A 144,179-nucleotide genomic window follows, 5' to 3' on the forward strand; every position below is an offset into this window, starting at 1 on the left:
CAGGAAATACACACAAGTGGAGTCTCCATGGAGGGAGGGAGAGCATGAGAGAGTCTGTACACCAGGGAGCTCAAGAGGGGGTGACTTGGGATATAACATTGACGCCTAAAGGCAGGGATTTTAAATGCCTTCCTTCGGGGAGACAAATTTCAATGTCTAAATCTGAGCTCGTTCCCATCAGCTCCCGGTATAGGAAATGGAAAGAAACAGGCAGCTCCAGAGAGTGATTCATCACATCCCAAGACAGGTGTCAAAAATGAGGTAGACGAATCGTGCTCTCGCAATGCTTTTTTCTTGCTTACTGACAAGACTACAAGGGGAGCCATGTAAGAGGCTCACATTAGGGTGGATGAATCCTTCTCATAGCAAAGAAAGGTTTTCAGTGCAGGTAAAGCAGCCACCCGGCACGTCTGGAGATGCAGGACACAGAAATGAGGGTGGCAACCGCACTTTTCCATTCAGGGCCTTCAATGCTCTTCTGTTTACTGAATATTAAGCGGCCATATCTTTCTTTAAGCTCTTTCCAACGTTTGCAGACCCCAGCACTTTGTCCAAGAGAGTAGGGGTCTGTTGAAATGAACCTCAGCCTTCTGTTAATAAACTTTTTACATCCTCATTGCAGAGTACTCTGTCGTTCATGGCAGAGCTAAATGCCAACCCCACAACCACCCGTAAGCAAATATACAGACTCTTGTGCAATTCTTTTCTCATATAGTAACAGTTATGCTTTTCTATGAAACAAAACGATTGCAAATAGCACTAGCCCTAACAAATGAGAAGTTTCCACCCCCCATGTTATTTGGATCCTCATGACTACTGAGAAACCATGGCTTACAGCGCAGAAGGGTTTGTTGCAGCTATGTGCATGGCCATATAAGAGCTGGTTTCTCTTTTAGCTGCAAATGTACCTCACCAGCTCAGCCACAGATTGCTCCTGTCTCAAGTAGGGGATGGAGACTGTGTTCTGCTAGGCCTTCTGCAAGCACTCAGGAAGAGCCAGCTTCTATCCCAAAACACTTATATCTAATGTGAAAACTAGGTGAGAAAATATTTTGCCTGAGCTCATACCACAGGCTTGTAACAGGGTGGGCAGTAGCCCCCAGTTAATGTTGCTTGGAGGGCAGCAGTATGGGATCACCCCACATTTCTGTCTTTCCAGCTGCATCAGTCTGGGAATGGGAACCAACCACTCCCATCAGTCACCGACGGCATATGTCCCCACAAAGCCTGCTGCATCCTTGAGAGGCTTCTGGTCCTTTTTCCTGCAGGGCAGGGAGATCATTTGGCTTCCTTGATCCCCCCACACTCATGGCTACTGTCCCTCTGCAGGGATCTGGGGCATGGGTATCCTGTGCATTGATTGCTACAGCCCTTGATTTCTTCTGGGCATGTCCTGAGAAGCTGAAACTGCCCTGTAGCTAATCAATACTCTGCCCATTACACTGAAGTTGCCCTCTTCCAATAATGGGCAACTGCTGCTCCGCTGGTCAGCAAATGCCTTGCTGACCGAAGAGGTATTCAAAGCATTAGCAGTAACGTAATGCCCTTAATCTGGGCTCTTGAAGTTCTCTCCAAGCACAGAGTAAACTTCACAACTCCCAGGAGGGTGTAAATAAGTCCTAGACTACAAAAGTAAGTGCTAGGTATCTAAAATATGGATAAGCTGAGGCTTACTGAGGTCAAATGAGGCTTGCTTGGGAGCATATAAAAAGTTCAGAAAGAAGCCAGGAGTCCTGCCCTAACACCTTCTGCCAGGGACAAACTCCCTGGCTTACTTGAGACAGGAGCAGATTCAGTAGTGGAGTAAAGGACTTTCTGATGCAGCTCGGGGAGCTTTGCCTGCTAACGCGAGAGCTGAACTTGTCCCATGGGCAGCAATTTCCTGTAACGAGCAAGTCACTCAGTGTTTTCATTTCCTCGGTGCCCCTGCTGACCTCTCAGGATTTCATTGTGCAGAGACACAGGTATAATCATAATTCTGTCATCTCTCTCAATAATAGCCTTGAACAGATCTAACGCTGGTTCCTCTCTGGCTGGCTGGTGACATTTCGGTGAGTCTTGAGCCTATCTAAGCTGTAAATATGACCTCCCTCGCACACATTCACAAGCTCTTGCTGAGCTTTGCCAGCTAGTGATGTTGCACGTACCTGAAATGATCCAATCCATTATAAAACCTTTAAAAAGTTATAATGGAGATAAAGCAGTCAAAAAATTTCACCATGCATCTGGAGTGCATACACAGGCTTGCTATGAATCATTCCTCACTCCGGATCATCAGGCTAAGCAAGAAAGGCAGAGATTAGGAGGGTAAACAAAAAACCAGGAAGATGAATTGCCTCATGAGGACAGCACAGCGTGGAACTGGCCTACCCATCGCTAACCTTCCTTCAGAGTCAAACGTGAAAAATTTGCACTTCCAGAGGACAATTCCTCTCATCTAAGAGGGATTTGAAGTTTGGTCATAGGAATCCTAACACCAGCGGATTGGATGGGGGCTAGGAAGCGATCTGTCCTTGGAGATGACATTTCTGAGGAAAGGTGGGAGAAGATCCCGCACAGCCAGATGGGGCAACTGTGCCCTGGCACAAACGGCTTCTTTTGAGCCACCTTGATCTCAGAGCGATCAGTGAGCACTGCACCACCTCTGAGGGCTATACCTTGCTCACTAGGCCGTGCTGCTGTGCACGTGAGCCTTGTGTAATGTGATAGAATTAAAAAGAAAGATATTTCTCGTTCTCCTTTTCCAGAATTTCTTTGAGTCTCTTGAAGGAAGGAGGGAGGACGGAAGAGACAGGTCAGAAAAAGATGAATTTAAACAACAAATTCTTCAGGGTGACTTCTCATGAGTAAACTTCAACAGATGAAATGGGATGAAATTAATTGAGAGGCTGTTTCAGAAGCTTCTGTTGCCCCTCATGCTTGCAAAGAAATTGCATTACGTTGTTAAAGCATCCTTGCCACACAAGATGCTATTAAGATGCATTTTGCTCTGCCACCTAATCTGCTGCAGAGACACAGGAATGACAATGGTATCTGCACCTGCAGTCTAGGGGATACAAAGGTGCTGGTGTCAAAGTCCTGCAAGGGGTTAGTGGGGAGGGCTCCAAAATGAATCTCACTTGGCATACAAATGCTCTGCACACTTTTGACGCTGCCAGGATTTGCACTTGCTCCCTTGCTAAGCTGCGCTTTTGGGATCAAGGAGATTTTCAGCCCTCTGAGTCTTGTGCCACAGTGACCCTGGGTCCTTCTTTTTAAATTATGATTTTTAACAGCACGATCCTATTGGCTTAAGGCTACACTGAGTATTCGTGAGAGCTGCATCGTGCTAATGGATATACGGTATCCAGTAGGTCCAGAATCAAATTAATGGTCTGTTTGGATGGACCCAAATAGAAATGCTGCATCTTGTTTAATGATGGAAATCTCAAGGTTTTGCACAACACTTCTTTAAAGGAAGAGAAACCCAAGACTGACTTCACTGTATTTTAGGAATGCGTAATTGTCCAGGCTGCCTACATCTGCCAGAACATCTGTGGCCCCATGTGTTTGTACATAGATAAATCTCTGATCCAGTGCTCCATAACCAGATAATGATACTTGCTTCCCAGTGAGCAGTTGGCTCTTTTCCCCTCCTAACGTGGACTCTGGTAGCAGGGCTAAAGGAAGAGAATGAGCTCTAGTGATGCTTACCGTGGCCTTGCCTCCCAGGAGAGTCATCAGGTAAATACGGTGTTTCTGAAAATGCAGAGAAAGTGAGATTGTATGCCAGCATCATGGGACAGCTTCCCCTGAAGGTGATGCAGGACAAGTAAGTTCCCCTCAGCAGAAAACTCAGTTTTAAGCTTGATAGAAGACAATAGGACTTGCTGAAGCAGTTTGTCTGTCCCACATGGCTGCCCCAAGATGTCAGGAATCATGCTAGACTTTAGAGAGAGCTTGGCCGACTAGATTAGATGAAAGTACTCATGTTGCAGACCACCACGACCGGCAAGATGAATGCTCAGCTTGCTATCTCTTAGCGCAGGCTCAGTATTTACATTCTGACAATAGCAAGTCTTTGCTGTGTCCCAGCTACAAGGAATATCTCCGGATTTCTCCCTCTCCGATTTCCAGGAGGGGGCCTATGCAAGTCCGTTTTAATTTCATTTAATTTGCGCCTCGAGGGTTTCCATCACAGTTGTTTTCAGTCGATGCTTTTATTATTTCAGTCACGTGCAAGGTATTAGTTTTGAACAGGTCAGAAATCTGACAGAAATGAAAATGCCTTTATCTGTGAGTGTGGTACACACTAGACGACACAAACTCTTCCTTTGATTACTTTTCCATAGCTGTCGTGGGGCTGCTCGGAAGCTCAGAGGATTAGAAGATGGCATCAGAACTCATTCAGATATAAATGACTTTAATATGCTTTGACACGCACCTCGGTAAATAAGCCTGGTGTGTTGCCAAGGTGATGCTCCTTTGTTGCTATGACTATATCAAATAGCCATGGTTACTTCTTAGTGGTTCCACTTGGAGAGGCCTATTTTTGAAATGTCCTTTTAATAAGTTGTGACACTAATAGAGTGATAGGAATTCTGGACATGAATAGGATTTGTGTGATACACACTACGAGCTGCCGCCATTAACATATGCTGTAGGCTTCTCTGTAGGAGAAACTACTCTGGACCCAGCACTGTGCTGCTTATTACCTCTACTGACTGCCTTTGAGTTACGTGAGTGATGGATTTGGCCCTTATGATCCGGTGTTTCCTTTCAACCATATCTAGTCTAGATACATCTTCACTACGCTATAATCTATGCAACATAGTTTGAAATCAGGTTCTACAGTGAGAGATTTCTTCCCCAGAGTTATAGGCATTCAGAGAAATTAAACAGAGCAATTATTCTGCATTTAGAAACACCCCTTTTCTCACGTTAGCAGACGAAGGTAGTAATTGGTATAAGATTCCCCCAGAGCTGGAAACTGGTGTAGCCCTGTTGACTTCAAAATGCAGTTTTATCTCAGGCTGTTCCACAGGAACATTCAGATTCCGGTGAACTGCGTGGTGGAGAAGCAGTTGACACGATTTGTTTCTTTTCGGTTATGCCTGACACATCATTGCAACTTAATCATCTCATTCAATTTAATCCTGACTTTTATATTCTAATAGTGACGGCATATTTATATGGTATGCCAAAATACATAGCTTGGACATCGCGTGAGAAGCTGTTCAATTACTACATGACTGCAACAGGCTGACAGTTCTGAGTTGAAATGCTTGGGAACAGCAATTTCCTGGGAAAATCTGATGTTGTGGCTCTTGATTGCACTCAGAGCAAGCTTTGAAATAGAGAAATTCTACATTTTATTCCGAGTGGCCTTTCTGATCACTGAACAGATCAGGGACGGGGACTTCTGTTCCCAACTCTGCTGCTGATTTGCTGTGTGACAAGCAATTCATCATCTAGGCACCTTAATTTCCACATCCATGAAACAAGTAACAAGTTTATGCCACTCAGTAATGTCCTGAGACATAATTAATTAACAATCATAAAGCTGTTTGTGACTGTGGACGCAAAGTGCTAAAGAAAAGGCAGTTGTTTTCCCCAAGTGGGTCAGGCCATGAAAGCAGTTTCCTCCTCAGTATAAGCTCTTGCCAGGCCGTTAGTGGGGTGATATTGTCTAACTGTTTTTAATGGAAAATGTTTCCCTTTCCTTTCTCCTTAATAAAGACATTTGTAAGAGCTCAGAGCTAATTTTTGGCAATGAGATGCATGCATTTCTTCTGCAGAAATGAGTGTCTTTCACGCTTAGTTAAAATGGTTTGAAGAGGCATGCATGAGCATGGATATGTGTACAAGCTCCTTAGAAGATATGCTCTTCTGGTCAGTTTCGTAGTCCTATGCATTCATCTAGCTGTGTTAACCTGGGGCAACCCAAAAAGTGCATCATTCACCTGATGAGGTCTGGTCAGAGTCTTGCACCTATAATTTTCTGGCTCTAATCCAGTATATTCCCTAATCCACCCTAGGATCACACAAGCATTTCTCATAGTCATGTCCAAAAAAAGGATCTCAGGGCCATCTTCTAATTGCTGAATTAACTCTAGGATTTTCCTCCTTACCCAGTTCCAGCTTAGAGGAGAAATTCCAGTTTCCCTTCTCGCAAATGCTTGGACTTTGTGCTATTAAATTGCATCCCATTTCTATTATTGCAATTTTCAGCATCATCCAATGTACTTCTGATTCCAATGAGTGGCAGCAGGACTTGGCCTCTTGCTGTCCGTGTGTGTGAATTAGACCCAGTGAGGGAAGGAGGTCTGGACGAGATGGCTCGTGTTTGGTAATGTCGCTGTGATCAGCATAAATGATGACATAGACATCTTGAAGACAGTAAAGAATTAGTGCATGTGAATTTGTCTGTGCTCCACAAAGTTATGGCATGAGGCTATACTGAATTAAGTCAGTTTACGTCTATAAAAGATCAGTTTAAAATTGATCTTTTTCTATCGCAATACGGTTTTCTTTTTTTTTAATGTAGACGAGCCTTTGTGCATCTAATTGTCCCTGAATTCAAATGGCTAGAGGGATTGTGTTCAATTTTTCCATTAACAACAACCTCCTGGCAGAAACGAAGCATGAAAAATTCAGTCCAAAAGATGAAAGGTTCAGAAAATGTTAGGAGTTCATGGAACGAGGGGGTTTATAAGGGTTTGCAACCTATACTAGAGTTGCCGTGAGCAATATGCAGCCTAATGCATATAGGGCCAAAGCTCCCATCAGCCTTAAAGAAAACTGGATTAAAGCTCTAGGCCTAAATCCTCATGACTAATCATCCATGCGAGTAACCCAAACTGTCACAAGCTCCTTCAGATGTCTGTTTAACTTCAGAGATAACTGCTGCTGGAAACGCACAGGGTTAGTTCATTAGCTCAGGTGGCAAAAATTTGGGGGTTGAACAGGAAAGATCTGATATTCAACCCTTGCTGGAAGTTCAGATGGAGGAGTAATGCATTTCCCTGGTCATGGGAGTGAGCAGCATCATGGACGCCTCTGGGTTGGAAGATGCTGTACGTGGCATTAAGTTGTATCCGTACCGGGGCTCCTTCTGGACAGCATGAAGAGGGGTGGAGGGCTGCTTTCAAAAAGTCCTATCATCGTGAGAGAAAAAGAGGTTACAACAATTAATAAGTGTTATTTATAAAGCACTTCCCACATCAAGATCCTTTTGGGAGCAGCATGAACCATTAAAATAAAATCCAATTATAAAAACCAATCACAATTAAATTGTTCATATCGCTCCACGGGAGCCCTGCCTCAATCAGTCACTCCGTCTCTCTCCTATGGCCATGCTGCAGAGGAGGTTCAACTCATTTGTTTGTGGCATCAACAAGAGAACCCTCATTATCTGCTGTTATAAAGCTGTATGGGCTTAAGTATTGAGATTAATATGAAATAATTAGCTCTGATGAAAGTTATACCTCACTCAGAACAGCTGGGACTTGAATAGGATGCAACTGAGACTTGATTACTATGTCATTACAGTATTAGTGTTGTGTACAGTCATTGTCATACAACTCCAGAATGCCGTTGATATGATTACATTTTAATTGAATACTAGCCATGCTAGGGTTTGATGGCACTGCAGCACTGAGGGTGGTAACTATGTTGTGTAATAACGCTTTTGTTTCGTTTTTATGAGTAGACCAAACTTCTTAGCATTTATAAAACAATCTTAAAGGGGGCATTTTCCTCCAGAGACAGCTTTAATATGCATAACGGTGTTGACTCTGCTAGAGTTCACATCAGGAAATGGCAAAATCAGGATTGTGATAAATTAATGCCCTGTGAGGACGTCATGCCTGTAACTAGGCTGTATGCTCTAGGCACATGGAAAGTCACAAGGACAGCTAGGACAGAGAGAAGATCGTGCTGTGGCCGTTGCAGAATCTCTAAGGCTTGTCCCAAAGGAGAATCTCCACCAGATCTGGCTGTGAAACGTGCGACAAGCGGTGTTCTCCTGTCCCATGGGCTGCAGAGGTGTACACGCCCCAACCACTTCTGTGCAACGGAGAAGAAGAGCTTTGGCACTCCACCCACAGAATGAAATGGTATCTTCAAAGTCACAAGTTTCAGGAAGAGACCTTAAAGTTTTAAAAACCAGTTTTGCATTTTATAACAATTAATGTCAGATGGTTAAAAAATATCCTAATTAGGAATTACCCTCCTTCACGTCTGACTGACCGAGACCTGAAGGTGTAAGGTTAACTCTCGTGTACCATATATTTTATCTCCTGGTGCTATTTAGAGGACAATGGTTAAGGTTATGTTCTCACTGATGTATGCAACTGTGCTGTGATTTGCATATAGAAGTCAAGTTTAATATTGCATATTTTAGCATTAGATATCAGATATTTTAGCATTAGATATTGTAACATCTTTCTAGCAGATTGGAGTTATATATGCAGCATTTAAGGACTTAGGGTGAAAAAAAAGGCTATAGCTAATTGAAAAGAAAATGGGAATAGCTAGGGAGATGGACATATTTCAGCACATCCTGGCATCGCAACATTAACCCTCCAACACACATATATCCACAGTTAGGGTGTATGTGGTTTACAGTGTCAAGAAATAATGAGATACCTTAGGAAAATAAGTGCGAATTTGCAGTACTTGCTCTGTTGTTGGACTAAAGCAGGACTGTGCCCACAGCTCCGGAGCCAAATCTCCTGGAGCTTGGTGGCTCTTGATTCTAGGCCTGAATTTGAATTTTGGAGCTCATCCTGTGTAATGACTCAGTCTGAACTCCTGGGTCAGACTATCTACAGAAGAGGAGGGTGTTCTGGATGCATACAGTGCTCCAAAGAGTTTTATCCCAAGTTGCTCTCTCAACATGAGTTGTCCGAAAGCATAACTGCCATTTGCAGCTACGTTGTTTTGTTGTTGGTGGAGCCAAGAACGGAGAGCTATTCCTAAAAGACTGGCTATGCTCCTCCACAGAGGGAACAAAATATGACATAATCAGCCCCATTTTATAGATTAAATAATTTGGTATGTGTTCAGATTAATGTTAAGTAGGCATAGCTGCTTCCTCCACTGAGCTGAACTATATAGTCCAGCAACAACACTGTCTCTAGCCTCCTGCTGACCCAGCACATGAGTCCCATTTGACAGGGCCTGTGCCAGGACCCATGAGAAAGATGCCTACGTGCATGTCTGCCACATGACAAGCATATGGTGGAGAGACTCGCAACACAAGGCTACGCTATTAAATTGGCTCATCCCCCCATCTACAGGAAAACTGCTCCTAAATTTCACTGCTTTGATGGCTAGAAACCATTTTTTTACTATCTAGCCTGAATTTCTTCATGGCTGCTTCATCCCCGTTCGTTCTAGTGCCAGTGCTGTCCTTTCATTTGAGTAGCTCTTCTTCTACCTGGAGTTTAGCCTCCATCAGCCTTCATTTCAGCAAGCCAAACAAACCCAAGTGCCTCCACCGGGACAAGCTCTCTGTCCCCTTCACTACTTTTTTCTCTCCCCTCTTGAGGCCACCCCTGGGTGAGCGGTACTGTACACTGTGCCTGGAGGTTTAGGGTTTTCAGAGTTTCCTTCTTTTGCCAGGTAGTCACACAAGTGGGGTAATAACTTTACAGCCAGAGCAGAATGAGTTTTAAACAAGGCTGCTTGAATACTTCTTTTATTGCCCATGGAAACAAGCCCCCTCCTGCTCTCTTGCAGTTCATCAATAGGTGGGGGCAGGCATCACTTTTCTCCTTAAAGTTTGGGTGATGGAGAAATAAATGTTGCAAATCTTACTAGTAACCATAACAAAAAACAAAAGAAACCCCCCCACCCTGCAATGCACCCTTTTCAAAACCCAAAGCAATTTGCAGAAGGTCCCTTATGCCAGGAGCTACTTGATTTGTAACATCCCATTACTATTTTTGAAATTTGGTCAAAATAAATATAGGACAATAATGACTTGGGAACAAACAATTGGGACTTCTACAAGTAAACACGAGTTATGAGTAAAATTTACTGCTTAGCACTTCTGTATGTTAACAGTGCTACAAAGGCAGAGAAGGCAGACCACGTGTGCCCATTTATTAGGTTAAAAATGAATATCTAGGCTTTCTGCACTCAACAAACATAGCCCAGAGGAAGATCAAATTCTCAAGCTTTGCAAACATAACTCGATTGACAGTAGGGTGCAAACCCACAGGACCTTTCAGTGCAGAAAATTAGCCCAAAACTTTATTTAGCTCATTCATCCCTAGATATATTGGCTATGGCGATTTTACTGCAGACTTAGCAAATGATTCTTTATTGCACCAAAAAAAGAAAAAAGCCCTTATTCTCTGGTGCACCAATAAAGAGTTACTTGATACAGTCAGCAGAGGGAATACTTTACTCAGCAGTAATAAAGCAGAGATGCCAACAGGAGAGGGGGATGATAGCTCACGAAGGGGAGGGGGAGAGCGGCGGCAGCAGGCCTGAGTTATGATCTCGGCGCTCACAGCTCTCCGAGCATTTCTCTTCATCGCCTTGTGCAACATGTGGCCAGGTGCACGGGAGACCACGGGGCCTGAAGGAGGCTATTACAGGGCTGTGCACAATGATGGCATGACATTTAGTAGGTTTCCAGCTCACAAAAGGGTTTTAAAAATCACCCATGGAGCTCCCTGAATACACAAACCGAAGGATGTTCCCCCCTCTTCCCTCTACAGTGGCCAGCCTGTACAGTCTGGTTGCGCTGGGCTGCGATCCTATTTGAAACAGAATCAAAGATTTGGGGGATCTTGTTTGATTTTTGTCTATTTCTTTGGCTTTTGCAAAGTCAGTCCCATTTAATGACCACAAGTTTTGCAAAATTCAGCTTCAAATTTGGACCACTGGCAAGGGAAAGGGAAATGAACTGATTAAACTTAAATATTGCAAACCCTGGGGTTTCTGCATTGACCGAAATGTGGTAATCCATTGTCTGGCCAATAGCAGTGCATGGAGGGAGGCAAAGCAGCCTGGAACAACAGGGCAAGAGTTAGATGTGTCAAAACTATTTTTCTGCAGAAAATTGGGATTTTGAAACTTTTGTTTCCTAGATGCTTTTTACCGAGTGTTTCCATTTTTGTGAAAGAAAGTAAACATAAAAACAGGAAAACATTTTTAATTTTTCAGCTTCATGTTGAAAGTTGGTGAACAAAATTAGAAACCTGAAGCTCAGCCCAGGAAGTTTCTTTTTCTTAAGACTTTGGGTAGTTTTTTTGGAGAGTCTGAAATAGGTTCTTCAACAGAAATCAGCATTTCCCCCTCACGTAGAAAAGACACTCATTCTCTGCCCATATAACACAATTATTCACTATTCGTTTTGCCATAGCATTTTATGGAAACACGCAATATTTCTCTTAGGAGACACATGCAGCCGTAAGCTGTTTAGCCTTGATCTAACTCCACAGATGCAGCTGCGTGCTCTCCATGCAAGTTACACCTCCAGAAACATTTTCAAGGTTTCTGTATCATTAACTCTGAAATTTCAGAGTGATGCTTATGGAGATGATTCTCAAGAGAACAAATGCTGCAAAATTTTTAATTGGGAATGCACAGAGCTGTCACTGCCCCCCTCTTGCAGGGGAGGGAGATAAGCCCGCCACGAAGGCAGTGGCTGGCGACAAGCTCTCTGTGTGCTTCTGGGCCTCAGCAGCGCAGAGGAGGGTTGTACAGGGTTAATGGGATTAATGGGACAGCAAAGGAGCTGGACTGCTCCAGCTCTGAAGCCAGGGTTAGGGAAGAAACCCAGGGGGTCCCTAAGCATTTGCTTTTCTCTGTACGTGGTGTTCAGAGCCAGCCCACAGAGCTCGTTTGCTACTGAGGATGGTGCTGGGGTCCTGGACCACAGGTTGCAGAAGGAGGTGCCTGTTCCTGCTAAAGCTGCAAGCCTGTAGCAGTGATGCCTGGAGGCTCACCTCCTTCCCAAAGGCTTTAGGAAGGAGGAGGCTGGAAATCAGCTCCTTGGATAGAAAGCTGTCACCACAGGGTCAGAGATTTGGAGGGGACAAGAAAAATGTTCATCTATGCAGAGAGGAAGAGAGCCAGTTTAAGCACACTGGACTTACATGCTTGGATAGGATTCGTCTCCAGATTAAGATGCTTTAACGTACATGCCTCAATATGTGCTGAGCACCTATCCTCCCGTCAGAGTCAATATAGATCTTGCGTGTAATTCAATTACTTAATCATAAGCATTTGTTTCTTTTGGAATGCCCTGGGGGCACCCAAGACACGTACAGTGGCCTGGCAGATGTGACACAGGACCTCAGGGGACCAGTACTCTTCTGGGAGACCAGGTGAAACACGCTAGGGCAATTAAATGGCATTAGGTGTCTATACACAGGCAACCGATTTGAGCTTATCAGTAGCTAGTGGAGATCTGGAAACCTTTCCGCTCGTCAAAGTAGACCCTGAGACTTGGTGACCTTTACTTTGCCTGTGTCTTGGACATGTCCTTGTGAGCAGGGTGGATGGGGGATAAGCCTGGGGCTGAGAGCGGAGATGAACTTGGAGATTTCTTTCCCCGCTCTTATATTTCCTACAAAATGCGACCGTGATCACAGCGTAGCTCCTCAGTGCACAGCACTGGAGGGTATTTAACGCTATCTTTTCTTATCTACCACTAGACATGTTGCTCCTTAGGAGAATCTCTCCTTTTCCTGGACTTTCTCACGCTGCTGTCTGCCTTCTGGCTCTCACCATACAGAACTAAACATTCCTAACTCAAAGTCACACAAATCACTGGCTTGCTAGCCCACCTCCAGAGTTACAGCCACAGGGTTGAGCCATTTCAAATGATGGAAATACCATGAGCAGCAACATGATCTGTAGCAACACAGAGCGATGCTGTCGTCGCAGCATCGCTTGCGGCATGCTATTCTGCCTGTAGATGTTGCTGTGAGCTGCAGCTTGCTTCAGCCCATGACCGGGTCCTGGTTGATAAGGCATACGAACCTGGAACTTGAACTCTGTGGAAATGAAACTGTGTCTTTGCAGAGGAAGCAGATGGTTTGTTGTTGTTGTTGTTATTGTTGTTGTTTTTAATCAGTGCTTGCTGTTTAAGGTTGCTTGTGCTCTGGTTTTAAGCAGCATAGAATCAATCTTTCTAGTATTTCTGGAAAGTTTTAGACCATCTGTGGTTACTGGTTGCAACAGGCAGGGTTTTTTTACCATTTTAATCTTCATAATCTGAGGCTCTCTGTGTAAGTTCCTATAGATTCTTCATAGGAAAAACAAACCTATATCAGACTAGATGTCAGGATACTGGGTTTTATAAAGGTTATGAACACTTCTCAGGGCAAAAACACAGAAGCAGGATGAACATAATGTATCTAGTGTTAGATAAGGAGCCTTTCTGCAGAAAAATTCGAATTCAGATATGATTCTCTTTGAAGTGAAAAACCCAAAGACCATTCCTCCCACGTCTTCTCAGACCATTGCTCTCAGAGCTGCTGCCCCAGCCACCAGACCTGAGGGGAGTTTGGCTGGGAGTTTGGCTCTTCAGTGATGCAGTCCAGGTGCAGCTGGCACCAAGGTTCTCCACTTCGGGTGAAACACGCATTGAACAAGAGATGCTTTCTTCCAAACTAAACAGCTGGATGATCTGTGCATTCGTCACCTCAGAGGGAAGGTTCATTTAGGATTTTTTTCCTATGATGGAAAGACAAGGCCCGTCCTATATCTGTCATACAGCTTCATATTCTTCTCCAGTGTTTAATGAAGCGACATTATGAAAGCACACGACTGGGGAAGGAGATGGGTCCCTGCCAGTACTCTTCCTCCTGAAGATTTTGCTTCAGTCATGAAAAAAAAATCCCAGAGACAGTTTGTTCTCCTGATCAGAATCCAGGTGCCATATTTACATTTTGTCTGAAATTAATTCAGTCAGATCTTTCAAATGCAAATAGCTGCAAAAGAAATAGCCCTGTATTAGTGGGGAAAGTATATATTTTTTTCCTTAATGAAATAATGCAGGCAATTGCTTGTGTTAGGAAGCAGCTGTTTGTAAACAATTGAAAGCATTAAATTCACAGGGTAGTGAGAGGTAAAAATGTTATTTCTTTCCATTTTAATAAAGATTGAAAGCTGACATCGACCAAAGTTGCTAATGCTGCTATTAAGTGCAGGTGCTTACTCTCATTTCTGTTTTTCCTGGTTAGCTGCTCAGAAAACATGCCTAGGACAGAATTAATCAAGTATCAGCAGTATGTTTGCAAGGCATTCCAAAAATAGGTCAGAAACTGCTTATTATTGCTTTATATGAAGCCCTGTAATAGAGAGTCATCAATTGTGTGCACTTGGCTCACGCTTCCCACCTAGCTCACCTGGGATACTTGGAAGCACAGCAGAGTGAGTTTTTTCACTTCGATGTGGTGTTTCATTATATTCATATACATATATATGTTCAGCAGCAGCTCTGATTGCTTTGGAAAGGAAATCAATAGCCATTTTCCCATTTTGTGTCTGTGGAAACTGAGGCATAAGAAAGGGAAATAACTTTCTCCCAGCCGTTAACTCAGGAACTGTCACTCCCAGTAGCCCTCTGCCTGGTACCTCATGCTGTCTCTTTAAGGAAGGATCATTTGCACCTTCAGTCACCTGAAACCTCTAGAAGCACAGCAGGTTGCTTCTGTCTGCATGTGCTTGGCTAAGCAGATGCCTTTTAACCTAGTGCACCTGTAATCTTTGGCAACTAAACAAGTCCTATGTTCCTCAGTGTAACCGGATCATTAGTGGGAACAGGTGCCTTGTACCTAGCCACTTTGGGGACATTTCAGGGAACATAAAGTGCCTTGTACTTGGGAATACCTGGTGCATTTGGCAGAGAAACAAACATGTCCTACCTTGCAATGACAGGGAAATGTGGCAGCAAATAATGCTCTATGGACTGGACTTAGCACCAGAGGAAAAAGTGGTAAAAACATAGTGTGTCTGGATTTCTGATCTACTCAGCTGTATACAGGACCACAAAGTGAGTTTCAATAGCCTCAGCATGGTGAGACTGGTGCTTAGTCTTGGCCAACCTGGACAGGCAGGAGCTACCTGGAGGCCTGCTCAAGGGCACTCGTGCCTGTGGATGCCCAGTGGCTGTGCTGGGCTCTGCTCTGCTGAGGGTGCTCCCCAGAGCATCTCCTCCGCTGGCCCATAATGGGCAATCGCTCAGAGTGCATCACACACTTTGGTATTTTGTTTTTTTTCCTTGAACAAAATGTTTTGCCATCTTTGGTGTCAAAGAACGTGAAAATGAAAACCCCGCTTATTTGACTTCTGAGGCAGCAGGAGAAGATGCTTCATCACATGCGAATTCTATCCCCATTTCTTTTTCTGCAGCAATCTATTTGGTGAATAAAGCTTAAGCTGGCAAACCATTTCTGTCAGCTACCAGCCATCTTCACTGGCAGATATAGTCATCATAGGAACTAATTTCCCAAGTCTGTTTGGGAATACTGACTTGCTTGTTGCTTTTTCCCCCTTGGTTCATGGCAGCCACATGAGTGTGCCCTGATTCTCTGTGAAAAGGTAATAGGCTTTTAATATCACCGCAGCTTAAGGTGAAACCAAAGCATATCATTTTTCTTGGAACAGGGTTAGGAAGGAAAGGAAAATAGGAAGTGCTGCCAGGAACCTCATGATTTCACTCTGCGCCAGCAAGGACCTGAATTCCTTAGAGTGTCACTCACCAGGCAATCCTCATCGCTAATACCCAGCGGCAGATGAAAAGTCTCAGGAGCGCATGATTATTCTTATGAACTACGTTGCTGTTGAAGAAGTTGGCAAACTCAGAGCATTGGCTCACTCTGTCCTGCAGGTTCGCTTAGGTGCCTGGGGAATGAGGGAATAGGGCCTGCCAAATGGATGAACCTTTAAACAAGTCATTCCAAGAAAAAAATCAGGTTGTAGACAAGAAATGAGCGTTTTGGTAGGGCTAGAGCCTAAGCGATGCCCCTACTAGGTTTGCCTTAAAGTAGAAATACGCGATGGGGGGCATGATCTCCCTCCCCATGTGAATTAGTGGGAAATTCAAAGCTTGACTTTCACTCTGGATGATAAGCTAAACCCTGTTTGCATTCAACCAAGTGAAGGCTAGGCTATCCTCTCACCCAGGAAACATTCATGGCATCAGTGGATTGCTCTGGTTTAGTCGAGAGGAGAATCTATCCCAAAGTCATTCCCTACATTTTTGAAGATGGTGGGAGACACACAACAAATACCAGCCTGGTGTAAAACAGTAACTTTTGAATAACTCAGAAGAATAAAAAAATGCCCTATGGGGTCAGACCAATTGGCCATGTGGACAGGGCTCTCTCTGATGGTGGCAGAAGGAAAGCCCATCCAGGGACAGCAGGTGAGACTGGTTCCTATCAGAGGACCAGTCCCTTGTACCTTTTCTTCCCTCACATCAACACCTCTCAGTCAAGGAAGGTGTCCTGTCATATCTGCCAGCTTTGCTCAGGTAGATTTCAGATATCCCAGAGCTTCTCTAGTAATACTTAGTGCCTCTTCTTAGACAATTCAGCTGAGCACTCACTGGCATCCTGAACACCAGGTCCAGGTCAGTGGCTCACACAGCGTTTAGTGATGTTAGAGACAGCCTGTGGCCATGCCACTGCATGGCACAGGAGTGGAGCTCCCTGTGTCATGTTTGACATCCCCATGCAGATGTCTAGGCATCTTAAATGGCCCCACACACCTCTGGTTAGTGACAGACTAGATCTTCATTGACTCCGTAGGCAATTCAAACACTGACACAAGGACACATACATTCAGAATCTTTTGTTTGGAGATGATTTTCACCCATCGTCCCTCTCTCTAAGACATGCAAAAGGATGCTGTCAGATACAGGAAATGCATTTGTATTTCGGGCTATCTCAGTGTTACCTCGGGATATCTCAGAGGGCTATCTCAGAATAGTCTTGAGATTGAAAGCCACTCTTCCTAGCCCCAGCCTGCCTGATCCATGTTGTCTACCACTCACTTCCAGAACATACACCTTAACTATGATTTCAGACATCCCCACTGACTGCATCTGGGCTTCATTGCTTGCTCTTCTGCTTCATCGTCTCCCTTATTTGTGCTTTACAGTCCCCCAACACAGAAGACATTCAGCTCAACTGTGGGGCTGGATCACAAACTGTTGCAATTCAAGTTGCTAAAGCACTACCTCAGAAAACTTTCAGGAAGAAGCAAAAGTGACATCTGTTGATCTATCTATATCAGGACCTTTTTCATAGACATATGAACAGGAAACCATATGGTCACAAGACAGCTGCATGTTTTCTGCAAGCGTGAGGAAAGGTTCTCCACTGAACATTGCCTTGCTTTGCAAATGCTTCAAGATACTTTGTGCTGGGGGAGCAGTTCCTACCCTGCAGCTCCAAGCGCACCGGTTGCCAAACACTTCAGCTGCTCACAGGGTGAGCTGAGGTGAAGAATTCTTGATCTGAGCTGACCCTAGCATGAGTGATATGACTAACCCAGAGAAGTATAATTCAATCCAGAGGTGGGAAGAAAACAGCACTGGGAGAGGAGCCAGGAGCTTTGCAACAGGCTTACCATACAGGCTTCCCTGAAAACGGGTTTTCTTCTTGTGCTGTTGTGTTGCCCCTGGAACCTGAAAACCAAAATGTTTAATAACATTATTTGTTCTGCTAGAAGGAGGACAGGCAGTGCCGTTTCTCTTCCAGGTCTTTTAACTGAGTTGTTTTGTTTGTTTGTTTGTTTGTTTGTTTGCTTTAATACACACAGAAAAGCTACTAAGTAGCTTGTAAAAATCACAACATACGTTCTCCTTTGTGGTTCTGGTGTACAAATGTGAAATCATTGCATTAATCTTGGGCTTACAGTGATGATAATGGGAACAGTAGTTTTTAGCGAGTTAGGCCAAAAGCTTTTAAAGGGGCATTTGGGTTTGGTGTGTCCAGGATGACACCTGCCTTATAGTGAGCATCAAACTTTTAGACAGGTCAAATAAGGTGGCATGAGTCCTATGGTTAATATTTCTGAATGGGATCCTTTGGGATCACAATATGAGTCTCTCTGATCTCATTATGACTTTTGCTCCCTTTCCAGTATCATTTTGATAACTTTGACTTGTGCCAGTATTTCGCACTTATCTTTTCATCATTGGATCATTTTACAGATAATAAGTGCTTGTAGCCTCACTCCATATCTCAGCCTTTCCATCAGATATACTCCATGGGCTTCAAAGCAAAATCAGGCAACCTGATAATTTCAAAATCACTATGAGACAGCTGAATGCTGCAGAGCCCTTTCTGCTATCAGGGCTAATTAGGAAGGGATTGGACTGCATCATGTCTGAAACTGCAGTGAAAAGCCTGAGAAGGTTTCCAAACCTGAGCTGTATTGCTATTTTCAGTGTAATCATCTAAATTTGACCACTGCTGAGACTATTGCATAGACAGAGGAGGCAGCCTGAAACTTAAAAATGCTAAAATCCAGAAATTTAAAGTGAATCTGAAATGGTGCTAATGTAGATCTGGTTCTTTGCAAAAAAACTATGCTACTTTAGATACTGCTTGACATCTTTAGAAATCAATTTTTAGCAGCGCTTCGTCTTCCCATATTTGGATGTGTGTATGACCTTCAAGGCTTGCTCTTCCAAGAGCCTAACTGTCTGCTCTCTTGAACATGGAGGAAGTCTTGGTCTAGATCTGAACTTCGTAGCTTAGCCCTGGTTGCCAGTTGCGCACAGGCTACTTGGTTTTTTTCAGCATTCAGTTTGAAACTGTGTGGTGTGAGGAAGAGGGCTTGAGCTGAAGCAGATCAAAATAGTTCCAAAAATACTCATGTAAGCTCATGGGAAAAGAAACCATCAAGTTGCTCAAGCTCTTGATTACCACTTCTTCTGAGGACAGAAACAAAACACAGTGGAGCGCATAAAAATATCTTGCATTTTATATGTTATGTTCATTCTTTCCAGTCAAGTGCCTTAGAGGGAAATGTGGCAAAAAGCTATATCTGAGGATAGTGCAAAGAAAGGGCATCACCTGAGCATTGAAGTTATTTCTTCTGTAGCAGCCAGGACAAATTTCATCTGTGATGAAGGCCTTGTGTATAGCCACAAGGTTGTCCCATGAATTTCAGGCCCTTCCTCTGGCCCGGTCCTTGAGTTATAAGAGTTCATGCTTTTAGTTCATTAAGACTTCAAGATTGTTTTAACTGGAGAAGGACTTGATTTGGCCAAAAAATGGGCAGTCCCAGGAGCACAGAGTGGCTCCAGGTAGGAAATAGTTAAGTCCGTGGCCTCCTTATATCCTAGCGTGTATCGTCATGTAATTAAGTAAGAACATTTTTTGTCCAGTCACAAAGAGGATCTCAGAGCAGTTCTCCCAGGGGCTCTCTTTCTGGGTAAGTTTGCATATTATTGTTTTTCCTCCTGATGCTGGCTATCTGCAGTTCTCCATGGTGTTTCCCCACCACCACTACTAATACTTTTAGTAGCCATTAAACCGATGTGCTGTGTTCTGGAAAATCACTGAATCAGCTGTAGGAGGGAAGACACCATCTCCTATAGCTTGCACAGCCCTGTAAGCTATAGGAGAACAATTACACCATGTCTTGTGCGTGTGGTCTTTCTTACTGGAGCAAATTCCAAATGGCTTTCAATTGACCCTATGTAGAATATACTATTTGGTTCAGGGACAGGCTGTTTTGGTGGCATGGCTTTTGCTGTAAGAAAGATGTGTAAGAGATGTCATGCCATGATGCAGAGGTGTGAAAGACTTCATCCTCATGTGCATATCTGTGGATGAGGGTACAAAATGACCTTGTATTTTGGCAGATATACAGTTGATGTGCTTACACACTCATGAGGTTCTTTGTCCTCCCTTCCCCAGCCACACCTCAGCCCCCTACAATGTAAGAACAAGTGTGTCTATTCAGCCACGTCTCTGACAGTGGTCAAAACTGGCTTCCTATGGAAGAATACAAAAACAGGACAAATGTGATACTTTTCCAGTGTCCAACCATTTTGAGCTGAGGGACTTCCTTAGTGAAATGTCATTTCTATGCATTTAGTAACTCTGTATGGATTTCTCTTCTTGGAACTTGTCCATTCTTCCCCTATAAACTCAGGGCATTTTAGGGCTGGAGTTCCACAGCTGAATTCCATGTAACAATGTTCTTTTGTGTGAAGAAACATCTCGTTTTCTTTGATTTGATCTTACCTTCTGCTACCTTGATTTGGTAGCCTCTGGTGCTCGTTAGGAACTTAGAGATCAGTTCTTGTATACCTTCTCCATGGAGCTTATGAATCCATCTTGGGCAGCAGGATGGATGTGCTCGAGCTATCCCTGATGTAAAGGGGGCTTTAATGTGTGCCAACAATGTGATCGTGGCCTTTCCCTGTGCAATGCTAGACAATGCTGTGAGGGCTTAGGGGTCATGCATCACAGATTCAAAGAAAATTGGGGTTGGAAGACTCCCTGTGACATTATGTAATGCATGGAGCTATGGACAAACTGACAAGAATGTGTTCCTCTCACAGGCAGGCAGGTGTGAAAAGGTGTTAATTCTTTCTATAAACAGGTTTATTATGGCAACAAGATGTTCAAATGCCCCTTCCAAGCATACACAGTGACTGATACAAATTCCCCTTTGTGTGACTGTGGGTTAGTTTTCAAAAACATCTTCTTCTTGCATGCAAGGAGACCGTATCCCCAAGAGATCTGTGTTCATGGACCAGAGTTAGCATTTCTAGGACATTTTTCTTTTCCCACAAATCCCTCAGTGAGCTCCGGTGTGACCCACTGGGATCCCCACAGCCTTCAGCGTTACAGACACCAGTCCGATGAAGGAAAAAACAAATGGCACCTCTCTGAGGATTCATTCATTCTGCTCTAAATGCCTGTGAATGTGCAAGCAGACTGCGGGGAGTGGGCCTGTTGTTTTCCTTTGAGCTCATCCAGGGAGGCTGTTGATGCACAACGGTAGCTGCTCCCTAGGTCTGAGTCAGCAAACAGGCTGTACTTATGGCCACGATGCATCAAACCTGTGGTATTTGAGCATGAAGTCTTACAGCAAAACACAGCCCTGTCTCTCAGGTGTTTGCAAAAGGGTGACTTCCAAGCTGTGCTCACTCTGAGGAGAAGGGACAGGAATCCCAGGTCATTACAATGCTTACAGGTATAGGAGATTTTAGGGTTCATTTTCTTGTTGCTTTGGGATTGCATGGTATCACATAAAATATTTTTTGATTGCAGGGTGTAGCCAGGAACACGCATGGCATGCCTAATGACCTTATAGGAGTAGGGAAGACGGGAAGACTACATCTGCAGTCAGACAACAGCTATCGGAACAGCTGGAGCTGTTTAACATGCTCCTGCCATGATAGATACCGGTGACAGCCACTCTCCCGGAAGTCACTGCCTCCGTACCTGAGCTGATGGAAGTGGCTGTGTCATTGCTCCTCCATCATCCCAGTGCAAAGTCTGCTGTGCTCTCTTCTGAAGACAGTGTAAGCCCAGTGGGCAGAGTTTGCCCTCAGGCAGATCAGGAGCCTCCACAAGATCCTTTCAGTGAACTCAGTGGAAGTTTTCCGTTTTCTCTCAAAGGCTTCAGTGCCCCTGACAGCACTATGCAAGCTGATGCTCAGTCACACAGAGTCCCTTTGCTTTAGCTTTGTTAAATCAATTCAATGTCCCTGAGGTCCTGTAAGACAAGAGGAAGCCTATTGCACAGCAGTGGAGTAGCATCTTCTGCCTGGTTTGGATACTGTGGGTAGATGCTTTTCCTTAATGTTAGATTTTTGACATGAGGCTTCTAGTCTCAGCCAGTCATTTAGTCATTTATTGTCAATAGAAGGGCCTCTCTGGAAGGAGATTCATGCCAATATATTTTCAAATCTACCAAACCTATATTCAGTATAGCTGATTTGAGTCACCTTTATTGCATAACCCAGAAAGTCCCTGACAAATGTTCCCAGGAACTTTGTCTTCTGTTGTTCTCATCTACTACGTTTTCTTGACTGCAAATGATGTACAACTGCTGACATTGCCATGTATTTCCAATTTATGCACAGTCTTTATCTCTAGTAAAACGAGTCTAGATGGAAGACTTAGTGTCACTTCACACCTACTGTGTATGGAGTGTTAAACCATAGGTATTTCTAAGCCGAAAAGTTAAACACTAATGGAAGAAGACAAAGCTCAGAAAAAAAGAGTATGTTATTGCACTGATTTAGATGTTACTTTTAGGACAACTATCTTATAATCTCAGGAATAATTGATTTAATTTTGATTACAGTCTTTGATTTTTATTTCATCATACTGAATGGACAGATATTTTAAAAGGGAAAAAATGCAGCTATTAGTGCTCCATAGCAAAATCTCAAAATTCAGTGCAAAGTGGGAGGATATAATTTATTTGTTCAATGGTATATATATGTGTATATGTAGTCTTAAAGCAAAGATTATAAGCCTAAAAAAAACAGAAAAAGGCTAGGGCAATAGTCTCTATTAGCAATATTCAGGATATGTAAAATAAGTCGGCTATGCTTTAGTTTACAGGAATATGACATGGTAAAGGGAGGAAGAAGTCTCTCAGATCTATCCGGTTGCAAAATGGGTTAAACAGCACTTGTAAAGTTGTCTGTCTTTTTAGTGTCTTCTGCAGAGAATGCAGCTTTTGTAGTTTCACCAGGTCAAATGTGTAATTCAGCAAACTTTTCTCTCTGCAGGTCAAGTAATAGAGCTTAGATGGGTGCCATATAACTTGTATGTCCTGCAGGTATTGAATGATCTTCAGAGACATGCTGTCCGGGGACCTAGCAGACCAAGCTCTGTGCTCGGCCAGGAGCGTCTGAGTTCAAGCCTTCAGTCTCTTAGGGAGTTCACTGAAATGCAGGAACATGCCCCCATCTCTTTTAATTATCACTAAATAAATAAATAAATAAATAGCTGGCAGTAAGGCACAGTTTGCAGGGAAATGAAAATGAGCAAAGGCACTTCTTAAGGGTCACAGAGCTAGAAAAAAACTCAAGTCCCTTTTGCTTTATAGCAGCTACTCCATGTAAATTTATTTCAAGCAAGCTGAAACCGCTGAGCTAACATGGCACTGACAAACACATTTATTGACCAAGGTGTTCAGTGAAATGCCCTGATGTTGCTCTTCTTGTGCTGTGCAACGTGAGTCCCACAAGAAGTGGTCAGTCCAGCCTGGTGGAGAGCGGCAGTTCACTAGACCTCAGTCCGAGATCAGATGCAGAATTATTTAATGGAGGAGCATTCCTAGGTGATTTAAGAGCATGCTGACTGCAAGGAGCCATGTGCTCACAGATGACATTGGTGTGTCCATTTCATGGCTTTAGCGAGACACATCAGGAGTCTACCTTAAGGAGCTTACCTAGGAGCTCTGCAGATGTTACAGACAGAGACCTGAGCAATCGTCCTATCCTTTTCCTTTTCTGATGTAAGCCAATTCTGGTCCATGCTTGTCATCCCTTTTGAAGGTAGGGAATGAAACCATCTGATGTGGGGTGTGATGGGCTGGAGACCAAAGCCAGATTCTGGAACACCAGACTTGGAGTTCCCATTCAGTCCATGTATCAACCTGGAGCCAGTAAAGATGATATGATTACTTTATCATTATACTACCCACTAGTCTCCGCTACAGTAATAGGACGTCACTGTGTCTAGCACCAAAATCAATCAATTTGGCACACTTAATCAAAAAGTTGATATATTAAAGCTATATCTAATTTACAACTTGATCATCTCTTGAGTCCTTGCCTAACACTTAAAGCTTTTTCTATAATAGCTATTTACATTTTTGTCTCTCTATTTCACTCTACTTATTTACCTTAGTATCTAGCTATCTGTAGTATGTTCACTGACTCCATATTATCTTTTTCTATATTTAATGTCCAGGAGAGAAAGCAAAAGAAGAAAATTTTAAGTGAGTAGCTTTTTTCATACTATTTCTATCTCTATTATAATAAGGCTGTATCCTGTAAGGGAATATAATTCCCAGGATATTTATAAATATATACGTGTGCATACGCACGCGCGCGCGCACGCGCACACACACACACACACACACCACACACACACATATATATATATATATATATATATATATATATAAAATTAATGTTAGTGGTTTTGAAGGTAAAAAATACAAGGTGTTACCTACCAACCATAATTTATTCCAAAGGACCAAACAAACCTTGAAGTCTTTCTGAAGTAGAGAAAGATCCCTTTGTGACCATGGCTCTTTGTGGGCTCATGAACAGCATGGAAGAAATGTTGACTGAAAAATATATTTAGAATATATCACATTTAAAACATATCTGTGTTGCACGAATTACTGAATCAGATTTTGTTATAGAAACTCTCTGCTTTGCATCACAGAAGATAGTAGAGCATGTAATAATAACAGACCCTTTCTTGCCACAAAGTACACGAACCTCCTGTAAAGGACTGCTGTAAATTTGGATGTTAAAGTCAGTGGGATGGCTCCAGCACAAATAAAATCTGAATATTGCTGTGTGAGCTTAACTTTTTGCTTGCACAAAGTCGTGTTTTGAGCAGTGGTGTTGACGTCAGTGGAATGAATCCTGCTATAAGCCAGTGAGTGAGATCAGAAGTAAAAAGCAACCCAAAAACAAACCCTCGAGTCAGTTCAGGACAATCATCTGCCTCATTTCTTACCATGTTTAGCTCACAAACAGACTCCTAGCAAAAATTTGTTGCTCAGGCAGGTATATATGCACACAGAGAGTTAATGCTCATCTTTTTAAACCTTTGTTGTGTTCTGGGGATGCAAGATGAATTTTCAGCTAGAGTAGAAGTTATAAAAGCTATGAGAATACATGGAGAGGCCAAGAGCTGATGTCAATTCCTCATCACTTGAAATCCCATCAGTCATTCAAAACACATCATGAGAGTCTGCAGCCAGGACTTTTACCTCACATACCTGTAAAACATAATTTAAGTATGCAAATCAGACATTATTGGGTGAAATGTGTAACTCTGCCTGTAAACTTGCATGCTGCAGCATCAACCAAGCGCATTGCTGCTCTGTCTCTAGTGCGTCTCTCAAAAGGTTTTCCCAGCATGAATATTGCATGCCCATGGCAAGCACGCCAAGTCACATAAGCAAGGTGAGGGGGAGGGTCACACCAGGAGATACAATGTGGGAAGCCCACAGCAATGGGGAGGTTTCCCATGAGGGTTGCTCTGTATGTGGCCACAGCCACAGCCTCTCCCCTGTCCAGGCATTTCACATGTCAAATGTCTACGTGTGGAACTGGAGCTGTGTGTGGCAAATGTTAAGTTTAGCTATTAGGGACTGTGAGGAGGGAATCAGCTGAGCTCAGGATCAATGGAAGAGGCTTGACCAGCCCATAAGTTGGCTCAGCTCTGCAGAAGTCAGCGTGGCTACAGCTTCCTTATCATCTGTGCTCTCGCCTAGTAATACCAGACGTGTGAGTGTGAAGGCTCTTCTTTACACATATGACCAGAGCACATACTCAAGAGCAGATCCTCTTTGAAGTGCTTTCCCATGTGAGGAGTGGGGACTGGATCTTTATTTAGAAATAAATTCCTCCTGCAGCATAGATCATGGAAAGAGGGGGTAGAGAATTTCCCTTGCAAGAGCACTCCTGTTTCAGGAGCCAGCATCTCAGTCGCTGTAACTCAGTTTCAGATTCCAATGAGGCATGGATGAAGCAAACGAGTGCTAGGAAGAGCAGGGGGAAGATCAGCTTCGCAGCTCTCCAGAAGACCTCATCTAAATTTAAGATTCCAGAAACTGGGAGGAGAGAACAGCCTGGACATTTATGAGGAAGGAGGTCTTGAAAACAGTATCTGTAGATCTTTAATGCCCGCATGAGTGAACAGGGGCAGCTTGTAAGCAGCATCAGAAAATGGAATAAAGGAGAAAGGTGGCCGTAGTTATTGACAGCAGTACCAAAGACATTGGGGAAAAGGATGGAGATAACACAGATTGATCAATAGCCAGGGATAGGTGAGAGGGAAAACTAGAAATGGAGAAATCATGTGAAAACTGTCTTCATTATGTCTTTGCCTCTGACCACAGATGGAGTAACGTTACAAATGTACGTCCGCGTTTTTGGTGTTCTTTCAAGACTGTGAACCTGGTGAAGCTCAGGCAATGCCAGCTAGATCAGGGCAAAATGGGTACAAAGATCATATTGTTCATATTGCCTCATACTTCTGATCTGGTAGGACTTTACCTACCATGTTGCCCAATTGAGAGCATTGCCCAAATGTCCCCCATCTTGGTCCTCTTTTGTAAATAGCTTCAAGAAGTATTAAAAACTCATGAAAAAAAAAGATGAATCCAAATGACGGGTGCCTAAATGTTCCCTTCAGGTTATCAGCTTCCTCCAAATAACTCTACAAGACAACTCTTCTTTATCAGTCCTGTTTCTCACACCCAGGTCCGATAACTTGGTGACCTTGCAAGTTTACTTTTACTGATCTCCTAAAACTTCATTAAACTATCTCCATGGATCCCTCTACCAAAAATGCTTCACCTGGCTTGCTATTCGTGTTCTCCCTTTTGTGAACCCAGGCCTGTTCCCTTTAATTAAATCAAAACTTGCGTTTTTTTTCTTTTCTCATCAGTGCTTCATTCTTGTTCCCTAGAATCTTCCCCTTTGGCAATGTCAAATTTTACAGGCCTGTAGTTTTACTCTGTTGTTCCCTACAGCATTTTTCTTTGGCAGGTGTAGTACACACGTCACTTCTGTCCACTGTTAATTTTCCATTTTCCAAGGAAGCTTTTGATATACTGTATTTCTAATTCTAGCAGCTCCCTTAGCTCCTTTAACACTTCACTTGGACTTTGGAGATTTAACCATCTGGTCTTTTTTAATCCTGAATTCTCAACAGTCTCATCTCTTGACCAGCTATTTTGGCAAGATCTCTCTCACAGATTTCTTTCCTTTAAAAAATTATCACAGTTTTCCTCTTTCAAGTCCCTTCTCTTCCGTGCATGGGAAACTTCTGTCACTAAGGACCTACAACAACACGGTGTGGGAGATCTGAGAACAGACAGCACAGTGCATCCGTTCAGATTTCTGTTGGTCCATTAGTGTGTTACCTAAACAGTCCTGGGCTCAGCTTTCCCTAAGGATAAAATGATGATAATTAGACTCATGGATTTGTACAGCTCCTTAATGTTTCTACTGGGCTTGATATCATCTGAATTAAGTGTCAGAGAGAAGGTGGCTATTATCATACGATGAAGGGAAACCGCCAAGAGAGATGGATTAAAGCTGCCACTTCGTTAGTCCTCAGAGATATTAGTGGGAATAGGGTGAAAGATTTCCCTAGCTTATATATTTAGTAGATGTATAAGTCTGCATTGGTCATAGTTGCTATAGGAATAGCAAGAAATCTACGCCACAATGCATTATTTCTCTTATCCCGAAACAAGCACTTAACCCTGAAGGTTCCTGTTTCTTTTTATTGGCCCCAAAAGGAGCATTCAGCAATGAGCTCAGGCTTCAAGGGCTAACATTTGGGTGATGGGTGTTATGGGAGATGACTCTCAGCACAGAACTCCTCCCTCTTACACTATAAATCAGAAATAACTTTGGTTCTCTGAGTTTACACAGGTGTAAGAGGAATCTGAGATCTCATCAGAGACCTCTCAGAGAGAGAGAGTTGATGGTGGCTTGTTAGTGAACTTTCAGTTCCCCCCTGTTCTTTATATGCCCTTGTTTAGGGCATCCCACTAAATTCTGCGGTAAGCATTTGATTCTAACAGCTCTGGAAAGTAAACCAAACTTCATCCAAAGCCAGGGTTTCTAGTCAAAGCCCATCTCCCTCCTCTTCCAAATGCAGTCCCAGGCTAACCAAAGGGCTCGTGAAGCTCAGAGATATTTTTAATCCCTCTCATCTCAGGTTTTAATTTGCAGAGAAACCATGAATCTCTCCAGAAAACCTTTCATGTATTTCCATGTGAGTAATTTCTTGGCACCTCTGAAGCAATCTCCCTGCCATTGACCATCTCTGTTCTCTATACTCACTTGCTTTTAGCGTCCTAATTTCATTCTAGAGCCTTCTTAATGCTAGCATCTCACAACATATTTGCTACCCTGCCTTCAGAGAATTAATCTGTGTATCTTCTCACTCATTCATAACATTCTTTCTTCCTTTATTTCATAATCCTTCCAGATGTACTGTCATCAGTTGTGCTGCATTTTGTCCAATGTCATTATATCCTATACAAAGACACGCTAATTCACAGGTCCAACCTGGTTGTCAGTTTTATAGATCTAAACTTGTCTCATGTGTGCATGTTTTTACAGATTTGTTCTTGACCTTCTCATGTATGGATAGAACACATTTCATCCCCTACAATTTGAAAGCTCTACAGATCATCCCTCTAGTGAAGTAAAACAGCAGAACACAACTTTACCAAGGAGTTAAAAGTAGACTATCTGCCTTCATAGTTTTTGTTTTTGTTTTTCTTCTATGAAACATTTGCCAAAGACATCATAGGTGGCTTTCTTAGAAAAGGGAGATGGACATCTGGTTTTTTGTCCTCATCTCAATTGCTTGAGCTTCTGAACCTATAAACACGCAAATGAGCCCCAAGCCTGTATCATGCAGTCAAGACTTGGCTAGCCCCATGCTGGCTCAAACATTATTTGTTGGATTTGATGCATTTCTGCTCTCTTCCCTCCACCCTCCTCAACCACAGAAAAACATCACAAAATAAATATTGACACATAAGGAATGATGGTTAAGGAATATAGAACTGTGACACATGATGAGAGAGATGTTCTCTTACTCTGAAACCTTCTTCTTACCAGGCCAAAAGTTTGATTACCTTGTGGTTCAAATTTGAAACCCACTGCTTCAGCTCAGCTGCTGGCAAAAGAGCTTTGAAGGTAGAACCCAGGCAGAGAAAGCCTCTGCATAAAGCTGATGGCCACACTGGTATTATCAGTGTCCACCTGTTTCATATTTTATTGTTCCCTACTACATTTAATAACTTGTACTCAAGAAGGTGCGTGTCATTAAGAGGCATTTGTCTGGGGAAGAATCTTGTTTACAAGCAGTGTTCTGCAGTTGGTATTCAAAGAGAGGTCATTTTGCTAGGTGCTTTGCGGACACAGGATGAGAAATGGCTCTAATCTCCAGTAGAGTCTGATTCAGATGCAGTGAATGGTAGGTAGTCACCCAAGGAGAATGGCAGGGAATCCATCCCCTAGATACTGAAGAACAGATAGCACCCGAAAGGTGACTCATCTCTTCTTAGACCAGGTTTTGTTAAGGTGGGATCAATTGCCAAGAGGTATGACCTTTACATCCAACCCACAGATGCATTGAGATTCAGCTCCAGATTAAGGCAACAAAATTTAGCTGTCTTTATATAACCTACAAATTTAACGTCTTTCTAAAATCGGTGAAGATCCAGGACTTGGTTCAGTTGCTGACAAAGAGTCATCTACTACCAATTCTGATGCTCTAGACCATTAAAGACATCTGATGGAACTGATAGTTACAATTCAGGAGAGTGGGAGACCTGGCCTCTCTGGAGCAACAGTCGGAGGCCAAATGTGATTCCCTCAGACATGACACGCAGGCCGTGCCACTAGAGTGTTATCTGTGAGCAGCTCAATTAGCCCTATAGTAGATACAAACAGCCTTGGAGCCTGCAAGAACAAGTGTGGGCAGTTTGATACCCGAACCTCCAGAGTCCGTGTGCATTCATGACAATCTCCAAGGATCTCACATCAGCACTATGACTGGGACCACTGGCACCATCACTGGCTGTGTCTGTGCTGCTTCCAGAGGGCAGGTCTCCACACGGCCAGCTAGCCTGCAGTCACTGCTTTCACACCACAGGAGCTTCCTCTCTCATGAACACAGGAGAGAGGCACGTTAGTGTGTCTGGGGCACTGCTGCAGAGGGATCCATGGCTAGCAGAGAGAGTCGTTCAGATTTGAGACGGGGTAGATGCAGCACATGCTCTGCTTCCACTCATTTTCAGCATGGAGTAGATCGGGCTGCCAGAAATACACCCATGTCAGCCAGCTGAAAATGAAGATCTGAAGCTTTTGTCTCTTCAGGATTCATTTCACAGCTTACATAGATGTTTATTCCCGTTTCACTTCTAGCTATCGGCAGATTTGGCAGTGTGGGACTGGTAGATGGGAATATTTTTGAATTCAACCCACCAGACCTTTACTCAAGAGTAGGTTTTGTACACTCTCTAGTCAGCCACTACAGTAATGATCCCAGTATGAAGGCCTGGACGGAGGCAGCGTTATTGTGTTGCTATTTTTAGAGTAGGTGCAGTTTGGGTTTGGGAGCAGACGAAAGCTCTCTTGTGTAAGGCATTGCCCCTGTTGATGGCATAGAGTCCCTAATCTGGAGAGTGATAGCTTCTCTGGATATTTTTAATACTGGTTCATTTACTTTTAAACAAATACATATCCTCACGAAGGGATGTGAATGTTTCAGTGATTAGAACCTACTGAATAGTCATGAAATCTATATCCAGGCACAGCAGCTTTTCCAAGTGCAAATTGCATGAATATATATGAAGTGACTTATTTAAAAACACTAGCCTTTAACGCTTCTTCTTCAGCGCCTTTCACATGAAAACAAATGTGGAGTTTTAAGAGGAAATTCTGCTCTCTTTTATGCTGCCATAAATCAAGCTAGTGAATTGAAAATAATGTCAAAGTCAGACCCTCAGGTTGTGACTCACCTGGATTCTGCTGAGCAGCATAAAAGGAAGCATGAGAATAAAGGATTTTTTTTGAAAAAAAGAATTCAAGACCCTTGAATTTAAGAACCAGATTTTAAAAACCGCTTAATGTTCACAGGTTCCCATGAAAACAACCAGAATCTCCATTTCTAGGAGGAGCTGGGTAACAATTTTTTTAGAAAAACCTGTTTTGTCCTTTAACAAAAATTCTTTATCAATTTCCAGGCAAAGTAAAATGTGAAATAGCTGGGAACTGATATAAAATCTTTCACTTCAGATTGAGTAATATGCTTCATTCTGCCAGAATCTATGGGTAATGAGTCATTTTGGCAGTGATAATAACCTAAAATGTATGACTAGTTTTCACCTTTCATTTAATTGATTTTTTTAAAAGAGCTTTTGTCATCTGACTTGGTGAAAAAATAAGGTCTTTGGTTATTTTCTAAATGAGAGTTCAAGAGCTGATCTCATTTGGGAATTAGGAGATATTTACTAGTTCTGATGGTGCAAATGAGGAATTTTTGCAGAAGAGTCCCATTCTGTTCCATTCTGTGGGTGGAAACGCCGCTGAAGCTGCATTCCTGCAACAGGGTGATTCAGAGGCAAGGACAGGCGTGAGTGCGGCAGACTCACGCCGCGTGCACCCATTCTGACCTGCCATCACCCCTCACAGCATAGCTAAACCTGCGTGATGGAGTTGTGGGCTGCACAAACAGCTGCCTGGGATGCTGCCGAAGCCACCAAACACATTTTCCAGTGTGAACTTCAGCAGGGTATGAAATCTAGTCCCTGAGGGGGGAAATGGGAGTTTGGACCAATCTCCCTTCTTGCCACAGTTATTTAGAAAATGTTTAATGGGTATTATTTTTTCCAGTAGGGAAATTGCCGTGGTTGCTGTGGGCTGCGGTGGGAATATATACACACACAGACACACACACACACACACACATACACACACACACATATATATTTATATGTACACGTTTATATGTATTTAGGATAACATTTTTAAAGAACGTCTTGAATAGGAGTATGGTAGAGGCTTTAGGAGGGACACAGCAAAGGAGAAAAACACACAAAAACTCTCTGGTCTCCACGTGTGTATCCATGGGCCGAAGGATGTCTGGCGCTAACATGCAGAGATTAGCTAATATACATGAGGAAATCAGGATGGGAGGAAAGAAGGATTACGATTTCCTAGGGAAGACTTATTTGGGAAAGTGAGATGGAATTGAAGGTTTCCTGACCACTGGCGCTAGCAGTAATAGAGTTTGGGACACTTTTGAACAGAAATTTGGAGTCAAGAAAAAAAAAAAAACTATTCAGCACTCATTGCCCAGATCCCTTCATCACTTCAGGGAAATTTCATGCCTGAGAAAGATCTCTGCAAAGAGGCCTAAAAGTGGAAAAAGGAGACGTACAGGGACTAGACTCTCCTCATCCATCCAGGGACCTAAGACATCAATCAGGCTTTGAGGAAGACCATTAGGACTTGGTCCAGGGAAAAAGTCCCTAATGTGCTTCTGGAGAAGGGTGATCTTCGCTATGGGGCAAAGTCGGAATAAATCACAACCTCTGATCAGCATAATTTTCTGAATTGCTCCCTTCCTCGAAATTTTTTTCTCCCCTTCCCCTGCTAGAGAAGAAACATCCAGTCATTCCTCTTGCAGCTAAGGGAAAAAAAAAATGAATGAAAAGCCTTGAAAGCCAGCACACAAACATGCCATATAAGGGTGTCTTTATTTAAGCGGATGGAGTAAGGGAATTGGAATCGTTTCTTGAGGAGGACGAATTCGCCAGGGAGTCTGCTGTGAATTCTCAGAACGCTCCCCAACACAACGCCGGGGTCTATGTTACCAAACCCATGGGAGCACCTCAAAAAAAGGTAGGTATTTTTGAAAAGGTGTGCGGTGGGATTTATGGCATTCCACAAATGTGCGTACCAGCACTCAGCCTAGTATGGAACAGATCTTGTTTTTTTTACAGTTACAGTCAAAGAGGAGGACTGTAGGCTGCGCGCGACAGACACACTGCCTTCAGAGAGATTGTTGTAAGATACTTTCATTTCCAGAAGAAAACAAACCGATCGCTGAACTTAACAGTTGAACACCAAAAGCCAATCTGTCATTACTGGGATGTGCAGATGCATATAGCATTCCCAAGACCTAGAGACAGCCCCTGCTTTGACCCAGTGGTTATGCGCTCAGATGTTAATAGCAACATTTAATTTTCAGTCAGTTTTAGCACAGTAACTATGCACATTTTTTAACATCAAAATCAACAGTGGGAATTAATTGACTGAAGAATAGGAGAAAAACAGGAGTATTCTGGGAGAAACAGGGTGGAAAATGTCATGAGAAGTTCAAGAAATATTATCCTTTGCATTACCTGGCTCTTGGCTAGACCTTGTTGCAAATGATCCATCACAACTGTTTTTCACGGGAAAGTAGGTTTCCAATTGAATATATACATATTTCTTTTCTTGGAGAGCCTTTCCCCTTTCCTGGGAAAGCCTTGATTTTTTTCATCCAAACAAAAAGTACCTGGATTCTCCAGCTGAATTTGCCTCCTCTTTGAATCACCTCGTTGCAGCTTCCAGGATGTATGGCCTCTTGTCTTTTAGGAAGAAAGATTGTGAGGCATTGCAGGAAGGGTAGTCCAAGCAGAGGCCCAGTAAAGAGAATGAAAACGTGAAGGATGCAACAGAGAAGTACTGGCATTTTCAAAGCCCAATATTTAGATCTTGGCCAAAAATATCAGGGCTTCTTTCTTTCTGTAAACAATATATTTCCATGGATTTTCCTTTATGTTCTTCTAAAGATTCCACTTGGGGCAAATAAATATGCAAACACTGACGAGGTCCCTGGGGACATCCGGGCCAGACTTTGAACAGCTCTGTACTACAGTTGATCAAATTCTTGGTCACATATGTATAATTTTGGTCTAGATAGAAATGCGCATGCCCCGCCCCAATACCCCCATATCATTTATACGTGAAAAGATCATTTAGTAAATCTAATAAACTTATATGAATTCCCTCTACTTTTGTCTAGGTTTCAGTTCCCAATGGTACTCTGTGCTGAGACCACAATTCCTGAGGAACTCTACCCAAAATTGGAAGAAAATCCTAATGTTTGCCGAATATTTTGAAAATACAGCCTTGACAGAAAGTGTATTGGCCTTGCAACTTCGGTCCTGTCAAGGTAAAAAATTACATGATAATCATTTTTTTTTCATGTTATAATTTACTTTTTTAATAATTTTTCTGCCAGAGTGCCACAAAGAGATCAGTGTATCCATATTTGAAGTAATTTTGCATATTTGATTTATCCCTGAGTGGAAGACAGTGGTTAATAAAAATTGCAGGACATGGGCTGTCACTGCTACCAAGCTCACCATTGCGTCGTCACCTCTGAGGACAATCTTGGGGAGGTGCTGGGAGGGCCTGGGAGGCCAGCATGGTTTCACACCACGTGTCACGGCTGCAGAAAGATAAGCCGTTCCCTGCTTTTCTCCCCAGTGACTTGTGGAGATTATGCCAGTTGTCTGCAAACACATGAGGGATGGAGGGAACCTGTGAAGAACTACACAAAGGGTTATGAGGACAGTCACGAGCAGGCCAGCAGTATGGCTGAAAGTCTTGATCTAAAGTGATTTTTGAGAATGGTCGGTGGGGAAGAGTAGAAAAAATGAGAAAGCAAGAGTATAAGATGACTTTTTTTTTTTTTAGGAAAGTTAAGTTCTAAATTTCCTGGATCTTAAAAGAAGAACTTCTTACTCACGGATGACAGCTTTCTAATACAGACAACAGCTAGTCTTCATGGCCTGACCTACACATAAAATAGTCAGTCTCTTGGCACTACCTCCAGGCAGGAAGTGTGTTTAGAGTCAATGAAAATCAACACCTCAAATACCCTGATATTCATCTATACTAAAACCCCTGTTTGTATCATCCTGGGAATCCAGAGAGTCCCCTCCAGGGGAATAAATGTCAGAAACACTGTTCAGGGCACTCCTTCCTTGTTTGCTGGACATTTTGGATACAATGCTGATATACTAGGCAGCTTGGTGCAGGGAATTTCTTTGCAGGACGTACTATTGCAGGCTGTTGGCCCATGACTGAATGCATCATTCCTGCTGCTACAGCTCGTAATACCTAAATCAACCTGAAGCTTTAGTTTAGTGCAATTAGCTTGGAAATTTTATTGAATGGGACGTTCAAACTCTGCAGTAACCTTGTGAAAGGCAATGGTGCTACGATATGAGCTTGGGGAAGAGATACCAGCGCTCTCTGGAAGCCCATAGAAGTTGTCAAAGATGTGAATTACTGGACAAAAAGTCCCCTCCTGCCTCGACAGAGCCCTGTTCTGGGCTGCCAGGTAGCTCAGCAGGCTGCTTCACCTGCATGGTTTGAAGGGAGCATTTGTTTTGGCTCGTGCTGCTGGGTTCACTGTGTCCCGCGCGTTCGGTATGAACTGCGCCAGGCCCAATTGCGTTGCTGTTCCAAATTTCGGGCTGAAAATTGGCACTGTCAGGCATAAATGACAGAGATTCTTACTGTTTGCTTGTTGGAGTTGTGAAAATGAGTAAAAGAGAGGGAGAGATGAAGACAGATTGAGAGATGACAGGGAGCAGAAGGTGAGGAAGGATCAGTCGTGCTGCTGGCTGGCTTGATAACTCCACAACTGAAGAAACCTTTGAGTTAGAGAGCTCTGCATCGCTCCTCAGTGGCCTGGATTTTGTGAGGCTGCCTGTAGTAGCGCTGGTACAAATATGATGTAACTCCAGCAATGACAGCAGGATGGCTTCATACCCTCAGCAGTGTGAGGCTGTGCTGCATCTATATGGTTGTGTTCTGCTGTGAAAAAAACCATAATTTGATCCAGACGCTTTTTATCATGGACATATGAATTCTATATTCAGTCTTTCCAAACTTCCCAGTACCCTGCTGTAAATGCTTATGAAAATGAGGTGTGTTTGGCACAGCTGGAGTTGGAGAGCTAAATTATCACCAGCAAAAATCCGGTGCCTTGAAAGCAGCCAGGTTTCTGCCACACTGTAAAACACATAGAAAAGAACCAGTGCTTTACCTGTCTCAGACTGCCTTATTCATCCCCCACTGCTCAATATCACTATAAAGAAACTCCCTAAATCCCAGTGTAGACGATGCAGTCACGGCATTGTCTATAGTAATGTGTTTGTTTAGATCAAATCTTTTAAGAGTAATGATGATGAAGGTATCTACATGAAAAAAGGAAAGTGTTAACTGACCTAACAAAAACATTTGCTAAACTCCTAACTGATGTGAAAGTGTATGTATAATAGAAATAAGTATATAACGCTTACTTTAACATAAGAAAACGAATATGGTGGAGTAATGAAAGCAATTAACCTTGTCTTGCACTAACTAGTAAATTTAGAGTGTGTAGAGAGGAGATAATATGCTATTTTAGCATCAAGTGTCCTTATGAGACATTAGTGCAGTGAGGCTGTGATGAACCAAGCATTTTTTGTGTATCTGTGAAAAGTAACGCATTATATGGTCTTAGTGCTGCTGTCAAGGTCAAAGTGATATGAATGCAATCTTAACCAGCAGAATGACGTTTCACTAAGCGTATCTTATGGGATGCAAGACTGCATAGGTAATAAATTAATATGTAAATTGAGAAAGTTTTAGGAGATGAAAGGGCATATCTGAGGGGTGTATTCTGAAAGCTGTTCTCCCAAGATAAGGTCACTGACAACAGTTCTGGTCCTCTTCCTGTCAAATCAGCCTGTGACAGAAATTAATAGAGATTTTACTCTGTTAGACTACTTGCTTGCTTCTAAGAAGAGCAGGTAGTGAACTTAAACCCTGTCTTCTCCTTCTTTATTGCTTTTATTTTAACAGATCTAATAATTTTCATATGACTACTTCTGAGAAATTAGTATTTAGCTGGCCTGTATTTTCTATCAGCCAACACTCGAATGGTTTACACTCCAGAAATGAACCACGCACCTTGAAGTCTCATTTCATCATTCAGAAAAAATGTTGTCAGAATTAAAAAAAACCCAAAACTTTACTTCCTAAATAAGGAACCTGGCTTATCGCGTCTCCTTTTGTTTAGTTCTCCTGCACAATGTGTTGTCTGAGAATGGAAGTCCAAACTAGCTGTTGTGATGAGATTTCCAGCTTTGCACAATCCAAAGGCCTGAATCTCATTTGCAGGCTGTCAGTTACAATGTCTGAATCTTTTCAAGGTTACACATCAGCGCTAACAAGTGGAGACGGGTAGACTACAAAAGGCAGTCTTTTCTTTTGGAGAAGCATGCCAAATACCTGGCTGTACAGTGCAACTTGAGCCAATAGTCCCAGGGTGGGGAACCTATTTAGGAACTCCCCCTAAAGCATTTAGTCTTGCCTTTGATCATTTCTGTTCCTAGCTATAGTTGGAACCTAATAATAAAGAAGCAATGTAAAGGTGAAAATGAATGACTAAAGAAACTACAGAAACTTTTGTTTTGATAGGAATCAATCTTTTTTCATCTGATGTGAAGACTAATCTAGGACACCTACTCTACCACTAGTGAGAAATCGCCCCACGACTGCTGGGACAAATTGCCTCCTGGAAGCATCTCTGTCTCTTCTGTGCCTGTACACAAAGGTTAGGTGATTGTTAGGACTAAACGCCTGATTTTTTTGAGAGCTAGTTAGAATAGGTGAATCCCAGCCTGTAAGTATAATTAATTCTGTCTCTAATGACTGATCTTCTAGAGCATCAAAACTTATCTACACAGTAAACGTTTTCACTGTAACTTTTCCTCAGTACATCTGCTGAGTGAGGAGATGACAGCAACGGCAATTCTGAAAAATATCAAGGATTTGCCATGTAAATTATTCTTTGTTGTTTTACTTTGACTTTGCTTTTTAGAATTCTACTTGCAACCAGGAAGTCTGACTGGAAACAAATGCTCTTTCATTTTTCTTTTCATGGGCAAATGAGTTACATTTATTTCCAAACTTTTAGCAGGGTAATTTAGTTTTGGAGAAAGTTCAGGTCATTTCTTTATATGATTCTAAAATGAGTGACAGTCTTTAATTTCTTCATTTTAAAATATAGCAGTGTGCAGTCAATATCATTGTTACCTTAGAGTAGGTTTCTCTGTTATTCCCCACAGCTGTGAAAGAACATTATAGATATAAAATTGTTCTGGGCTGGGGCTGGGAGAGAGAAACTAGCCAGGAATATAAATGATTCTTCCCTCCATTCACAATGAGTTTACAGAAAAGTAGAGTATAACCTCCCTTAGTAGAGGATTTACGTCATCGAATTAAGTGGGGTTGCTCCACATTCACAATACTGAATTCAGCGGAGATACTCTGCATCTCCACCAATAAAAAGTAACCATTATCTGGCCCCTAAGATGCACCCTTTAAATCAGCGGTTGGAGCCCTAACTCATGGCTATCTGCAGTGAGGAAGGTAAACCAGCAAGGAGAGTAAAGGGTGCAGCATCTCCCTTGCTAGGAGATGCTGCTTCAGGGCCTGTGACAGTGGGAAACCACTGCCCTGGGTGAGGCCAAGTCTTCTCACTGAATATATATATACTGCGGTTTTCTAATACTCATTCTGAGGTGTCAGTGGGGCTTTCCAGGAGTGTCCTCTTTTGGGGTTTTGGAGAGCAGTTCGTACATGGGTGGGCCCCTTGAGTGCGAGAGGTCAGGGATTCCTCGCACTCGCACACCGACTCTTTGACTTGGCAAGAAATGGAGCTCAGTGAGCAGATGCTCCTCTGACTCATCCAGGTGTAAATAAGGATTTCCTCTTAGAAAAACTGCACATTGCACCTACCCGCCTTGCTGGAGCTGGTGGAGTCGCTGCTGATTCACAGTGGGAGAAACAGGGGTGGAATTTGGCTCTGTGGCCTCAACCACTGGACCAAACAGTCCACTCCCTAATTCATAGACAGTAACACACTTGTAACGATGATACATGCATTTAGCAGACGTTTGCTGTGCTAGTAGGATGGATAAGCATCCGGGGTAGTGCACTAAGTAACTAGTGTCAATGGAGAAGAGTGTGGTGGGCTCATATCTCAGAGGGTTGATCCATGTAGGCAAGAACATCCCTTGCCCAGGGATACTGACTCATTACTCCAAAATATATGCAGTCAGACACACAGATGGCAGCAGGAGAATCATTTCAGGGAGTTTTCTCTGATCTGAAGTCCAATAGTCCAAACCACGGGAGGAAAGGTCCCATTTAGACATGACACTGCCAGTTTAGAGGAAAGAAGTTTTTTCTCCATAACATCTTTTTTATCCAAAATTTAAAGAAAACTTTTCTAAACTTTTCTTTTCACATCACTGTACATATCCAGCAGGGAAGGGCTCCGCTATAAGTGTTGGATTCTGATGATAAGTGTTGGTTAGATCCAGACCCCTCCTCAGGTCCAAAGGGGACCTGACACAGGCTGCATTACCAGAACATTATTCTTATGAGGCTCCTGAGCTGTATTTCAATGACATAAAAGACAACTTGGAAGTAAATGAAATACTCTGGATAGTTACCGGGATCAAAAGAAACTCCCAGCTGATCGGGTTCCTCTATCACTACTATCAAAGATATGTAGCTGCAACCCACATTGTACTTTAAAACCTGTGGGAACAGCAAATTAATATGTAAAAGTTGTATCTCCATGTGTGTCATAGAAGCTTCCTATTGAGAGCTATCACTAGGCCATCCAAACTGCATCCATATAAAATAGATGAAGTCGTCAGAGAATTTAATGGAATCTCTGCTCTTTTCTCCTACTAGGCTATATAAAACTCTGCTTAGATCATTTTTCTTGGAGTGCAGAAAAGAGAGGAAAGTAGTTGCTGTGTATTTTGTTCTGTTCCTAGTTTGTGCTGCTTGAGAAGAATGATGCAGTAATTGCTAAAGTTTTCAGCAATTTTTCTCCTTTTTCTTGATTGAAATCTTCAAAAATTCCCAATCAACTCTATAGTTCAACAGCTACACTGAGAAACTTTTACAGAAATTTCCTCTGTACGTTTTAAAGCTTTTTTAACTCAACATTTAAAAATTATTATTCATTTCACTTAGGGAGACGAAACGCCCTATGATAATTATGGTTTCTATTTTTTTTTAAACACATGGTTTGTTTCAGTAAAGTATCACTTATATTTTTATTCTTGCATCTCTTGCCTAGCTTAAATGAGAATCTAAGCTGACATGTCCACTTTGCCTGACTTCGGGTGGAGTTTGTCTGAATGGGAGCTGTCTCAAGATTCACCACCAAATTCTATTTTCTTCCATCTTCACATTCCTATTTTAGGAGAACCCACCTAAGTGCTATGAATAAAGCTACTGACATGGTAGCTGAATGCTCACAAGCAGTCCCACAGAATTATTGGCTCTGCTGAAAAACTTGCATGTTGGAGTAATTCTACTTTTACGAATAAATGAGATGATTGAAAATTACACAGCTGCTGGGTCAGATAATATCTTCTGAATTAATAGTTTTGCAGGCAGAAAACCATCTTGCCCTTGAAATGAGTCCCAGGACTGACATTTTCTTCCTAACGACGTGGAGCCCAGGTAGCAGAGTCAGCAGTCTCTGCCGGGGTGGGTGGCACTTTCAACCATTTCACTAAAACTGAGTTTCCTTGCAGGATTTTGTAGTGGGACTTTGACGTAAGTTGCAAGATGACTGATGGATGTAATGCAAGGTGAGGCTCATCTGCCTCCGTACCGTGAGGAGAACAAAGACGAGCTCTCTGTGCAAAACAGAGCTGGAACCAGTCTATTCAAAACCAATTCCAAATCCCATTCACAGACCTCATTAACTCTGTGGGAGACTGGTCTGACTAAGAATTTTAAGCTTAGACCCTTAATAAGGACAGTCACAAGGGGACAGAGACAGCAGGATATATTCCATTTGTTTCTAACCAGGATGAAATTAATCTCTATGCAGAAAATCAGCTTAAGGACTCTACCCTACTTAAATTCCAGCAAGGCCTCTGTATTTCACTTGAGTAATCATTGATTGGATTCTTAAGAGACACAGAGAAGCTCTAGCTCATTAGGGTACATCTGTGAATAACCACATTTTTGTCCTTAGGCTGTTCAGAAATTTGGAAGGAAAAGGAAGAAAAACAACCTGAAATGGAAGTATTCAAAAAGTGTGGTGTCCTGAAAAATGAGAATGTCAAAATCTGATCAAGCGAAACATTTTGTTCTGATTACAACTTTTTTTTTTTTCATATAATAACATCGAAACATGCTTCGAGGCCAAATGTTGCTTTAACCTGACAAAGCGAAATGTTTCATTCTGAAAATGGCAAAACAAAATGTGGTGGAGCGTTATTGGAAAAACTCTACAAAATTGTAATGCATTTGTTGAAGGTTTCAGGTGATCCTTACCAAAGTTTTGGGGTTCAACAGTTTGGCTTAGACTTCAATTTTCTCTACCCATGGCACAAAGTCCTTTTCCTATGTCAAAGCTACAGATAAAGCACCTGTACAAGAGGGTCTGCCTTTATGGAGACAGTTAAATTGGCCATATATGGGGAAAATGGATTGTTTTCATTTTGGCAGAAAAGATGAATGTTTTGAAATCTATGCACACAAGCTGCAGCAATATTTTAAGACCAACGGTACTGAGGATAGTCACAAGTAAAGACCGTTTGCAACCCTGTAAGATTGATGCTTCCTTTCAGGAATGGGTGAAAAACACTGGAAAGATTTTTCTCTAGTGCCTTGAAAATACTCCCGGCCTGTTCCAAAGCCATTTGAGCCAACTAACTGATCAGCTGTATTATGGTGACATCAAGAGGCCGCTGCTATGCTGGAGACACAATTGCTTCTCCAAAGAGGAGGCAGAAGGGGATGGAGGAAAGCATTACTTTGCTCAAGGACACCTCTGGGGCCAGGGCCACAGCTGAGATATGAAGCCAGACATGCTGGCTCCCAGCCCTGTCCTGTCCAGCACATGCCACTGTCTTCCTCGGCTTTGAGCAGATTTTCAAGGCTAACGGACAATCCACCTAGCTGACGTGTGTTTTGCTCAAGAAATCACCCAGAAGCTGCACTTTCCTGCGTACTCCAACAAGGTGGTTCGTGATGTGCTGTTGCAGACCCACCTGAGGGTGCAAGGCTCGTTATGGTGCGGGAACAGTGGGGTCCTGAGTCAGGATTGCCCAAGCCTGGGTGAGGCAGAGCAGGGGTATCTTGCCCTCGGAGAAATGCCTTCACTTGGCTCATTCTGAGAAAAATAGGAAGGTATTGCTTCTGGGAACTGCACAATAGCCACCAAACTGTTCCTCTTTTTGTATTGTGGGAGATAAGAGTGGTGATAGTGCTAACACGGTGATCGGTGGGGACTCCCTCTACTCTGCCCAGCTCCATGCTTTGTAACTAAATCCTCCCACCCCACTCCCCCTCTCCAACATCTCTCCATCTCTTACAAGACTTTACACAGGGCAACCTAACACACTCTTAGTTGCAGTGCTACTAAATCTAGCACTGTAGCATACCTAGCACAGTGTAATTAGTTTTATAATTAGGACAATTATTTTCCCTCTGCAGCAGTCTAAAGGGCTTTGAAATGAATTAATAATAATAGCTGAAGAGGAACGAGACCTGCTCATCCCTACAGTAACCTCTGAACCAGTGGTGTGGTGACTCTTCCCCGAGATTGCATTGAGGTATTGGGTTTTTAGGTATGCAGGGCCTCCCTGCGCTTGGCATTACAGGGGTCCACCCCTAACACGGGCAGCCTGTGTCCTCCTGCATGTCCAGCGCTCTGGGACATGGGAAGGGCTCATGCTTTCAGGCCTGCATATCTGTAACTGGCACCAGCCAAGACTGAGTGGCTCCTCTGTCACAGGACATCTGAGCAATTTAACATGACATCTCTCTTTCTCCCCTGCTTGCCATCAGCTAGAAGAGTGCATTTCTTGTCTGGTTCTCTGTTTATACCTACATGCATGCACATGTCTGAAAGAGAGAAAAAGCACTGACTGAGTCAAGGAACAGATGGTGTATTTTGTTTTGAGCATGGTGTGGCCTCTGAGTAGATTTTTCTGTTGCTGTCCGAGGCAGTGGAAGGAAATCCTGCATTACGCTGTACACAGTGCTCTGAGTGCAGCCCGGTGCCCCAGGGAGTCTGCTTCTGCCATCCAGTGTCATTCACCGTCCTCCATCAGTCACCTCGGTACAGATACAGCCTCACATTGATCTCTTTTATCTCAGGAGTGAAGGTACAGGGTAGACTGAGGCTGGTCGCAGAGGCAGCTGGGTGCTTCTCACCTCCATTTATGCCTGTGGGGAAGGAATGGTTTACTCTGCTTTCCTGCCAAGCAGGCACTTGGTCTTATGGCTAAATAGTAGAAACAATACCAAATGCCAAGAATGCCACAATTATTTCCTGTGAGGTCACTCAGTTGAGAGGTAATTTATTTTTAATCAGCATGTTTATCCAAGAAAGTGATCTGAGGGATCAAAATCGGGAAATCACTTGAAGTGATGACATTGCCAAAGAGAGCTGGGGTTTGCAGTGCATCAGCAACCACCATGTACCCATCCTCCCCATCCTGCTTTTTGCAGGGTGAGTTCAGGCAGAGGCCATCTATGGCTTGGACAGCAGCATCCCAGCAGCAGAGGCCCAGCCAGCGTTGACTGCTCCTGATCGAGACTCATTCCTTCTCTCCTGCCGACATCCTTAGTAACGTCCTTTCCTGCCAGCCAGGGGAGTTTCCCTTGACAGACTTTCTGCTGATTTTCGGTGGGGCATATTCTAATACATGCAAGAGTACTTCAAACTGGAGATACGAGCAGGTACATTTGACTAAGTTGCCCGTGTTTATCACAGTAAATGTTTCTTTCCAACCAGGCCAACGGGAGCCTTATGGTCCACATTTTCCCTTCTTCCTCTCAAGCCCCTCATCAGTGTGACTAACACCTAAAAGCACTCTGTGTGCCTGGCTTCATATCGGACTTCAGCTGACGTTCACAGTGCTCAAGAGCCTTCACTCTCCTGTGCAAATTGTCCGTGTTTTCCTATATTTCTCGGCTATTGTTCTTGGCCATGGCCAGTTTGTTAAAAAAACATACTCCACGTTTCTCTACCTGCTGCAACTGAATTCATCATTTTTGGGAGGAAAACTTGAGAGTGGGTGAAGGAGCAAAAGCAGCCTCCATGCAGGCTCCTATGTATGTGTAAATATTTGAAAGGTCACTCAGTTATTCATACAGTATGTTCTGCCAAGCTTTGTGCAGAAAACACTCACCTTTTTTTGGTGTCTCCTAATAAATCTTTTGGGGTTTGCAAATGTAACAGCAGGCAGACTTGCTCCCATTTGCAGCTAAATAATCCATTGTTTGCTTGTTTGTTTGTTTCCTGAGCAAATCAGGCCTAGGGACAAAAATACCATTAATGGGAGGTAATTGCACATGCTTACGGTGAGCAACAAGAACAGGTTCTGAACAAACCTAGGGATGGAAAATGCAAAAGAGATTAGATTTTAACACAGTGACTAAGTTCCAGAAATGTGTTGTTTTCCTGTTGTGGCAAGCAGCAGCCCACTAATTGGGCAAACCTTCTGTGGTTTGCAATGGGAAGGGTCCCGAACTGAACCGTGGAACAAGACTCTCCTTTGCCCTCAAACGAGGTGAATTTGGCTCTGGATGTGAATTGCTCTTATGGAGCATGCCTCTCTCATGGCCTGATCTGATCCCAGAGTGGCCGGTGTTCTGGGAGAGGCTGGGTACGTACCAGTACCTGCAGTGCTCTGGGACCTGGTGTCCAGTGGACATTCACACATATATTTGTCAATACGATGACTGTTGGAGACTGGAGCCTTTCTTTTTGTTCCAGTTTCGGAGTCATTCCGGGTCATGCTTTCATCGACGATGTGGAGGCAGCTCCAGCAGCCGTTTCAGAAGAGACTTCTCTCTGTCAACATTAGCTATCTGACAGTGAGGTATTCAGTCCAAGTTGCTCATCTAAGCTCCTACATTCAGGAAAGGGAATCACCCTGTTTAACATAGACTGGACACCTGAGGTGGGATTTAGCTCCAGATTAAGGAGCAACGTTTGGTGGGTTACATGAGGATATCTCTATGTGTGCTGTCTGTGTAAGTTCTTAGGAGAAGCAATGCAGAAGTGGCCAATATTGGAGATGTGGCCCTTGGAGCTCGGGGAGTGATCCAGCTGGTCAGCTGTGGGTGTCTGTTCTGGGGTGAGCTAAACAGCCTCCAGCTTCCAGCGTCAATCCAGATCTTCACACACTGTTTTGGGAATTCAGACACCTGGCACAAGTAGAGAAACTAAATGTAGGTGCCTTAATCCGGAGCCGAGTCCCATATTTAATTTCATCTGGCTATGTCAAGGCGGGAAGAATCTCCCCATTAATAATTTATATAAATAACAATTAAATAGAAATAATTTATTTCCTTTCATTTTTATTTCAATAATTTATCCTTGCTGGATAACTATTAAGATGAAACTGCTGCCTTATTTAAAACCTAGGGATGGTTGTGTTCTCAGGTAGCTCTGGGAGTAAAAGCTAACCCAGCAGCTTCCTTTATCCAGCTGAATCAAAACAATAGTCTTTTACCTCCGTGAGCTCTTAAATATACTCCAGGATTATTATTTTTTATATCCGAGTAAAGCAGAAAGCATGTAAAGTAATGTATAAAATATAGCAAGGTATACCTAAAGGGAGGCTGTATGGACATCAAGCACAGCAAAACTGACATAAAATATAATGAAAGAATAAAGCAGGTAACAGGACAGATATAAATTCTTTTGCAATGAATAAAGCATGTCACATAATGGCAATAAAAAAGTAGCAAATGGCAAAACACACATCAGCATAGACATAAAGCATAATGAACTGATGGATGAAAGTCACGTTATGGATAGATTGCTCTTGTCACTCAGAATAAGTGAAACGATCGTTTTTTCTCCTGAGCCTTCAGAGAGCTCTGGCTACACAGGGGAGGGGTTCCCATCGTTCTTACTCTGAAACTAATAATATCTGGCACTTGCAAATATTCACCTTTTGCTGAATATTATAATCAGGTCTAAAAACCTGTCAGATTTAAAAACTTTGTTGCTGGGCTCAGTGAGGGTTCTCACGAAGCAGGCAGGGGTTGGAAACCTGAGGGGAAGTTTGACTGAAGCGAGTGTCGCTGCTCTGAACCCCAAAGAAGAGGGGACGATGGCAGGCCGGCATGGGGAATGACGTTGGGAGTACAATGAATTCCAGCTATTGCTATTGCAATAAGCCCTGCCAAGGGGCCAGGTCTCCACTGTGCTCAGTTTCACGAACACCCGTTCTCCAAATATCTCTGACGAACTTACAGTCTGCTTAGTAAGATGCAGGAGGAACAAATATATATGGGGGTTACCATCTACTGAGGTACTGCTTTTCACTTTTGTTCAAACCATGGCTGAAAGTAATTTTTTCAATTATGTTGATACAATTCACGTTTCATCTTGATTCTTTCTGAACAGAAGATTTCACCTTTTTGCCACTAAACCACTGTTACGAGACAGGAGGCATTACAGAGGGAACAGAGGAAACCAAGCAACCATCCCTAGAGAGCAGGAAACACCCTACCCTGCAGTGATGTACAGTTGAAAGGACAAGGGTGGATGGGGGTAGGAATATCAACAAAGGACAAGTTGGCAGTACTTGCCGATTGTAGAGTACTTCTCTTTGTGAGCACCCTTCGCTCTTTGCCACCTTAGCCCGAGCTAGGACCAGGTGACCCAGAGCTCTGATTGTAGTTGGTAGGTCAGAAACAGGTGCAAATTTTAGTCACTCTTGACTTCTGGAGAAGGCCCTAACTGCTCCCCTGGCCCCTGCAACGCTTTCATCTCTGATCAGGCAGGGAGGAAGTGAACGCTCAGCGCCTGCAGACCTCATTTCTTTTGTATCCTTTGCTAGCTGCGTATTCGCAAGCCTCCTTTTGCAAATAGATCTGAAAGAAGAACGCATTTAGTTCAATTAGGAAGCTGTAAAAGCAGAAGCCGTTTGCCAGCCACTTAACCAAACCCTCTTTTTTCCCTGGCAGCAGATGATGCCTGAGTCCAACTGGTTTGCAAAAGGAATTTGTGGCAGCAGACCTAATGCCAGTCTCTGCCTGAGATTTAGCGCTCTGCTGGCAAGTAGTGCTTCTCTTGCTAAGGCCCTCACATTGTTGTTTGGCTTCTTTTAAAGTGCAAATACGTTAAGCAATGCTTTGGAGAAAGCCAGTTAGGAAGGACAGAAGAAACATTTCGCACTCACTGGGGGAGTCCCAGGAACTAAAGAGGATCAGGGTGGTGTGGAAATTGAGAGACTGTTACAAGGAGGGTGTTAGGGGTTTGTGTTCAGGAAGCTTATGTCCCATCAGCTCTATTGCAGGCTAGCCGTTTCTCTGGGAAAAGCCTTTTAATTTCCTTGTACTTTGTTTCCTCAGCTGTAAAGTCAGTACAAGATTTTTAGACTAAAAGCTTTGTCTTTCTAGCCTGTCCTCTTGCTTCCAGGGATCTCACTTCTTCAGCAATTATCCTTATATAGAACAATGCATGCCTGAAACTATGTACAAATTAGGCATAAAGATCTGGACAGGGAACGTAAGGCTTTATTAATACACTTCTGAGTAATCTAGGCAATTTGGCAACTCTAATTTATTCACAGTGGCTGTCCTACATTCCACTTCGATTCTGCTTTGAATGAGAAGCAACACAGCCGAACCCAGAGGAGCTGCTCTAAGCTGCTGCCGAGGTAGATGGACAGGCGTGCGGCTCACTGGGCTCAGTCTTGCCTCACTCTGTAGCACACTTTCTTTGAAGAAGATGGCTTGATGGGAGAGGTTTCTTGACTGCAGCGGGCTGTCAGTCAAGAATAAAGCCCTTAGCTTAGGGCTGCGGAGGGGGATGCTGAAGAACTGAGACCCCTCAAAGGAGAGATCCCACCTGGACTTGCTTCCAGGAAGGAGTCAGGGGCAAGGCTCTGAAAAGCATATAAAATATATATGCATAGCTCCAGGAAAAAACTAGGTCAGTGTTCCTTAGAGCAGACCAACTTCCTGCAATACTGAGCTTTCAGCAACAGTCTGGTGTCTGAAGGGCCTGGTATGCAGACCACTGAAAGGGGCCACTCAGGATAATGCTGTAGGCCAAACATGCAGTGGCATTCAGGCACTGCAGGACTATTTGAAGCCAATTGCCCAGCCTGGGCCACACTTGCTATTTGTTTTTACACGTTGTGAGCTAAGTTTGGGTATGGTATGCTCAAATACACAAGCAAGCCTCTGTCTGCCTCTAAAAGGACAGGGGGATTGCAAAGGGAAAGTACACTTTTCAAGGAAAGTCAGGTTCAAATTATGAACCAGCTTTTCATATTAGCAGGAAATACTTGATCCTCCTGCACCTTCATTCAGCTAGGCCCACAAACTGGCTCTGAGGGGAGGCAACCCCCAAAGAAAATATATTTCAGGTGGAGTAGGTAAAGCAAAGCCTGTATTTGCAACTGATTTGTAAATGAAAGAGGTTTAAACAGATCAATTTTTAAAACCAAATATTATTTTTAACCCTATTCCCCTAGAGGTGCTCCGGACATTATTGTGGTGGTTTACTTGGCTTTAGCTGTGATTCCTCCAGTGCTGGTGACGCTTGCCCTGACTTCAGTCCTTGTCTCTGGCTGAGCCCTGAGTGTGAAAAGATTTCAATTTCGTGCTCTGCTGTGGATCCACCAGTAAATCTCTGCAACGGGAGTATGTTTTCTGTCTAATAGCTAGAGGCTGTTGCTGCCCTTTACCATGATGTGCCAAGGGACCCAAGGCAAGCCTTTTCTTGTTTCTGTCCCTCAGCCATACGGAGATCAGTGAGCAAGCAGTGTTTTCTGGGGGTGTTGACTTGTGAGTTAGGGGTTAGGTGTGCCAGGCTGAAATGCGCTAACGCAGCTTCATTTTCAGCCAGAAGAGAACATGCCGGAATGGACACAACCAAAAAGTGACACCAGAAAGTCACTAGTTATTAGTCACAAGCGATGTATTGTAAAACTGCCCCAAAAGTGGTAGGATTCATACAAAACACAGTATGAGGTCCATTAAAGCATATATAGCATCACTTCCCCGTTTATGTTGCGTTCCTTCAACTCTTTACCTGATGGTTTCATGGAAGGCTGGGAAGCTGGAGCTCTGAAACACCAGAATAAAGCCTGTATTCATGACACTGCTTGGGATAAAACTAATATATATGTATGCATGTACGTATGCTTACATGTATGAATTCATAACATTAACTTGTATCTGGAGGGAAAAAAGAATGCTCCTGGTAGGTAGACTATTCCAGTAAATCTGCCTCTTCCCATCTTCAGAAATGCCGTTTATACCTGCAGAAGTGGTATTTTGCTGTTCTAGGTTATGCTGATTTTGGAAGGTAGAAGTTGTGCTCTTTAAAGAGTTCATTTTGCCGGTATAAACTGTATAACTAGTAGGGGGCTTTCTTGCTGTAGCCTTATGGACAAGACTTAGATTGGTGGTAATGTTGCTATCTACTACCTCAGTGTTGAACATCTCTGGAGCCCTGGAGGGATGGTGGCCTTTTGGGGCTGCATTCAGCTGCAGTCGTGACCTCAGGAAGGCAAAGTTTTCATGCAGCTATGAATTTCGCAGGGTCTCTCAGAGGCTCTGGTCAGGGTGAGGGCTCCAAGGCAGAGGCAGCCAGCAAGGCACCATCATGCTCTGAGGAGTGTCAACCTGAGCAAGCAGCAGCTGAGGGGGGAAGCAGCAGAAATATCTCCTGTCCTAGGCTGTGAGAAGGTCAGGGCAGAGCAAGGTCCTGACCCCCCGACAGGTCCTCACCCCTCCTAAAATTAGGGAAATTAACGTAACAGGGAAGACTAGTGGTGCACGGAGTTTCCCAAACACCCACCAGCAGGGCACAGAGATCACGAGTTCCCAGGAGAAGTGGCTGGGTTTTTGTTTTGTTTGGTTGAAAGAAGCAAACAAATCAACAAGACCTCAGCAACTGCACTTGAAACAAAGGAAAAGAAACCCCCTCAGTGGTTAAAGAGCTTTGGAAACATTTCCCTTCATACTAAAAGAAGGACTGACAGAAAGATCTGGCTTTTCAACAAACAGGAGATGCCATCCTGGGGGCTTCAGCCCAGACCTTTCGGCGCTGTGATAAAGCATGATAAAATCTTTACCTCTGTAAATGAGTAAAACCTAACTGTAAGGAGCACTTCTTGGCTGCTGCTGCAGTTTTGCCTTTGCATTTGAAGGAAGGAAGCTGCAGGATACCTATAGCTGTGCTCTGCAGAAGTTACTTGATTCTTCATCCTGATGGAAAAAGAGGAAGAATCTGTAAAAACTTGTACCAGGAAGGAGTGAGACCAAACATACTTTTAATTTTCTATGTATAAAAAAACGTATCCTTGAAATCCGGAGCTGTTCAGAAACTAGGCAGGTCTGGCATTGATTGCAGAAATATATAACCTGTTACAGTGTTGCCATCTTTTGCCAACACTGTAATTTCAGAGGCTATAAATTTCGTGTTTTTCTTGCAATGAAGTCTTTCCTCCTAAACTGAACAGCCTGGGAATCAGTAGGCATGGGTTACTTTCCCGGTTCTCCTCTGGCCAGCTGCAAGGCCCTGAACAGAGGCATCTCTGCGTACCTCAGTTTCACATCTGTAGAAAAGGGATAGCGTGGCCTTCCCACCTTTGTGGAGCAGGGACTGGGACCCCTGGATGGAAAGCTGTGTGGAAAAAGAAAGGCAAGTGTCTGTTTAGTCTTTGCAAGTACAATTTTCTATGGGCCCAGTGGTGTAGTCTCAGCTGGGTTTTGCAAGGGAATTCCCATCTGAAAGTGAAGCCATAGACTTGAACCTAAATAAAACACACTTGACCGACCATGCACACTGAGCTGACTTAAAACTGACTCAGTTTTCTCACTTTCTCCCAGTATATTCCGCCTTCGAGTGTCTTCTTTCCTGTGCTTCTTCACAAGTCTTGGTTAGACTCTTCCCAGGCAAGAAGGCCCTTTGCAAGTTGCTTTAGTACATATAGGAGCCACAGTGCTTATGTCACCGATATTTTTGGAAGTGAATAGGGATGAGACGTAAACCGGATAAACTAGGTGTTACGTATTGTCTCTGACTGGATACAGCTCCCTTGCCAGGATCGTTCAGCATGGCGGAGACACCCCGTGGCTGCAATCACACCTGCAAGAAAGATCCTTTCCCAAGGCTCTGCCAGATTTTTTGCACTCCTGACTCAAAAAAGCATGGCTGTGGCCCAAGTGTGGGCAACTCCCCTGCCAGGAAGCCAGGAAAACAGCATATATGGGACTGTAATTGCAATAGGCTCTGTCCTCCCTTTATTACAGGTTTCCTGAGCTGTCTGAGCCCTTCTAGGAGTCCTCACTAAGTAGCTCCTGACACACCAAGGATCTCATCAGGTTAGGGCTGTGCTACTGCCCACGGTGAAGAGAGAGCGGGGGGACACGGAGGCTTTGAGTGTTGCTCTTGAACCAGCAGGATGGCAGAGAGCCCAAGTTGCTCCACTGCAGCGTAAGGCCCCGACACCGCACTGGTCACCAGGGGTACCCCAAGGATGCTTTCAGCCTTCTGCCAACCACAGTGCAGGATCTGTGCTGCCATCGAGTGTTTTAGGAGTATGAGGTCATCTCCTGCCCCTGCCCTGTTATGAGATTGGCTAAAAAGCAGTGTAATCACCAAACAGCACGAAAAGAAGGGTCCTTTCCCTCACCTTCTTCGTTCGGCTGCCCTTAGTTCATGTTTGCAAACAATTTCCCACAACTGCAAGGCAGGGGGAAATTCAGAAGTGTGCTTAAAAAAAGGAAGGCGGGAGGAAGAACCACGTGACTCTGAAACCTGGGACTTCAGTAATACATTGCTGAATTTGGTGAGATTCCAAAGAAAACCATGGGAGTATGCAGTAGGGCCCAGCTACACTGACCCTGCCCTGCCCTGAAATATCTTTTGTGCTGCAGAGATCCCTGGCTCTGGAGGGGGAAGCTGGACATAAAGGCATAGCCAAGCTGTTATAGATAAGCTGATTTAAGTTATAAATTTACTCTTATCTCAGATGCAGCGCCTCCAGCGGCATTGAGTTCCTCATATTTCACACCAGCACTACCCAAAACCATTGGGCTAAAATTGTGGCTCTGTGGGACGTCCATGCCATTTGGGAACATCCATTTACAAAGCCTGAAGGTTTCCAATGTACCTCCCATAACAGACCTGTACATGTAGTACTTTCTACAGGTTAGATGGGGTACAAAACATTCGTTTCACGGCTTTGAGGTGGAATTTGTGCATTTAAGTTCATAAGAACAATCAAGAAAACTCTCTGTCTAAGCTGTGTAAAGCCTTAACACTACAATTGTGAGGCAAAGGCTCCTAGGAGAATGAAACAATAAACTGAGTGTGCTCGAGTTGCTGAAACAAGGCATCCTTACACCCGAGTTCACTAACCGCTTGTTTAGAGTGTGCCCAACTCTCTCCTTTCATTTACCTGCATTTATACTCAGAGCTGCTGGAGAACTGCCACCCTCCCTTTGCACAAGAGCCCTTTCCTAGGAAACCAGAAACAAATTAACCTGCTCCTCAGCTCTAAATCACAGCATTTCTCTCCCACAAGGTGAGGAAAGGGGAAAAAGGAAGAAAGAAAAAAGCAGATTTTAATGAGAATGGTAATAAATATGTAGACAAGAGCACAGTTTAATATGTTCAAATGCAGTAGACAGTCTGACATACTTCATTGTGGCTAAGTCACTTTAGAGTGATCCTTGGTTTCTGTTCTTTTTGTTACTTTTCTTATCTAGGGGCTGACTAACACAAAACACAACAGCTAACCCACAAACAGGGAGCAGATCTGCAGATGTCCCCCATCAGCCAAGGTCCCTGACCCTCAGAGTTCCACTGTACTTTTGGGCCCAGAGACCAGTGTTTCTCATGCATCTCGGCCAAGGAGCAATAGCGAGCTAGCTGGCAAGGAATGAGCTGCTTCAAATTGAGGAATTTGGATGCTTCACTGCAAAAACAATGGGTCAAGTTTAAGGTGAAATTCTTGGCCCCCTGCTTTGATTTCTGATGATTTTATAGGACAAAGGTGTATCCTGCTTCATAGCTCTTCTCTCCCTGTACACCTTGCTCACGACCTGCACGAAGCAGCATTTGTGCTTACGGTTGCTATCTGGGAAGCACAAGCAGTTAAAGATCTTTCAGAAAAGCAACACAATTTTGCTTTCCTTAATATTGAGAAATCAAAGACCTCATGTGACTTTGTAGATGACTTAACACATTTGTAGACCAGGAAGGAAGCTGAACTACATTGCTCGGTTCGCTTTTCAGTAGGGTAGTTGCTGCCAATTCAACTGCATTAACTCATAGCTGTGCAAAGGAATCAAAAAATGTCTGCCCAAACAGCCACTGAGCCCCCAAAATGTTGCTTCTTCAACATCAAGGCAGCAACAGTCGCTCTAGGAATCTTCCATATGGTAAGTTACGAAACGGAAAGGGGGATAGGGAGAGGGAGAAAAGAAAAGAGAGGCAAAGGTACAAGCTTTGCAGAAGGTGTAATCATTGCAGATCAAAAGGTTTCCTGACTGTTGACTTTTCTTCGCTCCCACAAGAGAAAACCAGATGATTTAAGAGGAGTGGGTGAGAGAGAAGGCGGTGGGGCAGGAAGGAATTTATTGCCCTAGGAGTTGTTAACTATTTTTTCCCTGGCTCTGCTAGTTGGAGCTCATGGAAATTCACTCTGCTTCCTGTTTTTCCCCTGCAGCTTACTGCTGGAGCTCTCACCGGCGCAAGGGTGTGTGGCTTGGCCGTGCATTCAGCCCGTTGTTTAGAAACTGGGCAGCACAATGGCAATTGGAACTGTGGGACTGCTGAAGTTATGAGCCTCTGGATGGAGGGGTTCGGGCCCCACGAAGGCAAAGGGTGGGTGGGCAAAGCTGCCCCATTAATCTTTCTACGGCCAGTTGGACGCTGTATGCACTGTTTTGGTTTCCTTTTTGATATGTGGCTTTGTACAGCTGCCAGGCAGCTGGCATAACTGCTCTCAGGGGCTGTTGCAGATGGCAGTGACTGGAGGACGCAGAGCCTCGAGTGACATTTCTTCTTCCTGCATCTGGTTGCACAGAGGTGCTTTCAGGTGTCTTTTAGTCATACTGAGGATGTGGCTTCTTGCACAGCAGAGACGCTTAAAATAACCCTTTCTGTAGCGCTCATTGTGCACAGTCATGAGTTGGGAGCTTATAGGCTGGCAGCAGGTAACAGGGACTCTTTACCTCTCCTCAGACAGAAGTGGAGGGAGGGGACAGCTGTGACTTGCAGGTACGTGCTGGGCACTGCACCCATGGCATCTGTGCCACGCGAGGGAAGGCCAAACCATACTCCCCCCCAGTGCACCAGCCAGCTTTCCTGGGGCAGCAGGAGCAAATCACCGCCTGCTCAAATCTGAGTGTGCGGTAGCCTCCTCCTCCCTCCCCACTGCCCCCGGCTCTGCAGCACATTGAAAGCGTCAACCCAAGATGGGGGTCTGGCATGTTTAAGTTGGTGTAACCATGTCGACTTTCACAGTGTTGTTCCCGCATACACCGGTGGAGGATTTGACTCGTGAAATGACAGGCAAAGAAACACAGAGATGAGTTCTCTTTGGCTCAGAGAAAGAGATCGAAAAGCATTCCGTGAATGATCAGATTTTATAAACATGTCACAAGCAGCAGCGCTGTGGGTTGCTGGAGGCTGCGAGCACAGAGGTTGAGACAGATGGCTGCATTTGGGTGCAGCGCAACATCTCTGCAGTTCGGTGGTTTGGGGCAGGAGCTGGCTTTATGCCAGTTCAGAGCAGAAGAGGAACTTGGGTCTCCTGCACACCTTCATGTAACACGACTGCAAATGCCTTTGCCCTGGCATTACTTGAAAGCTGGGTGCTGTACCAGCATTCCCAATGCCAAATTTTAATAATGTTGAGACCTCAAAAACATCGTAAGATCAGTTGAAAGAATCAGACAATTTTATCTCCTCTTTTTCCTTCTGCTTTTTGAGCGTCAAGATTACACCCTGGGCAGGCTTCTCAGCTTCTCACTGCAAGATCAAAGGTTATAGTCTCACTGTTTTAAAGAAAAAGAAACTGCTGAATTTCTTGTTCAGTCTCATGACCCCAAGAAACAAAAGTTGAAATGTATAAAATCTGAGAGCTTGCAGCCCAGCACTAGCAGTTTCTGACAACCAGTTAAACATGTAGCCATCATGGAGGGATCTCCACGAGCTGTTTAAAAGCGAATCTTGTAGGAAGTTTAGCCAAGATCTGAGGAAGAATTAGCAAAACTAAAGATCTACATAAAAGTGGGAAATGCACAACAGGGAACCTGGTAACTGAAAATCATTTTCTTCAGAGAGCTCCAAGTGCCCTATGGGACATGAGCTGTCTGTTATCGCGGAGAAACAGAGGCACACAGAGAGAGGAAGCTATTTTTTCTTAACTAGGAGAGTGAATCATAACGAAGCCTCCTTTGTCTCTCTCAGAAGTCAGCAAACACTTTTGCAATTTTTTTTCTCAGAATGGTTTCACTATAATGCCACTGACAACAGCAGGCATTCCTGATTTACACCACTGTGTGATGGAAGAGAACGAGGCACAACCTCTACGTGCCGATTGCTAATGAGGAAAAATTTGCTCTGGTATTTAAGTGACATCACATGAAAGATGTGTTATTTAAACACCTTTCAAAAAAGTTTTGTAGGCCTGTTGAAGACAACAGGTGAATCTTGAACACAAGAAAAAAAAAGGGAAAGAGCCTTGGAGAAAGCCTTCAGAGCGCTCATGGGAAAGCGTTTGCAGAAGAGTTGCAAAGGTCCACTCAGGAAGGGCAAGAGAAACTGTTTTTCTTTGCAAGATGGCAAAAGCAGAAGTCATAAGACAGATGTACTGAGTCAGCCTAGAAGTCCAGCAGCCTCCTAACCCATCTCCAACAGTGGTCAGCAGGGGTTGCTTCAAGAAGAATGTATTTGAAGCAGGACACATAGCAAGTGATCTTTGTGCTACACATCCTCTCACCTTCAGGCAGGCAGTATGTCAGAGACTTCTTACATTTGAGGTTGCATGTAAATTATCATGTTTACTAGCTATTGTGTTGAATAATCTCAAGCTCTGTTCTGCTCATCTTTCCTATTCAATAATCTCTTTTCCAAGCTGAAAAGTCCTGCATAACAGGGCTCTCTATGAACAGAGACTGCTCCATACCAGGTCTTTTATAGTGCTGTGAATGTTATCTCTTTCCCAACTCTTAGCAGTGGAGACGTAATTCAAACCAGAAGTTACGGGTAATATATTTAGTTGTGGTTTATTGCTTATCCTATATAAATAAAAAAACAGGAATGTGTTGAAAAAACACTTAGATTCTCCTTGTTGCTAAATAAAGGAGGGCAAAGGACTGGTCCTTGGCCCTGAAGCCAAGGATGCTACCTCACTTGGGGTCAGCCCCCTCTAGAGCAAACTAGACTTGAAGAAAAGTAGTTGGAACAGTTAAAACTAGAGCCAGGGAACAAGACAAGTATTAAGCAGTGTGGGCCATCAGGGGTCTAGTGTTGGAACTATCCACTGACCTTCTTTAATGTAGAATAAGTCTGCACTGAGTAGCTAAACGTGGCTCTGAGCTCATTTTTAAAACAGACTTGCCCATCATTGACAGTTTGTGCCTTAAGCACGTTCAAAGGAATGGATTTAGACATACTAACCCTGCTTGATATTTTAAGGAGGACCAAACCTTCACGCTGCAACCAAAGCTACCAGCTTTTTTACTCTTTCTGCTCCTCAGGGGCATGGTTTCGATCCCACCTGCAGCCAGACTGATCACTAGCAACATGTTCCAAAAGTGCTTTGGCTCACCAAGCTTTAACCTGCTTTTAGAGTAGATATCATAGAGCCACAGCTGGGTCCTTGCTCTGCACTCCCTCAGCCTACATTGGTAGTCCAGTGCCAGGACTGCCTGAATTGGAAGCAGACCCATGTTTCTAAATGGTAGTTCTTGCTTTGTTTGCATAGTTCAACCAGTTGTTGCTATGTACTGATGGATGCGGCTAGTGGTCAGGAAGGTTTGGGGTCAGCCTCTGACAATTTGTGGTGCAACTTTGCAAAATCAGAAGACTGATTACCATAAGACATGCATAAGCATGGTGTGGAAAGCACATGGTGTAGGGGAGTGTTAGGAACTAACATGTAGCTGGGATTTAGATTAACGGGCCGGAGATGTTCCTGAAGCCCTGGGCTGGCCCAGTAAAGGATATAAGGAATGGGCAGGGATAGTCTGAGCACTCGCCTAAGCCACAACTACCCCCAGCATGAGCAGATGTGATCAGCTCCTAATCTCCAGCAAATCCACGCTGAGGTCATTACATTTCCATTAGTATTTTCTCTGTAGATATTAAAAAAACAAACAAACAAACTGCAACAAATGCTGTGGGATTTCTGCTCCAGAACATCCCTTTCTTTCCCTCCACTCTTCTGCTCCAGATATGCTCTTCTATCCTGCTGCTGCCAGCTACTGACAGAGTGACCATCACTGCAGTACCAGAGCCTCTAACTCTGCAGTTTCGCTGGGGCCCGCATCTGTCTGCGCCTTGCCTGTCATCACAGTGGATGTCTTTTATACAAAACCCCATGAAAAGCAGTTTGATTTTGAAGAATATTTTCTTGTCTCACTGCTTTAAGAGATCAAACAAAGGTATAGCAAACTTTTTTTCCCTACCTCTTCTCTACCCTTTTGATCATGTTGCTACAGCTGGGAAGAGGGGAGGAAAGGGAAAAGAATTTATAACTCATCAGTGGCTTGGATGATTTGCTACATCAATACTGTTGGTTTGTATCAGTATAAATTATTGCTGTGGGTCCTAATGATGAATCATAGTGATGCTAGGTGATAGTAATGCCATCAAACACAAGCTCTCAGGCTTTGTGGCAACGTCTTGTCCTCCTATAAATTAGATTTGTTTCATTGCTGATCTCTCCATAGACTGTTGAAATAAATCTTGGACATGCTCAAGCAAATGGGGAAGGAGAGGGAGGGTAACAAAGGAGAGACAGAGTCCTGTGATGAGCAAAGCCTGACTGGGTGTTGTGAGGCTTGGCAGAGACACTTGCAGATAACTTTAATGAAAGCATAGAGGAGTTTGTCCTTCTGCTCATCGTCTCCTCCCAGACATGAAAAGAGCTCAAGTTATTTGGCAACAGCTTCAAGAACAAGGCCTGTGAGTTTCTTCTTTGCATACAGCATGGGTAGAAAAGCTGTGATTCACTTGCTTCCAGTCCTTGCTTAGAGTCAAAGGAGGTCTTGGAAGGTAACACCCTTATAGCTTGGACTGGCCTCTGTCACAGCTGAGCTTCGCCAGGTCCCTTTGCCCAGGTGGCAGCCCAGCTGTGGGAAGCTGCTCATGTGGCACGAGATGAGTGCCACAAAATCCTTCAGAGAAACAGCCGCTAACAGTCTCTACCCATTGTCTCTCCTTCTGGAAACCCTCCACTGTCCCCTCTGTGCTTCGGTTTCTCTTCAACTCAAGGAGCAGAGTGTCATCTCTGGGACATCCCCTAGGTTCAGTCCTCACCTGTGGCCATGATTCACATTGGTATAGAGCTGCGATTCATTGCACTTGCACAAGGCTGTGCCTGAGCTAAGATATTCAGCAAACTCTGTGCTGCTTCCTCATCCTCCCAGAGAGAGCTCTGGATGGCCTCTCTCTCAGTGTGGCAAGCACAAATAAGAGGGACAAAAGGAGGCAGCAAGAAGGAAGGGTGGAATGTTCTGAAAGGAAGCTAAATGGAAGACAAAAATACTCTCTTCTCACTTCACCTTATCCTGCCACAATAGCCACTTATAAATTAGAGTAAGAAAAGCAGCACTGAAAGTAAGTCATTTATATGTATTGCTATTTGCCTTTAAATTGGTGGATGTCACCTGCCTGCACACACCACAGTCAAAAACCTTTGCAGCACTCCAGTGCACTGTCGGACCAGCAAATCTCTGTCCCCATTGACCCCAGTCCATTATGGCTTCAAGTTCTTCTCTCCGGAAATACGAGGTGTGAAAACAAAAAAGGAGCAAATGTCACACCAAGGCCACGCACATAAAAATAAATTATCTGGAGACTAGTCAACCTGCACTGACTTCCGAAAAAAGGCACATGACACAATCTCTATCAACAGTTTAACCCTACTGCAGCTGCAGCCAAATTATTCTCCGGGGAACTGAGGCCATGCGCATCATGCTACTAAGTTTCTGCCTCTTTCTTGCTGAATTTAGCTGCCTTGGGTTAACGACTCTGGCTCTGCCTCAGTCCTACACAGCTACCCTGGCTAAGTCACTTCATTTCCTGGTGCTACAGATCTTACCTCCCCCCCGCAGCAGGTCTGATTTTAACCACCAGGTCTGAGGTACTCCTTTTAAAAGGAGGCAGCAACAAGGTGAGATGAGTCCCCAGAATCTTGAGAAAATGAGAGAAGGGGGTTAAATACACAACAGATAAGACAGAGCTGGTGTCACAGACAAAATAGGGAGGGCCAGGACTGCAGAGGGGCTGAGAGATTGCTTCATGCCAAGAGAACTGTGAACTGAGTGCCAGCAGGTAGAATTTCCTATTTTAAGCTTGTCTCTCGTGTTCAGTGACACAGCACTAAGAAAGAGAACTCGATGCTTCTCTGAGCACTCCAGTCTGTCTGAAATGGGAACCTTTTGGTTTCCTCTGTAACCAAAGGGAAGGGTAAATCTCAAGTGAGAATATCTGGCCTTATAAGGTGAGGAACGCTGGGCAGACACCACACCAGTCTTCATCTACTTTTTTCTCAGCTTGAGGCGAGCAGCCAGCTGTGGTCATTAGGTCACTTTGCATGTCTGTTCTCTGCAGGAGTAAATGACATTGTCACATGCTGGGCAGAAGGGAGTCAGATCCAGAGTCAGGTGAGGGAGAGGTCTTCTGGTGCTCTTGCACTGGAAGGCTGAGGTGAAGCCCAGAGAGTGTTATCTATTTTATCTCATTGCAGTTCAGTGCCTCATTCTTTCTACACAAAAATCCTTTTAAATGGAAGGTTAAAAGTGACTATCACTTTAAAAATCATCTTCTTAATCTTCCGACTTGGGCTTGGGTTCTCTATTTGATACGCACTTTTTTCACGTGACTGCAGCTGGTGAGGTTGGGTGGTTTATTTCAACAGTTGCTAGGGAGAGTGCAAGGAAACCAGTGGCCCTCTTTTGCTCCACTGTTCTCCTATTCGATAGACATCAGACATGGTTCTTCATACTGAAGTTCTGACCCTAGGTCTTCTCTGGCTCTGAACCCCTCTGGGAATGGGAGCATTTGGGACTTGATGCTCTGCTTTCACTCACTTGTTGAGGATTGAAACTGATTGTTTAGGGCTTAGATCATCTGTTTCACTCAGGCATCCATTTAGTAGAAACCTGAAAAAGCCATTTCCCCCTATATTTCCCATGCTGAAATATGAGGGGATTGACCAACAGCAGCAGTAAGGGAAGGGAAATGTCTTCAGAAAAGCGTACATGAAACCTCTCTGGCAAGTTAGAGCAGATGAAGTCAGTGTGTGATCTCCGTGTGCAATTAGTTAAGAGGTCCTTTACACCCCTGGGAAGGTCATCAAGTGTTAAAAAACTTCAGATCACTATAAATTCGTCCTCCAGTCTTGATAAGGTTCATTGCTTCCATGGGAGTTTAAAAGCTGTTACACAAAATTGAACTCGTGTTAACTTTCTTGCGCCCCCACGTAACGAGATCTAGATATTTCTCCTTTTCCTATCTCTCTGCCTCACAAACAAGTTGCAAACTTCATTTACACTATGAGGAGGGGGAAAAAAAAAAGACATACAGAGTGCCTCATGTAGCTATTGAACAATCTGACATTGGACAGGCCAGGAGAAAACACATGACAGTTGTTCCTTCTTCTACCTCAAACTCTAGACATTGTTTTAATTGCATTTCAGAGGGAAGGCTAATGCTTTTGCTGAGGCACAAGGGCACAGTCTTCACTGCAGCAAGAGAGCTGCTTGTTGGCATACTAACTCTAGAAATATGCTCTGATACAGGTCTCCCAGGGAGGCTGTGGGATGTGCTCCAGCTCTTTGGGAAACGGCACTTGCTGCCTGTGGCACAGAAAGTTGATGAGATGAATTTTGGAGATTGCTTCCAGGTCTTGTGCAGCTGACGCAGAGACAGTGGGAGAGTCTGGGTTCAGCTTCTGACTCTGCTGTAGGCCATCACAATCGCTACTCTCCTAGCCTCAGTTTCCCATTTCTGAAGTGGCAGTGTTAATCCTTTCCTCCCCTCTTCCCCAGCCTCTAAGGTCTGGGTGGGCTTTTTTTTTTTTTTTTTTTTTTTTTTTTGCAACATCAGCCTTAGGGCAGGAAGCGTCTCTGACTATACCTTACACCAGTGTGAACTCTGTTTAGATCTCGTACCACTGCTGGGCAAAAGACAAAATATATTATTTCTTCTGCTTGGTTAACAGTTACATTTGTCTTGTCTCCCTTGTGCTTGCTGCTTTTGTGCTGTTTCCCATACACAGACTTTGCAAACACGCCCACCAACCACAACAGTTCCAGTTCCTCCTTGCCTGCGTCACTTCTTCAAGCAATTGTTGAAATGAAAGGCTGCTATCGATACTGTGTAAAAGTTGTTTTATGCACACAGTACCAGAGCTTGTGCTGATTTTGGTGACAGATACAAACCTGCTTCCTGCATCAGTCTGAGGTTCAGATAACTCCCAGGCAGAGGCTGTACAGTTCAGATAAAGGGGCTTCTCTTATTCACCCCTTCATGACAAATTTATTTTGTTGATCATGCTTTTCTTGATGCCACCTATCCCTGCTAGTTCGCAGAATGGATGTTCCCAGTCCTTGACCTGGTGTTGGTGGGGTGAAGATGGAGGTTCATGTTTGCACAGATTGCTACACTTTCTGCACATCCTAGGGTTTCCTGTCCTACAGGCTGAGGTCCCATATCTATTAGGAAAAATGTAAAGGACTTTAAGGTCCCTGTATTTTTCCTGGTTTGATTCCTGCTTTCTGCTCTCAAGCTTTGGCCCTGGAGACTCAAATTCCTTAGCACTGAGGCAAGAGGTGTTCCCCTGCTCCTCTCCACCTCCCCAATGGAGCTAAAGCTTGGACAGAGAAGCAAGCAGCTCTTGCACAGCAGCAGAGTGGTCAGAGAGCTTATCTAGAAAGTAAGAGATGCAGCTGTGGGGTGACAAGTCTATGTTTCCTGCTTCCTGGAGGAACGTAGCAGCAGTCTTGCTCCTCAATTCCCCATGCAGTTAAGTTCCACCTAGCCCATTTTTTTAAAATACAACAGCACACTATACTACTTTTGGAAAGTGCAGTTGTGGGTGTAGATCTGACAGACCATGCTGTGCTCCAGCTTGCTACAGTCTAAAAATGCAGAAGACAGAAGAGATATAGTAGCCATGAGGAAGGACAGCAGAGAAAGGAGAATCGTGAAGAAAGCGACGAACACGATGGGCAACATGGTGGAGTTAGAAATGTGCCTTCTCACATACTGTGCTGAAAGTGGCAATAAGGTGATGGAGGAGCAACACATGGCATCTGAGTAGTCCTTTATTTCTGAGAGGCTGTATTTGTTCTGACAACTCTAGGTGGACAGTCACTGATGCTCCATTGTGGCCTTGGATTTCCTGTGCCCTGACACACAAGACACTCGATCTCCTCAGCACATGCTATCTGCAGTTGACAGGCTGGCAGGGTGGAATTGCCCCTGGGGGGATGCGACATGGCTGTCTAGCATCGTGGCTACTCCTTTCCTGGTTTTACTTGCATGGAAGTTCTCTGGACCTGTGGTCTGAAGTGGTACATTGTAAGGCCTCCAGCCTTCAGGAGGTCTTCTGTGAGCCCAGGGTGCCCCGTGCCCCATGTGCGCCAGTGGATCCCTTCCTAACACCTTTGGAGATTTTTCTCAAATAAATAAAAGGAAAAACAACATTTTTTGCCGATGAAGTAGTATAGCTAGACTTGCAGAGAGAGATCTTTATTCTTTTTGCATTTCTGTTTACCCTTTAAAAATATTATTGTCACATTTAGCTAAATTCTGAAGCAAACACTTCTAAAATGTAAAGCTAGAACTTTCTAGCTAAAAAAATGTTGAAATAAAACTTAGTAGCTTTGTAATTCCTCCATCCTCCTTCAGAAGCTGGCAGAAAAAAAAAAAAAGACAGCTAAATCCATATCATTAATAAATTGGTAAATTTTGCCTCAGTGTTTCTGTGTAAAGGATGGGTTTTTTAAAACCTTTAATGACTCCATTTCACTTGGAGAACCAGCATGCATTTGGGACTATGGTCATTACAAGCTCTCTTGCAAGGAAGTTGGCCCATGGCCCACTGAATTGTGTTTTTTGCTTTTGTTCTCCTAGGTTATGAGTGTTTTGCTCCTCATCGAGTACTCCCTGGAGGTGGCTAGCGGGAAAGGCTTCTGCAAAGACCTGGATAAGGATTACTACAGAATTGGTAGGCCACTGGGTAGACCTGTGGGATAGAAAGGGAGCCAGCCCACAGTCCTGCATTGGTCGCTCTTCCTTTTTCACTTCATAGGAAGCTAGAAACATATTCGTTAGATGGGCCTTGAGCTCAGACCTGGAGAAAAAGAAATTTAGGCTCTAGAGATTTGGGTTTTGGTTTAAGTCATTACAGAAGTAACCCTATAACTGTATTTGTTTCTTGGAAACAGATACAGGTCCCAGTAGAGCTGTCTTTTCTTTATTTCAGAGCTGTGTGGATCAGGCCCTCAGCCTGAACTCTCCAGTGCTCACCTACTCCTCCAGCCTTCCCATTTTCTCTACAATATTCCTTCATTAATCTGACAATCCTATTTTCCCTTTCTCTTTCTTTTCCCCATATGTAGGTCGTTTAAGACTTACACACATACTGCTGACTTCCTTCTCATGTTGAGTATTCTGCAGAAAAATACTGAGCTGTCTTACCAGCTCCTTCATAGGCCTAGTATGGCCAGTGAACCCCGAGTCATGGAGTGGTGCAAAGTCACAGATCCGCACTACACTACATCCTACAGGTGGGTGGGTTACCTGATGTTGCCATCATCCCACTGCCATCTAAGCCACAGAGCCATCCCCTTTACCCTTCACATCATCCATCACACTTTGCAAGGGTCTCCTACCTCACAGCTGAAGGCACTTCAGAGAGCTGCACCAGCCCACCTCTGCTTTCCCCCATCCCTTCAGGCTCCATCTCCAGCCATACCCATCCCTTGGTGCTTCTTGCAGAGCATCAAGCAGTCTAGAAAAGGCAGCCGGGCTGTTTTGTATGCCACAGTAACATGTGTCACATTCACCACTTTGATTGAACTCCTATTTCCTGAGTTAGGAAGGATCAAGCTTAGTTTTCAGAGACCAGGCAGGTTTCTCCTTTGGGCAGCCATTTAAAAGAAAATAAATCCCCAGACCCTGAATATTACTTAACCAGGCTAATTTTGCATAAAACTGTTTGGAAACAACAAATGCAGGGTACTTTTTCCTTTTCTTAGTCACTCTTCAGTGTGAAACCACAAGTTACGATAACCTTTCTCTACTGTGCTCAGAAAGCCAGAAACCAGACTCCCACACCCTGCATTGTCTCTCCATAGGGTGAGAGTCCTATGCCTTGTTTGTGACTACAAGGTGTCCCTAAAGAGAAATATAACCCAGGGCAGCCAAGACTTACCTGTTCCCTGCTCATCCAGTGTGGTCCTTCCTCACTGCTCCTAGCATACACAGAGGGACCCCATTTGCATGGAGGAATAGGAAGCCAAGTGCAGCAGGCTCCTGCACATCTCAGACTCACTGCCCCCAAGATAGCAGTCAGACACAGTGAAATGCACTAAAACAGTTTTATTTGCTGTCTGGGTGAAGTTATTTCTAACAGCTGGCTTCACATTTTTCAAATGAGCCCAGCCGGGTTTTAGGAGGCACCACTAGGATTCATTAAGGCTGTTTCAGAAGGAATTAAGCCTCGATAGTGAACAAGAAATGGAAATTTGGGTGAGTCTTGCTAACAGGGCACTAAGCAAGAGTCTGTTGTTATGGTTCACATCTTTCACCTGTGGCATTATTTCAGAAGTGGTCCACTCTGAGTGGGTTTGGAGGCTATTTCAGTGAGCCATGGGTTATACAGGCCTCTCTGCAGCCATGGCTCAGCTCAGCACCTAGTATAGACTTGCCTGGTGCCTTCTTTGGAAAAGACTGGCTGAGGAGTTTTCCCAGGGCTCTATTAGGACAACAGGCAGTACACCCACCTGGCTCCGAAACCCTGCTTTCCTTGATGGCATCAGCATGGCATAGTAAGAGAATCTTGCTTTCTGTTCTTGTAAAATAAGTTTCTAATTTTAATTTTACAGCGTAAAGCTAAAGAACGTGATGCAAGTGTGACCTTAAGGTCTTCCTCCTCTGTTGTTTTTTAGATTTTTGTGGGTTTTTTTTTTTTTGGTTTGGGATTTTTTTTTTTCTTCACGCTTGTTTTGTTTGACGTACCTAGCTTGGATGTGGGTACAGCCAGAAATGTTTTTTTTCCTGATGGCAGAACATGTATGTGTATTCTGATGAATACAGTGGTGTGTACTGCTGAAAGCTGAACATATTTTCAGATCAGAATACTTCATCACAAACACAGCTATGTAAAAATGACAGTTGTTTTTTCATGTTTTTTATTTCGGAAAAAAACATTCAATAGTCTCATGTTTTTCAAGTATCTAAATATTTTTTGAAGAAAAAGAAACAAAGCAATGAGACAGGTCTTTCAAGTACTTTTCTTAAAACATTGTTATATATTTTGTAAGCAAAATGAGTATTTTGCAGACCTGGAGGGTTTTCTTTAAGAATAGAACCATTCTGAGTGAAATTGGCCCTGGTTTTTAACAACCCCACTTCCCACACAATCAAAATGACAGGTCTTCCCCCTCCCGCTCTCTTACTTCCTCCTACACAAAAAGGAACATTTTATAATGAAATCCTCAGCACTTCCACTTGGCTTCTCTTCCCAAGCATTTCAAAAGACTACTTGGGAGACTGCTAGTGTTTTCTGATTATAGTTGGATTAAATACAGTGCAAGCTTTCTATTTCTAAAACCTAGCAAGGAAATAATATAGCTAAGCTGTATAAAAAGTTCACTTTGATTCCAAAATCCAGATGGAAGAGTTGGAGAACAATTTGGGGAGAGGTTCTGTAGATGCCCTCAGCATCTGCTGTTCTATTTGCAGCTCTTGCCAGACTAAAGTATGTCACTCAGCATATGTAATGCAAATGCAGTAGCCATGGCCCAAGAATACAAACAAGGGAAGGTTTATGGGAAGGCGCTTTTTATCTCACCAGTAAATGACACATTAGGAAAAAAATACATACACAAGTTCATTATGAGGAATTGGAGCACTCCCAAGACTTCCCATCAGCATGTTTTGCTACCTGAAGAAGAGGGGCTGGGCTGGGCCTTAATTTCCATGGGAAATGCCAGAGTTAGGAAGAACTGGGATTGTTTTTGCTATTGCCAGGGCAAAATGGGATAGGTGACTGGGGCAGCTGCCTTTAGGGAAGGGATGCTCTTCCCCTAGAAGCCTCACGCCCCTTGATCTCTTTGTTTACAAGAGATCACAGGCAACGCAGGGCCAAGGGCACCTCTTTGAAATTTGATCTTCAGCTAAAGTGAATCAAGCTGTTAGTATAAGACTTCCTAAAAATTGTTAGGAAATTGGGGGAAAGACCCCCTAAAAGGCCAAAGTCAACAGTCCCTCGAGCTTTAGGGCACCTACATAGGATGCAGAAGACTCAAGTTCTACTTGGATCATTTTTCCCATTCCTAGTGGGATCAATGCCAGGATGTTAGTTAGCCTAAAGTGGGTCTAAATGCGTTATTTCTTAACTGTGGAACAACAAGATTAATTTGGCCAGGTGGAGGGAGCAAGAGATAAAACTCTGCATAGTGATTTGGGACATTCAGTGGGAATCTAGAAGAGTCCATGTTCAAGTCCTCCCTCTATCGCACATGCAGCAGAAATATGGATGTGCATTTCCCATGCAGCCTCCCGCATTTCCAGGTTATTAGAAACCTCATCCTGGAAAGTTTCCTTGGCAGTGCTTCATTCCTGAAGACATATGAGCTTTGTCTTATTGGCAATTTCTGCTGGAAAAAAGTAAAATCAAAAAATCACTCTCTCCCCCTGCCCCCAATTCAATTTAATCCTCCTTACCAGCTCCAAGCTGCTTTTTTACCTGGAGAATGTTATGCCCCACTGCTCATCATGGGTCAAGTCTTTAATATGTCTTCAATTCATGTCTGTTTGCAGATCTGAGTGTTAATCACTTGTTTTTTTCTCCGATGACCATATTAAAAACTCTCACTGTGGACAAAGTGCAACTAGAAAAGTTGTTCCAATTTCTATCTGGTCAGCCAACAGAAATACCAAGGTTATGCCTGAAGACCTGTGTGTACAGCACATGCCATATTCCAGGCAGAAAATGCTCCCTCTTTCTCTGATCAGAAGCAGAAAAGGCTAAAGGGACTATCAGGTTTCTTATTTTTGCCAGTCCTGCCCATCCTTTGAAAGTAGCTGTCCAGAAACAGCTCTCTGTAGCTTATCAGCAACACCAAATCGGAAACATCCATCCCTGACAATCAGTGAATGTGACCATAAAAACCACAGTTTTATGAGCCCTGTTTGCATTTTCCAAGCCAGTTTATTGGGCCATAAAATAGAAAGGGTTTTCTGTGTTGGAGGAAATATTAGGAATCATTCAGGACACAAACCCTAATGTGAAGTTAATCAAAAAGGCACGTTTGGCATAAAACACAAATTCTCCCTTTCACTGTTTTAAGTCCAGCGTAGCTTTGCAGAGGCTCTGTTGTGTGCCCTGATGCTGGTTATACCACCTTTCCAAGGAAAATGGCACTAACTTCATAGCATGTAGATATAATCCTACTCATGAAATTCCCAGGGATCCCTGGAACACTCGAATAGTCTCCAGGAGTTTACATGAGAAAAAGCATAGGTGTTTATTGTTGCTATTTATTTCTAAAAGCTTTTGGAAGAAGATGCACCTCAGAGTGGGCAAGCTCTCCCTGTTCCTTGCCAGCAATAATGTATCGCTGTCAGCATGGAGGTGGCTGTGGAACTGGAAGTATTCCTGTAGGTCAGATATGCCAGGAATATGTGAGTGAAGTAGCTTCTGTGAGGGGAGATGTTTCTTTCCTGCCTGATTATGCAATCATAAAATCAGAGCAAAATTCAGGGTCTCCTTTCCAATCCCTTGCTCAAAGCAGGGCTGACCTCAAAGTGAAAATACTTTTCACAGGGCTTTGTCCAGGCAGATTTGCAGATGTCCAAGAACAGGGGTTCCAAAACCTCTCTGCAGCCCTGTTCAGGACTGCGTTACTCGCTGTAAAATTTTCTTTTCCTTCTGTCTATTTGGAATTTCACTTACTGGAACTTGTGATGGTTGCCTCTTGTCTTGTAGTAACAGCGCTCAAAAAGCCAGTGCATCTTCTACAAAGATAAGCCCTGTTTTTCTCTGAATACTCTGCTATTTTTTAAGGTGGTGTAGGGGAAGACTATGTATTCCTGACATAGGCACCTAGATGTGGGAGGGGCAGAGGGGCAAGCTATAGAGCCATACCCCTGTCAGAGATTATACAGGTGCTCAAGTCTAGTACAGGAGTCCTAAACTTGGCCCTTTTCTGAGGGTGTTTTAGGACAAAAGAGGCAAATGTTCTTTCTACAAAGGCCAACTAGGCATGAAGGGAAACACTGAACAGAACAGCACCAGAGAATTATTGTCTTACATCTTTCAACTACAGATGTTGGGCATGGAAGAGCCTATTAGTCATGCTAATCCACTCTCTAGGGCTTTGTCTGCTGTGGTTAGAAGTGTCTCGCATGCCAGGGATCCTCTTATTCTACTACTGGTTTGGGAAGACAACTTGCCACTTTGCCAGCCCTTGCAGAGTATTTCAGGTGTGTGTCATTCGGTGTCTTTGTAACGTGCACCGTTATTCCCATCTCAAGGAGAGTTTGCACAGCCAGGGGTAAGAGCCAGGAGCTACCGCTTTCTAAGGGGGTCATTTCTTTAGCCCATATGGTTTTAAAAAGAGCAGAGGGGGGATGTGTTTTCAAGAGAGGAGAAGTCATTTTGTTAAAATAACATCAAATCTGTTACCTGGGACAGAGATCTGCTGCCAGCAGAAAGGGTGAATATTTGTGCTGTGAACAAATAGGATGCAGATAGTGTGTAGAAGTTTACTTTTTTCCCTCCCTTGTTTTGCCTTTTCTTTCTATCCCTTGTCTATAGGGTTTGGGGACTTTTTGTTTGTGGGGGTTTTTTTGTGTATGCTTTTAAAAATCTAGTTTCTGTTTGGGAAATTGTCCTGGGCTTTGTTGGCAGTTAGCTTGCAGAAGCAATGGCCAGTTGCCCAATTAATTACTGAGCCTGCTGAGACACCCAATGCATGAGACCAATCAGAAAGAGGCAGAAAAAACACAGCTGTCCTGAATCTAAGAAAATACAGTGCTAAAGAGAACTCCTCTCTGGGGCAGTCTTCTGATTCTTGGTTCTAGGATTAAAGCAGGTTGAAACGACTTGATGCAGTTTTGGTTTTAATGAGACTAGGACTGTTAGGATTGGGATCCCTTTCTATGGCTGTGTCTACAAAGGCCGAGTCTCTTCGAGTTTTCTTTTAGTTTCAAGTTTATGCTGTCCTCATGCTAACCACATGGTTCAGGACCTCTGATTCTCTGCACAGCAAATCACAGCCTTGCCTCTATTCTCCCTCTTCTGAAAGGTCGATTTGGTTTTCTGCCTTGCTGCTCTAGGTTCTTCCTTCGACTGTCAAAAGCCTCAAAGCTGTGAGCGGTCTCTTCCGCCATACCATCTTTTCTACTTTTCCTCTCTTCTAATTTGGGGCTTACTGATTTCGATTTTCTTTCTGTGCAGTTTCCCACGATTTCTTCTTCCTCTTCCACATTTCAGTTTTCATTACTCTGAGGTAAACAAATCCTTAATTTGTTTGTTTGTTTTTTAATCAAACTATAAGCAAAAGGCATTTGCCTGCTTTGTGCTGTAAGAAATCTCTTTCCTGCTACAGATCAAGTATTTGGGCACTTGATATCACTCCCTTTGGACCTTTCCTGTTTCGCACCTCCATGTGCGGCAGTTTGTGCAGGGCTGCTGCTTCTCTGGGGGCTGCAGCCTCCTCAGAGGTCCCCCCTGCTTCGAGTCCCAGAAGGGAAGAGGTTGCTCAGACCCAGGGAAGAAAGCCTCGGTCAGTGCTTGTTTTTAGAACAAAGGTTCCCCATCAACAAACCTCATCTTTAGAGGAGACTTAAGTGCGTTGCTAAGTGTTGACAAGATGCGCACAGCAAGAAGTGACGCAAAATTCCCCACCTTGCTGCTGCCTGCCCTCACTGCCCGGTGTGGCTCAGTTGGGCAACTGGGCTTTTACAACCCTGGAAAGGCTCCAGAGCTTCTCAGTATCTATACCTCTCTTTACTGGTTTTGGTCATGTTTCTGAGTCCTTTTTTACTGGCGTTTGTCCATACCTGTGTCGCTTAGCAGAAACTGGATATAGCGCTTGGCAGTCTGCATATGTTGCAGCTGCTGCATCTAATGGGCACTGATGTCCTGCCATATGCCATAGGTCGCCCTGGGTGTAGGTCTGCCCTTCTCCGCTGTAGCTCTCCCTCAGACTTGGGACAACTGTTTGTGTTTGCTCCCTCAAATAGTGTAACTGGCCAAACTAAAGCACAGCTGGGCCTGCTCTTGTTCAAAGCATTTGTCGTTGTGAATGGCACCGTTGGTGTTATCTACTCGCGTAACAGAGGGACAAGTTTCTCTGCCTGAACACCTTTGTAGATTATTTTCTCTCAAGATAGCACAGCTAGTGAGTGAGTTAAGGACTCTCTGGTGTATGCTCTAACTCTGAAACAACCCCCTTCTCCCCCTACCCAAGGGTGTTATATGGTACCAAGGTTAGGTAAAAAGGCAAAGCTGGGGAAGACGGAGTGGCATCTTCATGGGAGGAGCGGAGGAGAAGGGGTGAAGGAGAGCAGTGAAGGTTTTCAGTGCAGCTCAGATCCAACAGGCTTGCTTAACAAGATTTCTAGATTCCTTTATGAAAGTAGGCGGAAGAGCTGAAAGGGGTAATAGAAAAAAATATAGTTAGGCATTGGATTTATTTAATAAAGGAGTAATAGGGGTGGGGGGGAGAGGATGCTAACTGATAATCAGATTTTCCTGGTGTTAAAAGAATTTTGTAGTTCTGGGAAGGATCAGTTGCTTTGAAGAAGTTAAGACAAGATAAAACCAGTAAATCTCTTCTACTAAACTTATTTCCAAATGCCAGAATAAAGGGTTTTAGAGACCCCAAACAGGCTGCTCTTATTTAAATCCAAATGAAGCACTAAGAATGAAAAGCTGAGAGTGAGTTGGAGGAGGCATGGTGAAAGACTGCGCATTATGTGGAGGCAGATGAAGAACATAACAATGTTCTGCCTTTGGAGAGATCTCCTTCCCCCCCACAAGAAGCAAAATAACTTTACGAAAAACCTCATGCTAGCTAGACACTGTAAAGCCCAAGTGTGTTTGCTATACAGTGCAAAGAAGGCTTCAGTAGATCTTATCAGGGCAGGTTGCAACAGGAGGAGAGGAAATTACTTCCTGAGAACTGGTCATTAGGCAGCTACATACATAGAAGAAATCGTCTTCCGGGATCCAAAACAGCTGACAAAGATTATCTAGCAGTCTGAGAAGTGTCTCATGTTGTTCTCCTCACACATGTTTACTTTTAATAAGTCGTGTCCTACATCTGCAGAGGCTGGAGATGAGACATTTCACCCTGAAACTCTGTGGTCCATGCTAGTGGTAGGTGGTTAAAACTTGCGCACGCTATCTGAGAATCTTGCAGATCTCTCCCCAGCTCTTACTGTTAACTAGTTTATCCTTCTTTGAGTCTCCAAAATGGTTTCCAGTTCAGACTTATTAATCATTACCTAAAACCTCTCTGCTTGTCTTCTTTCATTTTACCTTCATTTAGCCCAGGATATTTAGAATTTTGGTCTAGGTAATATTTTAGCTCTCACCTGCCTGAGCTGACAGCTTGTGCAGCCTAGTGATCTCTTCCTAAAGAAGAAAACTTCAAAGAGAGATGAAAAAGTGGGGGTAAAAAGGGGCAAAGAGAGCAATCTCCCACCTTGCAGTTGCATGGCTTTCCCACTCCCACCTATACAGTTCTTTCTGTATCACAATATCACACTTTATTATCTCCCCTAGAAGTGAGATTGTTAGGAGTGAAATTATTAGGCTCTAACTTTCAGTAACGTGGCAATTATTTGTATTACTTTTTAGCTGATGTCATCACCAGTTTCCTGTTGATCATCATGCTGTTTGTTATCAGCTTCAACCTCCTTCTTGGTGTGGTGAAGGTATGTTCTTCATAAATAAAGCTTTAGCTGCTTACTGGGGCCTCGCTGAGCTAGGAGGCAGTAGAGGAGGGCACCAGAAAAATACTTACCGAAAATACTGAAGTATGATCGTAATGGCAGATAAAAATGTCAGTTTTTTTTTTCAAAAGGGGGGAAAGTGGCTGGTTTGAAGTCTCAGGTTTGTTAGATCATTTGCAAAGCTGCTAACTGCCAGAATTACCAAATCTGGGTGACGTTTCAATCAAAACTATTTTTTGTGTTAAGGAATGTATGTGTTCCGATTGTGAAATGTTGCATTGCCTCATTTTCCTGCTCTTTGCCAAGTCAGATTCTGAAGGTAAACCATAACTCTCCTAATACAGTGGGGATTAGATTCACATTTCAGGAGAAGAAATGACCTTGCGTTGATCTGGGAACCCAGCTTTATTTGTAGCAGAACTTTTGGGTAGCTGAATGACAGTTCTGATGGGATCAAGTGTCAATGTCACTTAGGGAAACTCCATGGGGGAGGGGAAAAGAAAATGAATTTTGATGCTCTTCACTGTTCCTGAAGCAATAGTCACTGCGGTACATGGGATTAGGTGCAGAAATTCCCGGAGAGAGATTTGCTCTTGAAGCACCTGATATGTCCTTTCAAGTATTGATACCTGGCCACATTCCTCCACATAGAACAGAAATGACTGGCACTGTTTTTCTTCTTTCTCAGAAGAGAGAACGTCTCCTGATTCCATTCCTTGCTCTACAAGTCATGGACTTTCTCCTCAGCCTCCTAACAATGTTCAGCTCCTACATACAAGTCCCAGCGATCATTTCTATGTCATCCCTTAGCCACACAGTAGGTAACAGCTTACTTCTGGGATGGTGGTCTCTGAGGGAGGCAATATGAGATGGAGACTGATGCACAATTAGGAATTAAGGGTTATTATTTAGGGGTCAGAATTCTTCATGGCTGTGTGGTTCCTACACTGTCTATTGCTGGAAACAGGATACAATCCTTGGTGGATTAGAGGGTGCCAAGGAGAAGTAGTGACAGCTGGGGCATCAGCTAATTTTGCACACCTGGGAATCTTCCCTGTTGATTTTGTGTTCTCTCTCAGGGGTTTGGAGAGGTTGTTTGGGGTGTGCCAATGCTGGGAAGGGTTGGAGATAAGATATGAATACCACTGCACTGCCCAGAGAGTGCTTTAGTGGTGCTGGTAGAAATCAGCCCAGTAAGATGGTTTGCTTGGTGTTTTGGCTAGCATAAGTGAATTAAATGGGTTAGGCTGTAAATGAGAGTAAAGCACAGCCCCTTTGTAAATAGGGGAGCTCTATAGATGTGATTCAACCTTGCAACCATAAGCAAAACTTTCTCTGCTCTTCTCACCTGTGCAGCAGGGACACTCAAAGATCCCTTTCTTGGCTCTGCAGCTGCTGGACTTCTGCCTGAGTATCCTCACTCTCTGCAGTTCATACATGGAGGTCCCAACCTATCTCAGCCTCAAGTCTTCAGACAATGGGGTAGGCAGTGAGCAAGTCTAGGTGATTTGTGTCATGGTGTTAACCACTCGGAAGTTTCTTTCAGTGGTTGTTACGACAAAGCAAGCTTTCTCCACAGGATATCCAGAACTGCTTTGTTTACTGACAAAAGAGGATTTTGCCATATATTCTCAGCAACATGGTATTCTTGACTGACAGTTTGCTTATGCCGGTGTTTCTTAAAAGTACTCCCTGTTTTTCTTGTAAGAATCTGAAGGATGCAAATTGCAGAGCAGAGTGATTTGGATGCAGCCTCCCTGCGTACGTTAGAAAACACATCAACTTTTCATCTTTAATAAATAGCCATACTACTTCAATTCTCATTTGAATGTTCTTCTGAAAATCTTTCCCAAAGAAGTTTAAACAGTAAAAATACCCCTGAGCATCTGGAGATCTGCCTTTTCCTGGTAAAGAAGGGTGGCCTCTCCTACCTTCCTGAGAGCTGTGGCTACTGGTAGTGTTTATTACTGAGACCCTCTCCCCTTTTCCACAGGGCTTTTTGCCAACCGTTGAGAAGTTAACGACAGAGGAATATGCCAAAATGATGATCACCTTCACAATTGCGTTCATTGCTGTCCTCTTCCTGAAGGTAAATGGCTGTCGGGTCTGGTGAGTCATGAAGGCTGAAATGCAGCTTACTTGCCTGGGCAATAGGAGGAATTGGTTCTTCTCTCCCTCAAACCTGACAGGGCCTTGCAAAGTCTGCCCCTGTGCTTAATAGCAGCTATGTCTCAGTGCAGCGTTGGAGGCAGGTTTGAAATTTGAATCGCTGTTCATATGTTTCTGCAGGTGTGAGTTATAAAGCAAACCCTCTCTCATATTCATAGCCTTTCCATGCACGTTCACCTCTACAAGGGTAAGAAGTTTGGAAACAAATATAGGAGACTGTTCTGCTATTGTACGCCAAAACAAATTAGATCATTAAGCAGCAGGTTAGATCTTCCACTTGGGTAGATTGCTGTACCTGCACTGATGTGAATGGAGGTATGCACACAGATACCCTGAAACTTAATTAAAACCTGTGAGCTGTTAAATCTTGCTTACCTCTTAAGAAACTCCACTGTGAAAGGGCTTCTATTCTTCCTGCTTCAGTGGATTGGAGAACAGGGTTTCGGACCAGCTAGGAAAGCTAGACCTCTCCAGGTAGACTCTGTCACAGTGAAAAATGCTACTTATTAGCTGGAAAGCTACTTCTCCCCCTGACTCTGCCCAGGTAACCAGACAAGTCCGTGTGGAGCATAATGCTTACTTGGTTGCACTGCAGACATTACTTCTTTTAATATCTGCATAAACTCCAGGCAGTAAGCTCTGGAGATAACCCTGAAACCCAACTGGCACAGCGCTCTGGGTCTTCAGCAGAAATTTCACTGACCTAGCAAACAAGGCTTGGTTTGAACTTTCCACAGAGTAAGCTACAAGACTATTTAGCTCACTGGCTGTTTGTGTTGGAGTTTGTGGGAAGACTGGATGGGGGGGAGAATAATCTTAAAAAGTCAAGTGGAAAGGCAGCAGTATTCCTTGGTCTACTAAAGTCCTCATAACTCCAACCTTCTTACCCCTCTTCTCTCGCCTCCTCCCCCCACCCAAACAGGTTGCCAAGAATTCCATTCTTTGAACTTGGTGGCAATGCTTTCACTCCTTTTCCATGTGTAACAAAGCTATTTTCATGAAAGACTTGGTTCCAAGTGATTAAGTTTTGATATTTCATGTTGCCATGTTCCTCATTTTAGAGCTAAAAAGGCTATTTGGCCCATTTAGGGCCCATCAGTTTCAATTCACTGTCTTCCTCCACCAGGGATGGCATCTAAATATGTTGGACTAGCCCAAGATCTTTTTGCCTAAAATGCCTTGCTTAATGGGCCATCAAAAGCTTTTATTGTCTGTCCATTGAAATATTGTTTCTGTGTATCTGGCGGCATCCGTTTGCCTTCCAGCTTATGGCTAGTGACCCCAAGTAGTTATCTACATCCCACTCCACAGTGTAATTCAGTTGGCTAAAAGGTGGTCTGTCAGATGGAGAAGTCGTCCGGGCATCTCTTTCCTACATGCTTCTGCCTGTGACTTCCTGTGGGACCTGCAAGGACTTGCTTACCCTCTTAGCAGGAAAGATTTCTTCAACAACGCTCAGGGAACTGAATCACTCCTCTCCCTCCCTTCTCTCATATAAACCTCCTTATGCAGGGAACATGTCCTACTGCAAGACGCTCCATGCAACTTCACAGCTCCTTACCAGCGTAGCGGTTGTCTTTAGTCTTACTTCTAGAGCCCCAGTGGTGATGTTTTCAGTTGTCCAAGTGTGCGTACCTTAGCGATGCAAAGTGTTCAAAAGGCCGTAGGAGTCTTACATATGCAATGCTTGCATAGTACCATTAGGGAAGTCTCCCTCGCTAACGTACCTATCCACAAGTAATCTTTATTTCACCTTAGTATCATGAATAAATGAACATCCCTTCTGCTACCTACCATGGTGGATAAGAATGCAGAAACCAAGGGGATTAAAACATCTCTGGGACATGAAGGCAGAGAGGGTTTCTAATGCAATGTATTTCTGAAATAGGTGTCACAAATGCCTGTTTCCTTCTGATCTCTAGGACAGACTTCCTGCCAGCATATAATAGACATTATGGATGCCAGTGAAATTTTCCATCTTTGGTCCAGTGTGGAAAAGGGCATCCTACACTGCAACTCTGGCTGTTTTGATTTACCCAGTGCTGGGATGATCTTTGGTTTCCTTTGTATAAGCTGTGGTACTAATGTATTCTGGTTGAACATGCTATGGCTTGCACAAGTCCTGATTTAAGTCAATTCATTCATTTATTTCAGTGTAGATACTGAACTGGCACTGCAGCAAGCTGTTCTGGATTCAAAATCCTTTAAGAATGGGGAGGAAGGTCTTTTATTTTATTTTTGTATTCTTTATTTATTGGAGCTTCTCTAGAGGATGAGTAGGGGTTTGTGCTTCAGTTTATATGATGGCTTCAGTGTCTTGCATGTTTGTTCTTTGTGTGAAGAGGCTTTTGGAAAGGGGAAGGCTTTTATAATATTCCCTAAAGGTAGTCCAAGTTTGGATTTACTTCCTTGTCTCTGAAAGTCTGTGAGATGGATTCCTTCAACATAAACAACTCATTCCTTGTTCTTGCTCTTTGTCTTGGCTTTGTGTCAAGACAAACAGTCCTCATTGTTCTAGGAAGTCCTAAGCTAGATGGCTGCTTCTTGGGGCATATAACTCCCTATGGTTTTTTTTTTTCTGCAAATGCCAACTGTTTTTAAAGTGCAGTCTTATGCCAGTAAAAATAAGAGGCACACGACTTTGCCTCACTGCACATAGTAGGGAAAATATTTATTTAATATGGTATGTTTCACAGACCTTGCTTATTTTCTTGCGCCACAATCTGTCAATCGATCCATTTTTCTCAAAAAAGCTCTCTATCTCATCTCCTAACTCTGAGGTGCAAGGGAGGGTTGATTTCTTTCTTTCTTTCTTTCTTTTTTTTTTCATAACTAATGAAAACATAAAACTTTCTTGAATGAGCTAACCTTTTGGGTCAGTCCTTGTTGACCAGTAGGCCTTGTATCTCTAGGAGGTGGATGTTATGCCCCAGGTGTTTTTCTGAGACACCTGGACTTTGTGGCCTGCTCAGAAAAACAACATGAGAGTAAAACATGCTTCCCTTTCCTTCCTGATGACAAATTGACCTCTCAAAGGTCTTAAGCATGTGCTTTGTATTTAATGATAGTCCTATTGACTCCTTGCACTACTGTGCTGCTCTGGACAGGTGGAGTTGTCACCTTTCTAGTGAAGGGTCCGGACCAGTCTGAGGCTGTGATGTGGTACCCAGACTTCTGTGACTCTTTCACCTCTAGTGTGATAGTAGAACAGTGGCAGGCTAATGGCAAAAGTGGAAATGCTCTGGTTGATTCGCAATGCAATGACAGACTTCTCTTTCCTTTTCAGGCTTATATGTTCAAATGTGTCCTGAGTTGCTTTAAGTACATTAAAGCCAGCAAGAGAGGGGAGGTGAAAGTCGACCCACAAGCAGCTGAGAAGGTGAGTTAAGACTCTAGGTTTCCACTGTGAAAAGGCATGGTTTGTACTGAGGACCATCATGCCTCTCCTTACTCTTCTCTTTGACAGTCTGAGAGATAATTCAGCCCTTCAAATTTGCATCAACAGGCACTAATAGTCGGATTCCAATTATATTTCTCTGGCATTACTCCTGTATAAAACCTTTCAAAGGTAATGGAATCGGCAAGAAACCTGAAACTTGGACTTCAGGCAAAGCAGATAAATGAGGCTGTATCACTCTTATTCTCTGATCCAGAAATGTGCTTTTAATTTCAATTGAACTTTGGTTTCTGTGCCTAATAGTGCTACCCATGCTTAAAATTAAGTTTGTCTTCGCGTGCTGTTGGATTAGTGTCTGAGAGTCTTGGTGCATCACCCTTCATCTTAATGGTTTGCTAAGCCATGAATATCAATGTCCTTACCTAGGCTGCTGATGACCTCTTTAATAGTAGCATCCAGCTGCTCTGAGACAATGCAGGGATTTTGAAGACTGTCCAAAGATAAGAGTTAGAGTAAAAGACAGATGAGAAGTAAAGAGGAAGATTATGGAACGCTAAGTGGAGGCGTTTGTCTTGTTGAAACTTGGCAAATATGATGAGCATTGTCTTGCTAGCAGCGTGTGCCCCTGTTGTGCATGCATGATGACTCTCAGGAGTGACTTCCCACAGAGCTTAGCCTCTTTGCTTATGCAACGAGGTTTGAAGTCTGGACATGAAGAGCCTTGGTCCATTTGTTGCAGCAATGCTTTGGGAGAAGAAGGTGGGACTAGTAGTAGCGTGGTTATACAAAGTGCTGCTTGCCTCTAACTCTTTCGGATTTCTGTCCTTCACCATTTACAGACTATGCTGTTCTTTTCCCCTACTTTGAATTGGGAAGAGAAACCTAATCAAATCCTAATCAAATCCTGCCTAAAATCAAATCCATGTGAAACCCTTTTTGTGATCCCTAGAGCACGTCTAATAGTGTTCTCTTTCCAGGCTGTGCTGCCATCATACAAGGAAGCCTTAGAGTTGCCTTCTAAGGAATCTCCACCTCCCTATGTAGCAATCTAAGCTCTACTCACAGGGAAGAGAAGACATCTGTATTGCTGTTGGTGCCTCTTGCCCCTTGTGTCAGCCTCATTGAAAAGCCCTTACTTCATAGCAGTATCATGCTTATTACAATCCAATTTACTTGTAGGAGCCTCTAAAGAGGGATGGTGAACTACTGGAGCTGGTGCCTCATTCTGCACTTGCAGATCTGAGCTGGTACTGAGGACTGAGCTGCAGTGCTATTTTAATAAACTTGTCACCAAGCAACACAAAAGTTCCCACCACTGGCCTTTCACATCTGGCTAATGTGAAAGCACAGGCATTGGCCTGAATCTCTTATCAGGCTTACTTTGTCCCAGCAGGACGTGGGTTCTCATCTATTTTATATCTTTAACTTGGCAGCTGAGGGGAGCATCAAGCATTTAGTAAGTGGAATGGGGAGGGGGGAGAACAAGCAAAAGCCTTTTTGCTGAGAGAGCCTAACTCTGAAATATGTTATGTTAACCGGCATCATCTAATGAAGACCTAAGGGAAAGGGATCAGCAAAAGGCTGAAGATCCCAAATGAACTACAATGCAGCTCTCAACCTGTCTGCTTGTGATAATGATTAATAGTGTGTGCTCCAGAATATACAACATGCTGGAATATTCACAGTATTGCTTTGCTATTTTATACCCGAGTGTTTGCATTTTTTTGCTTTTAGTGTGTGACTTGAAAGATGAGTTTCAATAAAAAAGTTAATAGCTTCAATCCTCTGCTGTCTAATTTCTGAATGGTGCTGTCCTTGCTATCTGAAATATGTCACAAGGAAACAATAGTTAAACTCCCCCACCACCACCCCTTAAAGCAATTAATGAAAAGGATGTTCTGAGGTTTAGGCTGAGGATATCTCATGAGCATCAGATCATGTGTGCTGTTTGCAAAGAAGATGTTATTTCTAACAGCCAAGCCTGCAGTTTCATCTGAGAATCTAGCTTGTTCCTCTTTTTTGCACATCGTCATTGGTGATAAAGACTCTGCCCCCTTTCTGTGACACGTTCACAAGGTCAGTCTGTGTAGATGCTAGTGAATAATATTGCTAATGATAGATGGCAGGAAGGTGAAACTCAACATCCGTTCACCTTTTTTTGGATGTGAGGGTTGGCTGATTTCTGAAATCACTCAGTGTGAAAGTATAATTTGCTCAACAATGACTGATCCAACATCATCCACAAGTGGGCCTGGGCTCCCTGTTCTGCTCAGATACAGACAAAACTTCAGGGAAAGACTTGCTAAAGGAAAAACAAGCGAGATCAGTGCTGTCCTCAGGTCATCTCACTGGATATGTGTTTAAGTATATGGTGATGAAGATAAAGACTGACTACACGCTTTTGAGCTGGTTTTCTCATCTTAAACTGATCACTCTGTGTTTCATCTGCCCTGCTTCAGCGACGAGGATACTCAACAGGCAAGAAGTCAGAAAGAATGTACCAAAGAATCTTCTTAATGTCTCAATCAGATATCAAAAGCTCCCTAGTGTCCTGAAACACTTAAAATCACTTGGAAAAAAAAAAAAAATCCAAAAATTCTCAACAATTCTCCAAACAAGGGAATAAGCAATCAGAAGAGAATTTTTTCCTGGTCCTAAATCTGGTAATTGCAGAACCAGTGAACAAGACACTAACCCAAAACCAGAAAACCTCCCAGGACCATGTGCAGAACCATAATATTCATCCTGGCTTCTTGCACTAAGGTACAGAGTCCAGTCCAGCAAGAGTCCAGTCTCTTGCTTCCTTAGGTGAAAAGAGGAAAATGTCACTTTTGAAAGTATGGATAATCAAGAGGCTACAGTACCCTAGGTCCCTCACCTGCCAGCACTCTTGGTTATAGTCTTACAACCCAGGATGGTTGGTGAAACTGGCTGCTTCTCATCTCTTGCCTGCTACTTGCTCCCCTTGGTTGTAGTCCTCAAGGCCAGGTCTGGAGACCTGGGACCTGGCTGATTATCTCTGAGGGACAACACTACATGGAGCTGCTTTGCTTGCTAGTTTAGGGAAGTATTTGCAAGCACAGTTCCCTCCTTTAAGACTCCTTGCTGGAGTCTGTAGGTGCTGAGATGGGGCATGACAGCCATCGCAACCCTGGGACATCTTCATCAGACTGCCTTCCTCCAGTCAGGATCAACTGAGAGTCTGTAAGTAGGTCTGCCAAAGATCTCATCAAGAGAAATGCTGGCAATTCACCTGATTTCTAAGGTAGAAGAGAGTTCCTCTGTGAGTTCTTCTATCTTAACCCAACTAAATTGGGTTAAAAATCCTTTCCTATGTCTTTAAATGGTTCAAATTCTGTCTCTAATTAAATTCCCATTAATAATGCTCTTGGCTATTTAGTTACTGCAGCAGGGTTAAACATTCCCTAAGCCTCTTGGTTTAATTGGCTTTGATGATACAGCTAAAGCTGTTAAATTACATTCAATACATCTCTCACAGAGATGGGTTTTGTTGCAACGCCTATGAGGATTCAAGCCTTTGGGTACGCACCTGATCTCCTAAATGAACCTCATGTTTTGTGGGTCTTAGCAAGCCAGATGATCACTCTGTATTTTCTCTCCAGGGCTCAGAATAGTTGCCCATGAAAGCCTGGCTCAAAAAGCCCTGAAATCTGATAAAATGTATAGATTTATTGTGAGTTTCCAGCCAGGTCAGAGGCTGAGTTCTAGACGGGAAATGGTTTTGGTTTTCTGAAATGTTAGAAGATCTGGCCAACACAAACCAAACATGAGCTGTCACAAGCCTGCTAATAAGTCAGACGATGGCGCTATCAATGCTGGTTTTGAGACTGACAAAAGGCCTCTTTTTAACATGCTACTGTTACACTTTTTTCCTTCTCTAAACTGATTTACTGATGTGAATTGCTCCAACAGAGGTTGAAAAACCAATTCACACAGAGATGCTTAACATTGCGCCACACTCACTTTTGTTTCCAATGCAGAGGAGAACTGAGCAGGAATTCTTTGATGCAGATAGCAGATTAAGCTGATGCTCTCAGCATTGATAGGACACAGAGCTATGTAAGCTCAACAGAGGGACACAACCAGTTTAGAAGCAGCAGCATCTTATGAAGATGGAGATGCCCCAAGCCTGTTAAATTCCCTGATGGATTGCCTGTTTTTCCCCCGTGTGACCCAGAGTAAATATTTTTTTCTGTCTCACTTCCCCTTTTACAAAGTGAAAATTGGGAAACTTCACTGGAAATATTATTGTGACATGAGTGGAAATACAGCTTTTGGCTTTACTTTGAGAGTCTATGTTTTATCTTTCTCATTGTTTTCGGTGCCTCTGCTTTGTTTAATTTATTGATCTTCTCCAAGTATTTCTGGTGCCCTTCGCTTTGTTTGGAGGAGATTTACCTCTCCCTGTGCTCTGAAAATGGATAAAAAGAAGATCATTTGAGCCAAGGCTGAATCCACATGCAATAGTGAAGTCACATACACTTCACTGGTCTCCCCATTTCACAGAAAGAGAGAATGAAGTATAAAGGAAAAATAAACAGCTCATGCAATATCATGGAATCAGTCACAAGTTGGGAAAGAAACTGCAGAATGAGTGAGAGCGATCCTGGTCTGCTCTCAAAATTAGGCTTAGTACCCAAGACTGCAAGAAAGGCCTCTAAAGGTCTGAGCAAATCCCAACAGGCTGCCTGCAGGTTGTCTTCACGGCTGGGGGAGACAGAGCTGCACTCACTGCCACTGCATTAGTCCATTTTATTGACACAGGATAGCCTGTTCTCTAGGCTCCTTCCCTCAGCCTTGGGCTGGTGCCAGTGAGACAATGCTGTAAACCCAAGCTCCGTGCTGGGAGTGGTCCCATGCACCTCCTTGTCCAGTGTTAGATAAACTGTCCGAAGGATGGAAATGTTTCTTGGCGAAGGTAACCAACATGGACTGCTCCAGCAATCCAGGCCACACAATTTTGCAAGAGAGTCTTCAATATCATCTGTTTGGAAACTCAGTAAAAGTTCTGATTGTACAAATCATCTTGGAGGGTAAACAGTGCCAAAGCTAGCAGAAAATACCACATCTGTAAAGCTTGGGGAGGAACAGAAGCATTTTTCTGGTGCTGGCTTCTATGAGACTTACAAATGGTAGCCAAAAACATGATGGAGCTCCTAGCAACTTGGTAAAAATAGCATATAATGCAATAGGAAGGAATACAGGAATAGAATCAATGCTCAAAACCAGGCAGATCAAGTCATAGTGTCCACTGGGATGGAAAGATCTCTTTTATCCCAAGGGCATTCTAATATCCAAAAGAGAGTATAAATAGATCTTGAAGCGGGCAAAGACAGCAACTTGGCAGCATTCCCTGGCATCTCCTCAAGCTGACGTAAGCCCGTTTGCTGGCTAGCTCATTGGAGTGGCTGAGGGAATCCTGGGTGATGGATGTGTGGTGTTTCTCCAGAAGTCCCTCACTGCAGATAATCCTTCACCAAAGGCGGACTGTGCTGCCCTTCTCGGTATTCTTGCTGCCTTGATTCCTGCTGATTTGAATGGCACCTACAAACTTTCCAGCATTCAGATCATAGAGCCTAGGACAGGCACCATTATTACTGTATAAACTGAACATCATAAAAAGACTTTACTTCAGACTTTACTTCCCTACTGACAATTAATTAAGATAATTCACTCACATGAGTAGAATGAAGACACTGCAAGTGCTGTCCCTAGTGCTCGGCCCGGAATAACAAAAGTTGGCAAGTGTGGTAATGCACCAGTCAAAATCTTTCGCTTTCTCTCTATGCACTCATCCATCGGTCCAGCCACCCCCGCAGACTCTAGCTGAGGATCTCTTTCATCCACGTGTCTGCCCATGGTATTTCTGTCACGCTTTTGCTAGTGAAAGTTATTTTACAAGGCTGCTCCTCTTCTTGGATGGCCCCACACTCTTTATTACTCCATCTTCCTATCCTGCTCCTTTTGTAAGGTTTGGCTTGATCCAATTGATATGTTATTCACGTTACAGGAAAAAAAGATGCCCACACAGTGACCCTAATCTTTACAAATGATCTGTCTTATATTGCTGTTTCATTAAAGCAAGTCTGAATACAACCATCCTGACATCCGGGAAACCTTGCTTTTGGGAGGGCTGGTGGGGTCTTTCGAAAAAGAAAAAGTGCTGAAAATTGACCCTCTCTAATATCGTTTAATTTAATAGGACAGAGCTAACCTTAGGGACTTCTGTGCCACGCCACTGTTGTTGGTGCCACTGTGCAGGTGGAGAAGTCAAGGCATGGAGGGACAACAGGAGTTACTCAAAGTTTTGCAGATGATCAGCAGGAGAGCCAGGAATAGTGCCCAGGAGACAACTCCGTTCCTAGCTCCCAGGAGGGGATGTGGGCAAGGTTAATATAGCAAATTAAAAAAGATCCCTCTGAAATAAATGTGACCTATAAAATACATAAACATTGACTAGCCATAAACAGCATTTACTATTTACAGCATAAGAGCACAAGGATATTTGCCAGCCATTTGCAGCCTGAAGGATAAACAGTAGTTCTTTTGATCTTAAGTTGTCGAAAGGGTCGTATTTAAAGCAATTCATTTCTCCGCAGTCTTTCACCTTTTACATCATTTGTTTTGCCTTACACTGATCCCACTGCTGTAAATATCACTTTTGCAATAAAGTGGTCTTGCAGTAAATATCCATTCTGATAAAGGCGCAGGCTGAGAGGGACTCCTCCACTCCTAGTAGCAGGCAGTGAAATAGAAACTCTGTGGGGATAAAACACGAGAACCGGAGCTTTGACTAAATGGCAGCTTCCGTCACAACTTCTCTGAGTATTTGGAAAATGGTGGCTGTGAATCCAGCTCAGAAACGCAGGAGAACATCAAACAAAGCCTGAAAAAAGACAAAAAAAATTACTGAGTATTTTACTAAACCTCTGAGTTTTCTCATTGCTGGAGGGCAAGAAAGCTATGTTTACTACAACTACTAGGTTTGTTTAGAATGAAATAAACATCAACAGCGAACTACTCAGTATTTGGCTGCTTCTCCCTGCCCAAGCCCTCTCCTTTCTCTGCTCCCTCTGTGGCCAACTAGCGTGACTTAGCCGCAGATCCAGGTTCCTCCTAGGAAGTATTAACAGCCCAGGGCTAGAAACGCAGGCAGCAGTGTGGACAGCTCGGGTCTGGTGGGCCAGTTCCTGAAATTTTAAGGGAGCTTGGAGCCAAAAGCTAGTGTTTAGCAGTAATATTTTGTTTGTGAGTACCATTTATATAGACGTGTCCGTGTGGGGAGCATGACTGACAGAAAATACTTGCTCTTGAAATAGCTGGAGGTGGGAGGGTATTTTGTGCTTTAGCTCAGGGATTCCCAGGTTTCTCGTCGCGTCATTAGGGATGGTGAATCCTGCAGCTCGGGAGATGAGGCGTAGTTGCTGAGTTGCTGGGCCGACAGTCACACACCTCTTCAACGTACCTTGCGTGTGACCAGTGAGCTGCCCCCTGTTCACTGGGAAGCCAGATTGCAATATATTATTTGCAATAACTGACCAGAAACTGATGAACTGTTTTTGGGTTTGGGGTTTTGGGTTTGGGTTTTTTTTCTTTTGCTGTTTAAGAAAAATTCAGTATTTTAAGTGCCTTCTGTCTGAACCTTAGCGAAAGTTTGGCAACATCCTGAGAACCAGAAGTCTGATTTCCTTTTTCCAGCAGAAGATCAGCCCGTTGTTCTGAGTCATTTATGTGGAAGCGACTTATTGACTGATTCATTCTGATTTTATCATTTTGGTTTGTTGCACTGTGAAATTTATACTAAGACATTAAATGTAATAATGGTATGTTTACTGGAAACATGCAAATATAAAACTAAAATACTGTTTTAAAATAAAACCTGAACAAAACAAATTGGAAGACTAAAATGCCAAATAAAAACAAAGCATTTCCACATTATAGAAAAAATATAATCTAATCTATATTCCTGTGAAGCGTTAGGCACAGAGTGATAAAGAGTGAATCTGCATTTATATAGTTTATAACACCAGACTTGCTTGCCACCAAAAAAGGTCAAATGAGAAAGCCACCAGCCTTCCCAGCTGATCACATTCCTTTTTAATCTGTGCTCACTTCCTTTTATTTCTTATTCTTAAACTGGGCCTTACTCTTTCCTGCATATCCCAGGGCTGGCAAATTCGGCAATGCAAAGACTGAAAGCATCCGGCAGACAGGTGTGATGTCTCCTGCTTTACCAGTCTGGGTTTTAGGAATCAGAAAAGGTGATTAGGAAAACAAGAGAGGATCAGGAGAACTCAGCATGGCAAACAAACTATGACTATGTGTGCAGCACCCTGGTGCATCATGCAGAGCTTCGCAGCACCTGCCACCGAAGGAAAACCCCACAGCTGCCAGGACGCAGAAGGTGACGCCAGCTTCCCTGATTAGTCATGCTGGGGAGGGCAATCCAGGCTGGAGTCTTCTGTTAAACCCAACTGCCTCTGAAAAGCCGTTCATTTTAATTCAAGCAGAAACCTTGGCTGTGGTTAGGTTGTGTCCGTAGTTATGGAAGTACAAAGGCTTTCCAGCCCTGTCAAGCACTTCTAATATTACGCTTTTCCAGCTGAAGTGTCTCAGCAGTTTAAGCACTCTGATGGTGAGCTTCACGCTGTTGTGTCATTAAACATGTTTCATCTGTGCTGTGACATCCAGACAGGGCAGCCGAGCTCACTGCAGCCAAGCTCATTGCCTCCACCCTGGCCAATGACAGGCACCAGCAACCACGGTCCCGTATCAGCGATCCTGCTCTGCCAGCAGCTCCAGCTCCTCTGCCACCACCAGCGCTGGCTAGAGCAGGGCGGCTGCAGCCATCGGTGCTGAGTGCTTTTACGGAGCGGAGCAGACCGTCTGTGCAAGCAGACGTCACTTACTGCTGAGAACCATTGGAGATTTCTCAAAAATCACGGTATTCGCCACCTCCCTGCTGAGAACAGGCCAGAGATGGTCATAACCCGAACCCAGAAGCAGAGTCACAGGCCACGGTGCAAACTCAGGCTAGAAAACCCATACAGATTTGTCTTTCACTGTTACTTCTTACTTTTTTTGCCACAATAAGAAGTGTTCGGGTGCTGTCTTGCTTAGCCTTTTTTCCTACAGCTGTACTCAGACAATAAGACAACAGGACCGTAGTTAGGGGAGAAAGCTCTCTGGCTTTACACAAGTATTTACTCTCAGTCTGAAGCATTTGACTTCAGTGGGAACAAGATGGGTCCAGGATCTTCTGCTGAAACTTCAGGAGTGGGAGGAATGAATGGATCTGGTATTTAAACAAGCACTTCTTTAGTAAAGGCACAGATGCATTGATATGTTGGAGGGAGAGACAGATCTTCCTTGCTCTGGGACATGAGAAGCCCACAATAGTGGCGCTGCAGAATGGCAGGGCCACGCTGGGGCCAGCATGAGCCGTTAATGGCTTGTCTGTTTATGTTACAAGTGGGCTTAGGAAGAGCTGTAAATGCATATTTTCCTCTTGAAATATTGAATCCAGTGTTTTCATTTTCTGAGGCCTGGGGAAAAATTATGTTTCATATTTTAAAAATAAACACTGCTTTTACAGAGGTATAAATGCAGACCTATAGTATCCAGCACACCTTTGCCTCTTGCCTTATTTTCAAAGCTTTAATGTTGCTTGTGTGCCCCAACGTCCGCTAGCAAAAATATTCACCTGAAATGTATTTACCTTTCTTTGCTAATTAGCAGCAAAATGACACAGAGAAACTTTATATTTTCCTCAGCAAGAACAGCTATAGAGACTTCATTTATAGAGGGCTCTGAATGATCCCTATTCATGGCAAGCAAACACTGCCTGCACCAATAGGTCCTTGTATGCATGGCAGAGCAACGGGAGAAACCCCATCGTAGACAGAGCCGGAGGTAAAATCTCCAGGATTTTGTGCTTTTATTTCACTTTGTCCCCTAATAATTGTAAATGTATGTGTGTGTCTGTGCTACATATATGGAGGACACACGTACCTGCGGGCATTTAAGCAGACAAAGATATCTGTATATAGTACTTATTTGCACTCATCTAAATTCACACATATACAAACACATCCATGAAAAGTATGCATGGAGGAGAGTTATGTGTCTGCATACATGTCCACATCTACATGTGTAAATACATGTGCATACACATGCATTCATGTTTGCGTGCATGAATGTTCATGTGCATATATATTTATGCATACATTCACAGGCACACACACACACACACACACACATAAAGTTTTTATATAGGGCTCTCTGGGCGTGCATATGCGTATACCGACGTCTGCATGTGTTTTCTGTACTAATCCATGATCAGATTCTGCAGTTTTCAGACCCTAAGTGGTAGTAGCCCTTTTAACCTCAGAGGGCTCTGTAAGTAACAAGTAAATGAAGTAAGATGCCACCCAGTTTGGAAAAGGGAAGGTGACTCTGAGCCTCAGTGACAGAAAGGGGTGAAATGGGAGCAAAACAACCTTAGCGGAAGCATTTGCTCTTTCTGATTAAAAATATCCAGCTAACTCCGGAGATGGTGTAAAGCCTGTGGTTGTGTTTGTGTATACCTGGGAAGAGATAGGATAGTAGCGGGACAAATCCATGCTGATTTTGCGTGAGAACATAGCCACCTTTCAATACCTTCATTAACATGTTCAATGTTAAAAGTGTTACAAATAGTCTGGCAACTTCACTAAGGACAGGTCCTTTTTTCCTTAATCAGAGCCTTCTTCTACAGGAGCCCTCGGTCTCTGTTGAAGCCCTTTTGGAGTGAAGAGCGACTCAGAATAAGGAAAGAGGAACTGGCCTTTGAATTAAAAACACTTTGCCATGGTACCGCGCTAACACGGTGCAGATGAAAGGGATGAGCGCTCCAAGGGTGCGCGGCTAGAAAGGTGAGCAAAGACTAATCAGTCACAGGAGGAGGGCTTTAATCAACCAACAATAGTGTAGTATTGCAGTAGTTAAAAAAAAAAAAAAGAAATGCACCGCTTTGTGATGAAACTATCATCAAATCCATCTTACTCTAGCACCAAAATCTCCCTGCTGCTGTCTTCTTTATAGAAGACACTGGATTTCTGTTCACTTGCAGCATCATCAGTCTTATTTGTCGATGTAGATTATTGGCTTTTTGTGGCAGGAGCTGTCTCTGCCTCGTGCGTGCAGACCTGAGCGCCCTGCTGTAAAAAATAAATCTAACTTGTAGTCCGTCTGTCTATCCTGCATTTCTTGTCTATTTATCTGGTTTAGGTGGCCGAGTTCCTTCCTTCTCTCTCCCTCTCTCTCTCTCTCTTTCCCTTTCCCTGCGCTCCTGCAAGGGGGGCACAGTTTCACAGAGAAGTAACTGTTTCCCTCTGGAAGAAATGCGGTCTGTGTCCTACTCTTTTGCCAGCGTCTCACCAAGCCTTGCTCTCCTCTTCCTCTCGCCTCCTCCTGAGACAGAGTCTTTGCTCGCAAATTAAGCAAAAGCAGCGAAGCCCCCAGTCCCACCGGCTGATTTCCAGCCCCGCGCTTGGCAAACGTGCGGACGGAGAGCTTGATTTGTGCCACTCTGTTCCTGTCCCCCTCCCTCCGCCTCCCCCTTCCCGGGTTTTGCCGCAGGAAGGACACAAGCCTGACGCACCGCAGACCGTTTACTTACTGTGGCAAAGCCCAGGATATGCAGATGGGAGCTGGTGATTGACAGGTTAACCCCAGTTCCCCAGGGCTGGTTTCACTGGTCCCACTGTTACGGTCCCAGATTCCCCACATACCAGGCCGTTGCTGGTCTCTTTATAGCTCCCCATCCCTTTCGCCGAGCAATGAAGCCATTGTAGAGGGGCCCGGGGCCGGCAGGGCTGGACGTCCCTCCCTGTCAATAATCTTCCCCCTTCCTCAACTTCATGCAATATTTTCTCCTAGGCGTTGTTGCTTGCCCCTCTCCCCTCGGTGCCCCCCCAGGCACTTCACACGTGTCAGGGGCTGGCCCCATGCCTCCCCGAGGAAGGGCAGGTTAATACCTCAGGGCCAAGGCTCTCGCTTGCCACTCTGCATTCAGCAGCCTCCAGCTCCTCTGCAGCCATGGACAGGATTTTCTCTGGCTTTCTGCTCTCTTTGCTGCTTCTCCTCCAGAGCTATGAAGTTTATGGGGCACCTCAGCAGCCACGAGGTAAGTGGAGAGCTCAGCATGGGCGAGTATGTGGGTCTGCACTGTACCTCCCAGCCTGAGTAGGGACGGTAAAGAAGAGGAAGAAGTAAGAAAGATACCAAACATCTGCCAGGGAAGCAAGGAAGTTTTCTCAATATTTTTCCAAGGTAGCAATACCTGGAGATCTGTTTGCGTCTGCCTGTTTCATTGTGTTAGAGTAACACCGAGAGCTCTGTGCGGATGCACTGCAGCCAGAGGTGGCACCAGGTCAGCCCTAGCCCACAGCATAGAGTCAGGTTTTGGCTGGAGGAGGCCCAGTCAGGAAAGGACCTCTCCCATGTCTTCAGAAATTGCTTCTCTTCCTCTCCGCAGCTCGGTGGAGCACTGGTTTTGCTGGGTGCTGAGGGACAGAGTTGGCTGGACATCTCGAGCTCTGGTTAACCTCACTGAGTAGAGAGGCCTGGGCCAGGTTCTTGGGGCTGGGCTTTACCCAGGCTTTACTTAATCCATTCCTGAGCAAAATCCAGCTCTGTTTATCTTTTCAGGTGGGATATAAAGTAGCAAGATAGGAGATGAGCTGCCTGCTCTTTGAGGTTGCACAGTTTAGTTTCAGGGTCTGTAAATCCCAAACTGTAATTGGTATCAGCAAGGACTAGATTCAAAAGAGAAGGGTTTGAGGGTCTCCTACTTAGAAAGTGTCTGTCCTTTGCTGGGGAGTGAGGATGTCGGGGGGCTAGAGCTGCTATGGGCTCTAGCCAACCTGGGAAACTCACTGCAGGAGGAGGTGGACAAGGTAAACTTTACTCCTGGATTTTAAAAATGGTTGAAAGATCTTATGACAATGAATAATACATATATCTGGGCAGATCAGGACAGTGGTAAAACAGGTGTAACAGTGGCTATAATGTTAGCTATAGCTTATGAAAGGGACTTTTCTGACATACTGGCCAGTTTCTCCTTGGTAGTTTGGAAGAGAGTTATCTTTGCAGCAGAACCGCTAAAAGCATGAGATACCATTGAATAAGGAAATCGAACAGATTGGTCACCCAACCCAGTTCTACTGTGAACAATCACTATTTCTAGAATGTCTTTTAATTCTGAATTACTAGGCAGATTTTCTGTTCTTTTAATTACCTTGTCATTAGTGCCCTAAGAGATTTTTTTATACTAAAGCAGTGCGTGAACTTTAGCTATTCCTGAATAACTTCCAGTGTGGACGGTTTTGAAAATAGAGGAGGGTTTTACTTCTGATTTAAGTCAATTTTAGAATAAACTATGCTGAATCGAGTTGTCACTCAGAGCAAGTGTACTTGAATGTCACCCACAGAGATAACCAAGGTCTCTCCTGCAGACCCTGATGTACGCACAGTGGCTGTGCCTAGGCAGACAGAAATCCCAGAGCTCCCACCTTGTATCTTTTCTCTTCATTTCCCTTAAATATATTGCAGTCTTATAAAAAGAGATTAAAAATCTACTTAGGGCAAAATCACAGAGCTTCTATGAAAAAGCAAATAGACTTCAAAATTTCTATTGGATCCAACTGTTCCTAGGAGAACATTCTAACTTTTCTTCCTTGATTTGTCGCTAGAAACAAATTTGATTCATTAGCTGCAGTAGCAAAGGGGAATCTGTGTTTTTTTTCTGGAGGAACTGATTGCAAGACCTTCAGCCTTTCTCTATATCTTCATTTTCCACCTGTAAAATGGGTATAACCAACCCCTGCTAAAAGAGTTTGCAACGCTATATAAGATGGACTGCCAGCTGAGTTTTTTTCCTTCCCCTGCAATGAGTTATGGTGGCAAAGCAAAAGTCACCCCTATGGGAAAAGGTTATATTGCATTTTAGTGGAAATCTGAGCATCTGACACAGTAACTACCGCCTGCTTCCCTTCTACACATAGCATCATTTAAAGAAACCTTGTCTGGAAGCCAGAAACAGATCCAGCATTAGTGTCTCTCAGGAAACTAACCTGATTATATTCTTTATGGATATATCACAGGGTATTTATTTTCGTGTGTCTGAAAGACTGAAAGCTCCATTAGATTTCACACTGAGGACTAGCTATAATATTTATGTCATAATTTGGAACAGATTTGTTGGCCAAAAAGCTCACATTTAAAAATCTATCTGCAGAAATCTCCTATGTAATATAACCTATATCATTCCTCCATGTGGAAGTCAAATATTAACAGAGCACTTGATACCCCCACCGAGACAGGCTAAATGATAGAAAAAAAAAAGAAGAGCAGAATGCAATAGATCTGGTGGGGGAAATGGGATAATTCATTTAAAAAATCATAAAAATATCAGCCTTTTTTATGTTTTGCCATAGCTGAAAATTAGGATGAAAAACAGCATGAAAATGAGAAATTAAAAAAAATCAGCTAGCTTTTTCCATTGCTAATATTTTCTGTTTATACCATTTATATTTAGAGTGGATATTCATGTCTTACTATGGGGTTGTAGGGATTAACTAGGAATTGCATGGGCCTGCAACTCTCTATCGTATTCTCTCTCACCGGTTCACAGAAATAAAACAGTGCTGATCTTTGCTGTATTACAATATTTCATTATCAGTGCCACTAGCTGAAGAGTATGAGACTGGGTCATACTCTGTTAGTTGAATCTGTGACTCTTGATTCATGATTGAATCTGAACTGTGGAGTTTCGTGTCTGCTTCTGGTCATGCATGATGAAGATAAAAACTTGTTAATTAATATCCACGTGGCTTGCTTATCGATGTCCAAAATGTGATAAAGAATGGCACATATAAGCTGCCGTTCACAGCTTTGTTCCTCTTTCCGTTCTGCCATAAGTGAATTAAGTTTCTTGCAGGCATTAGCAATAGCCTGGAGTTACAAATGGGGAACCTGCTCCCACATGTGCAGAGCGGGTATCTCATCAGCTCACTACTTTATAAGTACAAGTGATCCACAAACAACTGTGTTTTTCTTACAGACACTTTTCTATGAAAGGAAAAAGAGCATTTAGCAGTATTAGGTTAAAGTGGTCTCACTGGGCCTCTGTGAGACAAGGGGAGAAAGGATTAGAGCTTGCGGACCCTCCAGCCTCAGCCACCTGCTCTAAACTGCAAGTCCATTTTTACTCCAGAATATTTTGCTCTTCTCTTTCCTTTATCTTTCTCCTCCCTCTTTATCCTTTCCAGGCACCCTGTGCCGAACTAAACCCACCGACTTGGTGTTCGTCATCGACAGCTCTCGAAGTGTGCGCCCACATGAGTTTGAGAAAGTCAAAGTGTTCATGTCTCGGGTGATCGAGGGACTAGACGTGGGCCCCAACTCCACCCGGGTGGGTGTCATCAATTATGCCAGTGCAGTCAAGAACGAATTCTCCCTCAAGACCTACCAAACCAAAGCTGGCCTCTTGCAAGCTGTCCAGAGGATAGAGCCACTCTCCACTGGGACTATGACTGGCCTGGCTATCCAGTTTGCCATTAATCGGGCTTTTAGTGACTCAGAAGGGGCCAGGGTGAGGTCTCCTAATATTAATAAGGTAAGTAAATTATATGTTTCTTTGCTGCATGGGAAGGACTTGAAGACCTCTCTTTCTTGTGGCTCTCCGTGGAATGGCTGGAAAAGTTAGAAAAGGGGGAAAGGTGATTCTCTCTTTGAGCTCCAGTCAATACTGACTCATGCTCAATGAGTTGTTAAATGCTTGGATTGTGTGGGAACAAATGGGGGTTAATTGTCAAAAGGGAAAAGGCTGAATAGACTCCTAACTTACTTTCTTTGCAAACAACAGCTCAATTTCCCTTTGGAATTTAAAAATGTCCCTCAAGAACTCACAAGGTAAAATAGTTGGCCAGGCATTGTCTGGATAAAATTAATCCAGCTTCACGAGCTCTCATGCATCTGGAGTCCTTACAGTGTACGTCCTCTGGGACATGGTGCCCTGCTTCTAATGTGCCTGCGACAACATACTGCAGTGAAGTGCTGATTTCAGCTGGTTTTACTAGGCATGAATGTACTAGCATTAACTGCACTCATCTTACTGTAATAAAACTTATTGTAATAAAAATGCTTCAGAATCCAGCACAGTAAAAAATGAGGCAAACTTCTGAAGGTTTCCTTTGTAATGGCCCCTTTTACATGTAGATATAAAGCAAAGTGCTGTTTCAGTGTCCTTCATGAGTCTTCCAATTATTCCAAGGCTGACTAATGGCTACGTTGTCCATTCTGGGTATTGTCTTCAACTACACAGACCTTGATGATTGTTTGACATTTAAGGTTATGGTTTAAGATCAGCTTTATTCTATACTTGATTCCAATGGGCATTGCAGATCCTGGACCAGATTCTCTGTCCAGAAACCTCAGTTTAAAAAAATTTTTCCAAGATACCTCATTCACCCCTTTTAGATTTGGCCCTGAGCGTAACCAGACCTCAGCCCAGTGACGACTGGAACATGTGGAAACTATGTATTCTCAACAATATGTGTTTTAGCTAAACATCATGAATGCACTTCCTAGGCCCTTGTGCCTCATGCCAGCTCCACTGGCTCTCTGCTATGAGACAGGACCAGAAAAATAAGCAAAGGCTTTATGCAGGCAGTTAGAGCTTTCCACAAGCTGGACAAGAGCCCAGTTATTGCAGTGAGGATGTCTAGGATCTTTCTCCTGCTTACAACACTTTTGGAGCATCAGTCACTTTCCATTTCCCTCTGCTGCTAGTAATGCAATAGGGAAGGCAGAGTTTTGCAGAGCAGAGTACGGACAAGAGGATGCCCGGAGATGTCAAGTCATAAATAATACTGAAAGGTGAAAAAAAGACACTAGTAAAGATCTGCCAGCTCCAAAAATGAGCAATCTGAAGGCTCTGCAAGTCAGGAGTTCATAAGAGACCCCTGAAAACATAGGCCATCAGCCACAAAGACAATCTAATTAACTGTCTTGTATACTCCCTCATTGTGCTGAACTGTGAGCTACTTGCAAATGTGAATGAATCCATCCTCATACCGTCTTTTATTGTGGGGTTCACAGAGGGGAAAAAATTTCTGCATTTTAGCCTAAATCTGGTTTGAGTCAATAGGAAGAAAACTAAGACTGATAACTTGAGAAAATTACACTCCAAAAAACTGTCACTATATCACACTGGCAATCTGCTCCAGAGGGAGAAAGTCATTTGACCAGCCATCATGATCACATCACTTTTCAAGCTTAGGAGCTGCCTGGTGCAAAATCTAACAACCCCTGTCTGACAGGGGAACTTGGAGACCTAACTGCAATGGTACTTATTCTAAAACACTAACACTTGTTTTGTTTGTCAAATTCTATGAGGTTCGTTGAAAGAAATCCTTGCAGAATTGCAAGACATTATTAATATTCTAATTGTCATTATCATCATTTTTTAGTAAAGACCTTTAAAATCCTTTACGTGCAAGACTAATTATTTTGATTCTTTTGACTGAACTACTTCAAAGATGCTACGTGTGGATTCAGCCTTTAGTTAAAATCTGAAATTTTCTGGAGGTCCAGATAACTTCCTGTTGCTGCCAAGGTGTGTTTGATTTTCCTCATTTCCCCAACAGTAGTATGGATGTCGCAGGGCCACAGGAGTGGTGGCAATGATGCACTCTGCCTGCTCCCAGATAAGCTTTGGAAGAGACTCATTTATAGGCAAGCTCTGGGCTGCCCAGTTCTGCCAATGCCTTCACTGAAGAACTGTTTCAGACCTTGCGTGGGCAATATTTCCTCCAGGGAAACCATCCGGGGAGCCAGTGGGAAAGTGAGAGCTCTGCAGCAGAACCCTCCTGCTGCTGCCCTGCCAGCAGCCCAGCACAGCTTGGCCGGAGCGTGACTTGCTTAGGAAACATGACCAGGCTGGAAGCAATGGGTTTCCTCTGAGCGGCACCATCCAAGGTCCCACGCAAACGGTGGCTTTCTGTCCAGAAGAGAAAAGTCATGGGAAATTTTGTTTTATAACGTTTAGCACAAAACAAGACAACCGAACTGAAAAAAAAAAAAAAAGCTGGATGATAATATCTATTTATGTTTTTCTGGAAAAATCACTTTATTGAAATGCAAAAATTGTTTCATAAAAAGAAAGAAAACATTTTTGCCTTCCAAACAAAGAAAATCCCAAGAATTTGAACGTCAAAACCCCAGAAATGTTTCAGTTATTGAATATTGATAGGAAAAAGGAGATTCGCTTCTCTATACTCCCTAGTATAGAGAATAAGAAACTTCTTTATCATCTCTCTCATCATCAGCACCTCTAGGTCAAGGTGTCCTGCTTACGTGCACAGAGTGAGACAAGCTTCAAATAGGAGGGAAGTCCACTTGGGCTTGTCTTGCCTTCTACGCTGCAGGCATTAGGTGCCCAATGTGCAACAATAAATGTGGTAGTGATCCAGGAGGAAGGTGAATGCTGCTCTTTTCCTTGGAAATGGTCAGCTCTTGCCAGGGTAATGACTATAATCTTTGCTTCTGAGATGTGACTCACATTATCAAACTTCAAATCAAGGCTGTTGAACACCTTTATATATGGGTGCATGAGGCATGCCAGTCAGTGCACAAAGTTTTCTTTCCCAAAGCTGGCATTTGTTCCATGGCTGCACAGCAGCAGAAATCTCAGGCAATTTCTAATTTGCCATTAAGTAGCTTTTGAGACCTAATAACTTAAGGCAGAAGAACGCCACTGGAATCGAGCTCTTCCCCAAGATCTATCCCTTCTACCCTCACTTGTTCAGAAGTTAATTGTAGAGAAAAACATTCAGGAGCACCAAAGCGGCTGAAGCTGCTCTTTTCTTTTTGAGATTTGCCATGTGAGGACTGGAGTGGCAAAGGAGCAGTAAAGGGGCTGAGACTACTTCATGCATCTGCCGTCTACTATGTGAGGAACTCGCTGCAAGAGTAATTCCAGAGCCCTCCAGGGCACCAGTGTTCCCACACTGGGGACAACCCTGAGGTGAAGTCCACAGAGTCCTTGAACCTATGAGAGTGTTATCCTCGCCTAATAGACGTAGGAAATCAAGGAACAGGAAACCTATGGCCAATCATTGCACCCAGAATGGCACCTGGATTATGAAAGATCTCAAAGGAGGGGGTCTGACTTCCAGCTGTGTTGTGCATCTCCCGTTGCATTCACTGTTTTTCTTCCTATTTATCTTTCCAATTGAATAAATAATGGAAGCTTTTTAGATCCTTTTTCTTCTAGGACTGCTACTGGATCCATTCATGCCTTTCAGACATTTCACTATATTTGTATTTTCTCCTTCCTTTATCTAAGTCCTCAATGTCTATTTTAAGACAAGGTGACCATGTCTGGGTCAGGATGGGGACACAGTCACAGTCCTGATTTATACTATTATAACATTTTCAGTATTAGTGTCTGTGTTTTTCTTAACACAGCCTGACATCTTACACGCAGTGCTGGCCCATGCTGTAGATTGAAGAGACATTTTCACTGAGCTGTCTATGAGAATACCTGGATCATTATTTACCTAACGTCTTCCATACCATTTAAGTAACCTCTTTCCCTATGCGCTGTTTTCCTCCTCGTCTGCTCCTCAGCTGGGCTGCCAGATGACTCACCCAAAGTGCTCTTGCGTTCCTTCCAGTTTCCTTTTATCTCAGTAGGCATAAGAACTTCTGTGCCACTTTATTTGCCCTGTTATCAAACCAGCCAATACTTCAGTTTAAGTTTCTGAACGCTTAAAAAAAAATCAGATTTATTTAGCAGCTCACTGCAATAGCATGGCTAAAGAATTGATGTTTCCATGGACACATGGAAAGGACTTGTAAGTTGCTTTGACTCCCTGAAACTTGAATGTCCTGGACATGTCAAAAGGCAGACAGTGGTGATCTCCTTCATTATTGATCTTAGACATTAAAATAGAAGAAAAGAAAAGAAAATCATTACAGGCTTTCGCCTCTTTCCTTCCACTTTGGATCTAGTCAAAGAGACCATTTGCTTTCCTTGATTCCCTGCTTATGTTTTTTTGCTTTTTCCACCATGCCTTGAAGTCCAACAAACTTCTTCCTTTCTGTGATCCTCGTGCTGCTCCTGGTCACCCCCATCATCTGCCTGGGAGGAAGAATAGCTCACCCAGTAATTTAGGGAGGTGAAGCTTTCAGAAACACTGGGCACAGTCCTTGCTCCTTTGTACGGTAAAAATCCAGCAAGAACTTTGTGAAAACTTGTACTATGATTTTCAACCATGTTGGACACTGTTCAGAGCATCACAAGATTATTTGGTCTTGCTGAGCTTCAAGCAGCAAATTATCACCCCAGGACAGGGAAGAGCACTATTTGTTTCTGCAGGACCCCAAAGTAAAGTCTGTTTATACATCTATTTAAAAAGTGCAGGGGTGTTCAATCACTTTTATCTTTCTTTAGGTGGACAACAAACAGATTGCCGAACTGCTGAGAAACTGAGGACTTCCTGCTCAATTCCCCTTACAGTACTGCTACAATATTCCAGCTATACAGTGAATAATGAGACATGGCTACCTCATTAGCCGCGGAATTGCCTACACATGGCAATTGCTGAAATACGAATTCCTAGGGATGTCCACGAATACTCTGGTGTCTTACTTAACCAAGAACAAATTGTGTCATGAGAACATAGGGGATTTCTATATGGCAGAAATAAGACAAGAAGGAGAAACTGGATCCAGCAAGGTAGAAAGGTAGTTGCTAAAACAGGCAAAGGTTTTGATCTTGAAAAGCAAAAATTTCTGACTTTCCGAGTTTCATTAGGACAAAGCTGGAGATCCTGTCCCTTTGAGAAAGCAAATGAGAACACCCTTCTTAATTCTTCTCAGACGGCAGCCTGCTGAGCCCACACAAGCCCTCTGCTGCAGAACTATGGGTCAGCCTCTCTAGGATGTAGTGGCTGCTGCTTTCTTCCGACCTGTCTTGTCTTCCGCTCTTTACCAAACAAGAATCCGTGTTTCATGTACCACACGCTAGGACTCTCAGCATTTCAAATGAGACTAGGTCATAATGTAGAGAATTACTGCGATCTTGTGACTAAAAATAATTTGGTGATAGGTTTTGAAACAAAAGGATGCATTTTCTCATGTGGTAACTCCCTGCCTCAAGCTGGTAGGGAGGGCAAAGGTCTAAAGGGAGAATCCTGGGAAAATCAAGATCTCCTGATATCTCCTGATATCGTGATACCTATATACCAGGGAAAGAACACTTTATACTTGTTCTATGTCTTAAACTCTTTTTGTAAGCACCTGGACCTGGTCACTGTCACAGACAGCTATCCCGGCTGGCTGGATGCTGGGTCTGACTCCCTATAATGTTCATTTTAGCCATGGGCTCACTGACTGGGCTCACTGACTGACTCCTGACACCTAATGCAGACTCTGTGCCTCCAAAATTTGTTCTCTCCAACTTCCAAAAGCAGTTCAGACAGCCACATGAATGCTGAGTGCTCTACAGTAGATTTTTACACAGATCCATTATGAAAATCACTCCTATCAGATCCAGATGTGGATGTTGCTACCAGAGGTCTCCTGGGACATAGCTCCGGTCTATGTGAACATGGATCCCTGATCTAAAGGGAGCTAAAGGAATTGTTTAAACTGAGAGCATCGCTTTATTTATTCAGACACAGAAAATGCCAGGAGGACGTACAACATCTCTGTCCTGTGACAAACGCTGCTAGAGAGATACATAGCTCCTGACAGGAACCTGTTCAAAGGGCAGTGTGCCTCGCAAAAGCTACCTGATAATATATTTTGTTTCGTGACAGGTTGGCTTTTGATAAGCTCTAATTGGCAGCCCCTGTTGCAGAGCTGCTGTGTGCGTGCAGGAAGGCAGAGCTGGTTAGCTGCTGCTGAGCAGCTGAGTCAAGGGCTCTCTCTCCTGGCAGAAAGCGTGACTGCATGACTGGCTCCTCACCTTGGCTTGGCTGCAGGTCCAGCAACAAGCCCAGGGTCAGGCTTTTAGGTCAGGCCCTGAATGTCACGTTCATCCCCCTCGTTACAATATGCACTGACATCGGCCACAGATCCATCTGCTTTCTGCCTCGTTTCCTTACTTTGGCCAGGAACAGAGGAGAGAGACTGCCACCCCACCCCAAAGCAGCCAGTTACAGAATTCTGGTGCCCACAGGAATTTTCAGTTTTGTGGCCCTTAGGAAGTGCAGAGATACTCCTGAACTTGCAGACCGTCATCAGATTAAAAGCTCTACATTTTTCCAGATTCAACCACCTTTTGCATAGATGGGAAGCTCTGAAAGAGGCAGCAGAATACATCAGCATTGAAAAAAGCTCCAGGGCAGATGAACGTAACATTCAAATTCAAACATCTTTCTGCTGAAAGGTGGTGGGCAGAGGGAGAAGAAAATGCTTCACTGGACATGGCTGAAGCCCCTTGGGAGTTTGGGGCAGGGAACACCACTCCTGACCTTACTAGAGGCAACTTTTCTCCCTCCCAAGGACATGGAACAGCCGTCACACTATCCTAGCTGAGCAACTGGTGGCTCTTTATGACTTTATCTTCACAGAGGTGGAGAGTATATACATCATAGAGGAGAGTAATGAATATTGCCTTAGTGGCCAGATGATAGCTCACTCAAACCTTTTCTTCCTGCTAGATGGATTCTCTCTTTGCCTTTCTCTTTTGGTATTTCTTTATTTTCTGTATTACTGAGGGTATTTGCTTGTGATGTGGATTTTTTTTTCTGCTTAAGCAGCTCATCAGCTCCTGCTGATTATATTCCTTCGTCGTGCATTACATGCCAATTAGTTGCTTTGGAGTTGATAGGGGTGTTACAATAAAGGGAGGAAAAGTGGCAGGAGCAGATGAATTGCCCAAGAACAAAAATGATGGTTTTGTGAAAATGTCGCTCATCAGAAGAAGAATAAAGGGGAAAATGGACAACCTAGCAACAACACCAGGGCTCCTGGAGTATTTCCACTGGTTCAGGGCTCCATCTAATCCAGAGAGAAACCCAGATCCCGCTGAAATCAGCTGTTATTTTAATGCTGATGTTAGTAAGGATAGGATTTCACCTCTGCTATTTATTGTGGAACAAGGAGTCAGAAATCATGGCAGGCACTGACACATGGTACAACCTTGCATAAATCACTTCCCCTAACTCTACTTCAGTTTCTCCATCTATAAAATGGAGAGAAGCCTTAATCATATGATTTTTCCACACTGCTGTGAGATTCTTAGATGGGCAAAGATGTTATAAAATTCCCATACTGAGCCAAATCCTTCTGCTGCTGCTTAGTCAGAGTTGTCCTTAGTGTCAGCTAGGGGTTCATGGGAATAAAGATGGTTAGAGTGTGGCTTGAGCATTAGTTTGCATATGAAGAATGTAACCTTTACATTGGTTTCCTTAAGGGCGAGACTCACTCAATGTCAGTTAACTAAAACAGTCAGATCCATAGCAGTTTAACCTTTCCAACTCCGAAAGAAATCCCACATAAAAAGAAGAGCTTGTGAGATTTGAGGAAGAACAGGAAGAGGGGGAGGAGGGGATAGCGTTTCCTTTTTCTTTACTTTCAAAAATGTGAAACCTTATTTAGTAACATGGGCTGTTCTGCAAGCAGTAGTTATGTTAAAGCCAGTTCAAGCATATACCTTGTCTCTGGCATCCTCTGTGTAGGTGGCTATTGTTGTGACCGATGGACGTCCCCAGGATAGCGTGCAGGATGTGCCAGCACGGGCCAAAGCAGCTGGCGTTGAGATCTTTGCCATTGGCGTTGGCCGGGTGGACATGAACATACTGCGGCGAATTGCTAGCGAGCCCCTGGATGATCACGTGGACTATGTGGAGAGCTACAGTGTTATAGAGAAGCTGACTCACAAGTTTCAAGAAGCTTTCTGTGGTAAGTCCTTGCCAAAACCCCTTAGTGCCTAGGCAAGAGATACAAGTGGCTAACAGTAAGCTTTTGACATGCAAATTTTATACGTAATAAGCCTTCATCCTTCTGCTCCCTTGTTCCAAGGACTTGGGTCTGCAGGAGCACAAAGCAATATAGAAGACGGATGTTCTTTGAAGGTACCTTTCACGAGATGCATGGGAATTTCAACTTTCATTTAAAGAGGTCTCCAGACTTCATTTGCACAGAGGAATTTGTAAGCCTGACCCATGTGCTTCCTGAGACATAGAAGAAGAACCTGAAATACATGATCTTTAAATAAGCAGATCCGTTGTCCTTATGGTTTAACCAATCTGGGCAGTTCTGAGAATCTGGCTTGTAATTTCCCTCACCAATAGTGTCTTCTGAGTTCTCAGTTAAGCATGGGCTGATTTCACCTCCCTGCTAGAGGCTGAAGCCTCTGTGCCTGACTGTGCTGTTGTTTTTGCACACTCTGTGAGGCCAGGAACTCTCCTGGCTGGTACCATATCTAATGCCATTATGCAGAATATATAAAAAGTGCCTGACTATTCTACAAAAATATATTCACTCCTACGCAAGCCAGTGAATGGAGTGAGAAAGCTTTATTACTTTCAAACGTACCCATAAGACTGTAGGAGATGGTCTATAAATATCCATTTTATATGTCAGCAAAAGAGACTTGGGGGCATCACACAGCCATCCTGCCAGAACACGGACGTGTGGCAACACCTTTCAAAAGGTGTGATACAACAGTGCCTATGGCGAGGCATTGCAAACACATACACACATGCACAGATGGATCTGCAAAACTCTCTGAGACCAATTTCTTCAAGAGGTGTAAAATTTCATGATTCAACTTTCAGGCTGAAAATACTGGGAGTGAGCAGCTTTGCATCAAGAAAAATTTCCCTCTCCATAGGAAGGAGGAAAATGTTGACTCTAAAGTGAGTCATGTCTTTTAATTAGGTATCACTGCACTAGAAGCTTATGACAGAGGGGACCAAATGCTACATACTAAGGGGAGTAGAGACAAAATTCAAGAAGGTGCAATCCAGGCCACAAATATTAGTCGGAGCTTTGTTTTGGCTGCCTTGGAGTCAGGAGTCAGCCAGAGACAGAGAGGCCTGATAGTGTGTTTTGAAGTTCTGGCATTAGTGACACCCAAAAAGAGAGAGAGAGGGAAAAAAGGGAAGATTACCTCCTACTTTCTGTGCCTTATTTTTCAAATTTGTAGCATACAGATGACAAAGTTCTCCCTTTGGTAAATACCACCAGAGATACATCCAAGGGAAGCGCTGTGCTAAGGATTATTACAGCTAACAGAGAATAGCACCATATTAACTGCCAAGTGGGTTCTTATCGTGCTATGCAAGCAGCTGCACAAAACCATCCTTGGAGACATACCCAAACACCACCTGCTATCGCGAAGCACAGTTTGTGGCTACTGCCAGCAGGAAGAACTGTGCAACATTGTCCAAGCTGCTTCCCATAATGCTTAAAAACACACAAGAACTGGGGGACCCTTCACGATCAAGCTTCTGTTTAGACTCATAAGATTTCTGTATTCTTCAGAGTACCCAACCTGAGAGCCCAGCATTACAGTCATTTGCATGGTTAGTAATATTCCTGGTTATAAGTGCTACATACATGCTGGAAAGATCTTCTAGTGTTGGCACAACAGTATGCAGAGCGGGTTGGAAAGGCCAAAGGAAGCAAAAAAGTTGCATACAGAGGACAACACGATCTAGTTGAAATAATGAACAGACTCCCCTTAACTTTGAAGGACTTATCACCACTTCCCATCACTTCGACAGACCCAGAAATGCTCAGCTTTCTGCACAGATTTCCCCAGTATTTGTAAATGAATTTGCTCCAACCAAATCTGTTTACTTTCGAGTTTGTTTTCCATGACCATTGCTATAGCTCTGACAACATTGTCAGTCACTGAATGCCGCTGGCTCAAACTGCTGCAATTCAGCTTCTGTTTGCTTAGCATCTTAAGAGTCAGATACAGGTTAAGACCAGCAGGAATAAATGTTTGCAGAGAGTGAATTTGAAAAATGTACTTGCAAGGGTAACTGAAGTGAATGCCAAGTATGCTTGGACATGAATCCTGTCTGAGAATGGCAGCTGCACATGGGGATTGAACTCACTAATCATAATTGTCCTACATAGCTGGAAAAAATGGGCATTGGCCAGCCCCAGATGGTAGTTTGGAAGCCAATTCTGATTCAGTAGCTTTGGAAAGTGAAGTATATTGTGACATGCCCAACAGAAAGGTGGGTTTTGCCTTCAGCGTGGAGACTACTTCAAGTCCTGGAAGTGCCTCTGAGTCAGGAGACTTGTGAAAATTTCTCCTTGCTTCTTGCACCCCAGTTACCACCTAAGTATAATGACTTCCCGCTGCATTATCCTGCTGTGGAGCAGATATAGGTACCGCTCAGCTCTAGTGTATAGGATGAGAGAGCATAAATATCATGCTTTGTTCATGGGCTCTGTAGGCTCTGGGTTGAGAAGCCTTAGCATGGTCTCTGACTTTAATCTGCACCTTTTCTTACAGTGGTGTCAGACCTGTGTGCCACTGGAGATCACGACTGTGAGCAGATCTGTACAAGCATCCCAGGGTCATACAAGTGTTCTTGTAAAGAGGGTTTCACACTGAACAGTGATGGGAAGACCTGCAGTGGTATGTAATGATTTCCAGTCGCACTGAGCTGATTTGTGTTCTGCAGTGGTAGGATAGGGAGCCACTGAGACAGGGTGGAAAGGTTATGTTCAGAAAAGTCTGAAGATGAAACCATATGCTTATAACCAAGAATTATTTTGAAAAAGTGAGAAAAAAAATAAATGTGAACCAGTGTTGATTTTTTACTGATCAAACCTGTTTTGCCGGCAATAAAACGCCACTAGTGTTATATTCTCCTACATAACTAATTGAAGTCAGATAGTTGCTATCGTCTTTTGCCCTTTTCTCGTATTTTGCTTCAGCTTGCAACGGCGGGCCAGGATCTGCTCTGGACCTTGTTTTCCTGATCGATGGCTCCAAGAGTGTGCGGCCTGAGAACTTTGAACTGGTGAAGAAGTTCATCAACCAAATTGTGGAGTCGCTTGAGGTGTCAGACAAACAGGCCCAAGTTGGTCTGGTTCAGTATTCCAGTTCTGTCAGGCAGGAGTTCCCACTGGGGCAGTACAAGAACAAGAAGGACATCAAAGCAGCAGTCAAGAAAATGACCTACATGGAGAAAGGAACGATGACAGGCCAGGCTCTGAAGTACCTCATTGACAGTTCCTTTTCCGTCATCAATGGAGCTAGGCCTGGGGTTCCCAAGGTGGGCATAGTCTTCACTGATGGACGGTCACAAGATTACATCACTGATGCTGCGAAGAAAGCCAAAGATCTAGGTAGGTCTCTTCAGTTCTCAGTGGCTTGTTTCTCCCTTGGACCAGGCACTGCACTTAGTACCAATCTAGGTATGAACTCATTCCCAGGAGATCTCTCTTATCCAGGACAGATATAGGTCGCTACAGAATGAATTATCCAGACGTTGTCTTGGTATCCCTGCACACTCATACAGAACATGCAGCAGCTCTGGCTGGGGATTCACACAAACCTTAGTTTGCCAACAGCTGGTTGTCACTCCCACAGCCTCCCCTCTGTCTTTGATCTAAGTCCATTGGGGGTTTTTTTGCTGAGCAGGAAGGAGTTCTGTACATCTGTTATGAGATGCACGATGGTTTAGCACGCATGCTTCACCCCAAATGTGCAGGAAACTTAGAGGGGGAGCCGAGGATCTGTCTGATACTGGTAATGAAAGTCATGCCAGCATCAGCAGGACTCATGGCAAGGCAAAGACAATTGGCAAAGAGTCCCCCAGAGAACACCTGGAGTCACAGGGCCAAGCACAGCTTGTCTGTATCAGCCTTAAGGCCTGGAAAAGAAAAAGAGGAAATAATAAAACAGCAACAAAAACCCAGAATCTGATATTATGGGAATAACTCTGGACTGCCTGCCCAAATCCCAGGCACACTTGCACGCTAATGCATCCTTGCACAAGGATTATGCCCCCTTTAATTCACCTTATACCCACCTAGCAGGCCCAAATTGGTATATCCCTGACCTGGCCTCTCTGCCTGTAGCCGGAAAATACAGAACTGCAGGTCAGTGTTGATACTCTGCAATAATAGACCACTTTTGTACACAAAGCAGGAGAAAGAAGCTGAACAAGAAAACTTCTTCAGCTTCAGCTGGAATATTGTTAGGTGTACAATGGCTATATCTCGATATAGTTATATATTTAAACATCTTGAATCTACATATCTTGAGAGCTGCCACTTTGCTGACCTCCTGCTGAACCAGTTCCCAGTCTCCCGCCATCACTCTGTTAAGATGTAGCTCATGTGACTATGCTCACGAATTGCTAAATCCTTTGTCTCCTTTTATCTTTGGTCTTGACCACTGGATGTGACTAAGCTTTAGCATGTATACAATCATCTATATGATGTATTCTTCTGTGATGGTAAGACTTTAGGCCTTATTTCTTCCCCCTCTCCTCTCCCTACACAGACACCCCCACTACGTGCTCATAAGGGATTTCATTGGGATAAATAACAAGATGCTTATAACTGAACTTCAAAAACAAGCTGAATTGAATTTAGAAAAAATGAAATATTGGACACATCCACAGGAACAAAGACAAGGCAAAAAGGGGAAGAGGAGAAAACATTAGCAATGGCTGGACTGCAACACAGCTAAGCAGAAACAAATATTCCAAAACCGGGGTTAACTAGTATTACCATTCAAGTCAATGAAAAAACTCCAGTTCAGTTCAGTGAAAACAAGGTTTAAGCCAGAGGAGGCCAATCAATCTCCCAGCACTAAAGCACAGTACTTGCCCAAGTGTTAACTCACAGTAGAGGTTACTTCTGACAAATAATATGGTTTGCACATTTTGGAAAGAGATTCAGCTACAACTTTATTGGATCATGGATCTCAAATGCACAAGGCACTTTGCCACTAGCTAAGCTGATTAGTGGTGACTGCAGGCTATTTTGAAAAGTTCCATTGTTTCCTTTCATAGTATTTTTAGAATGGTTTCCCTACTAGTGGGATGCATGATCTTGTCACGGTGTTATGATCATTTATCCTTTCTTTATGGTTTTTTTCTGTAACTTCAAAACATTGTTCTTGACAGGATAGAGGTCATGGTCTGGACAATTCTAGTAGAACTCTGCCTGCAAAAATATTTTGGAACCCTGGTTGACCTGAATTCAGTTTATATTGGCAGAGGTTGAAGGGGGTTAGTTTTTACCTTGCTTTCTCATCCACTGCAAGATGTAATAGTGGCCAAATTTGTAAGGGGAGAAATTATTCTTTGCTTGACTACATTGATATAATTAGAGACATAGCTAAGATTTCAGATTCATCTGAGACCTGAAGCAGAGCTTTGAGCTTGAAAGCTGATTTTTTTTCCCCCAAATATTTAGATTTATCAAGAAGGAAAGCATACAAATATCAAGTCCATTTAATGTCATCATGTACATTCCTAGTTAAACCAGAGCTCAGTCTGCCAGAGCTGAGTTTTTCTAGAGTTAAAGGGACTTCAGACTCTCCATTTTACTTTGGAAACTAGTCTCATATATATCACACTACAGCTCTCTCCTGGGATTCTGTGGTGGAAACATATTCCTAACTTAAATGGTCTATTCTTGTGATGTGTCTGCAGCATTCTGGAAATTTTAATAGCACCTACTCCAGAAGGCCTGGCAGCCAAGGAACTGCCAAGTATAATAAACAAGTTTGCAAAGAGAACAGCAGCTCCCAAAAGCTCTCCTTGACCAAATAATGCTCTTACATTGGTAGTTGAAAACACTGTGTGGTTCCTAGTTAACATCCGCAGAGCTATGTGGAGACTGGGGGTGCAGAAGGTGAGAGCAGGCTGAGCAGGGTCCGCTGCTGTAGCAGCAAGGTGCTCTGTGGCTGTCAGACTGAGAGGCTCTCACTGTTTGCAGGCTTTAGGATGTTTGCTGTGGGAGTTGGCAATGCAGTGGAGGATGAGCTCAGGGAAATCGCTTCAGAACCAGTAGCCGAGCACTACTTCTACACGGCGGACTTCAGAACCATCAGCAAGATCGGGAAGAAGCTGCAAATGAAAATCTGCATTGGTGAGAGTGGGGGACTGGGGAGAGGAGAAAAATTAGTCACAGCATTTAGAGAGCAACAAGGCCTGGGGTCCAGAAGGAGAAAGTCAAAAGCCCCTTCAGATAGGTATTATAGAGAGCTCCTCATTCTCACTGTGCTGAATTTGCAGAGTACTTGGAAGGCTCATGGGACACCAGACTTTTGGGCAGTAACCTAAATCACCGACACCCCCAAAACGCAGTCATCCCTCCTTCTCACAATTCCCCTCTCCTTTCTTTTCCCTCCACTCTTCTCTACTTTCTCTTTTTCCTTCCTTTTCAGTAAAGAATTCAAGCTAGAATAGGTACTGGACATGGCTAAAGGCATATGGGGAATGAAAAGGTGCTCTAAGAGGAGAAGCCCAGGGGGATATCTCTGGCTTAACTTGAAGGTTAAGTCAAAATTAGGCATCTGAGTTGAAGCTAGTTAACCACTGACTGCTTCTACGGTCAAACAGGCACTACAGGGGTGACAGGCTGCAACTTTAAATGGGCATCTGGTATCTTCCATATGGCCCTCAGGTGTCTAAATTTGGTCAATGTGAATTCTAAGTTGCCTCAGTTTGGGTAGCCTCGTAAAGCAAAGGCCCAGAGGGGACTGAGTGGGACACAGACATGATAACAGGAGGTAAAGAATAACACAAAAGCTAAACAATAATGTTGACCCGTGGATAAACTGGGTCTCAGCATTAGAAAAAAGAACTGCCAACATTATTTTGGGTATTTATTTAGAAGGAAGAAAATGCCTCCTATGAAATATACTGGCCTTTTGCAATGGATCTGCTTGCTCAAGCAGACCACAGTATAAATCCCAAATACTCAGGCATCATTTAACACATTGCATATTTTGCCGCACTTCTGAGAGCTACACTGCCAGATGCAGCAGGAAGCTGGCACCCTCTTGTTGAGTCTAGGTGCTTAGCGGTCCTTTAGCTCCTTTCTTCTGCTAAACAAACATGTTTGCTTCCAGTTACCAGTGAGATACCTGTCCTGCAGCTGTGACTGGGCTGGTTCAGTTCCCAAGGGAACTCTCCCAAGCTCAGCTCTACTTCCCATGGACAGGCAGACCTACTCTTGAATGCCCCATACCTCCATGAGATGTAAAGATCTCGACTGCTCTTATGGCAGGTGGACAAGTGCTTGAGTACTCAGGAGCTACTGAAATGCTCTACAGCATCAACAGGATAAAATAATCCATTTCCCTAAATCTTAAACTCCTTTTTCCCTTTCTTTGCCGTTTCCAACATTATCTTACGCCAAGAGATACCCATGTAAACATTGATGGATCAGCGGTAGCCGGCTCACCTGTCTTTCTTCCTGAACGTATGCTAGAGAGAAAAAGTACTTGGAAAGTTAGGGGCCAAGCTTGTCTCTTAGAAAAATCGGGTTTGGTTCTTGCTTCACTACAGATATCCTGAATCATGCCAGGCAAGGGCTTTGCTCTCTGCAATCTGATTCTTAAAGACAGGGGCCTTCTTTCCTTCTGGAGCACTTTACGGGGATACCACCCTCCTGAGTCCTGTGCCAGGCAGAGACTGGTAGCCAGGCTTGCAGAATGGAGACTGTCTTTGCCATGGATATTGAAAAAGTGGGACTCAATCCACAAGCAAGATGATAGGAGCCATAAAAATACCCCCAACAGATTGTAATTAAATAACTTTGGTGGAAGCAAATATATTTAGACTTCAGCACTCAAAAAAAGGGGGGAGGGACTCTGAAAAAATACTTGTTTGCAAAAAGATTACTTTTTGTAAATATCTTAACATTTGATTGGGGGGGAGGAGGAGAAAATACTTGTATGCGTTTAATTTCCAGTGCCAGCTTGCATTTATCAGCAAATGGTTAGAAATCTTCTTTTTATATCCAACTTCAATTTACTCATGACTGGTTTAATCCTACTTTGTTCTTGTGCAAGTGATGTCCTCTCCTTAAACAAGCCTTCTCTCTTCTGTTTCCTCCTTCCTTTTACCAGGCTGTTGAGTTGATTCAGTGTGGTCTTATAAATATCTCCCTTCTTTTCCCAGTCATCCCGGTTACCTTTTGTGCTCCTTTTTCAGAATAAGTTAATTTTTCTTGAATAACATATTTAAATAATTGACATAGTTAACCAAACTAAGGAATGCATATTACTCTTCCTACTCAAGAAATGAAGTACTGAAGCAAAGTTCAAACAAGCCTTGACACTCACGGCAAACAGTGCCTCCAAAATTTTATTTCACAAAGGCTGATACCTGCCCGCTTATGAGCAGCAAAGAGTATGGCCCACCACGATGACACTGTTGGAAAGAGAACTGGAAAATAGAGATTGTTTTGAACACTGTATCTGGCCAGTTTCACATTTTGGGGCCACTCTTTTCAACATCAAAAGTAGAGCTCAGTGGGTTTTCGGAAAACTGGAAATCCAGGAAATACTTTTTTTGGACAGAGTTTGGCCTATATAGCAGCAAAATGTGAGATTCTCTGCTCATCTGAGGTTAAAGGCAGAAGCAATCAGTCAGGTAGTTCGGAAGAATGATAGTTTGATCTTCTTCATGTTTGTAATAATGAAAATAAGAATTGCTTATTTTAGTTGCCACAGTGATTTTGATTTAATCCTTTCATGTGCCACTTTTAACTCATCTTCCTGATACTCTGATCCACAGAGGAGGATCCATGTGAATGTAAATCTATTGTTAAGTTCCAGACAAAAGTAGAAGACCTCGTAAAGTCATTGCAACGGAAATATATCCTTTTGGGAGCTATCTTGGTTCAGAACTGAGTGGGCTGAGTTGGGCTTTCATGGGGGGAACAGAGGGGCAAGTCTACCACTGGGAGCAGCAGACTAGATAAGTGGTTGGGAAGCTGGAGACAAGATATTTGGATTATGGATATATGCATAACAGGAAGGATCCCTGCTCCAGACTGCACAGCTACCAATCTGGCACATGGAAGAAGTAGGTGGAAAACATTGGAGCCAAAATAGAATACGTCAAACCACTGCCAGGCAGCAATGAGCTGTATGCAGCAAGGCCTAGGTCATTTTTAGGAAGATGTTTAACTGATGCCAACATGACAACCATGTGGAAGTGTATGGATGGTTCATGCATGGGATAATGCTGTTACCTCTGTAAGCTTCACAGTCCTGTGAACCAGGCCACAAGGTGAGGGCTGAGAGCAGGAGTAGCTATCACTGGACTGCAAGCAGAAGAAATCACTGGTTCTTGCGTGCAGCTGATTCAGTCAGTCATTAAAGCTCCACAGGTGGGATTCTCACCCAAGGCTAGGGAGTCTTCATTATTGGGAATAAGGAGAGAATGTCCTTTTAAAAGCAATGTTCTAATTCAGCCACATATTGCTGTATTTGCTATGTCAGTTACACGGTTTATTTTCTTCTTTTTAGTTCAAATTGAGTAAAATCTATGACTTGTATTATGCAAAAGGTCAGAGTAAATCAGTGGTTTTCACCCGGTGGGTTGCAGCTCCCAGGCACATAATGAAAAGCAATTAGTGAACAGAGCAGAAAGTTGTGATACCGTATAACTCCAAGAAAAGGTCTCTCCTCCACTCTTCACACAACCCATACTGCTCAAGGTCAAGAATTCTCTGTCAGCCGCTCAAAACACACTCCAACCATGCCTACTTTTTTTTTACTTTGCCTTTTATAGTAAATTTAGAGGGGGTGGGGGGGTGGGGGTTGGGGAAGTGTATGTGAGTACATTTTTTACCCTGAATAAAAGTTCATCAACCTGAAAAATTTTGAAAATGCCAGAGTAGACAGTGACAGCATTCCTCCTCTACCTGCTCCCAGCAAGGTAGCTCCATTCATTATCTACGCTGTAAGCCAGAGGACGACTCGAACAATGAATCACTAATGTGCACTGTCATTTTTTCCCCTTAACTCTTGCTCACTGGAAGCTGTGGCAAAAAGGATCGAAGCCCTGGAAAACAAGATCATCTAAGATCCTCAAACTCTATTATTTCCGTCCTTCCTTATGTAATGTAACAAAACCAAAAATCCTTCATTTATATGAAGGGCAACTCAGCCGGAGCGTTACGTCCAGCTTGTATTTTTTTAAGGAGTCTAGTCTACCTGCATTTGTTTAAAAGAGAAGTATAACAGTAGAGCACAGATTGTATAATGAGCAGAGCACTGCGTGTAACTGAGAGCCAGACCATGCTAATGTCGTTCTATCATCTAGAGTGCATACATAAAAACCTGGAAAGATTTTTTTTTTTGATTTAAAGCTTAATATATATGTGTGTGTGTTAATATGTACTTGATTTGGAGTTCTGTGAATCCTTGCTGTGTTGTTCTGCATCTTTTGTTTCTACGCATGAGATAATTTAATTTAAAAGTCAAAGTGACTTAAAATCAACTCAGATGTCGAGTGTAAAACGTCAAAGCAGCTGATCAGCTTATTATTATAAGCATGAAGCATTTGTCAGTAAGTGGATGAAATATAATGATCTCTGAGTGTGCATTGCAGATATGATAGGGTAAGATGCTGCTGCTAGTTGGGTTTATCCCATAGCTAGGGTACAATACAGGAAAGAAACAAGCTTATTTCTCCTAGCCAGCAAATGCCCTCACAACGTTTCAGTGAACCAGTATCTGTCTGAGTTGGACCTGTCCAGGTTAAGCCCTGATAATGTGCAATGAGACAGTGGTTGTGGCTCTTTATAATGCAAGGCAGTATTGTTAATACCAACCCCAAGAGATGTGCCGCTCCTCCTCAGCTCTCTGGTCTCCAAATCCACAGCTCTAAGTAGAAAACTTCATCAGAGCTCTAAGTAGAAAACTTCATCAGCACCTAAAACACGGGGAACTGCTGATGGAGCTGCTGCCAATGGAAGTGGTGCCTTCATCACTGTAGCAACCAGTGGCAAACTAGCTCCTTCCTCACACCACACCTCTAAGCACCTTCAAAGCTGATAAACTCATCTCAACATGAAACACTTTTAGACTCTATTTCTTTTCCTCTTAGCTTGGATCTCCACCACTGGCAAGACAAAAAAGCAGTGGGAAAGCATCTAACGCTGCCTGTCTCCTACAGCTGTAGTCTGTCTAGGAGTGGAGTGAAGTGGTCATGGAGGCCATGTTTGTGCATGGTTTGATGGTGCACCATTGAATGTGAGCATGAGGGGTTGGGTTTGGAGGGTTTTTTTTTTTTTTTGTATCAAAATATTTATACTTAAGGCTATGTGAAAAGCTTTTCAGAATAACTTGGCCTATTCAGAAATGTCATCATAGCAGATGTTTTGGGGTAAAAAATAAAAGTTTACTGAAAACCTTAAAAGAGAATTTTAATTTATTTCCTTGCATATGCTTTGATGTAGTATCCTGACAATGGCACTCCTTGCTACTCTTGGCAGTGAGTAGGAAAGCCTCCATCTCATGTCACAGCCTTTTATTTCATTGCAAGAGAAGAAACATACCCTTTGAGCATCTGAGACACTTAACCTCAAAAGCTGACAACAAAAATTCTTCATTATACTCTTGGACTTACAGTCTACATATTTCTAAGCAGTAGCTCAAGGTCTAGAGTTAGTTCTTGAGAGCAAAACCAAGTCCTCTCAGTCCAATCTTGTATACCTCAACCCTCCCTACCAGCCCCTGTAGTCCTAGGGATAGGATTTATGTCCTCTTCATCATATAAAGTTTAGATCTCCAAGCTTGAGCTACTCCTGTTACATTTGTTCTCAAGCCAGTGAACAGAAATAGACACTTCAGGGCACGACTGTCAGGATGATGTTCGTGTTTTTGGGGACCGAACCCATTCCCAGCCCTGTGATGTAAGAGGATGCCTAGTGGCTATTCACTCCAAAAGTCTAGGACATGAAGGGCTGAGATACCAAGCATTGCTCCTTCAAATCTCTGCAAGCCACCTTGGGAAGGAACTAAGTGCCTTAAAGACACGATGCCTTAAATCACCAATTTCCTATTTCAGAGCAGCACTCCTGGAGGCTCCAGAGAACTGCCCCTACATGCAGACATAGCCGTCCCTGTGTTTATGGAGCACATATCGTTATTTCTGTCTTTCCCTAGTCATCTTTTCAAAAGTTTATCTGTCCATATATCCATCTAAACAAACAGGCAGCAATCCTTATATCTCTCTATCATGATCTTCAGACACAAAAAAATTCACTCCAAAATAACCTTTTGATGTCACCAGGCCTAGCTTACACAGTAAAGAACACATCATAGGAATAAGCCATAAATAATTTGCAAGTGTAAGCAGAAAGGAGTGCTTTTCCAGAGCTCTGCATAGACAGGAGGGCCAGGATATATTATCAGGCACGGAATTGCTTCTGTAACTAATATTTTGTTTCGTGTTACAGATAAAGCAGAACTAAACTAATTAACAATTATTTTTCCTCCCCTCTCACTTCTTCTGGCTTAAAACAACAAAAGAGCTCTTGCATCTCCAAAGTCAATTAGTCACTAGGATAGAACATAGGCTTTTGACATCGTAATTAGACTTCATTAATGGATCGCCAATGGCAGCAAGATGGAAACCTCCTAGATGAGTCTCTCTTTGCATTTTCTTTCAGTTAATTACATGCTTATCTCAGAAACAAAAGATGCTGCACACAATGAAAAAACTCACTTGTACGTCCCAAATCGTAGAGTGATGAACTTACACTGAAATCTTCCTTGTTGGAGGTCATAAAATGGTACTTCTGGGGCCATAGAACTTCTTTTCCCTCTCTTTACTGTTGAACATCCTAAATATGACGAGTCCCTCTCACCACATTGTCCCCAAATCCCAGGTTTATTTAGATCTTTTGGCAAAAGAATCTGTAAAATGTTTTCTTTTGTGTCGGGAAAGTCACCTCAGCAACTTTTTCCTTACCTCCCCTTCGTGCTGTGAGTGCTCCAATGGACAGGAGACCAATGTTGTCACCTCTCCCAAAGACAGGAGGAAAGCTTCATCTCTCAGCAGAGCTCTTTTGCCAACAAGATCCCTCTGAGGAAGGATTTTTTTCATGCAGGTCATTGATATTATAACACAGGGCCATTAGTAATCAAACAAAAAAGTGCTTTCAATTAAACTAAGGGCTTCTAGTTTGGTAACATCTTTCAAAAGCAATTTGTAACACTAATACAGTATAATTGCTGCTAATGAATGGGTAGGCAGCAGACCAGTTATTATTATGATTTTTCTCCAAGCAATATCAGGCACTGAAACCTGTCTCAGGTTGGTAGAAATTTACTGTTCCTTGGGAAAAGCAGTGTGCTTCCCTTCTCCTAGTCCTCAGAGGTAATTCAGTGAACAGATAGGTTAAGGTGCTAGCAAATTTATGTTGTACAAATTATTATTTGTCATTTTATGTTCAGCTTGGAAAGAGGGTTCAACAAGTCAATGTGTGTTACCCTGTGTAATTCTTTTAATGATGAACTTGCTAAGGATCAGAGCTCTGGTGATAAATTTAAAATCACTTTATCCCTCAGATAGTCATTTGAATTTATTTTTTTTTTAATCAGCAGTCATGCTAGGAACTCTTTTGTGAGTTTTACAATTGCTATGGCATTTTACTGTTCTCTAGCCTGCTTCCCATTATTATACACTGCATAGATTAGACTAGGGATAACAATAAATGCTGAACAGTTATTTGTCCTCAGGTAGTGGAGATCGAATTGTTATCCCTCTTTTGTGGATGGAGAAAGTGAACTCCAAAGCTGCAGAACAGGCGGCATCGTAAAGTGCTCAAGGCAGTGTACAAGGTGCTGTAGGGATGGGTAGGGAGGGAGAGACCTTGCTCTCCCAGACTTCCCTCAAGGTAGATGAAGGTCAAAGCATACAGGTAATTGTACAGGTTAGCAACCAAGTGCAATACTTCCTACATTGAGCATATTCACAGATTCTCCATCCTGTATGACCAGGACCTGCCTCCAGTTGGAAGAGTGCAGCTTTTAGCACAGCCTGCAATGGAAAGCTCACACTGAAATTTCTGAAGTCACAACAAATTGACTCTTAATCTCTTCTCTCACCCTGCGCAGATCTCTGTCCTGGACTGATGTGATCTTCTTAGCAGCTGAAAATGCCAAAGTTTAGGAGAGAGAAAGGCAGAAAGCCCGACCTGTGCTTGGAGCTGAACTTCACAGATCAGGCTACCGCAGGTTCCTGCTATGGGAAGCTCTTCTTCACTGCCTTAGAAGGGGTCACAGCAGGGAGCAGTGAACTCGTGTGGCCATAGCCCGTCCTAGAGCTCCCCATGAATGAGTGTGTATGGTGCCTTTGCATACAGTGACGAACACAAATGGCATTTCCAGTGCAGCAGCAGTGGTTGTACTTGGATAGTGTGTCAGGACTCTCTGGAGTCTCAAGGACTCTGTTGCTAGACCGTTTAGACAAGCTTAAAATTAATAAATCAGCTCTGTGGGGGAATTCACTTACTGACCTTTCAGGCTGTCAAACTTCAATGTAACCACCCGACACATCTGGTTTTTAACAGTATACCCACAAATTAGCCACAGTTTCACATCAGCTAATAGGAAGAAAGTAATTATTGGCACTACTGCTAGAGCTCATAGCAAGGGCTACTTTGGGAAATAAAGATTAATTTCAAATACACATAGGTAGGAGATCTTGATAGCAGCAGGTGTAAGGGGAAAAGAAACTTTAAAGTAGACATAAATGTGGGAAAAGAAATACAGTATTAGAAGTGAAAGTGTATTTGGAATTGAGGCCTAATCTTTTTAGCATACAGGACAGAGATGAAAACCTCTGAAACACAGGGGTCATTTCCTGCCAATAACATCAGGACAGAGATGAAAACTTCTGAAACACAGGGGTCATTTCCTGCCAATAACATCTGGACAAAGAAAACTCACAGAGAGAAGGTAGTGACAGAAGGGTTTCTTTTTGTATTGTAGGGGGTCCCCATAATCAGAATTTGGTGCGGTGTGAGATCAGGCTGGCATTAAGACAACAAAACTGCATCTGCTTAAGATGGATCTTCACATTCCTGGCTGAGTATCTCCAACTGCTTGAACATCTGGTGTGGCACCTTCCAGACCCCCAACCCTGCACTGGGGTACAAGGGCTGGTGGCTATCTGGTTGAGGCAGGATCCATTCTGAGTCCTTTCCAAGGGGTCCAAAGGGAAGTGGGACACATCTCCTCTTGCCACACTGGCCATTAGAAGTAACCAGGCTTAGAGGATGGGGAACCTGGAATCCTCCTCCAGATGGGCAGTAGGTACTGGGGGGTTTGAGGGCAGATCTGGGTAACATTCATATGCTCTATAGAATCTTACTAGGCTACATTTCTTACTAAAAACTCCAGTTTCTCCCCAAATCCATGCCTATTTTGGGAAGCCTCCAAAAACTTGATTCACAGAAAATCAGGAGCTAGCCAGTTGGGTGTGTAAAAGGGAGCATGATAGATGTGAGAAGGAACGGAGAGTTGCTTTGAAAGACACACAGCTTCCTGGGCCAGATGAGACTATCTGCCTTAGAGTATGAATAAAACAAAAAAGCCGTGCTTGTTCTTTTCAAATAAGTTCTCCTGAGCAGAGGCCATTTGGGACACCAGCTAGAGTGGAGCAGGCCAGATATGCCCCCTTTGCCGAGCAGCTGGCAGGATCAAAGGCCCCACGCTACATGTGTGTGCCCAGGTAGTTGGCTCCCTATCTGCCCCACAGGAAAATTGGCTCCAGGTGCCCACCCACAGCCCTGGCCACGCACTGAATGAAGAAACAGCTCTAGAGAGGGGGAGAGACAGAGCAGCAGCCAGGCTGGCTTTTTTGACAGTGTGTTGGACCAGGTGACGGATCTGGAGGTGAAGAGCAGTCTTTGCCCAGCATCCTGTGAATCCAGAGCATCAGGACCCTGTCTCCCCTGGTTCCTTGTGCTCCATGCTGGCACGCTGAGTCGAGCTTTGAACAAAATGGACCCTGTGTATGCAGGGCTCCCGCACACCTTGGCATATGGAGGCATCCATTCTCGCCACATATATCCCTGGGTGCCAAAAGGATCCCAAAGCTTGTGCCAGGCTCTGCTCAGAGGGCATGTCCCCTGCCTCAGACAGCACCGGAGAGGTGTGCCATGGATGGAGCAGTGCAGGGAACCCACCGTGGTGACTTGGCTTTGGGAGAGCCCTGCATCATAGGAGGATATAAGGGGACCTGAGACAAGATACCACAGTTTCTTGGGGGGAAGTGGGATTAGGCCTAAAGGGCTGGACTGCACTGAAGACATCCTCTGAAGGATGTTCTACCACAGCAGCACGTGAAGGTGAGGGAGAGTAGCAGTATCAGCAATGCAAAAGTTGCTACCCAAGCAGGCAGCAGGTTGCAGGCCAACCTTTCCATCCCCATTAGCGTGCGGAGGATGTTCAACCGTTGCAATATGTCACCACGGTCACTAGATGTCCCCATCTGAATACAAATGACAAACCTGCCAAAACCCCACAAAACCAGACCTATAGCCCCTACACAGCTCCTGGCTGCTCTCCTTGACACCGATAGTAATTAAAGATAATACCATTTAGCCTTCTGTCATTTGCACCGAATCAGTAATGTTTGATTTGTTTAACCTTTGCAGCAAAAAAATTGAATAAATAAATAAGCACCTCTACAGACTGTGCAGTACCAAACAGGGAATCCATGGCAGACGTAGATAACACGAAGGTACAGGCAGATTGTGCTGAGGCCGTGTTTATTCCTTGACTCCAGTTTCACGTGCCTTGTTCTCATCCTGCACCCTCCATGCACTGTCGGGTCAGCGGGACTCTTCCCTGGCCCGCAGCCTCCACCCTGTTCTCAGAGGGAAATGCTGCTGAAAGCGCACTGGAAGAAGAAGGTGCTCACGGCTTCCAGAAACAGCGCTGCATTGAGATGTAACTAGCAATAATGACTGCTTCCGTCTCATTTTTCATGCTGGGAGCATTAACCAACCCTGAGATCGATCAGAGTTGTCTGATTGCTTTTCAGGTGACTCCAAGCTGGTGGTGGTAAAGGAGAGTGAGGCACAGAGGTTACGTGAATTTCCCAAGGCCAGGGAAAGCAACTTGACAGAGGCAAGAAACTAGGATGGCCAGAGGGAAAGCGAGCCTGTATGTGGGGAGGGAGCCAAAATGAGCAGCACGAACTGGCCATGAGTGAAGGATGAACGCGAGGTTTTCAGCACTGTGAGGTTCAGCAGTGGGAGTCAGGGTGGGGGGCCAGAGACCAAAAGGGGCACTTGAAGCAATTCAGAGTTCAACTAGTAAAAGGCCTTGAGCACCCTGCTTTGTGTTGACCCTGCTCTGAGCAAAGTGCTGGACCAGACACAACCAGAGATCCCCTCCCACCTATCTGATTCTGCGTCCTCATATCTCCCCTCCAGGCCCCTTCTGGGCCTCTGTTCCTACGAGGCTGTAGTTTGGCCGTCGCTGTCTAGATCCCAATGTTACCCTTCCAGCTGTCATCACGCTGTGATGCTGCACAGAAGCTCTTGCAACAACATCAGTAGCATTATAGCATCCTCTGCAGTCTCAGGATCTGACCTAAATCCTGGGTCATCAGGAAGGAAGGGCCGGGAGGCATTCAGCCTCAAACCACAGACTCTTTCGTCTCACAGACTCTCCAGGAGGACTTGGAAACCTGCAGCCTCTTGGTTCAAATCCCGTTATGCTGTGCTTACTTGTGTGAGTAAGATCTCATGGAAGGAGGGTGGATGCCTTGCAGGATAAACCCCCTCCCTCCATAGGGGCCACATCCAGACCTGGTCTCTAGACCACCCTATAGACCACTATAGGGAAGTCAGAACACTATTCCCTTAGGAAAGACTTTAATGCAGGAAGCTGGGCTCTTCTTCTGGCAGAAGCAGGTTGTGGACAGAATCCTTACGGCAGCTGTAAACTATTCCCTGCTGTCTGCCCTCCTCTCTCCAGCCTCTCTGTCTTGTTTTACGTGGCTGCTTATCTTAGATTTAATATTTCCAGGTCATTTAAGCTGCTTTATTTCCTTAAGGGAGGGCAAGTGGAGACTATAACCTGAGTTGATAAATCCTTAGACTTTGACCTCAACATTTATTTGCTTAGGCTGATGTTTTCCATTTCTCCAGGCTGTGCAGAGAACTAGCGGTACCATCTCCACTGGAGACAGGCTATCACCTCAAGGTGGAGGGTGACTCCATGGCAGACCTCCCCACTTGCTCTGTGGAATGCCCTGCTTTGGGATGCCAGTCTTTTGGATCAGGGTGGGATCAGCTGCTCCATCTTCAGTGGCCTGAGTTTGCCATGGTAGTACACAACATCCCAGAGGGACGTTTTTCTGCTTTGTCTCTCAAAAGAATTGCAGAACTGATTGTGCTGTACGACAGTGTGGCAGGGGACTGCTGATCCTATGATATATCCGGGAACTGCAAGACATCATTTCTCACATCACAGGAAAATGGCCCACAGCTATCAGAAGAAAAAAAAGATGCCCTAATAGCAGCCCATTATCTCATGACAATGGCTCTGTTAACACATGCGAACCCTGCTGATGTGCTTAGACATATGAGAGGTGGAATGAAAGGTGCTGTCGCTAAGGAGAGCTTGTATTTAGTGTTTCTGTCCAAGTGGAGAAATAGGAAGTGGAATTTGAGACAGCGGTCCTGCAGGCTTAAGGGAATAGATTGAAAAATGCATTTGGAGTGTGGAAACAGCACAAAATATGTTGCAGTTTGGCTCATTCGGGATTCCAGTCATACGAGCAGCAACGCTGTGGAGGATTTAGCTTGCCAATCAACAACTTATTTGTTTCCTCTGAATGGGATATCTTTATTCTGTGGTTGTTGCTGCCTCTGACATCTACGGATATTGCAAAATCAAGCAGCTTGGCTCATTTCTTTGTTTTGTTTTGTTTTGTCCAAAGCAGTATGAGTTGTAGGAAAATATCAATACTTAAGAGAGAGCTCCTTGGCATCGTGGGATGGCTGCAGACTCATTCACCTCCGGGTCACACAGCTATGTCTGGCTCAGATATAGGGATTACATAGCGAGACCGGAGCTTGCCAGGGATCATTTGTCGAATCTTGGGGAGAAATAGCCACCTAAGTCCCTGAGGCTGAGGTGGATGAGAAGAGGAGTGAAGTGATTTAGATGAGGAAAAAGACAGACTGGAAAAGAACACCCAGCTTTCCTATCTTGCATACTCTCAGCACCTGAAGTGGGTCCCAGATGTGCATGGATACTGGCTGGTAGTCTGTGTGAAATGAGCTCCTGCCCTGAGTTCACACAGGGAGCTGCTCTCAGCTGGCTGCACCAGAGTCAGGCCCCAGCCCAAGGCTCAGGCTATGAAGCCAAGAGCCCCAGCGATACTATTTCCAGCCCAATCTCGCCTAACAGGGAATGTGGTACCCATAGCAGTGTGAGGGGGTCAATACCCCCAGGGTTTCTAAACTCTCTCAAATGGAGCAGAGAGTCTCCCTTCACTCCCCTGAAGACGTTCTGGGTGGCTACAGGGCCTTCTCCAGCTCTGTCCAAGCTCCTGGAGTTCCAAAAAGCCAGAGACAGCCCTGAAACTGAAAATACTGAGAGACTGCATGAGGACTGCCCCAGTAGTCAGGGCAACCAGAGGCTTTGTATTATTTTGGACAAATCAGACAGAAATAACTGTTTGAGGTTTGTTTGATTTTTTTTTTAAAGCTTTTCCAGAACTCCCGGGGAGGGGGAAAGCATCCAAATTCTTATTTTCATGCTGCTGAACAAAGAAACCTTCTCCTGCAGCGTCAATTGTTCCCTCAAAAAAGAATCTGATTTTGTCACTAGCCCTCCCTGGATTAAATAAAGAACAAAGGTCATTTAAATGAGAGCCAGCGCTCAGAAGGTTTAATATGTGAAAATAAGCCCACTGAAATAAAAATATACGGAACCTGTCTCTTCAATGGAGTATTTTCATACAAGAGCTTCCTTTTAGAAAATGAAGTCTTGCAATTATTTTCCCTAAAAATATGTAAACGCTACTGACAGAAGTTCAACTTTCCGGAAAAAGAAAATAACTCTGGATTCAAATTAATGTAACATTTTGTATTGTTTGGAATTTTGGAACGGGAAACAGACTTCTTGCAGAAGAAAATACAGTAAATGCAAGACAATGGGAAGGAAAATCACACTCCAAAACATTAACATGGAAAATATTTTTGCTTCCAAAATCAAGAATCACAGTTTAAGTTGAAAAGAAACAAGACTGTATCATTTCAAGCAATGTGTTGGAACACTGCCAATTGTTTTCATTTGTTTCTTTTCAAAGTTTCATGTTCCTCCCACTTAAAAAAAATGAACCATAATGTAAGAAAATAGACTCCCTCACTTGTAGCACTTCTAACAAAAGGCTTACCCATAGCATTTTCTGTAGGGAAGATGTTGGTTTCCTGCCCAGCTCTGTGATGGTCTGAATTTCCCTACAGTTGGTAGAGCTGTGCTTTTTACACCTTCTAGCAACTCAGCCTGTTCACAAATCAGTAGGGGTAAAGGTTTCATGCAGCTTCTAAAGGACTGCTGTTTATAAAGATTAGCACCATGGATTTCTACTAAATTAAGGTCTCATGCTGTAGGACCTCTGAAAAGCCGATTATCTTCAATTCTCCAAGTTCCTTCACAGTTTCAGTTTATCACATTGCAGCTTCAGATAGCACCATCTTCTGTGGCACCAGCTTCCTTTTCGCACTTCTCTGCAGTAGGTCCAAAAATGCTTTGCACAGCACACCACTGTAGCATCCCTTTTTCACATCTGGGAAAACTGAGGCATGAGCAGTGATGAGTCTCAACAGCATCATCCGTGGGTAGAGCTGATAATAAACATAAGGCCCCAGCTGTGCGTTTGAGGGCCTCTCTGCCAGGCTGATCTCCTTTATTGGTGGAATCAGCCCTTCGAGACCCAGTCAAATTCAGGTGTCTTTGAACTCGGTGCTACCCTCTCACAGGACAAAGGATGAGGCCATGCCCAAAGAACTCACAGCCTGAATGATAAAGCACAAGCATGTGGCAAGTGCCACACAGCAGAATGGTGGCAGACCCACCACAGGCTGCAACAGTCCTTTTGCCCTAGTAAAAATGAATGGTCCACAAGGCTACTTAACTCTCAGGGGAGTGCTGAAGCCTACCAGGGCCAAGAGAGTTTCTTAAAGAAATAATGCTCTGCACTTTTATTCTGGGGCCTCCTTCATCAGTTCTGCAGGGAGGTCAGTCCCACTCAGAACAGTGGGACTTCTTCCATTTCACTAATTTGTGTCAACTTTCTGGAAAAATAAGAAAAAAATTTCAATCTCTCTTTAGTGGGAGGTGGGAGGGGAAGGAATCCTATTGATAATAATAAGTGCTGAGGAAGCAGGAGAGTGGGAAGCACATCTGCCGAGGACACTCGCTAATAGATTAATGTGGGCTGGGTCTCACAGGCCCATTTCCTCCCATCAGAATTCTGCTGGTAGAAGCACTCCCACAAGAGACAGCTTCACATCTGTAAGCAACACCATAGCTTACAAGAAATGTGAATCCTGGCTTTCAAATGCCAGTAATGAGAGAGGAGCGGGGGAGTAAGAATCGCTTCTTTTATTAATCAAATTCCCCCCTCTCATCCACACTGCCTGCCACCATCCGTTCTGGAGAGCATCATCTAAGTATGAAGGCATGCCTGCCTAGCTGCTTGTGAAGTCTATTGGTAGAGTAGCCTCGGGTACGATGTACTCAGTTTGACAATGCTACCACTGCCAGGTCTCTGGCAGCTAATTGAGGACTTTGTTTAGCTGCCTGGAGGGGTGATCCATCACATACGGTTCAGACCTGACTGTGAATGGAAGAGGCCTGGCTCATCAGAGTGATAGCAACCAGGGTATAGGAAAGAAAAGCAGCATTCCTACTGATCTGATTAATCATCAGTGATTCCTAACTCATTGCTTTTCAACACCAAAATGTTGCTTGTTGATGCTCCAGGGGTGAATGCAGCCTAGGGCAGAAGTAGATTTGCAAAGAGGGAAACTGGCAGGAAACATAAGGGAAAGGCAAACCATCTATGCATGGACAAGGTCAGAAATCAAAGACCTCCTAATGTTCCCCGGGAGAGGAGGAAAATCAGCTTCAGCTGACTGCTATAGAAATGGATAAAATGGGGATAAAAGCCACATGGAGGATTTATTTACATGGGAAAACTATAGGAGCTGTGTCCCAGCTGAGTTTTCAGTGATCCTCCTCTCGGAATTTGGTGACTGAAATCAGGGACCAGTCATTCCTGGGAATGCAATCAACATAGCCGTTACAGTTGCCCACCTGGGACCGGAAAGAACCAGTTGTAAATGCTCTAATCCCTGTCACAGCCAATATAACAGAGAGGGAGTTGTGCTGGGACTCCAGCAACAGCAATTTCAGCACAGGCTTTTTGCACATTGCTGGCCTACTGAGCCCTGAGCACAAGCTAAGGGCAGAAGAAGGTGTCAGGGCTCCTGAGCCGTTTTCAGCACGATAACTCTGCTGACAAGCACAAACTAGAATTTTGTCAGCACCAAAGTCGAGGTGAGTTGCCTCTAGACTGCAGCTGAGCCTCTCAGCACAGCCATTTCACGGCCAGGCACCACTCTAATAGCAGTCATCTGAGTATGCAGACAATGCTGCCTCCCCAGTGATCGGCATAAATGACGTCTGGGGCCCACTTTCAACACCGCAGGTGACCTCGGGACATCAGCTCATTTCACCAGTGTCAGTGCTGGCCAGCACCAGCTGCTGCTTGCTCCCAGGTTGGCATGCTTCATGTTTCCTTCTTTTTTTTTTTTTTTCTCTCTGAGATTTCTTTGACAACCCAGTTGGCTCAGCTGCACAGCACTGGTTTCTCCTTGGCCTACCAGGGATGTCATTTACACACTTACAAACTAGACAGCTGGGAGACGATCCACATATTGTAATGGGTACACTTCTACTGCAAAGTGGTCACATAGTAGACATCTGCTGAGATAGCACTACATAAGCTAACACCAGGAGCAGAATATCCATGGTCCAGGGCTTGGAGAACCATCAAGAATGCATTGCCCAGCTGCTGCAACTTTTTGTTAATCTTTCTGATGCACTTTCCTGCGGGGACCCACCGGCTCCTGGGAAGCTAGTTTGTTCAAGAACATCAAAGCACTTTGCACCCACCTGGTACAGGCCTATGGAAAGCACAACTGCAGCCTCCATATGCTGGAAAGTTAATGTAGGCATCAGAAGGACTGCCAGTGCTTTCAATCAGGGCATTGAGCCAGAGGAAAGACTGCAACAGTGTTGTCAGGTCTCAGAAACTGCAGCTGAGCCCTATGCCATGCTGCAAAACTAAAGAGTGCAGATCCTAGCTTGTTCTTAAAGGGTGGAGTTGCCGAGAACACCCAGATCTACATTGGCTATGATTCAAATAGCTTGCAAGAGATGGTTCTTGTTGTGAAGAGTGCAAATGGCAAAGAAGAAAAAAAGGATCAGGAAAAGGGGTTTTGTCCCTCTTCTACAGGTAACAAACTGCAACGCAGAGGGGTGAGTCACTCACCCTAATTCACTACAGACTCTTCAGCACAGCATTCCCTCCCCCTTACAGGAAGACTCTCTTTAGACTGGGACACTTTCTGATACGCATATTCTGACAGGCGCCATTTCCAGCTTGATTTGAGGGTAAAAGGATTTGTGTAACTGTCTATGGCCCTGTTGCCAGCAAAAACACACAGCTTCCATTAGGATCAGCAGAAGTGATGAACCTCCACCTGGCAGAAAAAAAAAAGCATACCTCTAGATAAAAGTGACCCCATGTAAAAGATAATACATTTGAAGCTTTTCATCAGTCCCACTAAGGAGAAGTGGTATCTACACTGCTGTAATCAAAATCCTACCTGCAACACTTCCAGTCTGGCTTAGACAAACATGTTCCACCTTGCAGCCTTTTCCAGATGCAGAGATTGCCTTGTGCCGAGGTGATATTGAATTGATTCAAAACAAATTTTAGGATGTTCCAGGTATTAAAGTTCTTCAGGAAGGTCACTGTTCATATGGCACAAGCTGCTCCTTCTCAATCTCCCCTTTAGTTTCAATTTGCAGTTCTGCTGAGAAACATAGAGTGCTCTGTTTCCTAGTTTTAAAAGAAAATAAAGCAAACTCATGTGGTGAGATCTCAGGGTAGAACAGTGGACTTTGTTTCTCTTCTTGACAGCCTCTGAGCATGGATAGAAGTATGGACAGAAGACAGAAGAATTTGATTGCAGAAACTCCTCTGTCTGTGTCAGTTCTTGGACCTCGGACCTCATGTCTAAAAGTACCTTCTTAGCTGGCATTAGATTAAAGGAAGTTTCCCTAGCCCCCCCTCCTTGGTTTAGGGGCTGCAGCCTGCTCACTTACCTCTGGGTGTGTGACACGCCACTAAGGGACCTTGTGCTATCCATTGGGGAAGGCAGCATGGGGAAAGTTTAGAGGGAAAGTTAGAGGCTGTCAGTATGGGAATGGACTCTTCATGTGGTGTTATATATCTGACTATTTTCATGGGTGACTTAAGACAGAAATGTGGCAGGGAAGGATACAAGATATGTGCCTGTGGAAAGTGGGTCTGCAAATGAGGGTTACTGGAAGTCTCCTGGAGGACAACAGGGTGACGCATCTGAATGATGGAGGAGTGTTAATGAGATGGATGTGCAAGAGGGGAAAATGGTAGTGGTGCTTTGACCATGATGGTCTAAGGATTCCATGGAGACAAGGTTTGCAGGGAGAGGTAATAGCTTCTATTAGAACAATTGGTATCATTGAGGGGAAAAAATGACTAGCTTTTGAGCACCCAACCATTGCAGAGGTATGAAAAGGAAATTGGGGTGAAGCATTACATAAAGTAAATGGGGAGAGAATCTGATGTACGCATTCACATAACAGACGGACAGGTTGCTGGATCTTCTGTTGTCTGATGCCTTTTTAGACCATTTCCACTCATATAAGCTGGGTGTAAAATGCTTCTGAATCAGAGTGGAATTACTCACATTTTCCTTGTTCTCATGTTTACTTATGTAAATGATAAGAGAAAGTTCAGGACAGACAGAGCTGGTCCTTTGTTACTCACACACAATGTGCACCTTTCCTTCTGTGGCCAGGAATATTCCTATGCATCATTATGCGCACTGCAGTAAGTCACATAGGATACATATAGACAGTATTTATCAAATCCACAGTCCTCAGGGTGAAAGCCAACAGTCCCTCTTCATGCAGGAATGCAGAATTCCCTTATCTGAAGACAGACAGCATGTTGGAGGCAATTTTCATTGCTAGGGGCAGCTACAAGAAGGAGACCTGTAAATCAGGGCCACCTAATTCATGCTGCTACGTCTGTAATACCTATCAAACAATGAACAAAATTAATGCATTAGTATCAAACTCAGGTGAAAGGCGATCACCGACCTGACTGAATCTCAGGCAGGCCCTGACATCCTCACATCTGATCCCTACCAATCTGTGCTTGAAAACTAATGCGGATGGTTCCTCTGTGCCCCCACTGCTCCAGAAGCTATGGATGACTCTGGGAAGCCTGATGGGCTTGCTGTTTTTCCAATGTTAAAAAAGAAATCTTTCTCTTCTGCAGACATCTTTGCCATGTTATTCTCCAGAAGGACCCATGTGAAAGCAGGTTTACTTCCCAGGCCCTCCTCCCATGATGCATTACTTTCAGTGCAGTGAGGACTCTAGGATTGTTTCTTGAGTTCCCCTGTGATCTCCCTGGTCTTCTGCTTTCCATCTTTTCTAGCTTGTTTGCAAACTCAATTGCTCCTTTTATTTCTGAAAAGGGCTAATGACCTCTCTTGGTAGGGTGCCTTGGAAGTGTTGCTTGTTTGCAGGTTATTTAGCATTTCAAGGCCAGCACACAGCGCAAAACAGCACCAGTAGTCTTTTGCCACCAGCTGTAGTTAGGACAGCTGGATTTGTTTTGAGAGCTTTTTTGTTTTCTTCCCCTCCCTCCCTTTGGATTATCTAAAAAGCTAACACAAGAAATTCTAACTTGTTATTATTTATCCCATAATGAAATTAAGATGGATTAATTAACGGATCAATTAAGACGAAAACTTACTGCAAGTTTTCAGAAAAACAATGCCACAATTTGTCGCATGGATTTCTTTCTTTTCTGACCACCTATGGCTGGTTTTAGGTGGTAGTAGAGACCATTTTCCCTCCCTTTGTTAGGACGAAAAACAAGCGCAAACTTCAAGGAAAAGTTTGATATTTGAAGACAGAAATGGCAAGTCTGTCCCCCTTACTTGTCTTTAAAGAAAGAAGAACCATGAATTAGAGGGAAATTGCTTTAGTCTTGCTATGTATTAGTAACATTCTACTTCATTTATTGTGAGTGAGAATAATACAGACCTCCGCTGCCTCCTGCTCCATTCATAATTTATCCTCAGCCAATTAACTTCTGCTGCTGCAAAATTAATAAACTATTATATTACCGATGCCAACAAGTGGGTATGGCATTTTCTGTCTTTCTGACAGTTTTGTGAAAAGCAATGTATATGATTGCAGCAGCAAAGAGAGTTTTGTGAAATTCCTTTTGTACGAAGATGTAGGAGGTGATACCCTGTGGGAATCAATTCTTAATTCGCAGCTTATTACTAACACTGTGGTCACCCTGATCTGGCTTTTCTCAAAATGCTGAAACTCATCTACATCCCTTAAAGTTTTCAGAGTTAGTGGAATCACAGAGGTCAATTTATGAGGATTAATGGTGAATTTTCCATGTTTGCCTCAACACTAAGATACACAGACACTTTAGATATTAAAAAATGGTAAAAAACCACTTAAGTTCAGGGCAAGATTCCTCTCACTTAACTCCAGATGTCAGAGAAATACGCCTCTACAGCTGAAGTAGACCCTATAGACACCTTTTAAAGTCAACGAAAAAGAAATAGGCACTGTGAGGAGCAATTCTTCTGACCAGTGTAGACATCTATTTCAGGATGAGATAAAACACACCCCAGACAGCACTGAATCTACCAGCCAGATCCGCATCAGAGAGGCCTGCACTGCAAGTATCTACATTTAATGGAATAAAGCTCCCCTCGCTCTGTAGTCCAAGACGGTCCTTTATGCTTCTTCTAAATACTCTCAGAAGGTCATTCCTCAATGTATAAACTGGAACCTGTATCTTCTGTGGTCCAGGAAAATGCCTTTGCTGTTAACTATCACCTACTCTGGACGTGAGCTTGTTCAATCACTTCTCGTGGAATTTTTCCATATTCATAACTGAGCCTGGAAGCAGAGACTGTCTCCCTTATCCAGCTGAATACGCAAACTGTTAAATTATTTTCTCTTCTCAAACAGGCCTTTCAATTCGTCTGGTCTTTCAAGGCAGATGGGGGGCATGAAACAAACAATCCACTAGCTAGCTAACCAGCGAAACCCCCCTGAAATGCCTTGGATTCAGTGCAATATGAAATAGAGAAGCAAATGTTGAAATAGTACTTGTTTGTTTTCTTTCTGCAGTGAGAAAACCCTCCCTGCTCTGTAGTGGGCTGAAAGCTCAATTTCTAGCTCATGTAAAGTTTTATTTAAAAACTGAAGCGTCCATGTAAACAAAGTAGAAGTGCTATTGTTTCTAAAGACAGCTCTGGGCTTTTCTCTATGGTAACCTCACAGAAGGTAATTAGGGAGCCATAGCAACAGCTACACCTCCTAGCATACTGTCTGCAATCTCTCAAATATTATGAAAGCTCCTAAACATACAGGCAAGCATCCTGGGGATGCCAGGCTAGTTTACATTACGTAAGAGGCAACTGATGTTTCCCAACATCACTTGGGGCTTTATTTTCAGCAATAGTCTATTTCTGCTCCTTTGTGTGAACAGGAGACACTGGCCAAAAGCTGTGAGCATGTGTCCTTGCGTTATGTGGCAAGCCAAGCACACTGCGCATCTGCCCAGACTGGGAAGCCTTGTTGGTTGTGAATTATCACAGGCTGTGCTTGGATCCACGTCTTGCAGCCAGCTCTACGGTGCGGGTGATGCTCTGTACCTGGGAAGAGATCAAGGCCTCAGTGGTCAGTTCTCCCAGATTTGAGCTGTGTGCTTTGGAACATTTTGGAACCTGCTCCATCACTGTTATAGGTTATATCAACCTTGGAGTTATCTAATTTGTCCTTCATGTCTGGTTGCCTCCTGGTGAGTATCTACAGTGTGGGTACCTGCTCCTCCCCAATGAGTTCCCTCTCATCCTTTGAGATAGGTGTACAAAACAGGCTTTCTGAGGAACAGAAAAAAGTCACTGAGTGGGGGTGAACATGCAGCGAGGCTCTGTGCTAGACATGACATCCAAACATCAAGAACAGAGTTTATTCCCAGTTCTCCCTAGATGTCTTCCTCTTTGTAAAATGGGTTAACAACGTTGCCCTGCTTATGAAGCAGCTGGGAGAGACATTTAAAATCACTGTGGTGAGCGTCTCATTAAGGCCTGCCCGTGCACGAATTTGCCTACTGCAAATAGTCCAGCTTTTGATATAAGAGGGCAAAAAACTGCCCTGACAAGGTCACTGTTTTCATCCCTCTCTTAAAAGAGCGGCTAGATGTGAAGTGTTACGGAAGGTGGAAACTGCAAATAAGGCAAGTTTGACCATAGTACTTCAAACATCACCCTCCTCTGAGATGTGACGGCACAAGACACAGGCTTCCTAAATAACCCCCAGGTTTCTAGTACTTGTGTAACTGATCCCGTCGTGACAGGAGGGCAAGCAGCGTGGCTGGGACGGCTGCTGCGAGCACAGGGTGCCAGAAGGCAGAAATATTACTCACTAGCCCCACTCACTCATGCCAGCCCTCTTGTGTCCTTTGGCGTTAAACGAGTCCATGGAAGGCATCGCCTTGGCCCGCCAGAATATAATTTCCAAAGGGGAATAGATGGGAGGGGGCTTGGGAGGCCCCCAAAGAGGTGGTGACCATTAGAGAGATGACCCTTCCGAAACAGGAGTCTCGTGCAGGAACACAGCAGAGGAGTGGTAACAAACAAAAGAGAGGGGGCCCACACGTGGCCGATTAACGCTAGGACGTAGAGGCGGACTCTGGGGCCTGGGTCTCATCCCTCGTTTTTCTCTTATCCACTGTACTCAAGCTGCTTCATGTGCCTCTCGCCTCCATCTCCCCTGGCGGCGCCCGCTGGGCGGTTGGCACCGCCTTCAGAGCCGGCCGGAACCGGTTCCGACCGCCCCCAGCCTTGCGGCCCCGCCCACGCAGCTCCCCCTGCAGCCGCCCTGACTGAACTGCGCTGCGGTTTAAGCCCGGCGCAGAGCGAAGCAGTGGCAGGGCGCTGCCACATCTCAGTGGGAGGCCTTAACGTTCCCCAGAGGATCTCTGAAAGCAAGGTTATCCTTTTAATATACGTCCTGCTGTCACTTCATCGAAACAATGATGGACGGCACGCATTAAGGACCGTACCTGTCAGCCGTTCATTACACACCTGATTAAAGACACTCAGTGATGTCTCTTCCCTTTCAACGGAAACGGGCGCCTGGGTAGCGGGGCCCGGGAAGCCGCCGCTCGGCCGGGCACGCCGGCACTGACCAGCTCCGGCTCCTGCTGCGCGCGCCGGACGGAGGGAGCGGGCGAGAGACCTTTCCCCTGCTGCTTAAGTAATTCTCCTCCGAGGGAGAGTTAATTAAAAAGCGTTTCAAGGACTTGTATCTAGCGAGGCACCTTTGTTAATTAGCGCTCCCTGTGAGCAGTAAAATTGCGTCTCACAAGCGAGGCTTTGCGTTTCTTCCCATTTTCTTTCCTCGCGTTTGTTGCAGCGATAACGGAAGGCAGGCAATTTGTGGCTGTTTTACCTGATTAGGAGCCAAGTTGCCGTTTTCTCTGCCCCTTCCCGCTTGTATGTCACGAATGCCTGGATGAGGGAGATTTCATCTGCGCGAACGACCCTGGAAAGCGGAGAGCGTGCGCGCGGAGGGCTTGCTAATGAAACGGTTCGGAGGGATGTTAGCACACGCTGAGCGTGTTAACGTGAAGGCAATGTGCTGTCGTAAGATGGACTCCCCTTTGTGCCCCGCATGACCTACGGAGCAGTAACAAAGAACATAAATTCGTTCAAAAAGACAAAACGGTTTTGGCAGGGCCGAAATAGAAGATCTTAAGTCTTTCTGCAGATGTTTCACATCAGGGGGACAGCATTAACCCTTCCGGAAAGCAGGCCGTCTCGTTCAGGCGCTTCAGCGTAGAGCTGAGTCGAGCGTTGAGTTACGCTCCTATTGGCAAGGCAGGGTTTGGGCTGTGGGGGGCGCAGCGGACGACACAGCTGAGCCCCCTCTTGCTGTTGTGCGTTTCCTGAAAGCCGGTTTCTTTTGGAACGAAGAACATCAGCCAAACCCACTGGTCGCTCTGGAAATCTTTCCCTTGGCCTGCGCCGCTGATTCACAGCGTTGATATTTACTATAGAGCCACATGCCTGTGGCTTGAAATGATGGAGGGTGGTAATTTCCGAATTCCGCAGAGAAATACAATGCCCAAATATTATGTTCAAGTATAGAGTCTACAAAAACCCCATTAACAGGCTTCTCTTCATTATTCCTTTGATTTGCATAGTGCTATCTTAATGCAGACTGAATGTAATTATTTCTCATTGCTGTTTTGCCTGTACTAGTAAAAGCTAATGCCACAGGGCCTTGTTCAAAAAATGCCTGTATAAATATTGTTAAAAATAAATGCATAACATTAATTCTCCATCGTTCATGTCACTGTTTATTTAATGCTCTAAAAAGCTAATTACCGCTAATTTTATTCTACATCTTCTTCAGGTCTTACAGTCTCAGCACTATAAGATAAAAGAATTAATTGTTAATTAGCGTACCTTTTTTGGAGAACACTTTTTTTCTTTATCAAAGATTGCAAGAGGAGGAAGGGGGGGAAGGAAAAGAGAAGTTCAATATATCTGCCAGCTATGGTGCCCAAATGGGCTTTTTCTTAAACAACAACACAAAACTTTTATCTGGCCCTGGGGAGGAGATGCACAAGCTATGGTGTGTGAAGCCAATAAAAGCACCCGTATTATTATTAGTTTTTCTTGCAGTGGATGTTTGAACACATTGTACCTGACAGTGTCTGCAGCCTGATGGATTTGTAAAATGGGAGATGATGTCGCTGGAATTTTACACATCCACCACCAAAAGCCAGTGTGCCCTTTGCTGTGAAACAACCTGGGAGGCAGGACAGGCTGGTGCTTGACACTTTGAACCGGGTGGTATTGCATTTGAAGGAACATTGGGAAAGGGGCATGCTAAGCCTTGCTGTGCCTATTGCTAGGCACCTGAATGCCCAGCGGAAGTCAGAGAGAGCTCCAAGCTGGGTAGCCAGGCCTGAGGTCTTTCACATGACCCCCTCGGAAAGTCTAAATGCTGCCAAAACCATCATGCAGAACAAGATTTACCGCCGGGAGCATTCACCTGAATTCACCTGTTTGTTACCCCACTTTACTCCGTGCCGTTCACCCATAGCTGTTGCCTCTCAGAGTCGGATAACGTGGCAAAAACTCACGACTCCCCATCATCCTGGCTGCTGCATAGAAGAAAACTCAGAGAAGACAGCAAGGGGAAAACTGCAGTGTCTACCACGCTGCAGAACCAATATGGCACCTGAACCCTTTTTATTCCAAGGGGGTCCTAAATTTCTCCAGATTTTGGTTGTCACAGATTGCTCCATCCTTTGGGCTGGCTGCCACACATAGTGCCTTTCCTCCGTGCTCAGGACAGGTTCCTGTAATATGGACAGCCCTTGGTAGGGCAAAGGAGAGCTTTACATTCTGCTACCCTTTGCTAGTGCCTTGCAGGGCTCACCCCAAGGCCAAGACACATGGGATTTCATGGAGGGGATGAACCAGGGGTGATGGGCTCCCATGGGAACAGAGCCAGGAATGGAAGGCAATAGTCCTCATCCTGCTGGCCTTCACTTTTTCACTCCAACACACTTTCCTGTCTCACTCATCTGTGTTTCAGGCGGAGATATTTACTGTGAGCTTCACTCTGACAGCAGCCGCTTTACAGGTCATAGGAAAGGCCATTGCACTGGCTTTGTCTTGCAGAAGCCAAGACCCTGTCAAACACTGCCATGCTGATATATTCAAGATGCTCCTTTCTCCAGCTTAAGCCTCAGATCAGCTGACCAAGAGCACACAAGCTGAGCAACACCAGCTTGGGTTTAGCACTGTTGGTAATTTCCTTGCCCTTTTGCCCAAATTTTCAGCCGTCCCTGCCACAAAAACTCTATTAGCTCCCCAGAGCTATGGGCCACCCTGCCACCGTGCCATTAATCTCCCCTGTAATAAGCACGCCTCAGAGCCTCACCGTACGGTGTCGCGACGGGAGCGTGCTGTTTATGCTAGAGCAGACTTGCCGGCTTTGTGATGTATTTATAGTTGTGTTGCTTTTCTCTCCAGCTAATTGGAAATGTCAGAGAACTTTTAATTTGTAACAATGAAGTGAAACTCTTCTGCCTCTGTATTTACATAAATTAGGGGGAGTTTGCACACATAGGTTTCCTGGAAGAAAAGGCAAAAAAAAAAAGAAACATATTCAGAATGAGTTTCCTGCTTGAAATATTCATGAAGTCAGGCACAAAAATATAGTAACTGGCTAGGCAGACTTGTTAGAGAAGAAAATGAAGAGCACAGCTATAGAGACAGTTTAAAAGCTCCTCATGGCAGACTTATTTGGCCGACCCACTCATTTGGTTATGGACTCTGCCGGCCCTCTGGTTTGTCATAGGGAGAGGGGAAGGTCCCTGGTAGCATTCTTGATGCTGTTAAGTTAGTAAACCAGCAAGTCAGACCTGTGCTGTGGCTTCCAAGCCACTTAACCCCGGAAAGCACATGGGCTGGAGAGGCCTGGCTGGTCTAAGCAGGAAATTAGATTTGTCTGGCATGTCAGTCTTGCTCAGAGCCCACAGACCTGCCTCTGCTCTGGCCCCCATTAGTGCAGATTGGGATCAACTACACTGAAGTCAATGAGGACAAGCTCTGCGCTTGTTGGCAGTTGCACGGCTGTGCTGGGCTTTAGCAGGTCTCTGCTTCAAGCCATTTCTGAAGAGGCATTGTATTTTTTTGTTGTTTTGTGTTGTTTTGCTTTTCACTAAAAAGCTTGTATTTTTGTTTGGCTGCTTGTTTGCAGAAGTTCATGCAGCCTTAATGAGATGCCTTTTTGAGGAGCTACACACTGAATGTTTCAGTGCTGGAAGGGGCCAAAGGAGACAGGATTCTGGGAAGAAAAATGAGCATTTATTCAGCAGCAGTAACCAGTGCATTGTGTTACTTCTCAACATGAAAGGATAGCCTGAAAAATTCAGTACTCACTGCTTGTCCGAGCTCGATCTAAGCATCTGTCCACATCCATGACCTATCAGATACTCCCAGTAAATATTTAAATCTCAGATGGCTTAGTATTTTTTATTATTTTTGCTGCACCTGCAGTCAGAGCACAGGGAAGGTCAGTGATTCAGCTGTTAGCTTAATTTATACACAGTATTCTCCAACATTATCCTATGAATCTACTATTAACCTGCATTATTCCATTAATTCAATATTTATCTCTAGTGCTGTTAATGGAATATTTGATTTAACAGTACATGAATATTGCATCCTGCAGCAGTAAGAAAAAAGGTGAAATTACAATTTAAAACCGAAACAGGATAATTGCAAATCTAATACACTTGCAAAATTGTTAAACACAAGTTCTGCTAGGCTTACCCCAACTGTGGGGCTGACATTTCAATCCACTTAGCACAGATGGAGCATTTTGTAATTTGTACGAAGGGACATATTCCATGAAGGATGTTGGAACCCTGATAAGATCACATCTGCCAGCCATTTCATTTGGTTTGCTGTGGCTGCACAAAAATTCTAAGGCAAAGGTAAAAATGTAAAAATATGTCTCGAAGGAGCAAAACCAGCTTGATTTAATCTTGACACTTTGTTGTTTTCAGCCATGACGGCACTAGGACACAGCCTGTAGAAAGCGTCTGGGCCCCACACAAACATCGCGTAAGGAGGAACTGGCCCTGAAGAGCTGAGAGTTGATTCATGTGTTCTTGGGTCTTCAGAATGGCTCAGATATTCTTGCTCACAGGCTTTGTGAGTTCCTAGACAGATTGAAACAAAGTAGCGTTGACAATATAGGTTTTGATAGGAGTCTGATGTCTTATATAGCTTCATTTTGGGCCCAATGACAGACACTTGACAGGTGCTTCGCTAGCATCTTCCAGATAATGGCCGTATTTTTATTTGAAATGCCAAAGATGGAGCATCCTCTATTGTTTGTTTTAGGGGCTGATCATCCGCACTACTAATGTGTTAGAATTTTTTTCTCATCTAGTCGTCGTGTGTCTTAGTTTCCAAATATTGTATTTGTTGTTTTTTCCTACAAATCACTTTAGCATCCAGTTATTTCCTTGACTAGGAAATAGTCTAAGATCAACTCACTTCTGGGTTTCTGAACTTTAATCTCTGTTTAGACCTTAGCTTTCGTCTGAAATGTTTTCTGGCAAAACCAGCTGGAAAAAAACAAAAAGGTAAAACTGGCCAAAGTTCTCTGCTAGTGTTACTGGCTACAGCTGGACACTGAAGCCCTCTGTTTCATGGCATGGATCCAGAACCTGCACAACAGCTCTGTGCTGCCAGTTGGGCCGCTGCACATTTAGTGAGCCTGTTCTACTTGGTGAACTTTCTTCTTCCTGAAATGTCTACCCTTGCACTAAAGACAAGGGCTTTGCACAAAGATCAACAGCCCTTCCTGCACCTCTTGCTCCATTCGTGATACAGAGTTCCTGGGAGGGTTTGAACAACTCTGTTTTCTTTCATTTGAAACACTCTTGCAGATTGCCGATTAGAGCTTTGAACAAACAAAGAAGATATTGTGTGCAGACAATCCCTTTTGAATTTTACCTTAATTGTACTGCATGCTGGGAGAAGGGATTTGAGGCTTTTGCCAGGTCGTTGTGGTTACCCAGGCAGTAAAGATCAATAAAGCCTGTTGATGCACCCCTCATTATCCTGCCTCAGACTCAAGAAGCTCCTATTTACCTAGGTCGTCAGAGAATATTCCATCAAGCAACACTTTTAAATAGGTCAATTTGGAGAGGAGGGTACGAACTCACCATCCCTGTTTAGTATTCAAAATTTGCACTGAATTTCCCATCTATCAGGGGGTGGTGAGTGTTAATTACACGGGTGATGAGAAGCCAGCAAGGGTGAAGGCAGCATTAATCTTGCCCTTCTGGTACTTGCCAGAATATTCGTGCAGAATTTTCTCTTTTTCTCAGACCTGCTCAAGCGTGTAAAGATGAGCATTTTTTTGTGGAAGTCCAGGCTTTTCATACCACGAGAACCTCCTCTTCTGACGTGATGTTTCCAGACCTGCATTCCTCTTGCTGCTTGGGGAAAGGACTGTCTCGCTCTTGCGGAATACAGAGAGCGTTCGCAAGTCTTCAGTGTTTCTCCCAGTCTCCTTTCAGCATTTGAAGATATTAGCTGGCAAAGCTTTTATGGGGAGCGTAACAGACCAATGCTGAAAAGAGATAGCTGCTATTTTGTAAGCACTGGCAGCGATGAAAGGAAATCAGGGTCAAGGATCAGAGACTTTGTATAGGGCAGATGGATCAGACATGCAGTGTATTAAATTGATGAGATAGCTCTCACCTAGATATTACAATATCAAGGTCCTTGCTGAATGAGCAACACAAAGGAAGATTTTCTCAGGTTCACTTGCTGCAATGTGGTTAGTCATGTCAATACACCACAATTACTACCATGGGTAGAGGACCAGACTCCTCCTCTTCTTCACTGTAAAGCCTCGATCCAGCAAGAGATTTAGACAAATTGCTGAATAATAGCAGAGGTGCTCCATGACTGAAATTGGGTCTGGGCTTCAGTACCAGGGCTAGTCCAAAATACTGCCTCAGTAAATGTTTGAAAGAGCCTGCCAATTCTTTGCATTAGAAATTTGCTGTTCAGCTGGTCTGGTGCTTTCTATGACTCTCTCACAGCTCCCCAGTGATGGGCTGCTTGGGCCGTCTGGATGCTTGGACCTCACTGCCTGTGAGCAGTCCATCTGCTGATTTCAGTGGTGCCTGGGCCTTTCAGCTGAGGTCTTTTCTGGCTAGACAGATTACTCTGGAGTTAGGGCTGCTTTTCCTCATGTGGGGAGCTTTAAAAACTCATTTTTTCATCCTTACACAATAGATTTTTTGAAATCCCAAAGTATTTGAAATAACAAGTACAATTAAAAAAAAGGTAGGGAGGGGGGATAAAAGGGAAGGGCTGCTGAGTATGAGGTAATCAACTACTTTAGAGAGCAAGGCCCCAAGCCCACGATGCAGTCATTTTGGTTACAACTGAGTTTAAGTAAAATTCTGCAGCACATTTTTGTTTAGAATCATTGAATTATTTAGGTTGAAAGGAATCCTGGGAGGTCTCTGGTCCAACCCTCTGCTCTGAGTCGGCCCAACTGCAAAATTACATCCAGCTATATGGTTTTAACAAATCTCCCCTGTTGTCTGCCATCATGTTTCTGTTCCCAGGAACAAAAAAGACATTTGTTTTCAACAAGCCTCCCAGCCTGTATCTGCAGTAGGGGTATCTGCATAGTATCTGCAGAAGGGGTGCAAGCTTGTGGAATGCAAGAATTACATCAACTGACAATTAGATGTCTCCCCTTCTGAATCCAAGCTCTCATATTTTTCCAGTTGTTATATCATCAGATGCACCATATCCCTCCAGATATTAATTGGCATTCCTGGGCATTAAGATTGTTTACATTAACGCCAGAAGAGGTGGAAACCCACCCCACAGGTTCTGTAGTGCCTCTGAAAATCAGTGATGCCTTGAGTTAGTACCTACAGCTGAAAAAAATGAGTTATTGCTTGTTCTGCGCCTGAACTTTACTGCCAGTAAAAAGCGAATAGTACAGCCTGGTGGCCCTCTACCAGTTTTGCCAGGTTTTTCTTCAGAGATATCTAAGGGTCGTCGACTCTGGAAATGTGTCTGTTCTCGCCTGTAATTACCTTTTCCTTTTTCTCTACTGCTTGCTTACGAGGCCTGAATCCCCATTGGAGTGAAGGGTGTCAGTTATTCCACGTCCCCGATCTAAGACATCATTCCTATGTTGGGAACAGGTTTGCCTGAGGATATGTGAGAAAGTGATTAATTTAAATCATATGCAGAGATGAAAGAGCATTTATCTGACAGCAAACGCATCATCTTGCTTTGGGAGCTTCCTTTCTGCTAGGGCTGGGGGATGAATCATTGCCACACACATCCAAGGAATTGCTTTCACTTTGGGCTCCCCAGGGACTCCCCTTGCAGCCAGTCCTCCCTCCCATCTCAGCCTATCTTCACCACTTCAGCCTTGTCTGTGCCAGGAATCAGGCAGGTTTTCCACAGCTTTTAGTCAGAACCATTGTCATTTCAAATCAAACCTCTTTTTCTGTCTTTTGGTCTGCCCTAGAGATCTGCAGCTGTAGCAAAGACTGATTGAAGCTTAGACTCTTTTTTTTTTCTCTCATACTACTCAGTTATTTTTCAAACAAAAATACAGTAAGAAGCTTGAGTTTTAGTCAAAAAAGCTTCTTCAAGTAAACATTCCTGTTGACTCTAATAATTCCCGTTAAAGGGCTTGTCTATTTGACTACCTGTAGTTAAAGGGAAGCCTGCACTTGTTCACATTAATAAACCTTCTCTCTCTCTTCTTTTGTTTTGCTTTATCACTCACTAGAAAAGTTGCTAAAGATGTCAAATTCAGGGTTGAGAGGATTTTCTGATTTTTATTATTCTAGTGTTCTTCTGATCCAGGGAATTGAGTTGAGATAGCTGGGACCTGCACTCAGCCTTTTGCCCCATAGCCTCTGTAAACCTGGTAATACCACATAGACCCAATGTTCCCGTGGAAGATAGATCCTGGCCTTTAGCCATCTTCTGTTCCTAGCCAGTGCTTCTCCGGTCATTTCTCAGACTACTAAGAAAGAAGAAACCCATGAAAGAAAGAAATGACTAAATTCTTACCTAAGACGTCAGCCAGGAAGACAAGGCAGAACCTGTAAGTTGCTCGCTCCCTGACACAGCCAGCGAAGGGCCAGGAGTCTGCACTTGGCCAGGCATCGCATAGTCCATGGGGAGAAATGGGCACTTCCACAGGTGATTCCTCCTTCCACCAAGCGTAAAGATGGACCAGTCATCCACTGCAAATGCCTTTTTCTGTCCATCCGCTATTGGCATATCTTAAGCATTTTAAACTGGGAGCCTGACTTTTTAAAGGCTAAAATTAGGCGCAATGAATCCCAGCTTCATCTCTCAGAATGGTGAGCATCACTGAGTGTTCGTTTCCCTGCTCAGGCCAGAGGAACCTCTCACCGTTATCATCCTGAGCACATCTGAAATTTCAGTTTTATTGCTTACTTTCTAGACGGAATGAGAAAAGCATCAGAAACAATCCCGATACATCAGACAATACATAGGATTTAATCTGAAGTAAAACTGTTCGGGGCGAGGGTTTGTATAACCCTTTAAACCTTTTGAAATCTTAAATTTAGGCCAATATCAAAGCAAAACATCGTTTCAAAACACTAAGGCAAAGTGTTCATTTTGCCAGTGTAGAAACTGACTTTTAAAAGTTGTATGTGTTATTTTCTCGCTTTGTCTCTCTTTAACTTGAAAACAATTGTCAAAGCTGGTACAAGTTGATAAATAATTATTGATAAATAATTATTTTATTGATAAATAATTATTTTCAACCTAGCCACCAATTGGGAAGAGTGGAGCAGGCTTATTTCCCCACCTACAGCACTCCAACCTGTTCAAAGGAAGGATTTTCAGGTGCACTTTGTAGTTTCTGTGCTTTGAAACTAAAGCTGTATAGATAAAGGCTGGCTAAAAAGGTTTTATTTTCAGTTTCCCGTCTGCAGGGATTTGTAGACCTAGACACGGCTTAGTCCTAATAATTAATGCCCTAAATGATGGGTGATGGGTGGGTCAAGGCAGAGGATTCCTACTTACCTATTTATTTATTTGCCTATTTTAAAAAAAGAGGTAAGTGATTATTTCCCCCCTTGTGCATTCCTCTTTGCAGTGATGAATGAAACAGAGCATTGCCTACTTTCTATTAGAAATTAATTCTGATGTATGAATGTGCCAATGTTTATAATTAGCACAGTAATGTATAGGCCTTGCTCTTCATGGCTAATTTTTCATCTCTATTATTATTCACTTGTTGGTGACAGTGACTGTTTTCCACCTCATAAAGTGACAAGACTTGCATGTCAACACTGTTTAATGCATTAAAGGTGCATTAAAAAGAACCACAAAACCCAGATGCACTCTAAACAAGGTAAAAGAGAGCACAGTTTGACTGAGGCAATCGCGTAGAAGGAAGTCTTTCCTGTACCAGGTTTCCTGTTAGCATGGCCCCTATACAAATTCACAGGAGCCCATGGAGGCATGATAAATACACCTGTCAGGCACAGCGACCAAGAACATCCTTCTCCTCTAAGCATCAGCATTTCACGACTGCACCATTGTCATTTTTGCTTCAAAATGAATGGCTGGACTTTCAACAGGCTCAATGAAGATACGATGGCTGCGAAGCACAAACAGCAGGCAAAACGTCACGCAGCTAAACTCTGTCCACGTATGCTGTTCCATCAAGATGGAAGATTATGCAGAATTGTGTTCATATCACCAGTATGTCATTTTAGAAGAAAATTCTGAAAATACTGACATATCCCTTTTAAAGGCTGCATTGATTTTAATAGAACATTTGGATTATGCAGTTTGAAATGACTTTTTGTTTTGTAGTTATATTTTTAATGTCAAAATTGACCTTACTCGTGAACTAGGATTGCTTTCAGGATCAAAAGTCCTGACTCAGATCAAATTTCACCAGGAAATGAGTTGTTTCACTCAGGCTGGGCTGAAATTTTAACTTATATCTGATATCTTTAATGGGAGAACTGGGCTGGGAGGGAAAGGATCTCTTAGCATCACAGTGTCAGCCCCCTATCCCTCTTACCCCAGATAGAAAATAAATAGTTAGTGGTGACCATAACTGGGGGCTTTCATGGCTTGGAGAGTAACCTTCACATCCTTCCTGGAGCCCAAGTTTCCCTTTTCTCAGAACTCTACTTCCCAAAAAGTGGGCAACAGTTGCTACCATGCTCCCCACACAGGTTCCCTCCATTGTAGCCTCAGTTCATTCATAATTGCAAACCAGTCCCAGTGCTGTTGCTTTCCCTTCACCCAGCTCCGGTGACCTGCAGCACCCCACTTTGTCCCTGCATATCAGAAGTCATTGGTGTAAATGCTGCCTAACCTCCCTGAATCCACTGTCACAACCTCTCCGGAGAATCCAGTGTCAACCACAGACAAATAAGGTGTCACACACGGAGCTGCTTCCTTTTTCTAGCATGAGTGCAGGTACCTTCAGCGTGCCTCCTTTGCGGTGCTGAACAGCTTCAACACTATGAATCTTACTTGACTCTTACTGCTTTCCCAGGGCTGAATTCAAAATTCCCATGTCTTATTAAAAGATGAGCTTTAAAGAGAAGTCCATCTCCCAGTCACCGTCCCAGCTTCTAGGATTCACTCTCCAGCCTGTGCAGTGAGGTAGGTTGTACCAATATTGTGATAAATGCAGTAATGTGGATTCTGCATGACCCAGGGGGCTAGACAATGGTATTACACAGCACAGTAATATTTCATTCAATCAGATACAGGCACCAGAGAGGACTGTGTTTTAAAGTGAAGGGAAAAATTTTATTAGTTAGAAATTGGTTTCAAAAACAGAGCCCCTACTCAATTGCATTTCTTTCTCTCTTGGCCAACTCTAAAACATTGAGAGTCGACCTCTTGACTGGTGTAAATTCTGAAAGTTAATGTGGCCATGATGCTTCTTGATAAAGTTCTGGCTTGTATTAGTTGTACAACAGTGTAAGCCCTCTGGGTGCCAGGAAATTATTCCAGCTTATAATTGAGATCTGTATCTGGCCCCCAAAGAGTAACTGCAGTCTATAGCATAAAGCTAATGGTTTTATCAAGAACTTTTCTGTTCTGCTGTTACTTTATGGGAACATTTTTGCAATAGATGGGTAGGTATTTCACCACTAGGAGCAGAAGAGAAAAATACTCCCTAAACTTCTCTGGATGCTAAAACACCTTGGTACCCAGATGCCTATTTGTAAGCAAGACATTGTCTCTGTGCTGGGGAGCAGAGGATGAAGGGACTGGGATATTCCTTAACTCAGGTCCCTGGGTAGCTGCCGTTACATGAACACCTAGCCTAGGGCAGTCCTGCATATCTGCCCAGAGTAAGAGCTCTCTTTTGACAGAATTGACTTATTTTCTCCTTTCCCACAAATATTTTTACCAATAGCATTCAAATCCTGCGTATGTCTTACAGACGTTTTAAGCATCTGTTTATTTATTTAAAATTCTGTCTTCTTTCACTGTCTTTATTTCTTTGCGGTTCTAGCTAAACGCAAAGCTTCTCCCTCCCAGCTTGGGGGCTCAGTTGCAGCACAACAAACTGGCGCCGTTCATTGATGGTTTCATTGAGGTCAAGCTTTTCCCCACAAAATTACTGAGGAATTGCAAGAGGAGGCAGCAATTCCTTATTTGTGACTGCATGGTGGAAATGAGCCTCAGGTTGTGCCCAGGAATGGCCACGTTGCAAAGGCAGTGACCCGAGGAGTTCGATCAAGGAAGCCGTGCCTGGGCTGCTCTGCAAGTCTGAGGAGCCCAGCTGCTCATCCTCTCTGCTCCCTTGCCGCCACCCCTCCAGCCCTTCTTCGGGGGTGCCAGTGCCTTGACTACACACTAGGCTTGCACAGGCAAAACTGCTCACATGAGCCTTTGTGCATTTCACCAGAGACAACAACCGCCTGATTCAGGGGGAGATGATCCCTAAAGCAGATCTATCAACACAGCTAGGAAGCTTGGGCCACCCAGGTGACATGAAACCAAATATCTCATCTGAAATATCTCTGATTCTGTGTCTAACCCTATATTTCACAAGGCAGCAATATGCTGCAAAATAGGCTAAGAAAAACAACATGCTCACCGTCATCTGGAAAACTATTGCCCCCAAGGACAGAGCTGTCATCAGCAAAGCAAGTTGCTTTACCTCCCCAGTAGCAGCCCATGTGGCCCAGTGCCTGCAGGTCTGCCTAGCCCTTCCCTCCTGCAGAAGGCTAGAGAAAACACTGTGCTCTCCTTTTTTCCTAGTGCTGCAGGTAGTGGGCTAAGACTTTTGATTATGTCCT

General features: G+C 43.8%; 2 protein-coding genes across 4 annotated transcripts; both read left to right on the forward strand.

Annotated features, from left to right (window-relative positions):
- The first annotated feature begins 53,060 nt into the window (after positions 1-53,060).
- On the forward strand, positions 53,061-79,592 carry LAPTM5 (lysosomal protein transmembrane 5). 2 transcript variants are annotated; one of them, XM_009669812.2, is made up of 8 exons: positions 53,062-53,251; positions 63,186-63,279; positions 72,151-72,227; positions 72,934-73,062; positions 73,602-73,727; positions 74,239-74,334; positions 77,701-77,793; positions 78,789-79,592. In XM_009669812.2, exons 1-8 carry the CDS (start codon positions 53,165-53,167, stop codon positions 78,861-78,863), a joined length of 777 nt encoding a protein of 258 aa, XP_009668107.2. In that variant the 5' UTR covers positions 53,062-53,164; the 3' UTR covers positions 78,864-79,592. The 2 variants fall into 2 exon arrangements, with proteins under 2 accessions (XP_068773492.1, XP_009668107.2); XM_068917391.1 differs by lacking the exon at positions 63,186-63,279 and having other exon boundaries at positions 53,061-53,251.
- Positions 79,593-88,686: 9,094 nt separating this feature from the next.
- On the forward strand, positions 88,687-113,254 carry MATN1 (matrilin 1). 2 transcript variants are annotated; one of them, XM_068917654.1, is made up of 8 exons: positions 88,687-88,745; positions 93,144-93,490; positions 101,568-101,790; positions 104,366-104,491; positions 104,794-105,207; positions 107,815-107,967; positions 110,625-110,705; positions 111,871-113,254. In XM_068917654.1, the coding sequence occupies exons 2-8, from the start codon at positions 93,239-93,241 to the stop codon at positions 111,918-111,920; spliced, it is 1,299 nt and encodes a 432-aa protein (XP_068773755.1). In that variant the 5' UTR covers positions 88,687-88,745; positions 93,144-93,238; the 3' UTR covers positions 111,921-113,254. The 2 variants fall into 2 exon arrangements, with proteins under 2 accessions (XP_068773755.1, XP_009668093.1); XM_009669798.2 differs by lacking the exon at positions 88,687-88,745 and adding an exon at positions 89,885-89,998.
- Positions 113,255-144,179: the final 30,925 nt, after the last annotated feature.

This window comes from Struthio camelus, chromosome 23 (assembly GCF_040807025.1).
Source record: "Struthio camelus isolate bStrCam1 chromosome 23, bStrCam1.hap1, whole genome shotgun sequence".
NCBI classification, from domain to species: Eukaryota; Metazoa; Chordata; class Aves; order Struthioniformes; family Struthionidae; genus Struthio; species Struthio camelus.

Bases quoted from the DNA above. Each gene is read 5' to 3' on its own strand.
- MATN1 (XM_009669798.2), top strand. From the start codon at position 89,911: ATGGACAGGATTTTCTCTGGCTTTCTGCTCTCTTTGCTGCTTCTCCTC. The intron at 89,999-93,143 runs GTAAGTGGAGAG...TATCCTTTCCAG, and splicing joins GGCACCTCAGCAGCCACGAG to GCACCCTGTGCCGAACTAAA. The intron at 93,491-101,567 runs GTAAGTAAATTA...TCCTCTGTGTAG, and splicing joins GGTCTCCTAATATTAATAAG to GTGGCTATTGTTGTGACCGA.
- LAPTM5 (XM_009669812.2), top strand. From the start codon at position 53,165: ATGTCTGCCCAAACAGCCACTGAGCCCCCAAAATGTTGCTTCTTCAAC. The intron at 73,063-73,601 runs GTAGGTAACAGC...TCACCTGTGCAG, and splicing joins TGTCATCCCTTAGCCACACA to CAGGGACACTCAAAGATCCC. The intron at 73,728-74,238 runs GTAGGCAGTGAG...CCTTTTCCACAG, and splicing joins TCAAGTCTTCAGACAATGGG to GGCTTTTTGCCAACCGTTGA.